The following is a 102,974-nucleotide window of genomic DNA, read 5'->3' as shown; positions in this document are numbered from 1 at the left end:
TAGCATAGATGACTGGAGGCTCACCACGTGCCAGGCGCTGTGTAAGCCCTTTGCATGGATTATCTCAATCCTCACAACCCTGTGAGGACAGCAGGAACCTGCTAGTTGGTGAGATGCTCTGCTGCCCTCTACACCAACCCTGTCCTCCCCTACTTCCAGCTCAGATAAGATGGCAGCCTCCCAGTTACCCCTAACCCCAGCTCCAGCAGCCAGCTCAGGCCCTGGGAAGTCATGGGTGGCTCTTGAATCAGCCCTTGCTCTGAGACACAGGTATGCCAATCTTCCTGCTGTCAACTGAAGAACAAAATGCATGTGTTAAACATTTCTGATTTCTCCAAACTTTATTTCAAAAGGCTTCGTGTTCTAAGGAGAACTTGCTTTGTGCTGCATGGAACACTCTGGTCTTGGCAATTCTAATGTGGCATGGTGGTGGCAGCATTTTTGTCCCTGTTCTGCTGAAGGAGAGGCTCAGGGCACAGAAAGGGAAGAGGTGGCTTAAAGGTCATTGTCTGCATCAGGAGCCAAGCCAGGAATAGAAAGTGACTGTCCAGGCCCCAGACTTAATGGTGTTGTTGGTAACGTCCACTGAGCAGGGTCATATCCCTCACATTCACAGGGCTACCTCTGAACTCTCTGGACCTCAGGAACTAGAAGGGCTGCAAGAAAAATTGGTTTGAAGCATTATGAATCCTCCCGGGCTCCCTAGAGCTTTCAGAACCAAGGCCCTTTGGATCAGCTCACAGGACACAGGAGCTTCAGGATCTGGTCAACTTCTCCAGGCTCATCTTGTGCTAGACCCCCACCCACTGCCTTAGCTCCAGACATTCTGGATGACCAGCAGTTCCTTGAATACACTGTGCTCTTCTTACCACTGTTCTGGTCTTTTTAGATACTTTTGCCTGCCTCAACTGCCCATTTCCCCTTCATCAAGTTAATTCGTCTATGTCTTTCAAAACTCCACTTAAGCCTCCAGAGCCTTCCCTGACATCTGCCCCACTCCCTGCTGCCCATCATGTGCTCCTCTGTGACTCCCCGGCATTTTGTGCTCCACATTTACAAGGCTGTCTCTCCCATAGACTGGATGCTTTTCGGAGACAGGGATCACATCTTATTGGACATTATCTTCCCATGAAGCCTAGCACAGAGAGAGAAAATACCCAGCGAATGTTGAATAAATTCCTCTTGGATGACTGCTCAGCTCAGACCACCTGTGTCTATAAACATCCCTTGCACAATGAGATCTAGCCCTGGCAAACGCACTGTGATTATGTCCCAGCCCCAGGCAGCGGGCATTTTGCTTGCTCTTATTATGGAGGCTGCACATAGAAAACAAAACCATGGGGCCATCAGAAGAGGCAACCAGCTTCAGGGTATGTAAGCAGGAAGAACTGAGAGACAATGTCCAAACTTTTGGAGCAAGACAATTATTTTAAGGTACCAGCACAGCATGTTCAAGCTCCTGTCTTGGCTTACCAAATTTTATTTATTTATTTTTAATGCTTTTATTTATTTTTGAGACAGAAACAGAGCATGAGCAGGGGAGGGGCAGAGAGAGGGGGAGACACAGAATCTGAAGCGGGCTCCAGGCTCTGAGTTGTCAGCACAGAGCCCGATGCGGGGCTTGAACTCACAGAGTGTGAGATCATGACCTGAGCTGAAGTCAGATGCTTAACCGACTGAGCCACCCAGGCGCCCCAAGGCTTACCAAATTTTAACATTAAAAACAATCTTAGGGGCGCCTGGGTGGCTTGGTCGGTTAAACGTCTGACTTCGGCTCAGGTCATGATCTCGCGGTCCGTGAGTTCGAGCCCCGTGTCGGGCTCTGTGCTGACAGCTCAGAGCCTGGAGCCCGTTTCAGATTCTGTGTCTCCCTCTCTCTCTGCCCCTCCCCTGTTCATGCTCTGTCTCTCTCTGTCTCAAAAATAAATAAACGTTAAAAAAAAAAATAAATTAAAAAAAAAATAAAAACAATCTTAGCCGGGGTACCTTGGTGGCTCAGTCAGTTAAGCTCCCAATATTTGGTTTCCACTCAGGTCATGATCTTAGGTTTGTGGGATTGAGTCCCACGTCGGGCTCTATGCTGACAGCACAGAGCCTGCTTGGGATTCCCTCTCCCCTCTCTCTCTGCCCCTCCCCTGCTCACTCTCTCTCTCTCAAAATAAACATAAAAATAAATAAATAAAAGGATCTTAGGGGTGCCAGGATGGCTCATTCAGTTGAGCAGGTGACTTTTGATATTGGCTCAGGTCATGATTTCAAGGTTTGTGGGATCAAGCCCCACATCAGGCTCTGGACTGAGAGCATGGAGTCTGCTTGGGATTCTGCCTCTCCCTCTCTCTCTCAAAATAAAAAAAGAAAAGAAATTAATTAAAAGGATCTTAGAGGGGCACCTTGGTGACTCAGTTGGTTAAGCATCTGCCTCATGCTCTCAGCTCAGGTCTTGATCTCAGGGTTGTGAGTTCAAGCCCTGCATTGGCCTTCAGGCTGGGCATGGAGCCTAAGATAGATAGATAATTGGTAGACAGATGAGAGAGAGTGAGAGAGAGAGAGAGAGGATCTTAGAGACTGTCCAGTTGCTAGTTTCCAACTGTGCTTCAGGAAATGCCAACAGTTCCTTAGAGGTGGGAATCCTGGGAGCCTGGTCCTTACCCCAAACTCAACCTGAGAAGCAGTGTTGTATTTACTGGACTTCGCCTAAGCTGTCATTTGAAGAAACAGTTCCCAAGAAAGGCTGAAAAACCGTGGTCTAGTTTAACCTCCCGCCATGACGGCAACTCTCTACAGCATCTCCTAGCCACTGGGCAACTGTTTGAAAACTTCCAGGGTCTGGGAGCTGTCCACCCTGCTAGCTGACGTGAGCCCTGCTGAAACAGCTCTGAGTGATGGTAAGTTCTTCCCCGACCAGCACTGAGACCTAGCCACCCCTCACTCCTGTCATCTTGCTGGGCTTCTTTCTGCCCACCATAGCGGAGCCTCCCAGCAAACTCTGTTCACTTTTCTACCTCACAGCCTCTCCTGCTGGGGTATGACAACAGCTCTCAAGTTGCCTGGCAGCCTCTGCTGCAGATTAAGCTGCCTTCTGTCTTTCCTGAGATGACTGAAAACCCTAACCCCTGCTTATGGAAAGACTGCCTCACCACTGGGGCCTGGAGCTGAGCCTAAGGTCACCTACTGGGATGACCAGAGTGGATTTAGGGTGACGGTCCTTCAGGAGTTGTCATGGCCCACCTGGCAGTCATCTCCTCACACTGCCACTCACTGAGGTCACCTTAGTAACCCCTCCACCTTGCCCTTTTCTCACTCACGTCCCCACTCCCACCCTCGACTATCTCCCCACAATCAGCTGTCAAACATGGCTCTTCCTACCTGGAACTCTTAACTTCGAGGCTTCTACACATATCCTGATTTCATGTCACCTGGCTGGTTTCCATCACAGTGTTCCCATCACATCTTGACTTGAACCTTGACTCTTGCCCAGAAGCTGTCTCCCTCTCAACAGATGTGATACTCACTTTTCCTCAGTCTTCTACATCTGCCATGGCAGTTATCAGAGATAAGTGGTACCCCCTCAAGCATTTCATTTAACCACTGCCCCCCCCCAAAAAAAAACCCTTGCCTTGGTTTGAAACATCACTGCTGCATCATTTGGACTCTTGGGATCCACTGTGATCCCCAGATTACTTTTGCTAGTATTGTTATTATGCCTACATTTATGATTTGGCATGAATCCCCGCCTTACATTCTTATTTCTTCAACCCATATTTATTCTCCCAATTTGGCCTTCCTCTGTTCTGGTAGAAGTAGCTGACAGATCTAATATTTTTCAGGGAAAGGAAGGGAGCAGAGAGGTGTTTTGCTGAACCTCTCTTGGTACATGTCTCCCAGGAGACTCTGAGATGTTTGCTTCCATTACTTAAGTTTCTTCCATCTGATCTCTTTCAACAATACCATGAAGACAATGTTACTCCCATTTTACAAATGAGGATACTGGGGAGACAGCATCATAGATGTTAAGAATTAGGTGTAAATTAGAATCCCAGGTCTGCCTTTGGACAAGTTACCCAACTTCTCTGAGTCTTTGTATTCTCATCTGTAAATTAAAAAAAAAAAAAAAAAAAGTCTTATCTCAAAATAAAAGGATTAAATGAGATAGCATATGTAGAGTGTTTAGCTCTATGCTTCACACATAATAAAAGTGCAGCAGAATCATAGCTGCTAGATTAAATACTTCATTTTTTCAAGGCAGACATCTCCACATGGAGGAGGTGGGATCTTCCACTTTGAGAACACAGATCTACTTCTAGAATATGGACCTACTTCTAAACACAAGTTTCTATTGTGCTATTTTTCCTGCACTATGTTTTCATTTCAAGAAATTCTTTTCTATGAATATAAAGAGACTTGAGCAATAGTTATCAGGTCAGAGAGCATGGCAGTAGGAATTTGGGGCTCTCAAGGCTGGATTCACAAACTGGCTGATAGGAGCCAGGAGGGGAAGGCTGGGTTAAACCCAGACCAGAGTATACAGGTTGGAATGAGCACTATTTATCTGTCCTGATGATCAGTGCCCATACCTAGGACAGGGGAGAGAGTGGTAGGGGCAGGCAAATAAATCCAGCACCTAGGAGCTGACATCTGGGTCAGGAGTCAGTTGACACTTGGAGTTTCAGGCCAAGGTGTGGGGCCTGCCTGATTATTTGTAGATGGCTTATCGGAGACCAAATTCTTCCAGATTATAGAACTCTGCTTACTTAGCTCATTAGATTGAACAGTTTGACAGCTTTAAGAGGCCTAAAGCGTATAATTTTCCCACCTGGTTGGGCATCAAAAACACCTAAAGAACTTGTCAAAGATGTTGATTCTTGGGCCCCACCACTAAAATATGGATTCTTTTGGTCTGAGGTGAGGCCTGGGAAACTATTTATTTAAAAAATAAATCTTCAGGTAAGTTTACAGTTCAGCCTGGTTTGGGAACCCCTGCAATAAAGTAGTGATTATACACCTGAAGGAAAGGGCCCCAGACCAGGCAACATGACTTTCCCAATGTCACACAGGGTGTTGGTAGCAACATTCCTTCTATCTCTTTGTAGCAAATTTTCTCTGCACCTTGGTGCCAGAGAAACTATCTGAAAAACAATGGTTGGGCTTATTGTCTGCTTCTAGGAAAGATTTCTGTTCCTTATGTTACTCTCTCCTTGGAAGAGAGTTTCTGTTCCTTATGTTACTCTCTCCTTGGAAGAGTCTCACCTGGGGTGAGACTGGCTATTCCTAGCAAGTCCCAGGTAAGGACTTTGAAGGACAACAGAGGAAACAGAGGCCTTCCCAGACTCTTGGAGTCCAGATGCCTTCCTTGTATGATTTGAGAGCTGAGATTTCCCCAGCTTGTGACCCCTGGAGCCAAATACTGGATTATCTGTTGCACTGGATTATCTGTGCCTGGACCCTGCAGCTGCACAGAGAATTGTGTGTTGCCCGTGTAGGCTGAAGCTCTCTATCCATCCTGTGGATATTTGCTCTTGCCTGTGGTGAGGGAGCAGAGGGGGATGATGTATGGTAGCTGGGCAGGCATGGGGGATGGATGAGAACTCAGCTACAGAGCTTGCTGGGAGACTCACACCCCATTGGAGCTGGGATTGATTGGCTGGAACTTTCTCGCCCTTCTCAGTTTGTCTCAGAGCCAGCAGCCTGCACTGTGTCCTCTGGGCACCCCTGTGGAGAGGGAATTGCTTTCAAGGTCACGGAAGCTCTGGGTATCTCAGTGGTGGTCTACCATATACCTGCTTCCCAGAGGCAGAGACCCTCTGCTCAAGTGACCCTCAGATAGCCTTCTTTTCCTGAACCCCTTCTCTCTGTATCTTGTCTCCTTTTTGTGTCTTTTTCTTTTTTCCCCTTCTACCTGCAGCTCACCTTAATGACTTTCTCTCCTGGGTGCTATATCTGTAGAATGTGTGGAATATGACCTGTGCCGGCAGATTTTGCAAGGGTCTCAAAAGAGTGAGTGAGAAATCTAAGGTTTCAGTCAAGGTTACTGAGGATGGTGGGCGAACTTAACGCTGTTAATACTCTAACATGGCTCCAGGCACAAATGTCTGTGCTATCATCTACTTTCCCAGGAGACCGTTTTTAGAAAAGTGTCTAGCTCCCTTCCAAGCCAATTTGTTCTCTCCCTGATTTACCAGTGGGTCATATGAGGTAGCTCTCAAACAGTACATGTGCTAAACACTCATGTGTGGGACAGGGGGTAGACCCATGACTGGAGTTAGGAGGCTGGGTCCCAGCTCCACCATTTTCAGGCTGTGGCTCTTGGCCAAGTCATTTCGAAAACCTTTTGGAGCCATTGCTTGCCTCCCAGGTTTGTCACAGGACTCAAAAATGACCAGAGAGGTGAAAGCACTTTGTAAACCAAAAAGTTCCTTACAACTGTCAGTTGTTGCTACAGGGTTCCAAGGAGAGAGTAACATAAGAAACAGCCCACTTTTCAGGGTTTACTGTCCAAAGGGGAAGACAATCTCCTGGGCTTCACCAGGAAGTCCTGAGAACTTTCTGCAAAGCACTAAGAACTTTCTGTGCCGAGGGCTCCCCCGTGAGGAGGATTGGTTCCAGGCAGCTGGTGTGATGAAAGAAGACTCCCTGGAAGAGGAGAGCGAACTCTTATCTCCCTTAGCCTGGGGCAAAGCTGCACTCCTTAAGCTGTTTCTTGAAAAAAAAAAAACCCTAAATGCAGCCCCGTGGGGAGCTGGGTAACAACTGTGGAAGTCACGGGCTATACTTGCTGTGGAATTCAGACTCCACAGGGTGCAGTGTGAGTCCTAGAAGCAGGGCCCCACCCACTGCCTGAACAGCTGCTTTCTGGCTGGGAGGAGCAGTTTTCCCACCTCCAGGAAATGAAGCTAAGACGGGACCTAGTGGTCCTCCCAGAGAGAGCTGTAGGGCAGAGCGTGGGGTGTCATCCTAACGTGCCCACTGCCTTCTTCCCCCTGAGCATAACCTCTTTCTCTCTTGCCCACTCCTTCTTCTCTCCCTCTGGAGGGAAGGACAATTCACAGCCCTAGAAAGACAAACCTCTCTCCCTCCCAGGGTTGATGAGAGGAAGAAATGAGAAAAGGCATCTCAAGCACAGGTTTATAAAAAGCTCACTGAATGGCTTTTTTGTCATTATTTATCTTGGGGCCCATCCCCTTCACTCCCTGTGCCTCATGTTTCCCATTTACTCTGAGGAAGTTAGACCAAGTGATGATAGTCAAGGACTTTCCCCTTTAAGAGCAGATCTCTTTCGGTTGCATGTAATGATCTGTAGCCTCAGGTTTTTGTTTTCCTTTTTGTTTTAAGTAAGCTCCGTGCCCAGAGTAAGGCTTGAACTCACACACCGGAAATCAAGAGTCCCATGCACTACTGACTGAACCAGCCAGGCACCTTAGTGTAGCCTCAGTTTTATGAGCTGTGAAATGGGACACCTGGACCGGGTAGAAAATCCTCACAAGACTGAGGCTTTTGTCAGCACCCACAAAGCAAGGGCAAATACAGCGTGTCTGCCAAATGCAGTGCCTGACATCCGATGAGTTCACAGTAAATACTATGGAATGAATGAATAAATGAACAAATGAATGCAGTGGGTATACTGTTTTCACTCCACCATGCTGTCTCTGTAAGATGTTTACACTAATTTACTACTATCATTACTAGAAGACAGCACCCCGGCCCTCTGGGAGGGCCTCCAGCCTGACTCTGCCCCACAAGTAAAACAGGGAACAGGAAGCGGTTGTCTTAGTCTGTCCAGGCTGCTGTAACAGAATGCCATAGACTGGTTGGCTTAAAAACAACAGAAAGTTATTTTTCACAGTTCTGGAGGCTGGGAAGCCCAAAGTCAAGGCATTCACAGCTTCAGAGTCTTGTGAGGACCTGCTTCCTGGATCACAGATGGCCATCTTTTTGCTGTGTCCTCACGTGGGAGAAGAGGCAAGGGTATTCTCTGGGGTCTCTTTTGCAAGGACACTAATCTCATTCTGAGGGACTCTACCCTCATATCGTCCTCACCTCCCAAAGGCCCCACCTCCAAATACCATCACAATGGTGATTAGGTTTCAACATATGAATTTGATGGGGTGATATAAGCATTCAATCTGTAGCACAGGTTCTCAAACCTTAGTCTTCTGAATAAATATCCCTGGGTAGCTTGCTAAATAGCAGATTCCTGGACCCACCCCAGAGATACTGAAACAGAATCTCTATGAGAGAGGCCTAGAAATCTGCCCTTGTGTGGTTCCTTTTTAAAACTTATTGTTAATAAGTTTACTCAATTATTGTTAATAAGTAAATACTTATTATTTAAATAAGTAATAATTATTGTGTAATTTAATTGTTAATAAGTTTACCTATTACTGTTTATAAGTTTCGGGGTGCCTGGCTGGCTCATTCAGTTGAGTAGTTGAGCGTCTGACTATGTTGGCTCGGGTCATGATCCCAAGGTTGTGGGATGGAGCCCAGCATCAGGCTGCATGCTGGGCATAGAGCCTGCTTAAGAGTCTCTCTCTCTCCCTCTGCTCCTATCCCCTGACTCATGCACTCTCTTTCTCTCTCTAAAATTAAAAAAAAAAAAAATTTAAATATATTGCCATTAATAATTTTCAACTTACTGTTGAAATATTAAAATGTATACAAAAGTAGAGCCAATAGTATAACAAACCCCAAGTCCCTATGACTCAGCATAAAAAATTTTTAACACATGACAATCTGGTTTCATATCTACCCTCACCTACTTTCCCTCCAAATCCTAGACATCAGATTGTTTCATCCTTACATTCTTTTGTTTATATTTCTAAAAGACAAGTACTTACCAAAAAAATCCTAAAATAACAATAATTCCTTAATATTATCAAAAGTACAGTCATTCAAATTTCCTAATTATTTCATAAATATTTTTACAGTTGATTTGTTCAAATCAGGATCCAAAGATCCACAACTCGCAACTGATATGTCTTTTAGTCAGTGTTTAAAAAAATATTTTTTTAATAATCTTGGACTCACATGGAAGTTGCGAAAATGACACAGAGCTCCTGTGTACCCTTTCCCCAGCTTCCCTCAGTGCATATAGTAATGATCACAACCAGGAAACTGACATTTAAAACTACAAACTTTATTTGGATTTCACCAAATATACTCATTTTTCTTTTCTTTCTTTTTTCTTTTTTTGAGAGAGAGGAGGGGCAGAGGGAAAGACAGAATCTTAAGCAGAGGCATAAGAGCATAGAGCCCATGCAGAGCCGGATGCAGGGCTCGAACTCATGAACTGTGAGGTCATAACCTGAAGCCAATATCAAGAGTCAGACACTTAACTGACTGAGACACCCAGACATCCCCAAATGCACTCATTTTTCATTTTTTTCTTTTGTATATAGTTCTGTGAAATTTTATAACATGTATAGGTTTGTGGAACCACAATCAAGACACAGACCTGTGACCCAGAGAAAGTCCCATATGCTATGTCTTTATAGTTACACTCTCCTCCCCACCTCTAACTCCTGGCAACCACTGATCTATCATGAGTAGAGTGGGACAGAACTTCCTATGCAGGCTTTGTAGTAAGCTCTATGGAAGGCTGAGCCTGGGACACTGGTGAACCTGCCCCTGCCCCGGCCCAACACACACACACACACACACACACACACACACACACACACACACACATATAGTATATAGTATATAGTATATAGTATATAGTATATAGTATATAGTATATATATATATAGTATATATACTATATATATATATAGTATATATGTATATATACTATCACCTCCCCTGGGAACTAACTGGGAACTAACCCAAGTGGTTGGAGGGTATGCACCTAGGGGAGGGGGCAATGCCCACCAGGGCCAAGTTGGGGGTCAGGTCAGAGGGCTGTGAAATTGTCCTAAGGCCCATATGCACACAACTATACCTCTCACTCCAAGGGTGGGTGGGGAGCCTGGAGAGAGGAGCACCTTGGAGCACAACCAGGCTGTGTGACTGGACAGTTCTGGGTGTTTCATACTGCCTGGGTCTCTGCCCCTGCATTCCAGGACCACAAGGACAAGCGCAAACCCTCTTCTACACAAAAGCCTGCCGGATGCTTGAAGGCAGCACCCCCCCGCCCCAAAAGACTGGCTTTCTGCAGTTTACAAAGATTATTGCATCTGACCCTCGCAGCTCTTGTTTTGTTGTTTCTATTTTACAGAAGGGGAAATCGACTCAGAAAGAATAAATGCATTGTCCAAAGTCACACAGAATTTTAATGTAAATCCTTTTCTACCTTGTCTTCCCCTGTCACATTCCCTTGAACCTTGTCTTCCTCAAGCTAAAGGAAATCTAAGCTCAATTCCTCTTAACTGCCATGACAGTATCCTTCACTTTTTTCTCCAAGTGCCAGGATGGACGACTCAGGATGACAGAGCCTGCCTTCTGGGCAGGGAGGGGCAGAAGCTGAAATAGAAATTTTTCCTTTGGAGAATGAGGGGAAGGTGGGCCCCATCTGGCTATAGGCCAGATACCTGGTGGGGAGAGCTGGAGAGTACCATCACCCATTCTGGGGGGAGTGTGGAAATGAGGGGGTGCCTTCTATAGGAGGGGCTGTGGAGTCCCCAGGGAAAGGTCACTCTGTATCATCAGAGTCACTGGGTACAGGCCTACAGGCCTATGGGGAGGGGGGGGCAGGCAGGAGCAGGAAGTTGGTCCTGATAAGGGATTTGAAATGGTGTGGGTGGCACAAATGGGGGCACAAATGGGGAAGTAGACTTTTCCAGACACACACACAGAGGAGCAGAGACTTCCACAGATACACAGCAGGTACCCAGGTCTGGACACAACATGGCTGCCACTTGGAGCTCTCATAGAGGAGTCGTGTGCCCAGGCTGTGCAGTAGAAGAGGGTACATCCTCAACTAGGTCCTTGATGGCTCCCACCAAGCTTCAGAGACAGGGCCTTATTTGAGCCACAAACACTCAGGACACAGTGGGATGGACCAGTGTCTGTCCCATAGGGTTACAACATGCCATCAGAGAGGGTAGGAGCAACCCAAGGTCACAAAGCTAATGTGTGTAAAGCCTCGACCTTGTTCTCCAAGGTCTGGGTCTGGAAGAACACAGTCTCTCTAGCCCAGACTGAGAGCCATAAGAAGGAGATACAGGTGTTTGAGGAACCTAGGTTATCTCTGGCTTCTCCCAACCCTTCCACCTGCCAGCCTGTCAGCTTGTATTGAGGTAGATGCCAGGGAGCCCTGTGGATGAGCTGGGAACTTTTGAAGTTCCTTCAGAATGGATCATTTATATTTCCCACAACAAAAGATTCTGTGCTTTTCACTCTTTACCAGGCAAACTCCTGCCCATCCTATAAAACTCAGCTCAGAGGTACAACAAATAACCATGTAGAAAACCACAGAGGGAGTCACATCACATTCCAAAGAATCTTACAGACCATGATCTCCAACCACAATGCAATATAATTAGAAGTCAACAAGAAAAATATAAACCTCCCATAGGCTGAGAAACTAAAATCGTACTTCTAAATCATCCATGAGTTAAAGAGGAAATGACAATGAAATTTCAAAATATTTAGAACTGAATGATAAGGAAAGCACAAGTGGTTTCTATTTCCTTTGTGGAGTCACAGTCCCTGGGCCCACGTGCCAAGCATTTAACTTCCATTGCCTCTCCAGCCACACTCTGCATCCTCCTCCCTCCAGCTTTAGGCCCTGGAAGGCCCACCTCAATGGGCTGTATAGAGGTTCCCTTGTCCAGGCTTTGGGTAGGATTTTCCCCCAGACCTTTGCACTATGATTGCTCTGAGCTGGGTATGTCCATCGAGCTTAGGCCACAGCTCCAGTCAGTAGCCCCCTCCTCATAGTTCCCACTTTTACCACTCCCTCCTAGCACCCCTGCAGCTTGGGGGTGACAGCTTCAGCCTAGGGTAGATAGCAAAGGGCTGTTCTTGCTAGCCCTTCAGTGATATGCCATCCCTGTGGTTTCCCTACACATTAACTACACCTCTAAATAGTGCCTCCTTTAAACTCTCCTTAAAGTGCCCAATTTGAGTGTTCCATGTGCTTCCTGCAGATAACCTCGCTCTTACAAAGGGCTTGCCATCAGTCCATAACCGTGTTCTCACTTCTGGATGACTGAGCTCTGGCCTTGTATTAGCTCTGAGTGTTGGACCTACTGCTGACTTGTAAGCACCTGAGGTCAGCCACTGGGTCAGCTTCCTCACCTGATCCCAGGCTCTCAGTGCACAGTCGTGCTCAGTAAAGGTATTGATTAGGATATCAAAACTGTGCTCGCTTCGGCAGCACATATACTAAAAATGATTAGGATATCAAACAAATGAAGGACTAGATTAGAATTCCTTCTGCATACGCTAGAGCATGTGATTGTTTGCTTATAGGGGATTTGGGGAAGAGTGAAGACTCAGACATCATATAAAAAAAAAAAAGAACTTTAGACTGGGCAAAAATAAGTGCTTAGCAAAAGAATGAATCCTCAGTTCTAGGAGCTGGGATTCTTAAGGATCCAGTTTGTTCTCATGCCATCAAGCAAGCAGAAGATCCAGACACAAGAGGAACCCAGTGATCTGTGCAATGGTAAATGCCTACCTCCTGCTGCCAGCTCCCCCTACCCCACACCTGCTCATCTTCTGCACCCCTCCAGAGTGACTTCTGTAGCCCGAATCTCTGCCTTGGCCCTCCCACCCTAGAAGGCCTCCAACCTTCCCTTCCATCCCAGGAGAGTCAGCCAACTGGTCTCTGGGCCTGGGGACCATGGCCCAAGTCCGCCCAAGTCGTGGTATGAGATATCTGTCTGCCCTCAGGGGAGGAACCTAAGCTGAAAAGTAGAGAGAGCAGATCAGGTCTTAAAGGTTTGGATTTGGTTGGAAGAAAGGAGGTAAAGAAGATATTTCAAACTGGGAAGAGCTGGAACAAAGGTCTTGTGGGGGAAATGGGGTGACTTTGAGGAGTGAGGAGAATCTGCCCAGCCTGAGCAAAGCTCCCAGGCATGGTCGCGGGCGGGGGGGGGGGGGGGGGGGGGGTGTAAGCCTGTCATCTAAGCATTGTCCTTTCAGTGCTGGGTGAGGGACTCAGCTTGTGTTTACCAAAGCATTTATTCACTCAGCAAATGGGCATTAATTAAGTGCCAGCTATGTGCCAGGCACCATGCCAGGAACCGAGGGTATGAGAGCGGATAGGGCAGACCCGATCCTGATGAGCTCAGGGACAAGTGGAACACAGACAGGAAACCACCATTACCTAGCAGCCCCTTGTTTCTGCTCCACACAGAAGCTGGGCCTGTCCCCATTTTACAGTTGAGGAAGCGGAGGCTGCCTCTGTGGCAGAAGTCCAAGGGGACTCGGCCAGGGCCAGCTGCTCAGTCCGTCCTTTGCCCAGCGGGAAGCTGGGAGCAGGATTCGGACTTCCCGGAAAGGCGGGCGTGCGTCTGTGCACTGGGAGGGGGTCCCCTTTCCCCGCCCCTTCCCCGCCCGGCGGCCGCGGCGCTTCGGGCCGGGAGGGCGGGGGCGGAGCTGGCGTCGCCGCGGGGGCGGAGGGCGACCGCGGCCCGGCGGGGCGGGCGGGCCGGTGGACAGGCGAGAGAACCGGCCCAGCCGGAGAACGGGAGGAGGACGCGACCCAGCGTGTTGGGGATGTGACCCTGCGGCCAGAGAGGAGGACCGAGGCGGTCCCCGTGAGTGAGCGCCCGCGCCCCCGCCGCGCGCACGGCCCAGCCTCGCTGCCACTTTCATTTCTTCGGCTGTCCCGGCGTGGCCTCGACCGGAGGCGACGTCCGCCCCAAGGCAGGCTGGCCGCAGGCGCTCGGTCCAGGGTCCGAGGCTCAGAGCTGTGAAAGTCGGGGTTGGGGGTGGCGGTGTTTGAGGGGGGCGTGTCTTCGGGAGCGGAAACGTCAGGCCTGCGCCTCTGGGTCCTAAGACAGGTCTGTCCCGGCAGCTGGGCGAGGGGGTCAGGGGGGTTCAGGGGGAGGGCAAGGGGTGGGCGAGGGTGACCGGGCGCGGTGGGAAGAGCGTGGAATCCCGCCCCTACCTTTCTCTTGGATCTCTGCCCTCAGGGCGCCCCCGCACACCCATCCTACAGCTGTAGGCTGCATTCTGGGTTCAAACTGGGTCCAGCCCCTGTCCAAGATCCTGGGCCAGATCAGAGTAGTGGCAGGTGTGGCTCTGGAAGGGGGTGGTAAATGTCAGGAACAGACAGGGCCATTCTGTGGTCTTTTGGGAAGCCCACCCAGATGCCCACCCAGGGAGTGAGTCATCACTGGGTACTTTAGGAGTAAAAGGACACTGAGAATTAGCAGCAGGGACTGAGAGGCAAAAATGGCCATGATTCAGGGAAGGGACAGAGGTTCTGTGAGGGATGGAAACTCAGCAAGGGCATGGGAGTGGGAAGTGAAGAGACAAGGGGAGTGTATAGATTCCCTCCCTCCCCTTCCTGAAGCTTACTTACATTTTCTTGGGGAAAGACCCAGGTCTTGACATTCTACAGCCAGAAGATGGGAGTCTAGCTCACTGTCAGGTCACTTAAGGTGTTGTGGGGGCAAGAGGGAGGTTCAGCATGTTGGGGGAACAGGAATTAAGTTCATCTAATTGGTGGGAATATGCTTCTCCTCTCCCCCCACTCCCCTCCTTTCTCTCCCTCCACTCCCCTCATTTCCCCTTACCTCCACCAGGCCAGTGACCAGCCAGTACAAGAAAATGGTCCTTTACTCATTGTCATGGGCTGCGCCCCACCTTATCCTGGTTCCCAATTCAATCATTAGAGATCCCCTACCAGAAACTTGCTTTGTGAATGGTGGCTCCTCAGAAAGAGGACCTCCGTTTCCCCATCTGTGCAAGAAGTGGGTTGGTCGGTTGATTTTTCAGGGCTCTTTCAACTCTATAGTTCTTGATTGTAAGGTTTCCTTAAAGCCTGAGCATCAGCTATGTGCCCTGACTTAGGCTGGGGTAGGGGTGGGGCAACAATGGCCAAAGGGCAGCTTCCACCTGAGGAGAAAGGCTTCTGGGTTTAGTAGAGAGGGCTGTGGGAGGAGGTAGCATTCAACCTGGTCATGTGTAGTCAGAAAGACCAGTGGAAGAAAAACATGGGGGCAGGAGGGTGGGGGATCAGGAAACAGCCCTGGGTGGCTGGTGGAGGGAAGTGGGCAGGAAAGGTGGGGTGAGATGATGAATGCTCAGGTGGTAGTCTATTGGTAACTGTCAGCAAAGGGGGCTGTGCAAAGGAGGAGAACCAGGAACCCCACCTAATTGCAGTAGGAATGATTTTTGGAAGCACCTGCCGCAAACAGAGTTTAGAATGCAGGTGGCATGTGAAGGGTGGAAATCTCCTCTGGGATCAGGAAGTTCAGGAGCCACACTGGGGACTTCTTTGGGTAGAAGTCAAGGATCAGGGAATGGGTGAGATGACTTTCCACATCTCCAAGGGGTTTTTTCAAGAGGACAAGATCCTGCTGGGAGATCTGCCCCTCCTGTCCATACCACCTGTCATTTTCTTGACCATCCCCATCCTGGCCTGCCTGTTATGGGTCCAAGAAAGAATCCTTGTTCCAAACTTCTCCACTAGCCTGACTTGTTGCCTAACCTGATACCTCCCCCAATTGTCACCTTGTTCCTGTCCTCATTCCTCCATTCTTCCCAGCATTATTAGAGACGTGAGAAAGGAAGGTGCTTCGTATCAGCTCTGAGGTTAAGGCGAGGCTTTTTTTGTGGCTATATTCAGCCTCAGTCTAGGGCTAGAGTCAGGACTCAAATTGACAAGGGTCAGGGCCAGGTCAGAGGTCAGCCCAGAGCCACAGCTCAGTGCTTAGCCTACACTCAGGCTTAGCCCTCAGTCTATGGCTAAATTCCATTCTCAGCAGTTACCTGGGTCTGATTTTCCCAAGAGTTCACACATGCACAGCGTAGGTGAGGTGACTACCACACCAGTCCCAGAAACCTAGTCTGTGTCTGAGTGACCCAGGATGTTGCATGGGTGAGACTCATGCCTGCTACGGGGGTCACCCAGCCATGGAAAAGCTGAGACTAGAACCCAGGACCCGTGCCTGCCTCCAAGCCTGCTGTTCCAAACTCTGTTCTGAGTCTGGGATGCCTCCATTTAAGAGGCAAAACAAATTTGTCTGAATTCTAGATAGGCCCAGCTGGGTAGATCTGACTATATTCCCCTACTTTCCAGTGCCAGGCACATAGTAGGTGCTCACCGAGCTTGTACTGTCAGGTGCAGGGGGAGCCGGCAGCTTGTTCAGTTTTGGGTCTGGAGGAGGCTGGCTTGGTAGGGAGGGATCTCTAGCCACTGTTGGAGGAAGTGGTACCCATCTGGACCTGCCACCTCCCCCTCTCCTCTAGTGCCTGCAGCCACACTCAGAGGCCACCAGCTGGCCACATGAGGTCCCTTTCCTCTTTCGGGGGTAATAAAAGGAAAGTACATTTTTGGTAGAAAAGTCCCTCCCGCTCCCTGGGAATCCCCGGTGGCCGGATGGACTCGGGATATCCCAGAGGAAGCTGAAGGCGGGGCCTTGCTCCCTACCCCAACCCCCAACACAATACAGCCAGCCTCTCCCACGCTGCACCACCTGGTCCACAGGGCACCCCCGAGGTCATCTCATCCAGGCCCCTGCCTCCTGGAGGGCCTGCAGGAAGCCTCTGCCACCTCTCTAATAGTCAACAGTAAGTCTGATGAGCACCTGTTTGGAGCCCAGGCCCAGACCTCTGTGAGATGCAGTGAAAGGGGAGAGGTAGCAAAATGAGATGGGGGGGGCTGTGGGCGCTTGGCAGGGGGAGCAAGGGTACCTTGGAAATAGGGCAGGGGCCCTGGACCTAGGGGATGAGGAGGACTTAGACTCCAGGCAAAGGCTGAGGTGGGCCAAAAGCTGAGAGTGAGAGGGAAATGATGTGTTGGGAAGTCAAAGCCCTTTTGGCGAGGACCTCACCACCATGCTCTCCCCGTGCCCTTGGCCCTGGCAGGGCAGCCACAGGTCCTGCCCCCGGACACCTTGCCCTCAGCCCCGCCTGGCCATGGCACTGTGCCTGAAGCAGGTGTTCGCCAAGGACAAGACATTCCGGCCTCGGAAGCGCTTCGAACCAGGCACACAGCGCTTCGAGCTGTACAAGAAGGCACAGGCATCACTCAAGTCAGGCCTGGACCTGCGCACTGTGGTGAGGCTGCCACCAGGAGAGAACATCGACGACTGGATCGCCGTGCACGTGGTGGACTTCTTCAATCGCATCAACCTCATCTATGGCACCATGGCTGAGCGCTGCAGTGAGACTAGCTGCCCGGTCATGGCCGGAGGGCCCCGCTATGAGTACCGTTGGCAGGACGAGCGCCAGTATAGGCGGCCTGCCAAGCTCTCGGCGCCGCGCTACATGGCCTTGCTTATGGACTGGATTGAGGGCCTCATCAATGACGAGGACGTCTTTCCCACTCGTGTTGGTGAGTGCCACCTGGCAGGCAAATCAGGCCTGGCCAGGGAGGGAAGGAGCCACGAGAGGCCATTCTACAGATGAGGCATTTAGTTTGACACAGCAATTCCGTAAGGGGTTGGGGGGGGGGGGGGCATGATTTTCATCCCTATTTTGTAGAAGAGGAAACAGCCTCAGAGAGGTTAAGTGTCTGTTCAAAATTAGGCATCTTAACCTAGGACTACGTGGTTCTGTTTGGGGCCCTTGTCTGAGGCTTAAGTGTCCTTCCAGGAACCACCCTGGCAAGACCACTATGATTCTCAGAACCTTCTAGAACAGATGTCTCTAGGTGCTCCTAACAGGTCACCTTGCCTTGGCTGACTGACTTGCAACCTCCTGGGAGCTCCCTCTGACTCCCTGCTCCAGGAAAGGGAAAGGGGTGGGGATTGGGAAGGCCAGATTGTATCTCCACCTCAGGGGGCTCAGAGGGCAGAATTTTCCCTTGTCAGGCCCAAGCCAAGGGGCCTTTTCTTATCTCAGCTGGGCAGCCTGGGCCCGTGAGGGTGGGGAGAGGAGATGAGTGAAGTCACACTGGCCCTGCTTCCCCACCCAAGGGCAGCAAGAGCGGGTGTCAGCCCAGGAGCTGAGCAGGCATGACACCGTATTCATCACAGCAGCCCCACCCCCACCTGGCCTCCTGTTCCTCCACATCAAGGCTGTAGGAATCAGAGATGGGTTGGGCAGGGTGGTCAAGCCCAGAGGGGAGATGTCTGAATACTGAGAGAGGCTGGGCACTGAGTCATGATTCAGTGCTCACAGCCCCTCCCCAGCTGGGGGCCTGCCATTTCCTGCACCATCATGCCCAACAGTGGGCATCTGCATTTCACATAGGAGGAACTGAGGCCAACAGAGGCAGTACACTGAATCAGGAGGGATTCAGAAGTGCAGCTCAGGTCTCTTAAGACCCAGGGCCCCAAGTCTAGATGGGCAGGACAAGTCTGAGGAATATGGGCTGGGCCTAGTAGGGCTCACAGGGAGGCAGGGCTTAACCCCACCTGAGAGCAGTGAGGACCAGTATGGAGCAGGGTGGACCAGTGTGGGCCTGTGTCTGGGCTCTTATTCTCTTGTAGCCTCTTCTAACTCAGGACTGTGAGCCCCAGGTGTCTGTACCTTAACCCTGGGGATGACTCTGCCACAGCAGAGAAGATGGCATCGCCACCAAGATCTCTACCCTGAGTGTGAGGGGCTGTGCAGAAATTGTGTCTTTTTCACAGGTACCAGGCTTCCCTCAGGCAGGGGCTGTGGCATTTATCTCTGCGGGTCACAGCAGTGCAGTGCCAACAGCATTTTAATCCTACCTTCAGTCTGTCTAATCAAGAAGCATGGCCTTGGGCAAGTGGCTTCACTGTCGTGTGTCACCATCACACACTTCTACTTTATCATATCTATAAGGGCTATGGTACCCATTACCATATGAAGCAAAAGGTGAGGAGGGCCCAGCACAGAACTTGGCTCAAAGATGGAAGGTTCTTCGTAAGTGTTATTGAATAGTTGAAGGAATGAGAGATATCTGAACTAGTTCTTGAGGATTTTGTAGTTCTCAGGATTGCGGATCTGGGACCTGCTGTGTGAATGTTATGAAAAGGAAGGGTTGGGGTGGGGCTGGAGAAGGAGGTCAGGATCAGATCATGAAAGTCCTTGAGCAGGCACCATGCTGTGCAGTCAGAACTTAATCCCAAAGACCAATGTTTTTAAAAATGGACCCTAGATGTTGATAAACTCGCCTTGGAATTGTAACCCAGGTGTCACAGGACAGCACCTGCAGACACACATATTTCTGTGGAGAATTTGAACATAACTTTCATCATAGCCAAAGAAGGGTTGGTCAGTGACCCAAACACAGTTGCAGAGTCCTGCTCAGGGTGATGGGAAAATGTGGGAGATGATTTGTATTTCAGCAAGGGAGGGGCACAGTGAGATTTGTGCTTTGTTCAAAAGGGAAGTGGGGAGAAAATGGACCATGGTCTCTCTCTGTCCCTGGCAGGGAAGTGGCCATCCTAGGCCTGGAATGGGGAGGGCAGGGTTGGGCAGTGTTTCATCACCAGGATGCTGATCCCCACCACTTCTGCCCATCCCCACCCCCTAGGAGTTCCCTTCCCCAAGAACTTCCAGCAGGTCTGCACCAAGATCCTGACCCGCCTCTTCCGTGTCTTTGTCCACGTCTACATTCACCACTTTGACAGCATCCTCAGCATGGGGGCTGAGGCACATGTCAACACCTGCTATAAACACTTCTACTATTTCATCCGCGAGTTCAGCCTGGTGGACCAGCGGGAGCTAGAGCCACTGGTAAGGCCCCTGTTGCCCTCTCCAACCAAGGCTAGCCTCAGAATTTTCAGATCCAAAGGCTATCTACTTCAAGAAAATCCAATACCCAAGTGGATAGATTAGAAGAAGGCAATTCATTTAGCAGTGGATTCTGTTCTTTAATAGAGAATTCATTCAAGTCTCAGTTTACAGACTTAAGTCTATAGTCTGGAGTTGGGAGTGGGGGCAGGAAGGGGCCAGGTTCAGGCAGAAGAACAGCCAGGCTCTATAGTTTGGGAAGGGGCTGCCTGGTAGGTTGAGCTCTGACTCATCCCTTTCCGCCTTATGTCTCTGCAGAGGGAGATGACAGAGCGGATCTGTCACTGAACCCAGGTCTGGAGTTGTTGACTGTCAGATGGACCATGTGAACACAGAGTGGCTGGAGAGAGAACCCTCAGTAGTCTGGTAGCAGAGAAATCTGAAGTGCCTGGGACTCTTCCACACACACAAAGCCCCTGAACTTGTGGTTCTCAGGAGTCTGCCCACATGCCCCTTGACTGCTTATGAATGGAGAAGGGGAGAGCTTAAAAGTGGTCAAACAGAAGGAAAAAAGGAGCTACATCTCCACATGAAGTCTAGGGGTGGGATTGGCTAGGTTTCTGCTCCAATACTTGACCCTTCCATGGTGGTTCCCTTGCCTATTTGGGGAATGTGGATGTGGTTGAGTGATAGCAAGAAAGGTACTAGAGAGTGAGCAATCTGTGTGAGTGAATACAGATGACTCTGAGTGTGTGTGAGTGTATGTGTGTGTGTATGTGGTTTTCACCGTGGGGTGTGTCTATAAGAACTAGCTGCTTTAGATCCTCCCTGGCACATAGTAGGCCCTCCATAAATGTTAGGTAAATGGGTGAATGGAAGGAAGGAGGGAAGGAAGAAGGAAGTTAATAGGGATTGGGACCACCAGACCATGACCACTGTAGGAGTGATGACAGGTGAGCGTCCCCACTCTGACCATGTGTAAAAGTGCACAAAATGTGATTGTAGACGTAGCTCTATATTTTAACCTTTAGGCTACCATCTTCCATAAGCATGAGTTCTGGGGAGCTATAGGGAGGTAAGGAGGGGGTCTTGCCCTGGATACCTACACCCCTGGCCCACCACGGACACACGTTCTGACTTGCTCAGCCAAAGATACCCAGGAACTATCATTTCACTCATCGCTCTGCCTCCGGGAAAGCCTGATTATAGACAGCCTCTTGAGGGCTGGAGTTGATCCCTTATATCCACAAAGGTCCTCTGGTCCCTAAACTGGAAATCATATACTCCAATCTAGCTCCCAGAATCTGTAGACTTGGCTCTCAGGATCTGAAGCCCAGCGCAAAATAATCCTCCAGCCCAAGGAGCCAGTGGAACTTGAATTGGGGAACTCCAGAGTCTTTTCTCCCATCCCAGGACACTGAAGATGTGTTACTAGTGAATGGACCCTTCTAGGCTTGGAAAGCCCCCATTCTGCAAGGACCTGCCTCCTTCCCAACCATCCCTGAGACAGTCCAGCTGGTTGGATAGCTATCCACAGAGAAACTGTTGATTTGACACTCCATTACTCAGCACCGCCATGCCCAGCCCTGTGCCCAGATCCACAGGTGGGGAAACTGAAGCAGAAGCGGGGCCCTCCCCTCCAAGAGCCTCTACACTGGGAGGCCAGGATGGACAGCCACGAAGGGCCTGAGGATTATCCAGTCTCACAGAATCATCTGTGTACCTAGGAGGAAACGGAAGCCCTGAGGAAAGGAGGGAGAAACTGTCCAAGGCCTCATAGCAAGGCTTTTATGGAGTTGGAGTAGAAACCAGGGGTCCTGACTCCCACCTCAGGGCCTGTGGATTGCTACATAGGGAGGTGAGATGCATGTGGAAAGATGGTCTGACAGCCCCTCTCTAGGGCACAACTGTTCCTGCTTTGAGCAAAGACTTCTAGTGAATGCCAGAGTGCCCCACTGCCTCTCAGGTTGGCTGGGGCTGTCTGCTGAGCCAAGCCTCCAAAGTCATGCCCCTCTCAGTGGCCCAGAAGCTGCCTGATCTCTGGGGAAGTGTATGAGGCTCCTGAGGCCAGCCAGCTGGACCTGAGACAGCTGTCTCTGGAGAAGTTCCCAGGGGAAACACTGACCCAGCAGCTTTGCTGGAGGCTCTGGGTTGGGGTGGGGTCCAGGGATCAGAGATTGCCTCAGGGAGGACTGAGGACTGGAAGATGGGTTCTAGGCCGTGGCCAGTGCTGACTGCAGAGGGGTTGGGGAGACGGGAAATCTATTTTTGTGAAACAGAGGGAAGACTTTATTATTGTTATTTTTGGTAAAATAAAGGAGGCAAACTAAAGCGGCACTGGTGGGAAGCTGTGGTCTGGATGCCACATGGCTCCTGGGTAGGCTGTGGAGGGAGCCGGGCCAGAATGGGGAAGGGAAGGCTCTTTGTCCTGAGATCCCAGGCCATGGGGAGGGCTGGCTGGTGTGGTCACGTCTGGCCTAGCTCTACAGGGTGGAGACACTAAGGGTTTCCCAGGGTTCTGGGAATTCTGGACCCAGAACTTCTGGCCTAGTCTAGGACGCTCAGAGTAGGGAGGGTTGGCTCTTGACTTTGGGGAATTCAGTCTCTTGGGAGTCTTTCCTTGTTTCAGCTCCGGTTCCCTGGCATGGCTATTCTCACCCCACCCCTTAATCTGTGTGGCTTATTGGAGCTAGTGGGTTAAGGGACAGGGCAGAAATATAGTGCTACAGTCCCCAATCACAGCAGAGGAAGCCCTTCTCGAGAAAAGGCTGTTTGTTGGGTGCTGGCCAGAGCTCAAAGTTGGGGTGGCAAGACATGGGGCTGACTCCTGAGCTTATTCCCAAGGAGACAATTTGTTTTGGTCTTGCTGCCATTCCACTGTCCCTTACCCACCAGCTGCCCACACAAGAGCAGAAAACAGCTTGTTCTTAAGAGTTAGCAAAGGGCTACCTAGAGCTCTTTCCTCTCCCTAAGAAGGAGACAGCCTGGCTTTGTGCAGTGACTCTCCTGGGAGGCAGAGACCTGGGGTCCAGGCCCAGCCCAGCCCCTGAGGTACAGTGGTGGGCCTCTTTTCCCCTCTAGACCTCAATTTCCCAGTCTGTTTCATGACCAGGTGTGGGAGTGAGTGACTGACTTATCTCTGAGCTCCTTCATTACTCACAGTCTGTGGATCATTCACAATCAACAATAACAGCTAATACTCACTCTGTGTCAGGTACAATTCTAAATGTGTAACATACAATAGCTTACCAAATCAGGTTTGTCTTTGGCTATCTGCCTGGCTTGGCTCCCTTCCTGGTGCCCAGTATCCCTGCTTTCACTGCTCTAGGAGCTGGAGGCCCAGCCCAGCATTCTAAAAGGTAGCTCTGTTTGCACACTTCCTGTGACAGGTACCCACTACCTCCTCAATGACTGGATAGCTCAGACTCTTAGAAAGTTCAGGCTCCGGGCTCGTAGTTATTTTGAAATCCACTATGGCAGGGAAGGTAAATTTATCTCAGAACTGTGTGGCTAAGGCCTGCACTTTACATGAGAATGTCTGAATACATCAGGAAGACATCACAAAACTGCTTTGAGAAATTCAGACAGGGATGCTCAGAGAAGACTGGACAGAGGTAGAGAGAAAGGAGGATACAGAAGAGAGAGCTGGTGCCTCAGCAAGACAGAGGATAGAGCCCCCGCCTCCACCCCATAGGGCAAAACTTGGCAGGAGGGGTTCCTGAGAGAGGCATGTGTTGGGGGTAGAAGGGCAGTTTGGTTGGGCAGCCACTGCAGAAGGCTTTGTTTTCCTGCTTGTTCAAAATCCATAAAAATACTTAGAGCAGGGAATGAGGAAGCCAGCCACTCTGCATCTTGGGGCAGAGCTTCCACCTTTGAGTAAAGGATGCCCCCCACCCCACCCTTGGCCCTGAAGAACACTGTAGCTTCTTTTTTGAGGTTTCTGCTGCGATTCCTACTCTCCCACCCCCAAGAGCTGTATGTAGTGTGGGGTGAAGGGAGCCACAGTATGGCTAGAGCTCCACCTGATTTGGGGGAGCCCTCCTGGAGCCCTTCTCTGAGCCCCCAGAGCCATCATCTAATATTACCTGAACTTGGTCACCATGTGCATAGAGACATAGCAGTTTTAAGAACCTGGATTGGAACATAGGCCTGAGCAACTCAGGACCAGTTGGCTATTTAGATATTCAGGGAACAGGCCAGCATGGCCTCTGAGGACATGTAGCTTGAGTGGGCCTGGAAGGTTATGGGTGGGGAGAGGTCAGGATATACAGGGGCCTCAGGCGGGACTGAGGGATTCTGTAAGTGACTCAACACAGAAGCGTGGGAGAAGGTTCCCCTCTCCAGCCTTCATCCAGACTGGGAAATCTAGCAAAGCCCTGAATGTTCTCTCATGTTCCAGACCTTCTTCCATCATACAGGTGAGAACACTGAGCTCAAAAGGAGAAAGGAATAAACATTGTCAGAATGGTGGGAGATAGAAGTCTAAGAGGCTCTACCTCATCAGACCCACACAACAATCCTGAGACAGATAGGGAAGGGATGTTTACTTCCATTTCACCACGGAGGAAACACATTCAGAGTCAGGACCTGAATTAAACCCAAGTCAGCACTCGTTCCCTCATTACACTTGCAGCCTAGGGAAGGGCTGGGGGTTAACATATTAATTTAAATGCACTTGGTTTTCGCCAAGAAATTAACTTAAAAAACTTCTTTTTTTAATGTTTACTTATTTTTGAGGGGAGGAAGGGGCAGAGAGAGATGGAGACACAGATTTCTAAGCAGGCTCCAGGCTCTGAGCTGTCAGCACAGAGGCAGACGACAGGATCAAACTCACAAGTGGTGAGATCATGACCTGACGCAAGCCGAAGTCAGACGCTTAACCGACTGAGCCACCTAGGCGCCCCTCCAAGAAATTAACTTTTAAGTGTTTCATTTTGAACTACTGGGGGTAATCCTTTACTCAAGGAAACTCTCAAGGTGAAAAGATAGGTACGCAAACGTCTTCAGAAATGTTACAGAATCAGCCCTCGTTTTAGAAAAGACTGGCAGCATTTCCCCACATGCAATAGGCACTTTAAAAATTCCATCCTGGCACACGGAAGCTCCTGGTGAAGGTTAATTACACCAGCCGCTTGCCTGGCCGCGTCCCTCCTGGCGCTTCCTTGACTTCCCGACCTTCACTCCGAAAAAAATTTGTCAAAGGAGCTAAGCCCCACCCCCTGCCCCGGCAATCTCCACACCCCTCTCCCTCACTTGGTCTCAGTTTACTTAGCTCGCTCCCACCCTTTCCCGGGGAGTAGCCATCAGGGCGCACGCGCAGCTCCGCCCCCCTCTGGCCGGGCCCGCCCCCCGACTCTAGCACCGCCTCTTCCGCGTTCTCGGAGCGACCTGCAGGTGGGTGCGCGCGACCGGTCCCGCAGAGAGTCAGCTGAGGTAAAGCCGCCCCAGCGAGGTATCCCTCTGAGCAAAATGGGGCGGGGGTCTGTGAAGGAGTCGGTGTGCCGGGGACAGGGCAGACGGGGCCTTCAGAGCGTCCCGAGGTCACGATCCGATCGTGCTGTGAAGGGAATGTTGAGGGGACGCTTGTTTAGGGCTCTCTTCAGGGACCGCGTCTGTGACCTGGCGGGGTACCGTCTGTGGCGAGCCCAGGACGCAGCGTGTGTCCCCGGTCGGGGCTCCGCCGGTGCCTGGGGTCAAGATTAGATTGACAGGTGTCCGAGGTCGGAGCTCAGTCAGTGGCCAGTTTGAAACTCAGCCCCTACCCTGCTGTATGGCTGGGCTCAAGGCGCAAGCAGTCCAACATCACGAATAGATTTTCACGTGAGGAGTTTATTCTGTGTGTGTCCTACCTTATTTTAAAGTTAACTGTTTTCATCTAAAAGCTCGACATGTGCGGGTCGCTGTACAGTGAGGAGAGATGATGTCAGACGTAATCTGTTCTTCGGGATTTCCAGGCTACCGTCAGGTGGTCAGTAGCAGATCAGAGCCCAGCGCAGGTGACACGAATAAAATGTTGGAAGTGCTTGATTTTGGGTTAGGTAGTCCTGGGTTCACATTTCACACCTGCCACTTCCTAGCTGTGTGTTCTTGGGTCATTTCCCCTCTCAGAGCTGTGGTTTCTCTGGTATAAAAAGGGCATAATACATATGGCCATTGTGAAGGTTGACTAGGATTACATGTGTCACTCAGGATGGCATCTGTCACAGAATGGGTGCTGAATACATGGTAGCTGTGATTTCTAGGAACTAGGTCATTTTGGAGGGGAGAACTTTAGAGAGGCCCCAGGGGAAGAGTTGAGGTCACCTAGGTCTTGAACCCTCACTGGACTTTGTAGATGGAACTGACTTGTAGGATGAGAAGGGAACTGATGCTTATTGACCGTGGCTTACGTGCCAAGCAGCGCCCTGGGCAGTTGATGTATATTGTCGCTCTAGATCCTCAGCCATCCGCCTGCAGCTTTCAGCCCTACTGTCCTTTGCTTCAGCCCCTCTAAAAAGGGCCAGGCTGGAAGTGATGTAAAGAGGAGACTCGGGGTTGGATGTTCACATGGAGCCAGACCAGTTCAAGACTTTGTCCCCTTCCCCAGTTTCTCCCACCTCAGCTCTTCCCTTTGTGTGATCCCAGAGTTAATTGTGTTCTTGACTTCGGGGAGCCTTTACTCTAGTGCTGTAGCAGATTTTGATGGTTAGAAGGCCTGGCAAGAGAGCACCTCTTAAACTTAGGTTGCATGAAGCTGAACCATGGCAGAGAGAAGTTCTGTGAACAGGACCTGTTGGATTCCAGCACATGCTTAGGAAGTGTATATGGCGTCCTGTTATGGGGTCCCATAGTAATCTAGTAATGTGGTTCTTTTTGCATCCCCTTCATGGGTGCCCGTGTGATCTTTCTAAGACAATGTTCTCATCATGTTATGTCTCTGCTCAGAAACCTTGGCCGGCTTCATTGCTTACTATATAAAGTCTGGACTCCTCAGCTGCATAGACAATTCCCCCCTCCCCGCCCTATAATCTGTTCCCAAACTTATCTCCTGCCCTGTTTCCCTATGTTCTCCCAAAACTGCACCCATGCCTCAGTCAAAATAAACTGGTTTTTTTTTTTTAATTTTTTTTTTAACGTTTATTTATTTTTGAGACAGAGAGAGGCAGAGCATGAACAGGGGAGGGGCAGAGAGAGAGGGAGACACAGAATCCGAAACAGGCTCCAGGCTCCGAGCTGTCAGCACAGAGCCCGACACGGGGCTGGAACTCACGGGCCGTGAGATCATGACCTGAGCCGAAGTCGGATGCTTAACCGACCGAGCCACCCAGGCGCCCCAAAATAAACTAGTTTTTGTTGCTTAAATACTCCCTGCATGTTTCTTTGCTTGCACTCTCTTCCTGACATTCCCTCCTCCTTTCTTGTCTTTCAACGCTTGTCTCATGTGACCTTCTCAGCAACTTCCCCTTGCTGGATTAGTTGCCCCCCTTCCCATCTTCTATAGCAGGGGCTGAACCTTGAATATAGCTCTGATTACTGTTACCTTGGGGTGTATCACCTCATGTGTACTCTGAGTACACTGGTAGTAAGGGACCATGTCTGTTTCATCCCTCCTCTTCCTGACACATAGTAGGCCTTTGCAGTGTTTGTGGTTGAGTGAGTCATTGACATTTTTTATGTACTCGCTTTGGTCTTTGTTTTATGAGCTTTCAGGTTCAGAGTGGGCCTTTGTGTTTTTCCTTCTCTTTGTGCTAAGGAGAGCCCTTGTTTAGATTGATGATGCCCTAATTTACAGGCATCAAAGGCAAGAAAGTGCAGGAATTCTGTACAAGGCAGGATTCTTCATTGATATTATTGTTCTCTTGCCTTTGCTGTGAATTTTGTTGGAAGGGAGGTGGTGCTCTGTTCAAGGACCTGAAATGCAGGGGAAGGCTCACAGGTGGTTTATTAATCTGTTGTCTTGCCTTTGGCCTTGGCATTGTCCCTGGCCCTTTCCATCTGGGAACGAGCTGCTACAAATCCACGTTTTTCCTTGCCAACAGCTTGAGCACATGGAACAGAAGACTCCTTGATGATCATAGAAAAATACACATCACTGAAGATAGAGGAGTTTGGGAACCATCTGGTTCTACCTCTGATTTTACAGATGAGGAGAGGCCCCAAGAGGGGAAGGACTTGATCAAGACTGCACAAGGAATCAGTCAGTGGCAGAGATAGTACTAAAAGTGAAAGTACTGACTCTGTTTTTTTCAGTCCACCGACCTTGTTAATATAATATCTAACATTTATTGAACACTTACTATGTGGTGGATACTATTTTAATGCTTTATATGTAACACCTTAAAACTCCGTTTATAGACTTGGAAACTGAGGCAGATGGAAATCATTCAGATCTACTTTCTGGTTCCACAACTCTGGTTTTTAATATGGTGGAAATGGCAGTCCTCTCCTAACCAATGAGATAGAATGGTTCTCCAAAGAGTTTGCTCGCAGATCCCCCTACCTCTGTGAGTAAGAGATGTCCTCCCAACAATGTATCCCTATAACCTGGGGAGATGTCTTGAGAGGAATCCAGAGTGTATTGAAAGAATGGATGAAAAAAGTGAAGCAAGCCAATGAGTATTAGTTTATCATGTTTATCAAGTCAGGTAGTAAATGCAAAGTTTTAGAATAAACTCAGTCCAGGATCTTTCTGTAAAGATTCCCAGTCAAGGATGGCAAGATTCAATTCAATGAACACATATTGAGCTCTTGCTATGTACAAAACCCTGGTATTGAGAAATATACACAGAGGAAAACAACACATTTCCTGCCCTTCTGTAAGTAATTGTCTTCTCAGAGCCTTCTCCCTCCAGTGTAGTTGGGAAGATAGATAAGTACATAAATAACTGAAATCAGACTGACTGTGGTAAATATAGTAAGGAATGTAAACAAAGTGGGAGTTTGGGAAAAGGAGAAATCAATCCCAACATGACCAAAGGGGGTCTAGAGAAGGATTCTTGAAGGTGGAAATTTATGCTGGTCTTTGGAGGAGGTTCATTCCTATGAGAAGCTTCAGTTTGAGCACTGGTCTAGAGATGGAAATGAACAGAGGTGTGTGTGTGTGCGTGTGTGTGTGTGTGTGTGTGTGTGTGTGTGTGTGTGTGTTGGAGGAGAGGAGTGGAATGGGTAAGGAGAGGAAATAAGCTGAAATGATGGATTGTGGCCAAAACGTAGAGGGAAGTTGGTAGAAGAACATTAACATTTATTGAAGGTCTGCTCTGCATTATGGCTTGCAATATGTTAGGTGCTTTACACACTGTAATTTATTTAACCCTCACAATGCTATAATGTGGGGATATTTATCCCCAATTTAAAGATGAAGAAGCCAGACCTCAGAATGATTAAAGTGACTTGCCCAAGGTCAGGTAGCTAGTAAGTGTCAGAGCTTGGTCCAAACTGATGAGTGTTGGATTTCAAACACCTGTGTTCTTTCCAGTATGCTGCAAGGCTCCTAATGCCATGACTAGGGTTCTGTTTCCTCTGGTTGCATAATGGAGGCTAGTCTGGAGCAAAGAATGTCCCAGAAGGAGGACATCAATGAGGAGTCTGTTGGAATAGTCTAGTTCAGGCTTAAACTGTGAACCAGCCTAATATGGAAGCTGCCTGGTCCAGGTCTGCTGCTGTAGCACCATAAACCGAGCATGTTGCCGTCCTTTGCTAGTAGAATCTCAGAATCAGTTTAGAGAGGCTGCTGGCACCCTTACATTTCAGGCCTAAGTTCTAATGTGGGATTCGCAGGTTATTACAGAAGTGTCTGGGGAAGGAACCCATTTGGCAGATACTGTTCCTTCATTTTCTCACCCTTACATTGAACAAGAATCTGTAGTGGAGGAAATAGGACCAGCTCAGAGTCACTAGGCTGGTCTTAGTTTTGCTCATTATCATCTGTGAGGCCTTGATCTCAGCTTCTTCCTCTGTAAGATTGGATCTGTTTGGGTTCACTTTTGAGATCTCTTCTCTTGCTAATGTCATGTGTTGCTTTGCTCTTCCTGGGTTGGGGTAGTATAAAGAAGTGGCCGAGTTGGGGCGCCTGGGTGGCTCAATTGGTTAAGCGTCAGACTCTTGATTTCGGCTCAGGTCATGATCTCACAGTTTGTGGGATTGAACCCCACATCGGGCTCTGTGCTGACAGCAGGGAGCCTGCTTAGGATTCTCTCTCTCCCTCTCTCTCTCTCTCTCTCTCTCTCTCTCTCTCTCTCTCTCTGCACCTGCCTTCCCCCTATCTCAAAATAAATAAATAAACTTTAAAAGAAGTGGCTGAGAATATACACCTGGATTCCAAGAGATTAGGCTTTAAATTCCAGCCTCTCATGCTTCTTGTGGTTGCCAGTAGCTAGGTGTATAGACTCCAGAGTTGGACTGACTAGGTTTGAGTCCTGGCTCTATCACTTGCTAGCTGTGTGACTGGGGCAAGTTATTTAACCTTCCCGGGTCTCAGTGTCTTCATCTGTAAATTGGGGATACAAATATTATCCACCTCATAGGGTTGTTATGAGGATTGAGATAACTCATCTCAAACACTTAGCACAGTGCCCAGCATATACTAGGTGCTCAATGAATGTCATCTTTAATACTAATCATATTAACAATTACTATCAATGTCTAGTTAGCTATTCTTTTTATAGAAAGTATATTTATTAGGGCCATTTTTCCTACGGTCTTACTCTGACATTGTTGCCTTCTCTTTCTTTCCATTGCCTCATCAGGAAACTTTGAAATAATAGATAGTTCTATCACAGAGCTGTAAAGTGTAACATGACAGAAAATGCCTATAGGAAGAGGGTCAGGTAAAAGTCAGTGGCTCATTAGAAAATCTCACCTGACTTGTGGTTTCACCACCTCTGTCACGATAAACAGGAAAAGAGCAGCATACTTATTCCCTTTTGCACAGCCTTCAACAAAAGTGCCAAGTAAGACCCCTCCAATTCACTTGCCAAAAAGTACAATAACAGTATCTCTGGAAAAGTAGTACGTAATTTGGTTCTTCTTTCTCTCCAGTTTAAACCCCTTTGACCTTAACTTAAGCCACTTCATCTTGTTCCATTGTCCATAAATATGGAGAATTTCCTTCTGATTTTAAAGGCAGGATGAGATCAAGATTTTCTCATGAGAACCTTTTGTGTACTTAAAGCCAGAATCAAGTTAGGCCTCCTCTTCTCTTCTCTAGGTTAAGCAGCCTTGGTTTCTTTTACCTCAGTCTTAAAACCTATTTTCCGTTGCTTGGATCACATTGGTCATGCTTCTTTTCCTTCTTTTTGGTTTTTCTATTTCTTGGCAGTGACCCAGACTGCTTAGTCTGCTAATAAGAGTCCAACTAAAACAGTTTAAGGGAAGAATAACTTCAGGTGTTTTCATTCAGTCATGAACATTTATGGAGTGTTTGCCCCGTGCCAGGCCCTGTGCTAGGTGTAGGGTACCCAGAGAGGAATTAGACATAGTCTTCACCCTGTCCCTAGCTTACAGTCTAAGGGGAGGTGTACAATTAAATGTTACAGATGCCGTGATTAGATTATGCACAAGTGTGGAGAGCTGGAAATTGTTGAGGGCCATTAGGTAGAAACAGATCATCCACTTTGCCTGGACTGTAGGTCAAAATTTCTGTAGAGGAGTGGTAGGACACAACGCAGGAGTGGTAGTCTGAAGCAAGGTTGTGGAGGCCCTGAGTGACAGCACAGGAGCTTGGTTATTCCAGCGATGGTGGATACCCATTAGACGTGTTGGAGCAAGGAAGTAACAGGCTCATATTTGGGGTTTTGGACCAAGCACAGAGATGCCACAAGCTTTAGTCTTATTGGTCCTCCATGGATGTTTTCATATTACTTGAAAGTAATATGATGGATCCCTTGTTTGTAGACTGGCTTTTTTGCTCTAAAACTTCTTTAGAAAAATTAGTTCTTAACTCTGGAAAAATTTCATTCCTTATACAGGCAGGAAGTTTGTGAGGAATTGAGAGAGAATTGGGTGACCAGCCTATATAAGACTCAGTGGCAAGCCGATGTGTGTAGGTATGGTCTGACCATATTCACCCTTTCCCAGCCCTATCCCAGGCAGAGGTCCAGGAAGGAGGAGAGGGCTCCAGAGCTCATCAGGGTATTTGGTAAGCCATGCTGAGAAGAGTCAGGCAGTGTGAGAGACAGAAGTTCTTTCTGAGGAGGAAAAGAGGCCCAGAGGAATTTGAAATGGTGCCAGAAGGAATCAGGGCCAACCAGGCACTTAGAATCCTGGGTCATGAATCTGAAAACCTCCAAATTCTATCTCTCTGCCTTTGTACTTTGCTATCAGTTTATTCCTTCTGGCTGCCCAGTTGTGGTTTACAGAGTGCTGTCCAGGGCCACAGCTAATCTGGGGAAGCCTTATCTCAAGCTAGAGTCATATCTGCTATTTATGGAGTGCCTACTTTGTGCCAGCCATTGTGCCATGAACTTGAAATACATTAACTCATTGAATTCTCACAACAAGCCTGCGGCGTAAGTATTCTTGCCCCCACTTTATAGATGATGACAGTGAAGCAGAACGGTTAAGTATTATTTCCAAGACAACCTCATTAGTCAATGCGAAAGCCAGAATCTCAATCTAGGCCCTAATGGCTCGAAAGCACATGTACTTCCTACCTCCCCAGCCCTTGAGTAGTTCCAGACAGCAGAATAACACAAAATCCATAAAGGAATTCTGAAGATTGTTTTTACTATAAACCTACTAGAGGTAGAAATGAACAGAGGTGTGTGTAGGTGTGTGTGTGTGTGTGTGTGTGTGTGTGTGTGTGTATTGAGGGGAGGGGAAAGTAAACTGGGTTGGCAAACTCTGGCCTACAGGTCATATCTGGCTCACCACCTCTTTTGTGTGGACTAAAGAATACTTCTTACATTTTTAAATGGTTGGGGAAAAAAATTCAAGAGAAGATTAATATTTGTGATGGGAAAATTATATAAAATCCAAATTTCAGCATCCATAAGTAAGGCTTCGCAAAAGTAGAGCCACAGTTGTTTATTTACATATTGTCTATGGCTGCTTTCACTCTACAAAGGCAAAATTAAGTAGTCACAACAAAGACCATGTAACACAGAAAGCCTAAAATATTCACTATCTGGTTCTTTGTGGAAAAAAATGGCGGGGCTCCTGGATGGCTCAGTCAGTTAACCATCCGATTTAGGCTCAGGTCATGATCTCACAGTTCATGAGTTCAAGCCCTGCATCGGGCTCTATGCTGACAGCTCAGGGCTTGGCGTCTGCTTCAGATTCTGTGTCTTCCTCTCTGTCTCTCTGTCCCTCCTCCACCTGTGCATGCTCTCTCTCTCTCTCTCAAAAATAAAAAATAAACATTTTTTAAAAATTGGCCAAGTCCTATAGGCAGCAAGAAGCAACCAATGGCAAGACTAAAGACAAAGAGTTGAAGTTCAAAGATGGTCAAGGTTGTCCCTGGAGGTGTGGCTGTAAGGAGAGGGAGTGTAACCTGAGCTTCTTTGGGCCCTGGAAATAGTTTTATTGGGCCAAAGAGATTTGTTGGGGAATAAAAAGTACAGTAGGAAGGATAATTGTATGTGCCAACATTCTCTATGGGACAATAAAGAAATATTTTATGGATGAAGTAATTTGGATATTTACTAGAGCCCTTTTTTGTGCCAGATACTCTGTTAGATACTAGAAATACAAAGATGAAAAAGGGGTGTCACTGCCTTTGAGGAGCTTATGGCCTAGTGGGCAAGCCACACATGCATGTGAATAGCAGCTCTGTGTATTATCATAGCATGCCATGGATTTGATGAAATGCTGGATGAAGTAAAAAAGAGCCAGGGACTGCTGTACTTTGTGGAACCACTTTCAGTAATTCATGAGAGGTCCTGAAGGATGAATAGATGTTCTTTTCAAGAAGCAACGTGCCAGGCTGAGAGAAAGCCTGACCACGTGAGTATTTGGAGCAAGGAGGTTAGAGGAGAAAGAGACATTAGAAATGATTTAGGGGTGCCTGGGTGGCTCAGTCGGTTAAGCGTCCGACTTCATCTCAGGTCACGATCTCGCAGTCTGTGATTTCGAGCCCCGCGTCGGGCTCTGGGCTGATGGCTCAGAGCCTGGAGCCTGCTTCGGATTCTGTGTCTCCCTCTCTCTCTGACCCTCCCCCATTCATGCTCTGTCTCTCTCTGTCTCAAAAATAAATAAACGTTTAAAAAAAAAAAAAAGAAATGATTTAGAAACATTCTGTGGGTGGGCAGCTGGCAGGGTGAGATAATCTGATAGAGAAGAAGGGAAAGGAGGAAGGATGGGGGTTGGGACAAGTCCAGCTCGGGACACGTGATTTGAGGTAATGGTGAAACATATCCGGCTGCGAGTTTAAAAATCATTTTAGAAATGTTAGCACAGAGGCCCAGAATTCAGATTTAAACTGCATGGTCAGAGCTTTTCCACTGGGAAAAAAGGGAAGTAGAGACTCATTTTGTAGAGAAATTGACAAATCAGCTTTGATACAGGATAACTAGAGCCACGAGTTTGAAAATAGCAGTGGACATGTAGAAAATGACATCAGATGGAAAACTAGCAATAATTATGCATTGGGCATAAAACCTTGCTCGTGTTTATACCACCTGCTGCTCTCGGCACCTACTCTTACCTTTTCTGGCTCCACTGCCTGCTGCCTGTGAGACCTCGACCTGGCCACTAAGAAATAGAGCCAGAACTCATTCATCCCTAAAAACATGGATGACAGAGAAGTGTCAGCTTTTACCTTCTGCGAGATGCTCTTCGGCGACCAGAGCTGTCCAGAACCGTCATCCAGGCCTAGGTCTGGACTCCCACAGTAGAAACAGAATCTGAAAACTTTTACTCAGACCCTTGTTAAATCTCCAAATGCTTGGTGTCAACATTTTCAAACACTCAAATGTCTAATTTTTCCACAGATGGGAAATCTGTGATGGCCTTGTGTATATCTACTTACTAGTATGACACATAGGTTTGGGGGAACATGTAGAGTGAGCTTTATCTTCTTTAGTCGTTTTAAAGAAGTCAGACTTTTATATCTTTTCTATTTCTGCTTTTTTAAAGATTTTCATGCCAGGTGAAGCAAAAGCCAGTGTAGAACTGAAGAATGCTACCCTCCAGAGGCCATTGAAATGCTGCAGTAGCTGGTAGACAGCGGCCCTCTGTCAGGAGCATTATTTCATTATTTCATCTCAGTTTACAGAGGATTTACTTCTCAGAAGTTGGGCAAGGTAAGACAGATGCACATTTCACTTAACCTTTTAGATTGCTTCGGGCGGAAATTACCTGATACTTCCAGAGGGAAGGGTGGGTCAGAGATTTCAGTATTCAGGGGGCAGCGAGGATTAACTGGGTTGCCTGGCATGCCTAAAACAGTTACTTAGTAGGGACGAGCACATTTCTACCAGAATACAATGGCCGAGAAGGTCACAAGGAAAACCACACAGTAAGTAAAACATATTTATTTATTTATAAAAGTAAAACAACTGTACCATAAATAACAAAATTCAATAAAACAGAGGTATGAAAAGTAAAGTTCTGTACCCACCCAATTTCATTCTCTTAAAGTAACCATTATTAATAATGGCTTGAGATGTATCTTTTGGGGTTATTTATTTTTATTTTTATTTTTTTACTGCATAATATTTGTGACATATGATGCTACTCTGAAGTGTTCTTTTTTTTTTTTTTTAATGTTTTATTTATTTTTGAGAGCAAGAACTCGAGCAGGAGAGGAGCAGAGAGAGAGGGAGACAGAGGATCCGAAGCAGGCTCTGCACTGAGAGCAGTGAGCCTGATGCGGGGCTCAAACTCACAAACTGTGAGATCATGACCTTAGCCAAAATCAGACGCTCAACCACCTGAGCCACCCACGTGCCTCTGAGGTGTTCTTGAATACCTATGGCTTCATCATGCCTGGCAGATTATAAATAATGCCTGTGTTGTAGATTGGGTCAGATGAGGCTTGGCTGAGAATAATTTTAGTCTGATCTGTGAGCTTTTTACTCCTTTGCTGCTATGTGTCACCCTTCTTTATCTGAAGCTTCCCAGTGGCCTTCCCCCATTCCCAACCAGCTCCCCTTCCTGAATTCTCCCCTTCTTTGGTGGTACCACTGCTCTTAGGGTTACCTGACTTTAGTTAATAAACATAGCTTCATAAACATATTCTGAGGTCCTCCTCTGTGCTGGATCCCTGCTGGGCAGTGGAGACAGAGAGAAAATAGGCCCCATCCCATCCTTCAAAGGGTAGTCATCTTGGACTCCTCCACCATCTCCAGTCGCTTGGCAGGACTAGGACCAGTTCTGCCTGTGCGGCTTCATCCCCTCGCCTCTTTCTCCCATTCTGTCCCTGCCTCAGTCACAGGCTTTCCTTGCCCTCCTGCCTATTGCGGCGGCCTCTCTCTACTCTCCCTGACTCAGTCTAGCCTCCAGTCTGTTCTGCATATCACAGCCAGTTTCATAGCCCAGTCCCTCCCCACTGCCTAGAATGGTGGTTCACAAGTGTGCTCTGCTGACCTTGGGGGTCTTTGAAACCTTTTCAGGGTATCTACAAGGTCAAAACTGTTTTCAGAATAGCACTAAGATGTTATTTGTTGTTGCAAAACAACAGTGTGTAGAACTGCTAGTGCGTGAGCATGAGTCTAGGCAGCGGCACAAAGATGTGCTGGCAGCCTCTGTATTCCTCCCTGCTACACTCCCAGCTTCTTACAAAATGCCATTTTCACTTAAGAATGTCCTGATGAAGCAATAAAAAGTATTAATTTTAGTGAATCTCAGCCCTGGAGTACACATCTTTTTTTATTCTGGGTGACAGAATGGAAACGCTCACAAAGCACTTCTGTACATGCTGACGTACCCGGGTTGTCTCAAGGCAAAGCGCCTGTGGGATTGTTTGCATTACAAGCTGAACTCTTCATTTTTACTTGAAAGAAGGACTGAGGCTTGAGGAGGCTGCAAAGTGGATAGGGACCTTGGAGGGCCTCGCTGGCCACGTTAATAAGCCCGCGTGATCTGACTTCAGCCTGCCCTTTTCAGCTTTTTATACTACCCTGCTCACCCAAATCCAGTCCTTCACTCCTGCTTGCTCTTTCTAAAGCACACACTCCCTTTACCCGCTCTACCCTTCCTCTGATCATTCCTTCCACCAGGAGATGCAGTGACAGCTCTGAAGAGTGCTTGTGATCCCAGAGTCAGAACAGAGGAAGAAGATGGGCCTGACTCCAGACCCTTTGCCTCTGGGAATCTTGCTGTCACAGCCCTGTTGGGGGCCTGTTGTGAATGACCACCCTGCTGGCACCCTGGGGTGGGGCGGGGGGGGGGGCTCACACTGCCCACTTCCACAGCAGTTGAATGAGAATCTGCAGTCTGCCTAATGCTGGCCAGCCTTGCAGCACACAGCACTCTTGGGAAAAACCTATGAACTACCCTAGCCCCTTGGAATCACACTCCCAGACTGTCATCTGAGTGAGATGATTTCACAGGTGGCTCCTTTCATCTGTCATGCGTTAAATTTGACTAGCTTCTGTTGGAGTGTACTTTTCCTTGACCTTGTCCCCTACACAGTAATGATCCATCAGAAACAAAATCAACCAACTAATAGGTCAGGTGGAAGAAGAACGTAGCTGTGTACCTGATACCCGAACTGCCATGAAATAACGTGGTTGGACTGGTTTGTAGCTCATCCTCCATAATATGCCAAAGCATAAAATGCAAAGTTATCTCCAAGTAAGACAGAGAAACTTATGATTAATCAGATTTCTGATTAATATAATAATGTGGCAGCAATGCTTTTGTATTTATGTAAGCTAGTGCAGGGCTGCCTAGCCTTTTTGACATCATAGCACACACAGAAAATGATATTGTTCAGCCCGGTGAGGGGATCAATACCTCATTCACAGCACATCAGTAGGGAAGCTCTGTGATAAGGTTTCTTTTTTTTTTTTTTTTTTTTTTTTTAAGGTTTTTAAATAAAAGCATTCTTATTGATGCCTGGCTAACTTTACCCTCCTGCCTTTCAGCATTAATGTTTAAATATAATATTAATAATATTTAATATATGAAGTAATATTAAATATGCTTATAATAATGTAATAGTTAAAAGCTTGACTTTTAAGCCAGTCTATCTAGATTTAAATCCTAGCTCTGCCACTTACTTAGCTACGTGACGATGGGCAAATTAATTACTTAATCTCTTTGTAGCTCAATTTCTTCATCTGTAAAATGTAGATAATAATTATACTTATCTCCTCCAGTTGTGAAGATGAAATAAGTTAGGATATGTAAAATGTGGTGTTTGTAAAATACTTGGGACGTTGCCTGGCATATGAAGAGCACCACGTAAGTGTGCCTGCTGTCACTAGTCATTGTGTGCACCATGGCTGCGAGTACTACTCCTTCAGGGACGTCAGCGTCCTGGGCTCTAGCTCCCCAGACCCATCCTCGGTGCCTGCTCCTCGGCCACACTTGTGTCAGTCTTAGCTCTTCCTTCAGAGTGCCCACCCCCTTCCTTTCATCTCCTCCGGTCTCCATTGTTTGGGGACCTCCACCAGCTGGTGACTGAGAAGGCATCACTACAAATAATTGTACTCATCACCTTGTTCTCACCACTGTTCCTTCTCTGGAAAGCCCTTGTGACTGAGGCAAATAACTTACAGGGCGGGAAGAGGAGTGAACCATAGGCTTTGAAGAGAACTCTCAAGTACTTGGGAGAGGAGTGTGAGCTAAATTTGCCGAGCTGAGTTAGCCAGCAAAGTCGTGTTCTTAGCGGGGAAATGATCTCCTTTGGTATCACATAGCAGATGCAGGAGCTGGTCGGTTCTCTGAAGTTTCTGTCAAAACATGGAGAACAGATATGGTGATCTGGGGGACAGTTTGGAGAAATGACAGTTCTTTCAGAGGCACGCCTTGGGGTCACCTGTGGGGAGAACTGTGGATGATGGGTACTTGCCTGTCAGGAACATCTGTTGCTGTTGCAGTCCCACCCAGGTGAATCTCCTCAGTGCCTCCTCAGCTGCTCCGGGAGTTCTGATTCGCGCTGACCAGCCATAATGCTTCTCTTCAGGCTTAGCACATGTTCTTTGTCTGTCTCTCTCCCCAAGCCCACCCTGGCCAGTTCCCATTTATCCCCCAGATGTCAGCTTAGCTGTTCCTCTAGTTACCAAGCTGAGTTTGATGACTGTCTTCTGCTCCACAGCACCTGCTACTTGCTGTCACACAGCACCTGTCCCACTCTATTGAAATTGTTTTATACACCAGTGGATTTAAATTCCTAAGGGCAGAGACCGTGTCTTCTCTTGTATTCTCACTGCCTAGCACTGGACAATCTGTAGGTACCCAGTAAATATGGTAGTTGCCGAATGAGTAAGTCAGTAGTGCTCTTATGTTGTGTCTTCTTTGACCCTCACACAGCCTGGTGGTGCAGGCAGCCCGGGCCTTACTCTGACCTTTTTTGTTACATGAAGAAACGGATACTTAGGGAAGCCAAGCAAGCTACCAGAGTGCACACAGTGCTGGAGAGCCAGGATTGAGACTGGTATCTCTCAGGCTCAAATGCTCATTGCATCATATTGTCATATTGGTTTTTACAGAATTTTTCCTTTTAAAAAAATTAGCATTTAAAAAAGATAAAAATTAAAATAGTATTCTATGTTGTTTTCCAGTATTATAAAAATAACATCTTCAGGGCACCGATATTCCTGAAATGTTTTTTCCTCGCTGAATGTTGAATTTCAATACAGAGAAATCTACATACAGTTTTAATATTGTATGATCAGATTCTAAATTGCAATTTGTGTCGGAGAAAATTTATTGTGTATTTTATTGAAAATAAAACTTGGCTAAAACAATAAGAGCATTAAAAAGTAACACGTTTCATTATATACAATTTGGAGAATGCTGAAAAATATAAAGCAGAAAATAAAAATCACCCTATCACACAGAGAAAACTACTATATAGATTAGAAACATCCTGGACTCGAAAGGTAGCACTGAGTTTGAACTCACTAAACCGCTAACTAGATGTTTGATGTTTGGTAGATTGTTTAACCTCTGAGCCTCAGTTTTCCTCACCTAAAATATGGCAAAATATTTACCTCGTGGGATTATTGTAAGAATTAGAATTATTGTAATGTATGTAAACTACCTAGCATGGTGCCTGGCACATACTAAGCACCTTTTCAAATTTTAGTAGTGTTAACATTTTTATGTATTTCTGTCTGGTATTTCCATACACGTGTGCACACACAGATTTACCAAGTGTGTCATTGGGTCATCACAGGGTTGCTGGAAAGGGCACGTGTTATTTTAAAACCTACCCCACTGATGAGGAAACTGGGGCTCTAAGAGGCAGAGTAGCTTGGCATAACCTTGGTGGTGTGTCTGGTAATCTCTGAGTCAGGGCTCTCACCTTGGTCTCCTGATACCAAGCTCACATCCTTCCCTGTCAACAGTGTGCTTCCCCTCCAGCTCCAGCTCCACCAGTACACAAATGGTAGACCACCGAGCTCTGACCAAGAGGAAGGTAAGGGCTGGAGGCAGTGGAAGTACTGGGAACCTACACACCAGCTGGGGTCTGTCTGAAAACTTAAAGGAAGTACTTACTTTCTCCTCTAAAATAACACATTGCCCAATCCTATAGCAGGCACTAGACTTCTGGCTAGGATCTCCTGGGTCATGGGGCTTTTTCTTAGAAGGAGTTTGTCGGAGAACTCATAGAACTGAATAGCCTTACACTGCATTGTCTGTAGGGAGAGGTGTACTCACATTTCTTTCAGCGTGTGTCCTTGTTACTTGTACCTTGTTACAGGTGACACGCATGCACCTGACATTAAGAGCGTGCATTGTTTCATATCATTTCACTTCAGAGCACATTTTCTGATACCTCATGGGTATCTGACGCTGTGCCGCGGCTTACAGGAGATGCAGAGATGAACAGGCAACAGTCCTGGCCTGTAGGAACACTAGGGAGAGCTCAAGGCTGTCAGTGCTCAGCACCAAATTCTGTCAGCGCTCTAGTAGAACTTCTAGCGGGGTGTTTGGGAGCAGAGGAGGAGCACTATTAGTTCTATGCAATAATACCATCTGTTTGCCTGGTGCCTAACTGATTTCCAAAGTGTTTGTACAAACTGAACTCATTCAAAGGGGCACAGCCTTCTGAGCTGGGTTTTGGTGGCTGAGAGGACGTCGTGGGCCAAGGGAAGGAGGTGAGCCAGGGACCAGTGTGATTGTGGAGCCTTACACCTTGAGGAAGCTTTCATCAAATGATTGTGCAATTAATAAATTAAGGACCCACAGCCCCCGCTAGTGGACCGTGATAAAACAGAGTTTATGGACAGGCTCCAGATGGGGACCTATCAACCCCTTGGTAAGATTAGGACACCTCCCCCCTCCCTGTGTAAACAGGGAAGTTAAGCATGTTTTGTTTTGTTGTGTTTTGTTTTTTTACTTCACTGTCTTCCTACATTTTTTTTTCTTCCTAGTTTCAAAAACAACTCTCCTTCAACAAGTTCTGTTTCCAAGGAAAGTGTTAACCATTTGTCCCTTCTGGCGTACCCTCTTCCATTGAAATCCATGCAGAATAGTCCAGGTACTCTATCTTTTTGTGTGTGAAGCCATAAAATCTAATATTGAGTATGTGGCGGTGCTCAGAGGTATGATTCTTCCACAAGAGGCTCCCTCAGCCCTGCTGTGGTAAAAACCAAGTATAAATTGCCGCTAACAGGGTTTTCTAGCTAGAGTCGTAAGTATGTCTGAGCATCCCCTGTGAATTATAATGCTGCCAGCTCTCTTGCTGCTCCTCTGCATTGCCTGCCTTTTGGCTGTTTTGCTTGTCCTCAGGCCCTCCATCAGAGTGCAGGCAGGGGAAGGAGAAAGAAGTGAATCCAAAGTCAGTCTGCTCTGCGTTTGCCTCGCAGCACCGATGAGAACATAGATGGGGACAAGGACTGACACAGGACTGCACACAAGGGCAGGGTGAGAGGGACAGTGGTCCCTCCTCCTCTGTCTGCTGTCCCCATGGCCAGTGCCCCTCCCTGGGCTCCTGAAGAGCCCCCTGTGTTTCATTTCTGTAGAATTTCTCACTGCGTTGGGCAGCTTTTTCCCTTTCATTTACCTTGGGGGGAGGGTGGATATTGGATGCTGATTCAAGTTGGATTCTTTGAATTCATAACTAGCTACAGTCCCCAGATTTATCTTGTGCTTGAAGCTGTTAGCCAGAGTACTATTTTGAGATCCCCTGTGGACTCCTTTAATCCATGTGTTTATCTGTTCCCTAAAATATCATTGGGGGCACCTGGTGGCTTAGTCGTTTGAGCGTCTGACTTCAGCTCAGGTCATGATCTCACAGTTCGTGAGTTCGAGCCCCATATTAGGCTTTCTGTTGTCAGCACGGAGCTTGCTTTGGATCCTCTGTCCCCCTCTCTCAGCCCCACCCTGCTTGTGCTCTCTCTCTATCTCTCAAAAATAAATAAACTTTAAAAAATATTTCAAAAAATGAAGTATAATTGAAGATCTGCTGTCATCAGATCCAAGAATGGAGGAGGAATCACCCAAACCGGGCTGTCAGACGCTCAGCTGTCTAACCGTGCTTTCCAGGCTGTGGTGTCGACAAGTGCCATCGCTCTGCTTTCTCTTAATGGCTGTTGTGTACTTGCTTCTGAGAACAATGTATAGATGTACATTGGCTCTAATCAATCTTCCTGAGCCGAGTTGCCATTTCTCCGACCGTGTTCAGCCGGAGTCCTCCAAGAAGAAAGTGGGCCCTTCCCCTCAATGGGCAAAGAGCCAGCTTCCATTTCAAATCCTCTTAGGAAAAAAAAAAAAAAATCCAACAAGCCAGAGCCTGTGTTTATTGAAGGTTGGTCTAAAAGTCTGTCATACTGAATGCCCCACCAGTACCCGAGTGCCTCTATTTTAGAAGGATGTAAAGGTTTAATCACCCTGGTGGGGATTTAGACCCAGAGACTTCAGAGAAATCTTATTATTTCTAACTGCAGGCAAAGAGTATTAAGGCTTCACTCTGCATCAGGGGCATGACATGTTCTATAAGTAATTTATCTTTAATAGGGGAAGGCCCTTACTAGAGTGTCTTAGAAACAGTGCTGTGATTGGGCCCTGGTTCCCCGTGCCCCCTTTCTCTTTCCCCTCGTGCCTCCTGCTTATTCTTTCTGTCCCTACCCTTTCCTGCCCAGTGTATCCAGTGTTGAAATGCTTGCCTCACAAATCCTCCCTTAAACATGGGGAGCCTCCCTTTAACCTGCTGGTCAATGAGAGATAATAATGTTTTTGCAATGAATGACCTCATCCAGCAGCCTGATGTAGACCTGTCAACTGCAGACTTCTGAATGGACCCTAAATGTATCCTCTCAAATAAGGAGCTGAGGGGAAGGGGAGAGTGTGCTCGGGGCTCCACAGGTACTCAGGTCTTTGCTGTTAGACATGAAGTAATTTAGGGCCATCCTCAACCCCGTCCCCTGCCCCGTTGTACCTCGAGAGGCTGCTCCACCAAAGGCCTGTGAATCTATGTGCACATCCATTCAGATGTTACTGCATATATGATTTCATTTGCATGGACCCCTCCCAAGCCCACGCCCTTGCTTAGCTCCCTGGGTCCTGCCTTTCTGGTGCTGAGGCAGGAGGACGTCACAGGTGGGACTCTGCTTATGGATTCATTGTTTTTGTTGGGAACTATAGTTTGACTGGTGGCGATCTAGATCCATGTGCTAATGAGCCTGGATAAAGCAAGCTCTGCTATCCTCTTTTAATCTAGCCTGTCTGTCTGAGTTCCTTTCCACAGTTAATGATCTCCTATAATGGCTTTGCCTTTAGTTTTGCCTCCTGGGTCAAACAAATCAATAGTCCTCACAGATATTTAAAAACCATCAGTGTAAAGCTCCTGGTTCCCCCCACACACACACACTTTTTTTTTCCCTTCTGGGTGAACTTATGGCTTGATCAGTATAGTGATGTTTCCCTTACATCTCTTTTCTCCCAGAGATGGGCAGCAGTGAGCCCCTTCCTATTGCAGAAGGTGACAAGAGGAAAAAGAAGAAGCGGAAGGCCCGGGCCACTGACTCCTTACCAGGAAAGTTTGAAGGTTGGTCACACGACTTCTCAGATCTGGGCCTACGGCTCTACCATATGGCATTCTGGTAGCCCATGGATCTAGGTTAGAGCATGCATCATCTGAGAGCCACCTCGTGCTTATCTGTGTGATAGGGATGAAAGATGGGATGGCAGAGCTCTCGGATGGTGTGCTCTGAATGCTTTCAGCACTTCATCAGGGGAACAGGAAGACCAGCTTGTCAGACTTGTATATGGAGTGAGATCACTTGGTGTGTTTCAGCCCTTTTCTGATGTGATCTTTGCCCCCAGCTTGTTCCTGCAGGGGCTGCTGAGATGTAGAACAACCAGGTAAGAGAGAACACCTAGGGCCACAGCTCCAGATGAAAGTTAAATCTTCTATAAGCAGAGGATTTGACTCCTAGAGATTGCAGCTACTTGTACTGTATGAGTTTGACTCCATTTTAAGAGTTCATGCCGTGTTCAGGTTGTGAGGCACAGATTCAGTGCTGGTCCTGTTATCGCTGGACATGTGATGAAATGAAGTGAATCACTGAACACTTTTGCAAATGGATCAGTAGCTACTCCAGGAGTGACACCTCCCCCCTTCATTTATTGTGTTTCTTTCATCATGAGAACTGAAACAGCTTCCCCTCATGGGCCTTCTTTCCAATGTTGCAGATACACTAGTGAATTGATTGTTTTGTACAGTGATTCTAATAATGAGCCCTTTTATGAATCAGGAATATTTGGGCTTCCAACCACCAGCCTATCCTGACATGCATGAAAGGCTAATGCCAAAGTATCCATTATGAGAGAAACATGTCACTTAAAATACTTACAAACAACAGTGTACATGCTTATAAACAGTCACAAGACCAAACTGTGATGGACCCAGGAAGGTACTTAGTGTAGGGTTTGTCTTTAACTTAAACGGTAGACATATGTGTATAGGAGGGTCATGGGGATTGATTAAAGCCTCAAGGTTTTTAGAATAGTTTCCAAATCAACAGGTCTTGCCCTTTCAGTGAACATGAGAGTGTTTCCTGTTATTCAAGGATGGCTTGTGCAATTATAGGCTTCTCATGCTAAAAGTGATAAAATCTAATTTCATGGTTTGCAAGTGTTCTGCTCACTCTGTGGGTTTAAATGCTAGGCTGCCTTGAGAGGAAACAAACTGAAGAATGGAGGTCAAGGGAGGAGGAGGTCAGCTCGGCAAGGCCACGATGGAGCTGTGGCTTTCTTAGGAAGGGGCTCAAAAATTTGTGCTATTTGTGAGCTTAGGCAGGTTACCTGTATGTTCTTTCAACCCAGGCCTATTCCTCTGTTAGAACTGCCCTGACTCAGCACCCTAAAAACCTCAAGGCATCCGTTTGCATCCTACTTCTGTCTCCTATTTCCTGTGGGTGACTTCTGGAAACTTCTCGAAACCTCCAGTGACTTCTGTGTGTGGTGTAAAATAAAACTGCTTTATTTCCCTTTTATCACCAGTGCCTAGCACAGACATAGGCACAGAGCAGGTGCTCAAAAAATGAGTAAATGAGTAAATGAATGAATGATGTCCATTTGAATCACACTCCTTCTATGAGGATCCCCCAGCTTCCCTAAACAGATTTAACCTTTCCCTCCCCTTGTTCTTTTTTGCTGTGTCTTGTCCCTTTATAATAGTACTTACCACTGCCTGGTTTATTCTGGAGTCATTTGTTGATATGACTGTCTTTCCCACTGGACTGTGACCCTCAAAGGGCAGGGACTATACTTTATTCCTCACTCTGTCGCTATTATGAGTTTAATATGTTGTCCGGCACATAGTGGATGCTCAGGAGGTGTGGGCTGAATTGAAACTCTTTCACTGACCTCATCTCTAAAATGAGGAACAGGATGCCTTCGATGTGGTGTGGCTGTTGAGAAACTGAGTCCTAAGATGGCTGGGACAGTTAATGATCTTCCTCATCACTGAGTGCTGCGGAGCCATTGTGTGTGCCTAGGCTGTCACACAGGGACGGGCAGTGGCAGAAGCTCCTCTTTCCATGTTGGCTTGAAAAGGCGTGACTCACCTCGTAATTCCTCTCACCCATTTCACTTCTAGATATGTACAAGCTGACCTCTGAATTGCTTGGAGAGGGAGCCTATGCCAAAGTCCAAGGTGCCGTGAGCCTGCAGAATGGCAAAGAGTATGCTGTCAAAGTGAGTGTCTCATCTGGATGCCAGGCTTTACTTTGCAAATAGGTGTCGCTTGTCCTAAGCCAAATAAATTTTATATTCTGCCGTATGGCAACTCAATAAAAATGGAGGCTCCAAAGTTGTATTCACTGGATTCAGCTCTTGGTTTTTCAACTTACTTGCTGGGTAACATTGGGCAAGTTACTTAACACCCCTGCCCTTCAGTTGCCTTATCTGTAAAATGGGTATAATAATAGAAACTATACAGTATTGATGTAGGGATTGAATAAATATGTGTAAAGTGCTTAGAACAATGCCTGGCCAGTAGTAAGCTGCTTTTGATTATTCTGAAAAATAAAGTAAGCTTCAGGGAGTAGACAACCAGATTTGGAATTAGAAGGCCTACCTGAATCTCTGTTTCAATTTTTTTTTTCATGTTGATTTATTTTTGACAGAGAGAGAGACAGAGCATGAGTGGGGGAGGGGCATAGAGAGAGGGAGACACAGAATCCAAAGCAGGCTCCAGGCTCTGAGCTGTCATTACAGAGCCCGACACAGAGCTCGAACCCACAGACCGAGAGACCATGACCTGAGTTGAAGTCAGACGCTCAACCGACTGAGCCACCCAGGCGCCCCATGAATCTCTGTTTTAACAAACTACTACTTGACTTTGGGCAAGTCACTGAACCTACTTAAGCCTCAGTTCCCACATCTCTAAAATGAACACAATAATACCTGCACTTCCTATCTCATGGAATGGTTATGAAGATGAAAATAAAAATGAACTGGTAGATTTAGAGACCCTACAAATTATAAAATGCTGTAAAGTGATGTATAGTATAATAACGAGGCCTGAGCACTCACTCAGCTTTGGGGCAGGAGAGGTGGCTCCTTGCTGCATGACCTTGGGGTGGCTCACTCTACCCCTCTGTGCCTCCATTTGCCAGCTCCACGTGGAAGAAGGGATGGATCTCAAAGTGTGGTTCCTGCACCAATAGTGTCAGCATTGCCTGGGAACTTGTCAGAAATTATAGATTATCTGGCTCCATCCCAGACCTACCAAGTCAGAAACTAGGGGTGGACCCAGCAGTTTGATTGTAGCCAGCTCTCCAAGTGGTTCTGACACTTGCTGATGTTGAGGAAGCCCTTATTTAGGGCCATTTTCCATTTAGTGTGGATCAGAATCATCTAGAGAGCTAACAGCACAGAGACCCAGTTTCTTGATAAAGGATAGGGTCTAGGTCTTTGGGTTTTTTGTTTGTTTTTTGTTGTTGTTGTTGTTGTTTTACCAAGTTCCCCAGGTGATTCTTACTCCCACCAAAGTTTGGGAACCACTGATCTGGAAACAAGGTCACATTAAATCCAAGGGGGTAATTCAGGTGTATTTCCCATCATCCACCTGAACGCCCAGGTCAAAGTGCTGCCTCATACAGGCAAACCCAAACAAAGTGGCTTCTGAAAGAAGTGTTTCTTCTTTTAACCAACTGTCCATAGTCCCAGCTGTGGATTAATGAAGGCAAAACTTCTGCTAAGCTATAGTCCTTGTTGCTGGAGTGTTGCTTCATATGGTAACGAAAGTATTACCTCAATTCCTTTTTGGAAACATCAGTATAAATTACAGGTAACTTTTTAAAAATATGCTTAAGTGTGGCAATAAATCACAAATACAAATTGATTTTCAAATGCATCCATCCAGACCTATTTCTTCGGGGTTGGATCGTAAGAGGAAAACCTGGCCCTCCACGCCTCCCCCCAGCATCTTTGGTGCAAACACAGGACCCTAGCTTGGTAATTCTTTGCATTGAGCAGTTTGGCCCACATCTCTCCTGTCCTTTGGAGGCTCCCTAGAGATGTACTACTTCTGCCAGCATGGCCCCACAACATTGGTTTTATTAGGGCTTCCCTACAGGCATCCAACTGACAAATCCTAGAGTCTCAGGATTGGAATGGAGTTTCAGGATAATCTGGTCCTGAATTTCTTCCATAACTCCTCAAATAGTTGCCTGTGTTCTGCTCCCCCACCTCTGATAGCAGGGGTCCATTACCTCTGCAGAGAAAATAATGCCATTGCTGAATAACTTGCCTGCTACAAGGTTCTTCCTGACTTTGATGCGAAATGATAGGTGAGTGAACAACTCGAATGGCTTCTGTGCCCCGGCACTGCACCTCTCTGACTGCTTAGAAATGGGCCCGCAGTGGTTTACTAACAGACGTGGGCTTGTATAGAATATTACACCTGGACATGGGTGTTTGTGCTGCAGCATATAGGAGTGGTTTGAATATAGCAACCTGGGAATGAAGGAGCAGGATGTCGTCGTCTGTGCTGTGCCCACTCCGCACGTGGGACTGTAAAGCAGAGCCGTCTCTGCAGAGGACTTGCCCCCATGTGCGACTTGCGGTGGTCTGGGGCTCGGGAGGGGTCCATGGAGGTGTTTGGAGCTAACCAGTCCCTCCCTACTTATTTTTTTTTATTTTTTTTTTAATTTTTTTTTTCTCAATGTTTATTTATTTTTGGGACAGAGAGAGACAGAGCATGAATGGGGGAGGGGCAGAGAGAGAGGGAGACACAGAATCGGAAACAGGCTCCAGGCTCTGAGCCATCAGCCCAGAGCCCGACGCGGGGCTCGAACTCCCGGACCGCGAGATCGTGACCTGGCTGAAGTCGGACGCTTAGCCGACTGCGCCACCCAGGCGCCCCTGTCCCTCCCTACTTAAACCACCTGCTCACCTGTTGGCTCACCCCTTCAGTTTGTACTTGCCAGGCACCCCCAGGTACGGGAGGGAGAGACAACGCCCCTCAGCTCCCTGAGAGAAGCTGGACAGGGTACAGACAGGGATAGGATAGCAAGGGCTTTGGAGGCAGCTCTGGACTGGAATGGCAACCCTTTCACCACTTACCAGAGCTGTGGGCAGAATGTTTGACCTCTTCCTGTCTTTTGGATTGTGTTGTAAGAGTTAACTGAGACCACGGACCTGAATGACTTAATGCAGCGCCTGCCGAAGGGCAGGTTCTCTGCAGAACTGCAGAGGTGGGGTCTGAGCTGGGCCTTGGAGCTTTAGTCCCTCTCCACTGTGTCCTCCATCCCCCTTGCTGTTCCTTCAACCCTGGGAGGTCCTTCAGTGGAGGTTGTAAATCTTACCCTTAAGGCAGGAAGAGATGCCCTTGGGGTAGGAGCTGGGTAGAGGTAGCTCTTTATCTTCTTGCCGGCAGCTTCAGTCTCCCCTGGGCAGCTGGGGGCAACCACCCCATGGCTTCCACCGTGTTTGCCTGGCCAGAGTCAAACAGGCCCAGCCAGGCTGGAAATCCCTCAGGCAGGCCAGTCTGTCGTGTTGCCGGCAGAGTCACAGTGCCAGGATCTACTCCAGGCTTGTGCTTGAAACCGGCTGTGGGCTGAATTGGGCCTTGCAGTCTCCCAGAGGGATCCTGCTGAGACGTGTTTTGAGGTCAGGTGGGTATGACAGATTTTATTCTTCCCACAGATCATCGAAAAACAAGCAGGGCACAGTCGGAGTAGGGTATTCCGAGAGGTGGAGACGCTCTATCAGTGTCAAGGAAACAAGTGAGTACAGTCTTGGGTTACTTGCTACTTCTCTTGGGGGGATACTTAGCCGCAGAAAAAGTTCTTTCTCACCACCTCCCAACCCCAGCATTTAGCTCTCACTCCTTGGCTACAACTGCACAGGATTCCTTCTGTCTTTCCGTGTTTAAAAAGAGAGAGTGGGGACAGAAGCAGGGTGGCCTTTGCTTCTGTTCAGGCTGCCATACTATAAATAACAATACAGGCAAATTGGAAGAGTGAGCAATCTGAGTGAGGGGCTGGGAGAAAATTGGGATTCTGTTTCTTTCAAGTGCCTGTGGGAACCAGGCCGATGCAGTGTCTGTCCCCCGACATGCAACTTTAGGGCCCAGCTGTAATGACTAGGTGAGGATGTGTTCCGTTCCTAGCAAACCTGTGTCTGTGTGGCCACTGCTCAGGCGGAAGAAGCTGCCGGGCACTGTGCTGGACAGCTGGGCCAAGGTGGTCTCCAGCCCCGCCTCAGCCTGCTCACCACCAGCTCCAAATGAGCGGCTGTCCCACGGTGGCTTTAAATCAGGGTCACCTCTAAGACTCTGCTTCCCACTCTCTCTCCCTGCACAGCAGGGTCAGCGGGGAGCCAGCGGCCAGGTATTGATGGCTTTGTCATTAAGCTTGGAGGGCGGGGGCTGCTGTTGATTTAACTCCAGGCGCTACCTCCACAATCTTCTTTCAAATCAGGCCATTTCAGTCATCTTATTTGGATGCCTTCACACCAGTAAAAGCCTGGTGTCTCCCAAAGTGGTCAGCATTTTTTTATGAGGGACAGATTTTTATTTTCAGCCCTGCAGCTTCTGAGTTCAGCATTAGAGACTCTACTTGGTTTATTTCGTTCTTTAAAAGAAAAAAAGCCCCCAACACCTCCGATATCCAGGCTGGTGGCTTCCCTCCTGAGTTACAAGACGACCTTGTTGGCAGAGCCCGGTAATGCGCAGGCAGACAGAGAGTGCTCACCGGGGAAGGCCACAAGTGCTGCGGTGGCGGGAACGCGGCCGTTTCATTAAGCAGCGCTTAGCAGTTAGGGTCTAGCGGTGCCCACGTTAGGCCCCAAGTCTATTTGACAGATGTTTCCATTTTCTCCAGGCAATGTAAATACTGCCCCGTGATTTATGGGCAAGAGGGAGGGCAAGTAATTATTTGCTGCCTGCCTCCAGGACACACACCTACTATTCAGTGTTATTAGCCGCAATTGCTTCCAGTCGGCTGCAGATTTTATTCAGTTTAATGTGACCAGGACTTTTTTATAACTCTACCTAGTGGGTTTTAGGGTTGGGGTTTGACAGCACAGGCTTGGTGAAAACACCAGAGACCGAACATTATGGAAAGATAAGGTGACCTGAGTCTTGCTAACACCACTGGCTACTTCTCAAACATGGGTCTTTAATAAGCATTCTGATTTGAAGCTGATTTCTGCCCTGCTACAGGGCGTTGTGAATTTTTTTTCATTGTATATTTGTAAGCGGGCTTTAATATATGATACCATTTTCCTTTTTTTCCCCTTTCCTCCTATTTTTTTGTTTTCCTATTTAAGGAACATTTTGGAGCTGATTGAGTTCTTTGAAGATGACACAAGGTTTTACTTGGTCTTTGAGAAATTGCAAGGAGGTACTTACTGTTGAGTATGTGTTTGGACTTCTGATTAAGACCCAGAACGGTGATCATCCATCACGAATCCCAGAGACTTCTAAAATGAGTCAAGCTAATAAAAAGGATGAAGGACTTAAAACTGCCCTTGATTTGGGAGAAGGGAGGCCGGAGGGAAGGATGATAATTAGCATTTTGCAGAGCCTAGAATGTCACCTGTGTGGGCATTCTAAAAATGCCTTCTCATTATAATAGGACTCATATATAGATACATTTACTTATCAATTTATCAATCCAGTGTTTTGACATGTTCTCTATTTAAATTAATTGTGGGGTGGAAGCTCTTGCATACATTGTGAAGGCCAGAAAGGCTCACCAGAGGAACGGAGGGTCCCATGGCTTAGGACATAGACCCAGGATAGAAAGGAGGCCCGAGAATCTGGATCCTTCAGATGGAAAGATGCCACTCTTAACCATCACCGCTACTGCCATCGCCCATGCACATAGTCACTGGAATGTCTGTTGAAGTTGCTTTCCTGACGTAGAGAAGGGGATAGAGGAGCCCTTGCCCTTACCATCATTCATCCAGCCCGAGGACAGATCTGCAGGGTACAGGTTAGGGAGGCTATCTGGAGCTGAGTGGAGGGCCATGTGGAGGGGTTTGGTGGCTAAGGGAGCATGCTTTAGAAACCAGTAAAGCTGAGTTTAAGTATAGCTCCATCACTTACTAGCTGTGTGACCTTGGGCAAGTCACATAACCTTTCTAAACCTTTCTAAACAATGTTCTCGTCTGTAAAATAGGGATAATGACAGTACCTACCCTCTCTGATAGCTCTGAAGATTAAATGAGATCATTCATGTGAAATGCTTCGCACAGTGCCCCATAGGCACTAAGGGGTCAATAAATGTCAGCTGTTAATATTATGAAAATAATAGGGTGTCCTGGAGGCTATCTTAGAAGCAAGTAGCATGTCACTCTCTATCTTCCGCTTTAACAAATTTGGAAGCAAGAGACTCACTAGAGTAGAGCAAGCCTGAGACCTAGCCAGGAGCCAGTTTTCTGGCAATGTTCCTTAGCATGCTGGGATCCTTTCATTGTTTAATCTGGCAAGTGAGAGATCTTTCATCCCCTCCCCATGCCAAAAACCAGCGGTAAGTAAACACGTGCCATTTTTAAGATACAGAGATGATACCTCCAGCTTCCAGGAGTGAGCATAGACCACATGGAGCCAGGGCATGTGCTCCTGCCCTGCCCAACAACACCGAGACATTACATTTGAAATGCTAGGGGTCATCTATAACCGTATTGCTTAGAGTGCAACCCTACTGAGGCTAGACCCAGTGGGAAAAGAGATTGTGGTTGGCTCAGGGCAGCCCATGCCCCCAGCAGTCAGACCACACATCTGGTTCAAGGGATGTGCACAGGTTCTCCGGTCAGACTTAGTGGGCTTACGTCCTCATGCCTCCACTTAGTGGGGTGTCATCTTAGCAAGTGGCTTACCCATTCTTGGCTTCAGGTTCCCCACCTGTAAAATGGGCATAGCTGTATTTTGTACATTTCATACAGTTATGGTGAGGCTAAGATAATCTGTTCAAGAGTATTACTTAGTGCCTGGCACACAGTAACCACTCAATAAATGTTAGCCATTGCCAACAAAGTAGTAACAATGATATTAATAATAAATAGGAAAATTCAGAGGGAAAGTACTTTCCCCCCTTTTTCTAGACCTTTACATATCTGGTGAGGGTGTGGAATTTCTGTTTAAAGGCTCATGCGCTTGTTTGGATCTGAGATCAAATGCAGAGGAGGTAAAGTTCCTGTGGAGAGGCCCCCAACCCTATGTGGATTCACTTTTAGTTCTTTCTTATTTCATAAGTCAGACCTGCCCTGATGGTGCTAGTATTCTTGGTCATTTAAATAGTTGTTTGCTGTCCCTTCTGTGCTCATCATGGGCAGGTACATAAGACAGCAGTGCAGTTCTGTTCCATCCAGTTCTGTGCTCGTGTCTCCTTGGTGCCAGGTACCAAATGGGTGCTGGACATTTAGTGATGAATAAGCCTGTGTCCCCACCCCAAACTTGTGAAAACTGGCCTCTGAGAATTTATACTTCCTAAGGCCTGAAAAGGCATAGCTGTGTGTCTCCTCTGCTCCCCAGGCTCCATCCTGGCCCACATCCAGAAGCAGAAGCACTTCAATGAGCGAGAAGCCAGCCGAGTGGTGCGGGATGTGGCCGCTGCCCTTGACTTCCTGCACACCAAAGGTGAACCAAGCCTTCGCCTCAGTGATTGGGTTGGGCCAGCCAGCCTCTGAGGACGGAGGGAGAGGAGCTGGGCCAGGAGCTGGGCCAGCCGGCAGGCCCGCCCATGAGGGTGAGGGAGCAAACCAGGATGGCACTAGGCTTCTGATGTGGATGGTGGGCAGATGTGGCGCTTTTAAGAAGGGGAGGAGCACAGGGGAAGGAGCAGGGAGGAAAAAGTAAATTTCATGTTGAACAAGATGTGTGAGCGTGTGGGTATGGATGATCTCCTTCTCCTGTCCTAGTGAAGAGTGCAAGCCTCATCATAACACTACTATTCCAGTGTAGATATGTGGGTGTTACTCTTTCTAGTGTTTAACATACATCACCTGCATCTCTCCAGAATCAGCATGATAGTATGTATCTAGTTTTGTATCTTGTTTGTCATAAATGGAAAATGCGTTTTTCTACTAACATGGTTGAGGTATCTGTTGAACATCGCGATGGTAAATCACGGGTTGCTATTGTCCAAATTACACTTCAGTTAACAGTCCCTTATCTAAAACTGATTATTTCAGAACTTTTATAGTGAATTAAATCTTTTTGCAAATTAAATGTTTTTGTATTTCCATAAATATGTTTGACTATTACATTTTTTTAAATGTTTATTTACTTATTTTGAGAGAGAGAGGGAGAGGAGGGGCAGAGAGAAAGGGAGAGAGAATCCCAAGCAGGCTGTGCTGTGTCAGTGCAGAGCCCAGTGCAGGGCTCGAACTCATGAACCATGAGATCGTGACCTGAACTGAAATCAAGTTTTGGACACTTAACCGACTGAGCCACCCAGGCACCCTTGATTATTATATTTTTTAAATTTGCCTAACAGCAGTGCCACGGAAAAATGAATTCTGGCTTCACTTTTTACCCACTATGTGCTCTCTCGGTAATAATGCCAACCCACAGAGTGATGGTGTGAAGAGAGAGAGTTACATCATCAACAGTAGTTAACACTCACATAGTCAGTGTTAGGCACTATTCTAACTCACTTATGGAATTGCGTGCAGCCTGTGTCTGTGTTTTGTACGTATAGCACAGTTGGAGCGAAGTGCCCGGCACTTAGTAGCTCAGTAATGTTATCTCCTCCACCCTTAACCCCTGCCGGACAGAAGTATTTTTATTCCTAATATTAATTCCCTTAAAATAAAGCATTGTGTCTGGTGGGGGATGTGGGTGGAACGAATAATCTGGGACTTAGCTCTGCTCCCTTCCGCTATTGTGGGTATGGGCCAGCCACACTGGTTGCAAGAGACCACTTGTAGGCCTGCTGGGTGCACAGAGCAGCGCAGACCCGGGCGGCATGTGTGCAAGGAAGTTCAGCCTCACTGGTCCCGCCTTGTTTCCCTCCATGGCTAAAGGGAGATCTCCGTGTCGACAGTGCCCATGTTGGGCACCTGACTTGCACGTGGGACGAAAGTTCCTAGGAGGGGCATCTGTACTTTCCCCCGCATGATGAATAGCACTAGTTCTGTTTCTGAAAGCTGGGATGCATGTAGGTAACACCTGCTTGACAAAGATTTACAACTGTTCCCCAAGCTGCCTCTGTAGATTGCAAAACTGGGTCACGCTTTTTGCAAGATCCATACCTTAGAGGGGGGTAAAGGCGGTTTTATTTTTTATTTATTTATTTTTTAATTTTTTTAGAAGAATGCACTAAAGGGAACTGAGCTGGTGTGTCTTAGGAGTTCTGAAGTGCTTGTTAACATCTAGCTGGCCAGCTGCCCATGTGACTTGAAGTTGGAGGGGATGAAAAACGATTTCCAGCTGAACTTGGCTGTTTTCTAAATAACTTCACGCTGGGAAGATGAATTGGGCAAGAATGGGTCAGCCCTGAAACAAGTTCCACACTTTTAAATACTGGACACACTGCAGCTTAACCTCTGGGAAATGAACCAGAGCAGGTCGATGGCTGGTGTGCTCACAAAGGCAGGCCCATTATTACGGCATGGCGCTCAGTTCTCAGGCTGGGGGACAACTGGGCCATCGGCACCTATTTGGAGAGCAGGACTCCATGTGTGGCTCGTGATCCTTCTGTGGGAGCACTTGCTGTAATGGAAAATATCTTTCACTTTTAGTGCAGCAAGCTGTAGCCCGACTCAATTTGTACAGCCTGGACAGAGCTGCTCTGGGTTCTCATTCAATTAGGTGACTGATGAAGTTACTCAGCCTGCTGGAGCTCAGGTTTTCCTTCCCTCACGAAGTGCCTTGGGTGGGCTGGGCCTCTGCCTCCTACCAGGGAATTGGAGGGCTGCCCAAGAACTTGGTCATCGAGGGAGTTTTAGGAAAGCAGATTCTGCTTTTCCATCTTACTCCATGAATCCTCTGCTACTTTCCAGTACTTCTGGGCACTGGCTGTTTGGCTCTCGCTCAACCTTCCAGCCTTTCTGTCTCTGAACTGTGCATTCTGCAGGAGGAAAGAGGGATCAAGGTTTCTGTGTCCGCCATGGCCCTATGAGTTGGTTCTTTGTCCCTGTCTTTGGTCAGAAGGTGGTTTTCCCCCAGGTGCCCTCTTGGCCAGGTCAGCAGCCTTGAGCGCCTCATGGAGTAAGCTGCTATCTGCAGGAGGTCTGGTCAAAATGCAGGGCAGGTGTCTCTTAAGAACAGCACCCTCGGCCAAAGCAGTCCTTGCTGTGCTTCTAGCATGACTATTTTGGACATGCAGCGCGGGTGAGAAAGAGATTGGACAAGCTTTGGAAGATTTGTTAACTAACACTTGGCGCTCTGACCATTCAGGGAGTCCCGCTTAGGGAATCATCTTTAATACACATTGGCCACCCAAGAAGAAATGAGGTAGAGCAGCCTCAGTCTCCCCAGATGCTCTTAAACAAGGCACTAATTATTTCTGCATTGCTGTCCCAGCATGGCCATTTGCAGGGCTCTTTGCTTCATATTAGCTTCTTATTCTTGGCCGTCCCTGCGGTGCTGAGGAGTAGGCTGGCTGGGACTCGTTCGGCCCAACTTACCCCTGCCAGACTTCTAAAGCTTTGGCTTCGAAAGAGCTTGCAGAATCAACTGTGCTTTTTGGTTCGTCTCCGGTTACTCCTGCCTCCTGCAGCTCGTTGATTTTTTAATGTACCATAATTGGGAATTAATCTGCGAACAACAGCATTTGGAAAAAATTAATTGTGTGTGGAATGTTTGATAATTATGTGCGTATGTTAACCCTTTCTTTGCTCTTTGTCATTTCAGGCATTGCTCACCGCGATCTGAAGCCAGAAAATATATTGTGTGAGTCTCCAGAAAAGGTACGTAGGGCTGACTTGGGAGATTACAGTTTACACTGATGTGGGGAAGCCACTTCCACTTTCCTGTGGGTTGTTAGCAGCACCATAGGCCTTGGATACCAACCTGAGCTGATTGTTATGAACCTGTGAGAATGTTATGCCTACTGTGTGGCGTTTCTGCCTTCCCAGTTGGCTTCCTCCCTGTGTCTTCCTTGCTCTTTATCAATAGTGTGATCGGCTTAAGCCTGAGAGTTTATAAAATACATGGGACCTGCATAGAACGAATGTTTTCTAGTCCAGGCTTTAGAGCGATTGATGTGAGTCATAAACAACAACTCAATCTTCTGGGAAGCAAATCTCTGCCTAAAAATGTTTGTGTTGCAGTACACACACCAGCTAGTGTCCACCACTTGAAGTGATAATTAGGAAGCAAGTTCTTAAGAAGGGTTTCTGTTTCCGTTTTTGTTTCCAGAGGTGCCCATTAATAAGAAAACACTTACATTTGGTGTTGAACAGATGCCACATACTTTAAACTTTACCTCAACCTACTAGTAAATGGAAATGTTTGCCCTTCTGTAAGCATGTATAAATTTGACAAATTCTGTGTTTGTTGGAGGGACTGAGGCCCTGTCGGCACACATTCATGGCTCTGTGTACGTATAAGAGTGTATACATATGAACACACATATTGGTCTGACTGAAGGGATAGCTCACAAGCAGGAATGGCTTCGAGTGAATGTGGGAGCCAGCCTGCTACTTACAGCTCTTTTGTGGGGATAGTAATACGTTAGCTCAGATAAGATCTTGTGACTTCCCGTCAGTGGCTCTGGCAGAAGACTTTATGATTTGTCACTATTACCATTATGATTATTAGTAATAACCCTAGCTAACATTTCTTGAGTACTTAGTTGTGCCTGGCACTTATACTCAGCTGATAAATAGTATAGATTAAAACTAAGGTGGTCTCACCCCAGAACTCCACAGGCGTTCTAAACCACTCTGTTACCTCTGATTTACAATATGCTTTCATGTCATTTATCCTTTCATTTGATCTTAATGGTGCAGGATTGTTGCCCCTTTTCTGTGGTTGAAAACTAAAACTAAGAATGCCTGAGCATCAAAAGACATTATCAAGAAAATGAAATGATAAGCCACAGAATGGGAGAGAATGTTTGCAAATAATGTATCTGATAAGAGTTTAATATCCGAAATGTATAAAGAACTTCTAAACCTCGACATCAGAAATACAGCCCAAGTTTAAAAATGGGCAAAGGACTTGAATAGAAATTTCTCCCCCAAAAAAGTATACAAATGGCCATTATACATATGAAAAGATGCTCAACATCCTTAGTCATTAGGGAAATGCTAACTGAAACCACAATTAGATACCACTTTGCAGCTACTAGGATAGTTAGAATTTTAAAAAGAAGGAAAAAAATAGGTAGGAGTGTAAAACAGTGCTGCTACCATGGAAAGCATTCTGGCGGTTCCTCAAAGAGCTAAACACAGAATTACCACACCGCTCATCAATTCCACACCTGGGTATAATACCCAAAAGAATTGAAAACAGAGGTTTGAACTTGAACATCAGTGTTCATTGGAGCGTTATTCACAGTAGCCAAAAGCTGGAAACAACCCAAGTGTCCATCAACAACAGGTAAATGGATAAACAAAACATGGCTTGTCCATGAAATGGTATGTTGTTCAGCCGTACAACAGAATGAAGTTCCGATCCATGCCACATCATGGATGAACGTTGAAAACAGTATGCTAAGTGAAATAAGCCAGACACAAAAAGACAGATACTGTGTGATTCTACTTACATGAAATATCTGAAATAGCCAAATTCATACAGACGGAAAGTAGGTTAGACATTACTAAGGAGAGGGGGGAACGGGGAATTACTATCAAATGGTTTCTGTTTGGGATGATGGAAAAGTTTTGGAAACAGGTACTGGTGATGGTTGCACAACAGTATGAATGTAATTATTGCCACTGGGTTATTTTCTGTTCTACAGATTTTACCACCACCACAACAAAAACAGAGAGGCTAAGTGAAAAAGAAAAGAAAATAGAAGAAGGAGAAGAAGGGAAGAAGGAGGAAGGGAAGGGAAAGGAAAGAAAGGAAGGGAGGAAGAAAAGTTGAGAGACTGTCCTGGCTTCCCTAGCAGGTTAAACGGCTAAAGCTGGGACTCCCAAAACCAGCATTTTGGAGTGGCTCACTGGGCTGCCTCCACCACGCAGGCCACTCTCCTGCTTGCGCACAAAGTGCCCTCCCGGTTGGCTCCAGAGATGACTAATGCTGTCTGTGGTTTCAGGGGCAACATCCAGTATGGGTGACCAGCCATGCCAGCCTGCTTGGGCCTGTAGGCTTTCCCAGGATACATAACTTTCGGTGCTCAAACAACAAAGTCTCAAGCAAGCAAAAACAAGTTGGTCACCCTGAGACACCGGAGGTCATGCCCTGCATTGAACAGGCCACAAGGAGTCTTTCAGGAATACATACTTCTCAGATTCTGCAACCTATACCATCATTTGTCATTTGTCATTTGCCATTTGTGGGCAAGAGTTCCATAGGCTTCCTGCTTGTTTTACTAAGTGCACAGCAGTCTGACACCACGTAGCGTGCACATTTTTCCTTAGGAAGTGAGGAAGGGTGTGGGGCAGAGGGCACCTTAGGATAAATCCTCAGGTGATTTCTAGTTAACCCAAGGACAGCAAACATGACCTAACAGATAAAGCTGGGCTTCAGCATGGTGGCCATATAAACAGAGACAGAGAGACAGAGAGAGAAAGAGAGAGGGAGAGAGAATGCATCCCCGAGAGCAAGAGCAAGAGTGAGCCAGTGAGAGGTCCCCCCTCCTACATGAGGGGAGGGAGTGAGAGGGGGTAAGTGTGTCACAGTCACACTGGTCTCCTCCTGCCCTTGGGTTTCTTATATTTGTAACCTTGTTTTCGGCTTTCCTTTTCAGGTGTCTCCGGTGAAAATCTGTGACTTTGACTTGGGCAGCGGGGTGAAACTGAACAACTCCTGCACCCCCATAACCACACCAGAGCTGACCACTCCAGTATGTATGGCTGGGCACCCTGTACCACCTCCTTCGGGGCTCCTGTCATTTGGAGTACCCACAACCCAAAGATGGAGTGCAGAACAGGGGCTAAGGAAGGAAAACTGAGTGTATCTACATCATTGCCATCTGCCTGAGTTGTCATCTGGCCACTGCATAGTGGGCCACCCCCCCCCCCCCCCGCCAGTGCTTAACTGCTGATGAAAGAACTTACAGTGTGGGGTGGGTCCTCTGCCAATGACGGGACAGATTGTATCTATGAGAACAGGCTGAGCCCTGAATCCTGACCCAGGTAAAGACAGACACTGTCCCAGGCCAGCCCTTTGCACATGGGCACATGGTAGCTCTGAGAGTTCCACTGTGCCCGGCAGCATCTGGGCGCGTCCCCCTGTGATGGAGGACAGGAGTGTGGTCTCTCTGTGGCACGAACCGAGAGGTCCCGGCTCCCTGCACGTAGGATCACTTGGCTGAGTTATCCTGCGGCTTCCTTCACTTCACATTTCATGCCCAGATGTGCAGCTGGGAGCTGTCCTTCCTAAGACGTCTCTTTTTAAATTTTTTTTTTTCAACGTTTATTTATTTTTGGGACAGAGAGAGACAGAGCATGAATGGGGGAGGGGCAGAGAGAGAGGGAGACACAGAATCGGAAGCAGGCTCCAGGCTCCGAGCCATCAGCCCAGAGCCTGACGCGGGGCTCGAACTCACGGACCGCGAGATCGTGACCTGAGCTGAAGTCGGACGCTCAACCGACTGAGCCACCCAGGCGCCCCCTAAGACGTCTCTTGTACACACCTGATGTACTGCAATTATTGTGAGGCTTTTGAGATTTGCATGCTTCATAAGTGAATTTTCCTAATACCCTTTTTTAAGACATGCATTTCAGTATGCTCGTGTCTTATTCTAATCAACATTATTAGAAATGTTTCCATATTAGCTTCTACTACACTGAACTACCTTGTTCTCAAAGTCATTAACTAATTACCAATAACAGAAAGTCCTTTCTCCATTTCCCATCTTCCCATGTAATTAGTTGTGTGTGTGTTGGAGGCCAGGGAGGTATCTCTTGGCGAGCTTGAAATAATGAAGAAGGGAGCAAAAAGTATTTGTTTTGTTTTTATCAGCATTTTCCATGCAAGGATGGGAGGAAGGAATCCTGAATTCTTATACTTGGTTACCACTGATGTGCTTGAACCAAATCCCTGCCCCATCCTAGTCCTTGGTGTTCCCATCTGTAAATGGGAGAAGCAGGGAGGTTGGATTTGTTCTAAGAGCTGTTCCAGCTTTGATGGACTCTTAATTCTAAATTCTTACTCCTCCTTGGTCTAAAATGACAGAGAAGCTTGGCAGGGCTTCACCTGAAGAACTCCTTGCCTTATGGGATTACATGTCCACAGACCCCCTCCCAGAGCCATGCCCCTGGTACAGCCAGGTGCCTGTATATTAGGTGACTGTCTGCAGAGAGCTGAGGCAGAGAGACTCCTGCAGTTTCTTGACCACTGGAGAAGGACCTGAAAAGATAAGTGACCTGGAACTGGTCATGTGATCGTGAGGAATGCTAGGATTCCATTTACAAATGTTCAGTTGGCCCAGCTTTTCTAAGTGCCTTGGTGGCATCAGGCGAGCCCTCTGGTGGCTTTCCTGACAGCTTCTTGCTCTGCAACCCCATCCTCTTGCTCAAGTGCCATTTCATTCTGCTCTTCGCCATCTCCTCTCCCTGTGACTAAGCCTCTCCCTTCTCTGCCATTTCCCCTCCCCAACCTTGGCCCCCACAGTGTGGTTCCGCAGAATACATGGCCCCGGAGGTGGTGGAGGTCTTCAGGGACGAGGCCACTTTTTACGACAAGCGCTGTGACCTGTGGAGCCTGGGCGTGGTCCTCTACATCATGCTGAGTGGCTACCCCCCCTTTGTAGGTCACTGCGGGGCCGACTGTGGCTGGGACCGGGGAGAGGTCTGCAGGGTGTGCCAGGTGAGCACAGCACCGGTACCCCCTGCACAGGGCCTGCTGGGCGGGGGTCAGCGTGCTTGTGGGATGCCTAGCAGGACTGGGCTGAGGGTTGTTCCTGCTCTGGAAGGGGGTCTATAGTGCCCCTTCCCTCTTTTGTCCAAGGGCCAGTGACAGGGTGAGAGAGAGACAGTGGGGCACTCAGCCCAGCTGGGAGCTCAGAGGAGGATTGTTAGAGAAGACCATACCTGAGCTGAGTCTTAAAACATGAGTCTAGCCCAGGGACAGAGGGGCAAGGAATAGAAGCAGAAGCAGCAGCGCCAGCAAAGACACAGAGGTGTGAAACAGCGGCGTGTGTATGGGGAAGGAGGGTAGAATTGTAAGGTTGAGGGTGGGGGAGGTGAGACCTGACAGGTTGCGAGGAACCCATTTGTGGGGGCCCCTTACGAAGGGCTAAGGAATTGGGGCTGTGTTCCCTAGTTGGTCTTCCCCAGGTGTCACCCACCTAGCCCCCCAGGTGACCTAGCCATCTGTGCCCACCAGGGGCATTCTGCGTGGCCTGATGATTTAGTGGGGACAGGGGAGCCGGGGAGGGCCCTGGCCTGTGGCATCCTCAAGCCCTGAGCTGCAGCTTCAGCTGAGGTCAATGGGACCTGGGGTGACCAAATCAATGGCAGCCACATCCTGCTTATTCCCTGGTAGTGTGGCCTCAGGAGGAATCTTCTTTACCTAGAACAAGCTGTTTGAGAGCATCCAGGAAGGCAAGTATGAGTTTCCTGACAAGGACTGGGCACACATCTCCAGCGAGGCCAAAGACCTCATCTCCAAGCTCCTGGTTCGAGATGCAAAGCAGAGACTGAGTGCCGCCCAAGTTCTGCAGCACCCCTGGGTGCAGGGGGTGAGTAACCCAGGGCAGGGTGGCCATCTACCTCCTCGGGCCTGGAGTGTGGCCATGAGGAAGCTTTTATAGGAGCAAGTACTGGACAGCAGCCCAGGTGTCTGACTTCAGCTGGAGGGAGACTATACGGCAGCTTCAGTCCCTGCACATATGGAGCGAACTGGCCACTGAAGGAGCCACGTACTGGTCATAGACTTGGCTCTAATCTTGGCCTCAGACGAAGCTCCTAACTGACCCATGCCTCTCAGGAATGGACAGAGGCCTCTGGGGGATTTGGCTCATGCATCCTACCATTGGCAGAGGCACACGGTCTGGTATTGGCATTTGGGGTCTGTGGTACCCTCCCCTTATACAGACATATCATTAGCTGGGAATGCCCAGAAGCAGGGCCTTGGTGCCCTGCTTGCAGTGAGGATGCACTGGGGGCACATAGGTTCTCCATGTGGTCCTGGAGTGCAGCTTGCCTAAAAGGCAACGGTGGTGGTTTCCCCAAACTAAAGATCCAAGTCCTTACTAGAAAATATTTTTTTTTAATGTTTGTTTATATTTTAGAGAGCGAGAGCAGGGAAGGGGCAGAGAGAGAGGGAGACAGAGGATCTGCAGCGGGCTCTGTGCCATCAGCAGACAGCCCGATGCAGGGCTGGAACTCGCAAAACTATGAGATCATGACCTGAGCTGAAGTCAGCCGCTTAACCGACTGAGCCACCCAGGCACCCCTACCAGGAGACATTTTTAACCGTCCTCCTCAGTTAGTCACGGTACCTGACATCTGCCCCTCTAAGGGGTCTGCTACACCTCCTGTGATTCACTGTGTCATTGGTCTGCCAGGCCCTACCCAACCTCAGTGGCCCTGCCAGTGGAAGGGAGCAAACATTGCCAGCCCCATGTTACAGGGGTACCCAATCCAGGAATCTCTGAATGGCTAATTCCCAGCCACCCAAGAGTTGCTGTCTTTACTGAGCACCTGCCCCATGCCGGACTCTGCAATCCTGGGATGAGCAAGACCCAATCCCTGTCTTCATGTTCTAGTGGGAAGAAGGAGACAGGAATAAATGATGTGATAGTGTAACGAATGCTTCTCAAAAGGACAAGGGTCCAGCCTCTGCTTGGGACAGGGGGAGGGAGGTGGCATGGGTGGGAGTATAAATGCTTCCTTCACAGGGGAAGCGACCCTCAGGCTGGGTCTTGGAGGAAGGTTAGGACTCTGCCAGGCACAGGGAGTGGCTCTCCATGCAGAGGCAGCTGGGTTCAAGCTGGGCCTTTCTTGCTCTCTCCTTGGAAGGTCTGACCCCACAGGCAAGCTCGACCAAGTCTCTGTGCTGGGCCAGGAGCCTCTAGTAATGTACTCACCCTGTGCTGGGGTGGGCAGGGGCAGCTCTTGAGGGAGGGAACAGTGCTTACCCCCGCGTCTGTCCTTCCCATTCTAGCAAGCTCCAGAAAGGGGACTCCCCACGCCGCGAATCCTCCAGAGGTAAATGCCCGATGCCCCTTCTTTGGCTTTGACTGTCCCTCAAACTTTCAGCCACACTGGGATGGAGGTGGGGACAGGGAGCCCATCTCTAGGCTCAGGTGTCCTCCTCCTGGAGGGGCTCCCCAGTCTGCCTACTCTGCACGTCTCTTCCTCTTTCCCCTCTTCTCTTCTGCCACCTCATGGCCTCCTCTGCCCTGCAGCTCCTTCAAGGCCTCTTGAAAGGAGGCCTTGCAAGTCCTTGCAAGGAGGCCTCTTGCAGGAGAAAAACCTGTTTCCATATCCACTCACATCCTAACTAGAAATCACCATTTACAGTCCAAAGACCTTCTCTGTGGGTTATTCACCCCAGGGTTTCCTACTGCTGCTCTGGTTGTAGTAGCAGGCTGGAGGTGCTGTAAAGTGCTGGGACGGGTTGTCCTGTCACCACTAGGCACAATAGGAATGGCCACTGGAAAGTAAATACATACTACGTGCCAGATATGCTGCTAAGAGCTGTGCAGAGATGCTATTCATAATCTGTAGGATAAATTTAAAAGAGAGGTTTACCTATTACCCCCATATTGTGGATGAGAAAACTGAGAGCAGAGAGATTATGGTAACTTACTCAGGGCCACACAGTAGCCTTGGGAGTTGGACTTTGAACCCGGATCTGTTGGACTCTAGTCCTTTTAACACTAGGTCATGTTCCTAGTGAGCACTGCCCTATTCCCAAAGGACCAGGGCTACCACGTTGTGGGGACCCCTCCAGGAACCAACCTCATGACCAGTTTCTGGGAGTCACACAGGGAGGTCTTACACCACTGTAGTCTCCATTCATGTGAGCCAGAATGCTACTGCCCAGCTTGGTTCCTAGCTGATTCTCTAGAGCTGTGTCCAGGGGCCTTGAGGCTCCAAACCTCTGGTCCACCTTAGAGGATGTATTTGGTAGACCCACGGTGCCTGCTGTAGGCTAGCCCTGAGCTGAGCCCTGGGGACACAGACATAAAGGCACAGCCCCTGCTCTTGGCGCTCTATGCCCTGACAGGGGAGAGGGGATATATGGGTGCGCACTTCGTGTGCCGCGCCTTTCCTCTGGGAGAGCTGGGTGTGGAGCATGAGAGCTCAGAGGAGGGTGTTCTGAATAGAAGGGGGCATTTGTCCCAACTCTGAAGTCTTAGGACTGTAGTTGGGGCTCAAAGCCATTCCAGCCTCAGTGAAATCAGATTCTGAACCCGGGCAAGAATGACTTCTGGGGGAAGCCACCCAGAAAAGGCTGCCGGGGGTCTGGGGGGCAGCCAGCCAGGGCGCTGAGCCCCTCTTCCCTCTGCTCTGTGCTGCCCGCCCCTCTAGAAATAGCAGCACGATGGACCTGACACTCTTCGCGGCTGAGGCCATCGCCCTTAACCGCCAGCTTTCTCAGCGCGAGGAAGACGAGCTGGCAGAGGAGTCCCTGGCTGAGGGCTTGTGCTCGGTGAGGCTTTCTCCTCCATGCAAGTCACGCCTGGCCCGGCGGAGGGCCCTGGCCCAGGCAGGCCGCAGTGATGACCTGGAACTGTGTCCAACTCCCACCACACTCTGACCCACTCCAGCCACAACCTCCAGGACCTCAGCCTGCCCGGGCTTGGCCAAAGTCTGCAGAGCAAGTAGAGCGAGCTGCTCTGTGGCTCCGTCCAGGCCACCCAACCCCCCATTTCCCCAGAGTCCTCAAGGAAAAAGCTCTTTCCAAAGGGGTTGTCTTTGAAAAGGAAAGCAATCACTTGTCACTTTGCATAATCGCCTGCGGCAGGGACATCTCTGCTGGGCTCCTGCCCACCTGCTCACCCGCCTGCGGATCCGGGATGCAGCCTGCTCTCCTGGGCAGCAGGCGGCAGTGGCGGCTGGGGCTGCAGCCTTCAGGGAGCCAGCCTTGAGAAGCAGCAGTTGACAGAGGCTCTCTCTTCTCTTTGCACTGTCACCCCCCCCTCCATCCCCCGCTGGTCCTTCCACCTTCCTCTGTCCTCCGGATGTCCTCCCCTGGCTGAACAAAGCCATCCCCTCACTTCAGGAGAGGGCAGGGAGCCTTCTGCGTTCAGGAGGCCAGATCAGTCTTCCAGTCTGTAGCGCTGGAGAAGCACATAATCTTTCTTTGCCGGGACCAAAACGTGTCCCTCATTTATCATCCCCTTCCTTGTTTGGGATTGCTGCTGAAGTCCGTATTATTTCATTTAAAAAAATGTGTTTTTTTTAACCATGCATTTCCAGCAAAGATGGGACTTTCAACTCCCACTGCGAGCCCGTGGATTTTCCAGAGCACGTAATGGCTCGCTCTTCCTCAAATGTCCATGCATGTGAAAGGTTTTAATCAGCTGTTTCCTATTATTCTAACTGGTTTTAAGCTGTTGAGATGATGCGTGACTTGGAGGCTGTGTCTGCTGGAGGGCAGCATCAGTCCAGGGCAGTTAGAAGGAGCCGTGCGCCTGACGTGGCACCAGATCGGAGGCGGCGCGGGTGCCTGCTGCCGGAGAGTGAAGGCACATCCGGCGTCAGATAAGCTGGGCTGCGCAGCTACCTAGAGAAAATCGATTTGTACAAGTCAGACAAGACATTTACACCAAACGACAATGCTATTATACAATGTGCTTGTTTTAATAAAACTGTTTTAAATTTTAGCTGTGGCCTTCTTGATGGTCCTTTCTGCCCCTGTAAACCTGAGGAGACAGGCCTCCTGGAGAGGGGCCGAGTCCAGCCCTGTGCCGAGAAGGTGCGCCTGGTGGGACCTCTCAATCTGGGACCTCTCAATCTAGCCCCTCATTGGACCCGCGACACAGGTGAAGGAGATATCATTGCTCTTCCTTTTTACGCGAAGAAATGAAGTTCATCAGCATTTGTGAATCTCCTGTTCTGTGCCTGGACCCAGAGATGAGTGAGAAGCAGCCTTTGCCCCCTAGGGTCTCCTCATCAGACGGAAGAGGTGCCTATCAGTAACCATTACACAAGCCGTCTTCAAAAAGTATTTTATTAGATGTGCTCTGTGCCCAGGCAGGAACAAAGCTCCCATCTGTCTGGAGCAGCACTAAGCCTTTCTCAAGGATCTGTTGTGGGGGTGTTGTGTGCTCCGGACTGTGCCAGACTTGGAACAAAGAAAACTGGCACCTCGCAGCCATGGCTCTTGTGTCCATTGTGCAAAAGGGCTTTCCTGTGCTTCGTCCCGTGTCATCCTCAGAGCCACACTGGAGAGGGCAGGGGTGGGAAGGGGGCGGCAAGGGGAGGTCCGAGGGGTCAGGGCAGTGCACAAGGTGCTGCTGGCAGATTTTCTCCCCATGGAGAGCAGAGAGGGGTGATGGGATCGGGAGCTCCTCATTCCAGGGGCTCTCCTGCAGTGTGGGTGCTTCCGTGTTGATGCTGACGTACTTTCTGTTGACTGTCTTCCCTTCCCAGTAACTGTTACCACCCTCACATCCTGTCTTCTACCTGAAGTGAGATGGGCTAGAGAAACAGGCCTGCAGAATCGGAGACTTTGGGCCCAAAGTCTCCCAGTCCCTGGGGGCTTAGAGCCATGATACGAGTTTTGTCCAACTCCAGCACCAGCCCAGTCAGTCCTTCAGGTTGGCCAGCTGGGATGGGACTTCCAGGGGCTTCCTGGACCAAGCGCCCCCGACTCCAAGCTGCATGTAGCTCCAGCCGGCTCTCGTGCCTCCAAGCCTTTGCTCAGGCTGTGCTGTGCCCTCTACAAGCCTGCCTCCCCACCCCAGTCCAACCGGCAAGGCCCCTCTCCTCCTTCACGGCTCTGCTTTTAAATGCTACAGTGCCTACTTTGGTTTTGCTGGCATTAGTGTGTGCTTACTAAGGAACAGCTGCTTGCAGAGAAAGTTCTAGGCATTATCTCATTTAATTTTCATATGAGGTAAAGTACCATTATGTTACCCGACTTAGAACTGAGCAGAGAAAGGAAAAAATTACCTTGCTGTATAGGTAGGAAGACAGAGATGGAATTCTCCCAAGAGAGACTTGAGATCCAGAGCTGCACTGCAGGGGTTCAACTCCCAGCCCTGCTACTTAACTAGCTTTGTGCCCTGGGCAAGTTCCTGCCCTGGGCGGCAGTTTCTTCAACCAACAATTGGGGCTGCTTACCTCTTGGTGCTGTTGTGAAATTGTGGACTGATTAACAAAGTGTTAGAGCAGTTCCAGACACACACAGCAAGTACGCAGTATAGGTTGGCTGTGATAGTTGTAGTTGTTTTTATTGCCATCTCCTAGGGCAGAATTATTCCACTCGGTGCCAGTGATGGAGATGAGCTTTCCCCCTTTCCTTGGCTTGTGTGGGTGGAGACGGATCTGGGCTTTCCAGGTGGGTCTGGCTTCTAGCCCTTTGTGGGGTCCTCCTACTGACAGGCTGCTCTGCCCCTCGGGGCTGGGGTCCCTGTCCCCAAGGGGCTGCTGTGGTGCCCAGAGCAGAGTCTGAGTTTGGGGATTTCAGGGGTCCTCTGTTCTAGTCCTTCTGCTACTGTTCACTGGGTGGCCTTGGGAAGTCCCTGCCCTTTCTGAGGCCCAGGCCACGTACCTGGCTCTGCTGGGCAGAGACGCATGGCAGACACACTGAGGGGGGCTCTGAGGCCTTTAACTGGGTGGCCAGTCCCCTAGCTCTAGGGCTCAGGCTTGGACTGGGCCTTAGGAGAAAGATGGTCCCAGCCAGCCGGCATGTCCTAGACCTCAGGTCTCCTGCCTCAAATCTAGTTAGCAAGACTCCTATCTGACCCCTAGTTTGGGCCCTGGGCATAGGGGCCAAGTGTTTCTCCCTGTGGGTGTCCACCTGCCTGAGCTCTGGGGCACCCTCCTCCCTCCTGGCCCAAAACCCCTGTTCCACGAACAGCAGTGCCCTGGTCCCGTGCCAACTGCTCCAGCTGCTTAGGTCTGGAGGGGAGCGAGGAGCAAGGTCCCCCCACGGCTGGCACTCTTGTTGCCATGGTAGCAGTTGCCTTGGAAGCCACTTCCCCGGAGTTTAGCTTCTGAACAGTCTGGGAAAGCTGCCCGTCCCCCAGGGGATCAGTGCATTAATCACGCTCTTTTCCAGGGTCCTCACCTCTCAAGGAAAATAAACAGAACTAAACCACACTGAGGCCTTCCACCCACTCTTCCTCCCCACCCCAGGCCAGCCTTGGACTTGGCACCTCTGGGAAAGAAGGAGCAGAGGCAGGCACTCCAACCCCGGCCTTGCCCAGAGACAGAGATGACCCATGGCCTATACAGCCCCCGAGTCCAGAGGCCTGGGGGACCCAGACTTCAGCGAGGAGGGCTCTGATGCTCGCAGGGTGGGGAACAGGTGGGGTGATCAGTCTCTAGTGACTTGGACCTCCATCTCCTTACCTATTGTAGGAAACACATCACCCAAGGACAGGCTTGTATTTTCTTTTTCACAGATGAAACAGCCTATATTGAGGAAAGAATTGGCAAGCCTTCCTCTCTATATTTCTAATCAATGGAAGAGTGGGCGTCACAAAGGTTTTAAGATAACCAATGGATGAATGGGCATCCAAAGGTTTTAAGAAGCCTTTAATGACACTCCCCTGTCGTGATGGAAAAAATGGAGGCCTTGACTGAACACAGTGCCTCCCTCTGATGGTGGGGTTGCCAATTCCTCCCACCTCAAATAAGACAATTTAGAAATTCAGAGACAAAGAAATGCTAGAGTACTTCTGAGCTGAGCCGGGAATCTGGACACAGGTTCTCTCAAGGTCTCTGGGGCAACCCTTCCTTTCCCCATGCCTCAGTCTCCCCATCTGTTCTATAAAGGAGCTTGCATGGATTTGTAGTTCTGTGATCTTGTAACTGATAATGGCTTCATGTGTCTCTCCTCCGTATTTCCTCCTCTGACTTTGTGCCCTGAGGAATTTACAATGTCAAAAAAACAAAAACAAAAACAAAAACCCCAAACCCTCTAATTTAGCCTTGGTCTCCAGTTTTTAGAGGTCAGAGTATTCTTCTGGAAGCTGAAACTCACAATGTGCAGGCCCTCCTGACTCCAGCCTCTGCCATCCCCATCCCCCTTCACCAGATGGGCAAAGTGAGGTTCAGGCGGTGGAGTGGCTGGCCCAAAACCCACAGTGTGAGGTGCCTGTCTCACTGACGGTGTGGGAGCCACCCTTGGCTTTACACCCTGCCCAGCCTGAGTTATGCAAACACTTAACGGGGGTGAGGGCTTTGAGATTCCCAAAGCTCAAAATCTCAGAACACATTTTCATAAACAATTATTTTGACAGCTCTTTCTAAAACTAGTAAGTGGGGGGGTCAATTATGTGTGACAGAGACATGGGCTGTCATTTGATGCCTAATTAGAGGAATAATCAGACCTCATCCTGGAGAGAAGCACAGAGAACGTTGGCAGCAGCCGCTGTAACTGGGGAATGCCCACCTCCAGGGGCTTCCTCTTCTGGGGCCCAGGGACACAGCCTGGGGCCCCCTGGTGCTCTGCAGTCACCCCTCCTCTCTATGTACCTTTGAGTTCATACCTGTCTTTGCCTCAGGCTTCTCTCCAGCCTCCTGGCAGTGCCTTCCCTCAGCTGAAGCTCAGTCAGGTGACCCTGGCCTTCTCAGGCCCCCACCCCCACCCACGAAAAGCCCCTTGTTAGAGGCAGAGGTCCCAGGGTGCCTGTAGCCTTCCTCTTTGAGGACCTGAGGTGGTCATGCAGGTCTAAGCCCTCCCTGAACTCTACCTTTTGTTCAGAAGCCTCACCCGAGTCCCTTCTAGCCATGGCATTCTGTGGAGCTCACTCTGAGTCTGCCCTTGAGGGGCTCACAGTCCACAGAGGAGACAGAGGATGAGGTCAGATGGTGGGCACTTCAGCATGGTGGACACAGGAGCAGCGGTAGGCAGCAACCCCCCCCCCCCCCCCCGCCTCAGGCATGGTCAGGAACAGCTCCACAGAGCATGGGCTGACCAAGCAGGGTCCTGCAGGAAGGAGGCGTTCTCCAGACAGCTAAGCAGACATTCAGCAGAAGGCAGCAGAGAAGGGGAAGAGCAAGGGGCAGGGGGTAGCTATGGAGGTGGAGGACCTTGGCCTGGCTATGCTGGGTGGCAGACATCATCAGGGAGACAGAGGCACACAAAGAGAGGCCAGTGGGGCCAGTGATGGGACGCTGGGAACAGTGCCCAGGTGCCTAGGTGCAGGCATAGGAGCAGGCCCAGATTCTGGGATCGGGGAGGTCCTTATCCACAAAGGCCCAGAGACTGCAGTCAGTGGCGAGGGCTGTGTCTGGGGTGGGATAGGGCTACAAATGCCCAGCCTCTAACTGGTAGGTACTGCAAGTAGGTCAGATAGGCCGGGCAGAGGAGGTCGAGAGGTGCCAGCCATGTCCCTATCTCCTGACCCCGGCTGCTGACACTCCACCCCTGCCAATCCTCTCCCCATATTTATCTTCCTCCTATCTCATGCCTCCCCACCCCTGCTCTTCCCTCTCAGCCCCCTACCAGGGATCCCTCCCAGCCCACTGGCAACTAAAAGGGGGGTGGGTACCAAACCTACTTGAGGAGAAGGAGGTCCCCTGAGATCAGCCTCAAATCAGGACCCCTCAGCCCTGCTCCCCTTAGGAGACCAGAGGTTGACAGGCTGGGGGAGGAGCAAGGGGGCAAGCGTGAACCTCTTTTTCTCCTCCTGTCCCAGTCACTGTTCTGGCCTCTGAGCCTCCTGTAGGCCCCCTGTGTCTCATGCTTGTGCCTGTCTCCGAGTCCCCGAGCAGAGGTCTCGCGTGCCAAATGGCCGAAGACAGCAGGGTGGGCCCTGAGCATGTAGCCGGAGAGTCTCCTCGCGTCCCTGGCCGCTAAACCCCGCATGAAGCCACCAGTCCACCCTGCCCCCTCCAGCAGTGGAACCCGGGCTGCGTGCCCTCGTGGGCATCTGGGACAGGTGGCAGCTCGTGTTGCAGTCTCATGAATAACTCAGGACCTCCCTGCTGTCCGCTTCTCCGAGAAACCCGTGTCCCCTGGACCAACCTCCCCCACTGCTTTAAACTTTAATAGGCCAAACTTTAATAGGCCAAGGCCCAGGGGCAGCCAAGCAGGTTCCAGGGAGCTAGGGCAGGATATCCTGAGCAGGAGAGCTCAGGCTAAGCTCTCCCGAGAGGAAGCTAACAGGGGAGAACCCTGTACAGCAGGCCCGGCTCTCCAGAACTCTGGCAGCCAAGGCAGGATGTGGCCAGGCAGGAGTCCCAAGAGTGGCCTCCACATTCAGGGGCCTTCCGGGGAGGAAGAGTAGGCTGGGGTGACCTGGCAGGGATCCTAGGTCAAGGTGTGGCTGGGGGCCCCTGGGAGAGCTGTGGGATAAGGTTACTAGCCTCGACTCTTCCTGACCAGAAACTCCCACTCTGAAGGCGGAGCTCCAGCAAAGATACATCCAAGAGGGGACAGACGGTACCCTGGGTAGGCCTGCATGGACATCCCCATCAGCAGCAGAGACTTCCGCTGCCTGCAGCTAGCCTGTGTGGCCCTCGGCCTGGTGGCTGGCAGCATCATCATCGGTGTGTCCGTGTCCAAAGCTGCAGCCGCCGTGGGTGGCATCTTTATTGGCGCTGCCAGTCTGGGTGAGCAGGTGCTGGGCTTGGAGGGGGAGCGGGGGGGCATAGTCAAGTGAATGAGAAATGGAGGCAAGGGTTGGTTTACTAGGAATTGGTTGGGGACCATAGAAGCTAAAGAGATGTGAGCAAAGCAGCCGTCGGGGGCGCAGGGAGGCAGGGGAGGGTTGGAGTAAGCTTCCTTCTGCCTGGGGTAGGGAGACTGGGAGAAGGGAGCTGGTCGTCATGCTCCTCTCTGGCTGCTCCCCTCTGGCCCTCTAGTCCCAAGCCCTGGGCTCTTGGGTTTTTGGTGGAATTCATAAGCCTGTTGAGGGTGGGTTGACAGGGGGCAGGTAAAAGAGGACAGAGGTCTCAGTGGGACACTCTGTGAGCCAAGAGAGGATCCAACTCAAAGCGTTTCTTTTTCTCTCCTGGTATTTCTTGGCAGGGCATCTGTCTATCTGTCCAGGCATCCATCCATCTCTCTATCTGGGCCAGTCCCACTGATATCCCTGCACTGATGCTGAGTACTGTCCCTCCCCACTCCACCACCCTGGGCCAAAAGCAGGGCCAGAAGCACCAGAAGGGTGGGTTCTTGGCATCTGTACCTGCAAACTCCTGCCAAGAGCCACAGACACTTGGTCTGGGGATGAAATGCAGGTGGGCAGGGCAGGGTCCACTCTTCTGCTAACCCATCCACAGGTCTGGGTGGGAAGGAGCATGCTAAGAAGCTCCCAGGCTTGGGGCAGACTGGGGCAGAGGAGTGGTGGTGGTGGTGATGTAGCTGGGCCCACTTCCAGCCAGCTGAGAACATGCTTAGCACCTGGGAAGGCTGGAGCCGGGAGCCCGGGCTTTCACAGCCTGTAGCCCCTTCTCCAAAGAGGCACTACTCCCTGCCCCCTCTTAGGGCTGGGTGATGGGGAGCCGCCCCCCTAAACTCCCACAGGCTCACATTTACGCACTCACAGTCCCAACCTGCACACTCATGCTCCTCCCATGCCCATCCATATCACCCTCATAAACCACCCCCAGGCTCACAGCCTACCCACAGCCCCATGCAGCCTGCACTAACCAGGCCCCTTCCCCATCACAGAACCCCTCTGTGTCTCTCTTCTCAGGGTTCCTCATCTTGGCCTACCCCTTTCTAAAGGCTCGGTTCAACCTGGACCACATCCTGCCCACCATAGGTGAGTCCTCTCCCCAGCACCCAGCAGAGCCCTCTTCCAAGGACTGTTGTGTGAGACCCATTGTGTGTAAGTCTGTGGCCCACTGTGGGACAGAACTGAGACCCTGTGTGTGACTGATCCTGGCTGTGTGTGTTAGTTGCTGTGTGTGTGTGTGTGTGTGTGTGTGTGTGTATGTGTGTGTGTGTGTTGGTATTGCCATGACTACGGTGTAACAGACTCCAGCCTATTGCCTGCTCCAGAGGTGCCTGAACCAGCTCAGAGCACCTAGAACTCCCATCTCCCCGGAGGGAGCCTCCAACTCCCGCAAAGCCTCCGAGATCTCCAGACAAGCGCATTTCATTCCTGAGCCCCCATAAAAACCCTCTACCTCCCCTAAGACCTCAGGACCCCTGTATAGCTCCTCAATTCATCTCAGCTCCCCACATACATGCTACCATCTCCATCAATCCTGGGGGGCTTTCCATATCCCTAGTTCTCCTCACGACCCTCACCTCCTCAAAAAGTTTGCCATCTTCCCCTTCAAGGGCCCATTTCTCCCATCTCCACTCCCAAACCAGCCCAGATCATGTGAGAGGCCTAAAGGAATGTGGTGGAGTGAAGACAGCAGCAGGGATGGAGATGAGACAACAGGCAGGTCTTCCCTTCCCAAAGCAGGACTTGATCTGAGAATGGCTTAGTAACCAGGGGGCTTGGGGTGATCTTATCATGCAGGGAGCCTGAGAATTCACCCCCACCCGGGGCCAGACCATGGGGAGGGAAGATCCAGCACCAATGGCAATAAAGAGGGTAAGTTTTAAAAACTCCAGAATCCATCTTCCACCTCTTCTCTCTGGCTGAGCAGCTCTGGGGGGCCCAGGGAGAAGCCTTGAGGGACATGCAGAAGAGGTGTCCCCAGTGACCGGGAGCCAGCAGAGTTAGCCAGTTCTTCCATGTGTTTGGTCAAAACCCTTCTCGCTCCAAGCTGAGCGGGGCTCCTGTTTGACCTCAGGGCTTCTCTGTTGTGCCCGGCATGGACACTGGGACCGACCCTTGGTCCCATGTCTCAGTTTATGTTTTCTCACTCTCTTCTCCCATGATGGAATCCAACTCTCAGAGCTGGTAACTGAAATGGAACATCTTCCTCCTCCCCTACCTCCACACACTGGAAAATTCTAGGGCAGGAGTTTCTCAAAGATGGGCCTCGCCCACAGCATCTACTGCCAGTGGTGGGATGCCTAATCCCAGCAAAAGGCCCCATTCCAGACCCTGCTCCAAACACTTTACATATATTAATTTGTTCCATTCTCAAAACAGCCACATGAGGGAGGTACTGTAATTAGGCCCACTTTATATATGGGGCAACTGAGGCACAGAGAGATTAAGTAAGGCAGCTAGGAAGTGGTGGGGCCAGAACTGAAACCAGGCAGTCAGCCCCGAGTCCTGCCTGTAACTGCCCCCACCATGCTGCTGTCCTCTTGAAGAGCCATTCTGACCATCCGTGCCTCTTTAAATTCAGCTGAAACTGTCCCTGGGACTCCCCTCTCTCCCCACTGGTCCCTCTGGGTTGCTCTGATCTGGAATCTGTCTACTCAGGCAGCCCTGTGCTGGTCTCTTCCCCAGGAGCCCGAAGCAGCCTGTCCACTGTGAGCAGAACACTGGAGAAGCTGAAGTCAGGGGGCCGGGGAACTGCGGAGGGCTGAGGCAGGGCTGAGGGGTTACCCCCTACCCTCCCTCCCTCTCTGCCTGCTACCCTGATCTCAGAGCCCTCCTGGGTCCGAACCAGAGGTGAACCAGGCCCTGGAGACACCAGACATGCATTCGCCTGAGCAAAGCTCTTGAAAATGGATCCCACGTGGCCGAGAGCAGGGCCTGAAGCAAAGGTGTCACTGGAGGTTCCACAGGGGACCCTTGTATCAGGCTTTTGATGCGGATTTTCTCTCTGGACTGCAGCTCAGCAGGCTTCCCTTTTTGATCTACTGACTGGTTTCTCTGGAATTGGGGGCCAGAGGTACCTCAGGCCCTTGCTCCAGCCTGGCCACAGAAATGAACCACAGGCTGACAGGAGCCACAGACAGGATCCCCTCAGCCCCTGAGGCTTGGCCCTGGGCTTCTAGAGTTCACTGGCTAGATAGAAGGGCTGGAACAGATTCTTTCTGGGTATCAAAAACTTTGGGCCACTCCTTAGGTACAGGCTTTCAGCAATAGCAAACCAGACAGGAGCATGTCCTAGACAAACAAAATAATCATGCTGGGACAGGGGCCCAGGTAAGGCAGTGACCTAGAGGCTTCCAGGAGGAGGTGGCTCCTGAACTGAGTCCTGTCCTGAGACTCTTGTGTGTGACTCCACCATCCAAGGCTTTTTGTGATCTCACCCCAGACAAGACCTCCAGCCTTCCCTCTTGTTCCCTACCCTCTCACCGCTGCTGAACAATCTCAAATATTCCAGCCTCCACACTTTGTCTTGTGTTCTCCTGGAGGCCCCCTACTCCTCTCTGCCTATCCAAAGCCCTCATCTTGAAAGGCACAGTTCCAAGGATCCCCTTAACACAACACCCTCCCCATCATCTTCCTGCAGCCCATGCCTCTCTCCCTCCACGGGGTCCAGGCAGGCTGAAGTCTCCTTTTTCATAAAACAATTATTAATCCTACTGAAACCTACTGTGCGTTGCCCTTTTCCAGTTACTGTCAGGGTACACAGTAGGTGCTCAATAAATGTTAGTGGCATCAATTTAACACAAAAACAATTCCCCAATCTTTCCCTGGAGAGTCACGTCAAGGCCCCATGTATCTTTGTGGTTTGGGGCAAGGAGGACCTGGCCCACGTGTGTGTGGCTATGCAGAAAACATTGTGCCTCCCTCCACACCACTCCTCACTCACCTACACCCTCAAGGTGGAGCAGGTGTTTGACCTCTACAGAGACATCTGCTCCATGTGGCCTCTGTTCATGTTTGTGAGCAAAGGACAAGCTAGGAAGAGTCTCATTCTTCAAGGACCAGTGCAGATGACACCTCCTCTCAGAAGCCTCCCCTGACTGTGCTGTGCTCCCACAGCCCATATCATTCTGAGTGGTCTTTGTCACCTTCCTCCTCTCAAGAGCAGGGGCCAGAGGACGTACCCAGCAGACGTTGCAAAACCAAACCAAAAGTGGGAGAGGCCACTTCATTGTACAGATGGGAAAGCTGAGGCCCTCCAGAAAAAAGGACTCATCGAGTCCCGTGGTGAGAGGTTGTGCAGCCAGGCCTTATAGTCAGGGCTCCTCTCTCCCCACCCAAGGCTCTACCCTCTGCTGTCCTTGGCACAGAGACCAGCTCCCTGACCAGAGTGGGACAGACCTCCACTCATAAATGCTGGCCAGTTGTGGAGCCTGTGGTTCCTCCAGCCTGAGGGAAGTCCCCCTCCTTCTATTTCCCTCCCCTCCACCTCCCTCCTGCCTGATCACTTACCCTTCTCCACTCCCTCAACGTCATTATCATCAACATAACTTGGGCCCAGCGGCCCCTCCTTGCTCAATAAGGAAACCCTTCCTCCTGCCCATCTTTAATCCTTACCTGAAGCACCCTGAAAGATGCCCATGGGTGGAAGGGGTGGGAAGGGGGGAAGTGGAACCTGGGCTGTGGGGAGGGTGGTAGCCCTTGGCCCACCACCAACGCTTCCCCAACACGATCTCCCCAAGGCAGGGCTATCGCATCTTCAATGCCTGGCAGAGCCCGGCACAGAGTGGTGTGGGGATCAGAGCAGAATAAAGTAAGGAATGAACACATAAAAAGGCAAGGGCTATGTCCACTGGGGAAGAACTAGGCAGAGGTCCAAAGGACCCTTGAAACTGTGGGAGTCTTCAGGGCCTGAAACCCCGAGACCGCCTGTCCCCCAGTCTAAGTGAATGTCCAGATACATCCTCCCAAGTGCATACTGCACCCCAATGCCCCCACTCTCTCAGCCTGGTCACAGGAGTGGTCCGTGTGGAGCTCATGCCTTCACCCCCTTTGGAAGGTGAGTTTGGGCCAAGTAGGCAGGGTGATGTGGTGGGTAGTGTTAGGGAGGAAGTGCCCTCTCACCTCTGAGCAGCTCCAGAACCCTCCAGTATTTCAGTGGGAGTGGATGTGGGCATGGACAGGTCATTGGACCGAGCTCTTCCAGTGGTCTGTTCAATAAATGAAATCAGTTCTGTCTGACAACCCTCAACTGTGGCTGTGCCTGGCTGGTCCCACAGGGGGTAATGATGCTGGTGCTCCAGGAAGAAAGTTGGAGGATACAGATCTGGACACCTGATCTCACCTGCTGGTTTGGGGGGTTGAGGAAGCCGACCTGAGGGAAGTGATGTCCCATCTGCACTCTGAAGGTTGAGCTGGAGTTAACCTGGTGGAGGGAAAGTCCACCATGGGTCAGAGAACTCACTGAAGTGGGGAGTGCTTGGTCCAGGCAGCCCCTTGGAAGTTACAGCCCTGCTGGCCAACCTGGAGGACTGACCAGGCTGGGGCTGGAGTCTGGGGGTGACTCACATCCCACCTCTGCGTCCACAAGTCCGGGGGCCGGAGTTCTGGGCAAGAGGCTGCGGGGCTTTGCGCCTCAGTTTCCTCATCAGCTAGAGAATGAGTGTAGCGCCGCCTTCCCAGGGCCACTGTCAGGAGGAAGGTTGCCTGGCACGTGGTTCACATCGCGGAGGGTTTATGAATGGATGAGCAAATGAATGAAGACAGAGGTTGGAGGAGATGCTCTTCCAGCTGAACTCCAGGTTCTGGAAATCAGCATCTCAGTCTCCCACCCAGTCCTCCCTCTCCATCCTTCGCCCCTCACTGGACCTCTTACAGATCCCAGTGGGACACGTGTGTCCTCCTACAAGGGGCTCGTGGCCACACCCCGTTCTCGAGCGCGGGATTGGTGGGCGGTGTTCTGGAAGGGTGGCTGAAAGCAAGCCCCTTCCCGAGAGAAGGCTCCCTGCCCCCACAGCCCCACCCCCGTTCCCTCCAGGGAAGGTGGGGAATCCATCAGGGGCTGCAGACGGAACCCGCGCCACCTACGTCCCTCGCTCCAGAGTGAGTGGCAACGTCTGCGTCCGGCCCCGAAAGTCCGGGCTGGAAACCGTGGGGGTGCTGGGAGCCCAGGGCAAGGTGCTAGAAGCCGCGGAACGTAGAGGAGGAAAGGGGAGAGGGGCGGTGCGGAGAGGAAGACAGGAGGACGCTCCGTGAGAACGCCGCTCCACCCGGGAGCCCAGGGGCCCAGCGGCGGCTGCGACGCTGCGCGAGGGGCGCCCCGAACCCGCCGCCGCACCTCCCGGCTCGCCGCCGCGAGGGGCGGGGCCTGCCTGGGGGCTGCGCTCCCCACCCCCACCCTCCGTGCCCCCCGGCCCCTCCTGCTAACCCGGGGTGCTCAGAGAAGCTTCCGACCACCGACCGGCCCAGGCAAGTGAAAGCCCCACGAGTTGGGGGCGGCTGAGGAGGGGGCGGGGGTCAAGGGGATGAGACCGGCGGGAGAGGGCGGCCAGGAGGGGAGGCTTTAGGGAATGGAGGCGATGCTCCATCCAGCCCGAAACCCCAGCAGAATGGAGTAGTGCCCAGACAAGGGGTCAGGGACCTGTAGCCTGGGACAGACTTCCCAGAAAAGATGAGAAAGAGAGGAAAACAGGAGAAGGGCACATGCAGCATGGGGTGACTGCATTGGGCCCCCTCTGCCTGACCCTGATCTCTCCCTGCTCTATAACTCCGTGGGAATTTGCCCTAGGACCCACCTCCAGCCCTCGCCCAGCTGACCGCCACTGTTCCCAAGGCCCAAAGTGAACAGGAAGTCAGCATAGAGAAGTGGGCATAGAGTCACTTCAAAACCAGGACACAGGTGAAGTCAGGAGACCTCTGTGACCAACCTCTGTCTTCACCGTTTAACCAATATTCCCTGGGCACCTGGGGACAGTCAGGCGCTTCACTGGGGACTAGCAGCAAACAAGATGAGTATAATGCTGGTCCTCCAGGAAGAAAGTTGGAGGATGCAGACCTGGACACCTGATCTGGCCCTGCTGATTTGGGGAGTTAAGGAAGGTTTTCTGAGGGAAGTGATGTCCCGGCTGCACTCTGAGGGTTGAGCTGGACTTAGCCAGTTGAAGGGAAAGTAGACCAAGTTTCAGGCACAGGAAGCAGCGTGTTCACCTGGCCACACGTGGTGAGTTCAGCTCCACTTGAGCAAAATCAAGGGGGCGGCCTGGAGCAAGCCAGCCAGGATGGCAGCAGTGGGGAGCCCAGGAGAGATGTAGCCACTAGGGAGACATGGAGGAGGGGGATGGTGGGGCAGCGGTGAGACTGAAAAGGAAGGGATGGGTTCTAGAGACACTCAGAGGGAAGAATCTGCAGGCCTGGTGATGGATTGGGTTGGGAAAGTGAGGTGGAAAGCCTGAGGGAGAAGGAAGAGCGAGGATGAAGCCCGGGTTTCTGGCTGCGAGTCCGGGCTCTGTGGGAGAAAATGAAGTTTAAGGAGACTGTTTCCAAGAGGAAACACTTTGAAGAAAGGAATAGAGTGTTATATGGAGGCAGAGGTGGGGTGGAAGGAGGGTCTGATTTTGTTTTAGGACAGGAGAGGCGTGAATGCATCCAGGAGGAGGTGCAGTCACAGTGAGGGAGGCTGATGAACACCGGTTGGGAAGGGGCAGGTTTCCAACAGCCTTGAGGGCCTGAGCGATGCCAGAGCCGTGCCAGCTGGTGATTTTCTTTTCACCTGTGTGGCTTAACTGTTTGGGCACAGACTTGGAGGAAGCAGAAAGCCTGACCGATGCAGGGTGGAGACTTTGCTAGGCAGCTCTGGCAGAAGGACAAAGGAACAGGTGAGGCTGCAGGACAAGGTAAATTGCAGGGGAGTAACTGAAGTGACGTAGTGTGCAGAAAAGGAAGTGGAGATTAAAGGCTCATGGAGAGAATGCTGATAGTTCCAGGCCTGCACTAGATCAGAGAACAGTCACAGCAAGAGACAGTACAGAGTCACAGTGAAGAGCACAGGTTTAGAAGACACACTGCCTAGGTGTGAATCCCAGATCGGCCACATATTGTCACCATGTCTATGACAAGCAGTGCAACCTCTCTGAGCCTCTGTGTCCCCATCTGAAAACAGAGATGGCAAAAGCATCTGCCTATAGGGTTGTCACGGGGCTTAAATGAGATGATATATAACATATATAAAGGGCTCGAAAGAGTGTTTGGCATATAGTAGGTGCTGTACCAGTGTTTCTATAGTGGTAGCAGTGAGGTTATGGTGGAAAGTAGGAGGCTCGTGGTGATGACAGGGGTGATGAGGGCCAGAGTTGGTGAGGGAAAGGGTCACTGGGGTGGAATGGGGGAACTGGGCACTGGAGATGAGGAGCCAACCAAGTAGGAGGGCACAGGGTAGGGCGGTTGTGCCGAGGATGCTGAAGTCTCTCAGCGCTGGGACTCAGACTGGAGGGCAGGAAGGGCACGTCCACACCAGGGAGTCTTTAGTACCCCCTTCCGCCACCCCTCCCGCTAGTTCCAGGCAGCTGAGTTGCATGGAGTGGAGGCATAGGCCCAGACTGAGGCTGGAGATCCAAGTCTGGCCTGCCTGGATGCAGACTTGGTTTGATAACCACAGAGCTGTGATTGCTGCAGAGTCCTGTGTGCCTGGGGACCCTCAGCTGTGCAGGAAGCCAGAGCCTGCTGGGCCGGCAAAGATCATCTAGACCAAACTCCCACTTTCCCAATGGCAAATCTGAGCCTCAGTGAGGGGAGCTTCAAGTACTCGCCTGTTTCAGGCATGGGAACCCCCTGTAAAGGGGAGGGTGCCATCAGAGCAGCTAGAATGGAACTCCCATCACCCCTCCCATAGGCCCCAGCTCTCCTTATCACCAAATTACCCACCCCCCATGCTCCCAGACAAAGAGAATTCTCCAGAGCCCATCTACTGGGAAGCAGCTCATTTCCACTGTATAGGCAGGCACCTTAGAGAGTGTCTGTCTATGTGTTGGCCGCTGTTTGCAGCTTTCAGAGTGTATTACATCTGTATTTGTATTTCTGGGTATGTCTGATCATTGAGTGTGCATGTGGGGTTTGTGTGTGTGTGTGTGTGTGTGTGTGTGTGTGTGCACACGCGCACATGTGCACATCCACTCAGAGACTAGGATAATGGGGCCCAGGAGTCAGACACAGGAACTGGGAGTCACACTTTCAGACTTCATCCTCAAGCCTTGTTTCCAGCTTGGGGAATCTATGAGGGGCCAAGGGTGGCCTGTGGGATGGACTGGGGTGGGGGTGGTAGCAGCTCTTTCGGCTCTGTCTGGGGAGGCAGATTTCAGCTGGCAGAAGCTGAGAGTTTCCAGGGTAGTGAATAAGCCAGCACTGAGTAATGGTGGTGTGGGAGGTTCCCTGAGGATAGGGAGAGGGTTAGGGATAGAGAGCATGCTAGAAGTGTTGGGGGCCTGAGAGTTGGCCCAGACCTTCACGGACTGAGGGAGAATAGAAGGGCTAAGATTAAGGGGAACAGAGGGGTTCACAGTGAAGGGTAAAGAGCCAAGCTGAGCAAATAAGGGACTCAATCCCACCTGGAGGACAGGGGCTGGGACTAGTGACTAACGCCTGGACTAAAGCCTCAACCCCTTCACCCAGAGGCTCTTGAGCCCTTGGAGCAGAAACCCGGGACCAGGAGGCCTGGCAGCTGCCCCTGGTCAAGCCACTGCTCTTATATAACAGACATCCCAGATTTGTGGATTGACCCAGGGGTGGGGGTGGCCAGCTGACCTGAAGGGGCTTCAGGCAGAGACCCTCTTTCCAGGAGCTCTTGCCTCCTCCTACTGAGGACCACCCTCCTTTGGCCCCAGGATTGCTGATGATTAGCTGGATAGTAACAAGTAATATATATATATATATATATATATATATATATATATATATATATATAACTTACCTATATTATATATATGTTTCATATTATATGTTTTATATTATAAATAATATAGAATATGTTATATATATATATATATATATATATAGAGAGAGAGAGAGAGAGAGAGAGAAAGCATGCACACAAACAGGAGAGAGGCAGAGGGGCTCAATCCCATGACCCCAGGATCATGACCTGAGCCAAAATTGAGAGTTTGACGCTCAACCAGCTGAGCCACTCAGGCACCCCATTATGTCATTATATATAATATATATGTGTATATATATGTATATATATGTATATTATATATTATATATGTATATTATATATTATACATGTATATTATATATAATATATATTATATATGTACATTATATATAATACATATTATATATGTATAGCATATATATGTATAGTATATATATTATATATGTATAGCATATATATTATATATGTATAGTATGTATATTATAAATATATGTATATAAAATATATATTTTTTGGTTTGGGCTTGGTTCTGGTCTGGCTTGGCCACAGACACCCTCCATGACGTTTTCCATTCCAAGCTTCAGTTTCTCCCATCCATAGATGAAGGGGTTGAACTAGGTGATTTCTATCAGGTCAGCAGATTGGAGTGCTCACTAAAGAGAAGGTCTGTTCCAATCCTAACAACTCAAGATTCAGAGCAATGGCCTTCCCTCCTGTTCAGGCAATGATATCGAAGTGGAGAGGGCTTAAAGGATTTGGGAATGTGATAGCATCATCCCAAAGGTTCCTGCTTCTGAAATTAAATAATCCAGAAGCAATGGAGCCTAGAAGTGATGCATGGTGCCGTTCATTGGCCAGAACTACTCACATGGCCCCACCTAGTCACAAATTGGCCACTAAGTCCAATTTTAACATGTGTTCAGAAGGGGGAGAACAAAAAAGATTTAGTGAATGGCACCAGTGACACCACACAATAGAGTTAGTCAGAGCACCCACCACAAAATAGCATCCGACATTGCAGCAGCCCCAGCTGGAGGGCCACAGTCAGTCAGATGGAAACGGTGGCACAAACTGAATTGCAATAGCTGAGGAACCTCAACATCCCACCCCTTTGCACCCTGGATCCCAGTTAACCAGGCTGGAGACACCTATCAACCCTTAGCCCTTTCTCTGCCTGGGGTGGAGACTCTGGGGTAGTTTTGTCTTTCAGAGTCAGCTCTGCATCCCAGAAGCAAATAATCATTCATTGACAATTGGCACTTGGAAGCTCAGTCCCCCGCTAGTGCTTTTGTTGCGCTGAGTGTGCTAAGCAACAGAAGGAGAAAAGTGAGTTTACTTTTCTCGAGAGATGCACAAAACACACCAGCCCCCTCCTCTATTGTTGACTTTGGAGCAGTGTAAGTGCTGATTACAGGAGCTTAGCTACAGGGCCGGAGGAGAGTCCATGCCCTGTGTTCCAGTCATTCAACAAGCATTTAGCAAACCTAGCACTAGACTAGCTTGATTGAGAACTCAGGCTGCAGGGTCCGGACACCAGGTTTCAAGTCCTGGCACCACCACAGCCCCTCAGAGATCTTGGGGTGAACTTAGTTAATCTTTTTGTGCTTCAGTGTCCTCATCTATAAAATGGGGATATAACAGCAATACTTAATCTCATGTTGTAAAAACTAAATTAGATATTTTGCAAAATGTTCAACATAGCACAACCTACTTAGCTAAATTAGTGCTAATTTCAGATTCCCATCTAGACCTGTTTCTGGATAGACTAGCTTGTATCAGACCAACTTACGCACTGAGGATAACTAAAAGGCGGGATTAAATTTAAGAAATCTGTTCGAAGGCATGGGAGAGGTATGAAGACAGTAAGGACTTGAGGGGCCAAGATCTTGGAGAGAAGTAATATTTGGTTCATTTTTCCCTTAAGGAATTTTTTCCAGTGTGTAGGAGACAGTGGCCATAAATTAGGAAGTCGACATTGGAATTCAGGGCTTAAAGAGGGGAGAACCTTGTTAAAACCTTTAGCTTTTGGTTAGGGGGCCCAACAGCCTATTCTCTGAGAGTCATGGTTAAACGAATACAGGCCAGACTCAGGAAGACTGAAACACGGCTCCCAGTCAGTGCAATCCCAGACTGGGTTAAGGTGGCCTATCCCTTAAGCTGCCTGTCAGAAACAAAAGTAAATCTCTGGACGAAGGTAACATCATCTGGAACCTCATGCTATCTCTACGATTTTTCATGCACAATGTTGGGCATTCAATAACTTATCTAGCCTTCCAGGAGATTAGACTAAATGACCAAAAGCCAAGGGCAATTAGACAATAGAAATAGGCAACCCAGATGTTGGAGTCTTCAGACAAGAACTTTAAAGGGCTTAATCTGTTCAAGAAAATAGATAAGAGGGATTCTGTCAGTAGAATACTGGAAGCTATGAAAAAGAATCAAGTGGAAATTCTAGAACTGAAACAGTGTAACAATTGAAATTAAGAACTGAATGGTTGGATTTTAGAGCAAAGAAGACACAGGTAAAGAGAGGATTAGTGAGTTGGATGACAAATCAATTTTAAGAAAGCATCCAGATAGAAACACAGAAAGAGGAAAAAAAGGCTAGAAAATAACAGAACAGAGGGGCGCCTGGGTGGCTCAGTTGGTTAAGTGTCCAACTTCGGCTCAGGTCATGATCTCACGGGTCCTGAGGCCGAAACCCGAATCAGGCTCTGTGCTGACAGCTCAGAGCCTGGAGCCTGCTTCGGATTCAGTGTTTCCCTCTCTCTCTGCCCCTCCCCCGCTTGTGCTCTCTCTCTGTCTCTCAAAGATGAATAAATGTTAAAAAAAGAAAGAAAGAAAATAGAGAACAGAGTGTAAGAGACGTGTGGGACGACGTCATATGGTTGAACATATGCGCAATTCAGGTTCCAGGAGAGAAGAAAGAGAATGAGGAAAAAGATAATGCCTGAAAAATTTCCAAAACTGTGGGGAAAATCAAGCCACAGGTTGTAGAAGCACCAGGAAGTACAAGAAAGATAAATACAGAGGAAATCACACCTAGGCACATCATAGTAAAACCGAAACCCAAAGAATCTTCCCTAGAAGGGAAAAGAAAAAAGAGCTGGACCCTCCAGGGCCTCCCCAACCCTTGTCCAATGTTGCCTTTCGAGAATCTGTGTGAGGTGAGGTGAAGGACCAGACTCCACCTCAGCCTCAGACGGAGACTTCCCCACAGGAGAGGGGGAGGGGGGGCACCTATCTCATTCAGATAATACTGGATATTGAGAATGTGGGGGAGGGACTTGAGAAGGGGGAAAATTGGAGAATCTCACAGCCCCTCCTGAGGGCAACAGGAAGAGGCTGTTAGAATTCACGTCCACATCAACCCTGAGGAGATCAAATCCTTCTCTTTAAAATGAAGCAAGATCACATATGGTGTGCACCAGATTATGTATGTATTCTCTGACTCTGGTCCCAGAATATCTGGTCTTCCTTCTAGTCCAGCCACAAGAGCCCAGATCCACTTCCCTCCCTGAGCCTCGGTTGCGTCAGTTGTAAAATGTGTTGATACTGTTGATAAGTATCAAGCGCTTGTAGGGATTCCGTGATGTCATGGCTGTGAACATGCTTTGCCAACTGTTGAAGTGTTGTATCCTCCAGTGGTTGCTATTTCTGCCTGGCAGAGCCAAAGGCTGCAGGTTAAAGGGAGCAGATGGTTCGTGCAAATGTGGAGCTTCCTGAGGAATCTGTGGTTTGTAAGTCCTCTGAAAGGTCAGCAAGTGCTTGCTTGGCCAGGATTTGGGGATTTCTGGCTCTGGGTCAGCTGGCTGAGTCAGCAAGGTGCTTCTGGCCAGAGTCCCAATAGAACTTCTACCTCTCGCCGTGGTGCCAGGGGAGGGAGCCCTGAAGTGATCAGATCTGGGCAAGAAGCAGAGGTGGCCTTCCTGGCCCTCTGACATGCTTGGGCCAGGCTGATTCCAGCCTGTGTTGAGCGAGGACTGTGCTGCCCCTCTCCCACACTAGCCCTCGCTTTCACTCACCCAGTCATCACATTCTCTCCAACCCCACAGTGTGCAGGCTTTGCAGACTCAGGAAGGACAACTCTGGGCTCAGTCCCAAGGCAGTCCCACCTGAGGGATAGATCAACTGTTCTGTTTCCAAACTGACACACCCCACCTCCCAGATCTGAGACCTTATAGATACCCTTCTCTAGCAGCCACCACCGTGACAACATGGCTGACAGTTATTGAATTCCCACTGTCCTCCAAGCACTGTTCAAAGCACCCGATTTAGCTTAAAGCATTTAATGATCACTACACCCTATGAGGTAGGTTCTATCACTGACTCCACACTACAGGTGTTAACACTGAAGCACAGAGAGGCCACTCAGTCACGCTCAGTTACTCAACCTGCATGCTCTGCTCCCACCTGCGGTACCACTACCCCCATGACTCCCTCTCATCCCCACTCAGAGCCTTTTCTGACATTTTTTCACAATCCTAACACAGTTCCATAGCCATGATCTCATCCTTTGAGGACCTTTATACCTGTGATTTCATGTTATAGAACAGAATTCTCAAATAGAAGTCCTAAAGCTCCAGATTCTAATTTCATTACCTTTGCTTCTGCATGTATTCCCAGAATTCTAGAAGCCAGTGATAGATCCCAGAACCAGAGACGATTAGAGAATACTAGAACGGCATTCCAGCAACCAGTGATTAGGCTTTCAAGTCCAGGTTTAATAGTAGAGTCCTGGGGGTGGGGTTGGAATCTGCTCGGTCTACAAAAGATCTTGGCTCTGCTCCAGCCCATGTAGAGACTGTCCCTTCTCACTGGCCATCTGAAACATCAGGAGCTCCTTACTCTCACGTGGTCACTCACTCCAGGGCCTCATCTGATGTTCAGGAAAGTTAATGTCACTGCTGTGCCTACCAGAGCCTAGGGTGGGGACACCCAGGCCAGGTGGCAGGTCATTAGATCCTGGTCCTGGATCTTGGGTAAATTGCTAGAGCTCTCTGGGCTTCAGTTTCCTTATCTAGACAAGGAAGGGCTTGAGCAGATGGTTTCTAAGGCTGCTTCCACTTGCAAGGTGTTAGAAGTTGTCTAAATCCCAAGAACCGCCACTGCCCTCTAATTAGGACTACTGATGATGATTGTCATTTTATCAGCACCTAGGCACACGCTGGGCACTTTACAACCTTTCACTCGCTTAATTTAATTAATGCAGGAAGGCTTCCTGGAGTAGAGGAGGTGGAGGGATTGCATCTGTCTGAAGGACTGGAGGGAGGATGGTAAGATTAGCCACCAGAGAGCCCAGGGCCAATTCCCATACAGGATGGGTTCTGCTCCCGGGAGGCAGAAGCAGGGGGCTGGCCAAGATAACCGCGGCACTCCCAGGCACTGAGTGTCGCCCCAGAGCTGAGAGTTCTGGAAACTGAGGTGCCCCGCTGACCCTCCCTCCCGCTCTGTGCCCACAGGACTCCCGTGAGCTCGCCAGGCGGGCCTGGCCGGGCCGGCGGCAGGACGGAGCCTGATGCGTGCCCGGCGTCCCCAGGCCCATGCCGCCCCCAGAGAAGAGCCGAGGCGCCCCGGCCCAGGCGCTCGCGGGCCGCGCTCGGGGTCGGCTGCCCGGGCTGCCGTCGCCGGCGCTGTTCTGCGCCTGCGGCCTGTGCGTGCTGCTGGCGGGCGTGAACGTGACGCTGGTGGGCGCCTTCGCCTCCTTCCCACCCCGGAGCAACGCGCCGCTCGTCGTGGGGCCGGCGTTGCTGGCGCTGGCGCTCGTCTGCTTCGCGGCCTGCTGCGCGTGTAGCCGCCGGGGCCCCGCGCCCCGCGCGCGCTCGGCGGCGGCCTCGGGCCCGGGCCGGGGCGGCGGCGGCGGGCCGGTGGCGCTGGAGATGGAGAGCAGCGAGCGCACGGCGCAGGACACCACGGCCGTGCAGCTCAGCCCTGCCGCCTCGGCCGCGTCTTCGAGCCGCTCCAGCCCCGGCCCCTTCGCCCTGGACGCCTCCGCGCCCGCGGCGGCCTATGCGCCGCGCACCGAAGGGGTCCAGCTCAACCTGCCCCGGGAGCGCGTCGCCCCCTAGCGGACCCGGTGCCGGGCCCTGACTCCCCGTCGGGCTCCCTTCGTTCGGTGCCACTTAAGAAAAAAGAGGAGTGGGAGAGAGGAAGGAGAAGAAGGAAAAGGAAAAAGAAAAAAAAATCCATATGGGTCGGGTGCTGGGCACAGGTGGCCTCATCTGTCCCATCTCTGGAACGTCTGGAGGGGAGAATGTGACGGTGAAGAGGCACACTCGCCAAAGGAGGGAGCTGTGCCTTGGCCCATTAAGAGGGGTCTGCTGGGCCCTACTTTACCTCACCCCCTAGACTTGAAGCAACGGGGCCCCTGGACCTTCGATCCCTACCACCCCCACCCATGGCACGCGGGCACTGTGAACAGAGCTGCTCTGAGAGGGACTAACTACCAGCAAGGCCCCTGAGCCCAAGGGGTGGGAGGAAGCAGGGGCAGGGAGGAATGCCCTGCGCACGTGTAAGGCCACCAGCTCCCACTTCTCCTTCTGCTCTCCTTGTCTCTACCCCAACATGATCTTTTGGGATTAAGGGGGTGTGAGGAGGTCCTGATTTGAGCCAGGATAGTCTCCTAAGGTAGAGCTGGGCTGAGCACTCCACTGACTGGTAGATCAGATCCGGGGGAGTTGAGGCTGAAGCAGACAGGGATGAATGGTGAGGGGGCTCCTCCAACCAGGAAGGCCTCAGTGTGATCCCCACTGCATTCCCGATGAGCCTCTCTCCTCAGTAAAGCACCTCTAGAGTCCAGTCCTCTGTGATGGTGCAGCCTGGGGTGAGAGGCTGCCTGTGGACCTTCTGGCTGAGCACCCTTGATTCTGGGGTCCTCCTAGCCAAGTGCCTCATCTTCCTAGCACTGGCCCCTCTTGGAGACCTGGAAGGGGACCCCAGGGGAGAGGAGTGTGTGACCGATCATCGTGGGAACAAGTGTGTGAGACTGGGAGCGGGGTGAATCTATGTGTGCATGGGGTTGCCTGGCTACGCGTAAGAGATGGGGAGTGTGGGAGTATTTGGGTGACAGTATCTAACGTCATACACGAATGTGAGAGTGTGTGTGGGTGTGTGTGGTGGTGGTTAAGGAGTGAGTCACCCAGTGAGAAGGATGAGAGAAGCACTCCCCGGGGCTGGTCAAAGCCTACACCTTTCCCCTGACATGCCTGCGTTCTGCCCAGTGAGTGAGGGCATCTGGTAGAGGGATGGAGGCCACCTCACAAGAGAAGCAAGGGAGCTGGGGACGGGGGGGGGGGGGGGGGGGGGGAGAGATCCCGCAACCCTGGTCCAGCCCCTCCTCGCTGCAGAGACACAGGAAAGCTGTGCCCAGAGATGGTGGCACACCCCTTGCTGGCTGTAACTTCCTGCCCATCGACCTTGGGCTTCAGCAGCCTCCCTTTTTCTTCCCAGGGTGGACTCTACTGCTCTTCTTCCCTGGTCTGGGATTTCCCCCCAGCCCTGGGAAGGGCTGACCCCCTCTCTGCCTCTTCCCCCTCTGACTCTTCCCTTCCCCTGACTCCCTTTCTGCCTCTGCCTCTCCTGCTGTCTCCCCCACCATTGACCTGGAGGAAAGTGAATCTGTCTGCGTAGGTGCAAGCAGGTCATTTCTATTAATTCACATGGATCGATGGTCCCTAACCTTTGAAGCATCCAGCCCCTGGAGCTGATGACCTCTTCTCAGAACACTTCCCCACCCCCCACTGTGTGTGTGTGTGTGTGTGTGTGGACATGCTTGAGCATGCACATGCAAGAAAGTCCGCCTTCCCAGGTTTCACTTCTGGATCACTGGTCTGCAGCCTCAGACGCCACCTGCTGCTGCCTTGGTAGAGCAGGAGGTGAGAGGGGCCACCACTGATGCTGCCTTGGGGTGTGGTCTGGACCACCCTCTTTAGGACGAGGCCCCCCAGATTCTAGCCTGGAATGGTAGGCCCAGCCCCAATCTCTCTCCCACCTGCTGGCAGAGGCCTAGAATTACACCACCAGACCTTCCTCTTCTCCCTGCCAAAGACTTCCAGGTCCTGTCTGGGAGGGTGGGAGGAAGAGTGAGCATGTGATAAGGGCTCAGTGCCACAAATGCATGATGTGAGTGAATTGAATTGGGGGGGGGGGCACCAGGGGGAAACATTGGCTCGCTGAAGTCTCCCTTCCATTGCCTCCCCTAGCCAAAGGGCATCCTTTGTCCCTTCTGTGTCCCCTCCCCCTCCACAGGTACATTAGGTATCTCCTAATTCCCCGTACCCCAGGGCCCACTTCCCAAACAACCAGCCCTAGAAACCACTCCCCCACCCCCTGTATCTTTCCTGGGCCTCCTACTGTGGGTGGGGGGTCCTCCCCTCACACTCCTTCAGGCCCTTCTAGGGCAGTAGACCACTGAGGAGCCAGCAAGGCCCAGGAACACCTCACTCTCTGACACAGAGGCTGGATGATGGCTCTGTCCCCACCCGTCTGCAGGCTCCTCTCAGGCAGGCTCAGGGGGCCAGTCTGTGGGCAGTGAAGACACAACTCTGACAGCACAGGAGCAGCGGGCTCCCTGACCTCGAGGAATTCAGGCCAGGACTGGCTTGCAGGGACACCGCACAGGGACGCTGAGATGAGGGCCAGACCCTCCCACTCCTCCCCTGAGACTCTGAGAATGGAGGCACGAGGGCCTGTCCTCAGAAGTCCAGGGGCTGCAAGTGTAGGAGGCACCGCTGGTCCTTCTGAAAGGAGGGGGTGCTTCCTGGGGCCTGTGGAGCTCAGGGGTTGGCAGGGTGAGCCCCACTTCCCGGAGGGAACTCCCAATAGCCTGGGACAAGGGAGCCTACTAAGGTGCTGGGAACTCGGATCTCCTCCCTCTGTTCCCACCAGAAGAAATGAGGGCAGCCACTTAGGACCATTTTTTACTAATGATTTAAACAATTCCTGAGGGGCGTCTGGGTGGCTCAGTCAGTTAAGTGGTGGTTAACTCTTGGTTTCGGCTCAGGTCATGATCTCACAGTTCGTGGGCTCGAGCCCCACGTCAGGCTCTTCGCTGACAGTGTGGAAGCCTGCTTGAGATTCCCCCCCACTCTCCCTCTCTCTCTGCCCTCCCCCACTCGTGCTTTCTCTGTCTCTCTCAAAATAAATAAATAAACTTAAAAAAATAAACAATTCCCGAACCCTACTATGTGTCCAGCACTGGGAATATAGCGGTGAACAAGCTCTGGAGGGGGGCTTACATCTACTTGGGGGAGACAGACAATAAAGAATTAAGTAAACAAGACAAAAAATGTTAGCTAGCGGAAGTGCCGTGCAGAAAATCACCATAAGAAGATGTGACAGAGGGACTTGTCGGGTGGCTGGGGAGGTCTTCTCTGAGAGGTGACATTTAAGCTGAGCTCTGACTGACAAGAGTCAGTCATGCAAAGGTCTAGGGCAAGAACATTTCAAGCTCAGGAAATGGCCAGTGCAAAAGCCCTAAGGTGAGAATGAACTTCGCCTCTGTGTTCAACCAAGAAAGAAGGGCTGTAGATGAAGTTGGGGAGGGTGGGTAGGGGGGGCATCTTGCTCAGCTCATGTACAGCTTAGTAAACCAGGATGCAGAGTTGGGATTTTACTCTCAGTGAGGTGGAGGGTTTTAAGCAGGGAAGTGACGTGGTCTGATTTATGATGGTAAAGATCGCTCTGCCTTCTGTGTGGAAAATAGAGTGTCGAGGGGCAAGAGGGAAAACGGGGTGGAGTGGGAGGTTATTGCAGTGAGATATGCTGGGGGTGCTGGGACTGGAGTGGTGGCTGGGAAGTGGACAGATTCTATACCCATTTTGGAGGTCTCTCTGTTGGGGAAGTTCAAGAGGAGTGAAAGAGAGGACTCCAGGAAGAACTTCTAGAATTTTGATTTGAGAGCTCAGCATAGGGTGGAGGAAGAGTCAGGGCTGTGGTAAGAGGAAAATTCTGTTAACCCAGGGGAGCTGTCCTGTGATTGCTGGAGGCACAGCCCTGAGTTCTGGAAAGAGAGGATGCAGATTTAGAAGCCATTGTCATATGGATGGTCGGGAAGCCACGAGTCCAGATGAGGCATCTGAGACATGAAGACAGAGAACTCAGAATCTAGAATAGTCTAACCTCTGAATCTAGGAGAGAGAAGGAACATTGAATTGCCCAGTTCTGAATCCCACCCAGCCTTCTGATGCAAGTGCCTTGCTGAGGCGGTCTGTGGACTTGGGGAGTTGGGGATTGGGGAGAAGTGAGTGGAATGTGAGCTCCAAGAAGTTAGCACTTCCGGCTTGTTCACTGCTCTGCACTCAGGTGTTCACCTGGCACGAGGTAAGTACACAATACATATTTGTTGGATGACTAAAAGGTGTGGATCTTATCACGCGGCAAAGACCCCAGGTCCCCAGTAATAGGGAATTATTAAGATGCCTGCTCTGGGCAGGAAGGGAGAAAAGCCCCTTACGTGTGTGGGACTTGCCATGGCCAGTTCCTGTTTTCCACCTCTTTGTGGAAGGTGGGGTGACGCAGGAACGTAGAGCTGGCTAGATGGGTGTGGATGGAAGTGCCTGAGGGGTAGGCTCCCCAAAGTAGGAGATGGCCAGATGGACTGGGGAAGCCTGAGGAAATAGGCACTGCTAGGGAGTGCCACCAGAGGGCACTCTAGGCACATGACAGGGGATAGAGACTTCTCAGCCCAGCCAGACTGTATTAACTTGGCCTTTTCCCCTTCTGAGGGCAAACTCCTGAGGAGGAGGGGAGCAAGGAGCCGGGCATACAAGGACTGGGGGTGGGGTCACCCAAGTTTACTGACACCTCCAACGCCGAAACCTGACCTTATTACAGAGGGAGGCCTGATCCTGGACAGCCTCTATCAAGGTCACAGGTAAGACCTGAGTCTGGTTATCTTGATCTTAGACTGAGACCTCACCCCAGTCCATACTGAGTCCTGGCCTAAACATGATCCTGGTCATAATCTGAGGCTTCACACTGCCTGGTCCCTACACTGAATCCTGATCCTGATCTTACACTGAGTTCTAACTCAGTCCATAAACTAAACCCTGATCTTTATCAAAAATTAAACCCTGACCTGGGCACAGACTGAGTCTTGACCATGGGTCTACATTAAGCCCCTATTGTGGTCCCAACCTGAACTCTGACCCTGATCCATACATTGAACACTAACCCTGGACAAAGACTGAATTTTCATCATGGTCACAGACCGAGTCAGGCTTCAGTCCCAGAAAGAAATAACTCCTGGAAATACTTTTGAGGGAAAGAAAAGGAATTCTGGATCTCTGAATGGTCCAGAAACTCCTGGACATTAGACCCCTGAGAGGCCGGACAGAAAGGCTGTCTAGGACATGAGGGAGGAAGGACGGCCAGGCCTTCTCCAAATACCCTTGGAGCTCCAGGTGGGGGGCCTTCCTCCCTGCCTGGATGTCTGAGGGGCCTGAAGGCTGAATTTCTTCCATCTGCACTTCTGACTCCCTAGGAACCTTGAGCAAGTCCCTCTCATTGTCTACCCCTTGTTACCTTTCAGGGAAAATGTGAGGAGAAGGTGACCTTCCATGTGAAAGTGTCCTTCCACGGACCAGGCCATGACTGAGGACTTGTGTCCCCTGTGCTCTGGATGCCCCTTCCCTCCTCACTCTGGCTGGTCACTCGAAATAGGCAAGAAAGAGTGAATCATGCTCAAGGTGGCACCAGCCAGGCCTCAGCCTCAGGTTGGCAGGGGCCCGTGAGCGTGAGGGCAGTGTGGGCTGGGTAGTAGAAGTCCCAGAGGTCCCCGTACACTCCTGGGATCTGGTGTGTATGAGGGCTGGGAAGACCACACACCTGTCCCCAAGGCACACGGGCCGATTCAGTTTCTGCCCTACTCAGGGTACAGCCTGGGTGTCTTGCCCTGCAGGGCCAAGCTGGCCTCTACCAGGCTCACTGGCCAGCTCACCTTGGGAGGGACCGAGGGCAGGAATGGGGACCAAGCCAGGCAGGAGCCCGGGCGGGGGAGGGGACAGCTCTAGTCAAAAAACGCTGACGCCAAAGACAATGAGCTCTCGGAGGCTGAGGCAACTCATTTGGTCCCGGCCACGCTTTATTAAATTCTCATAAACCTGTCAGGGGGGACAGGGCTCGCTTCAGTTTACCTCATTAGCCCGACACAATGACAGTGGGGGGGGGGGGGGGGGGGAGAGGGAGGAGGCGGCAAGGGGAGGCCCTTGCTCAGCGCTGAGAACTGAGCCAGCCGGGAAGATAATTGAATTAAGTGGCTTTTGTTAATGGTTTTTAAGACTCCGAAGTGTAAATAACATTTAGGGGCTTTCTTTTAATGGTGCTGGGGTTTTAGAGACCCAGGGAGCTTAGAAGAGGCCCAGCAGGTCCCTGCCCCTCCCCCACCCCAGGGAGCTGCACGGTGACGCCTTGAAGTTAGACTGGGAGGAGCGAAGGGAAGGGCCAGAGAAGGTACGACAACTTCCTGGTGGGTCTTTGAACCAAGGCAGGGAGGGGACGTGGCCAAGGGAGGACAGAGAGGCTGGGGCTGACGTGATGGCCTGCCCAGGCTGGAATGCCGCCATTGGACAAAATGAGCAGGGACGTCCCTGGGGTGTTACCAGAGGCATGGCTTGTAAGTGTTCAGGGGACACTGGGGCATCCAGTGTTCGTTCCTCATTGATGGGTCTCGGGACTTTATGGGTTTGTTGCTTATTGCCAGTGGGAGGGGCTCCCCTGGAAGGTGGTGAGGGCCTCACCATGGCACACGTGGGAAGGCTTCCTGGTGGATTAGACTAGACCTCAAGCTTCTGGTTTTGGAACCCAACCCCTGGCTTTCCTCAGTGACAACTTCTCCCTCTCTGCAAGTAAGAGCAGGTCCAGGAGCTCCTGGGGCTGGAGGCAAAGGGCTCTGACTAGATCCCAAGGAGCTGGAAGTGAGATGGGGCAGGACTGGCCCCAGGCCAGCCCATAAAGGGTTAAGGCATTAATCGCCCTGCATGCGACAAAGGGAAGTGGGTTTTCTGATCCAGAAAGGATCAGTCCGTGGGACGCCCCATCAGACCCTTCAGCGTGAAATTACACCCCAGCAGGGGTGCTCCCCCCCCCCCAACTACCCGCCTAGGCCTGGCACAGGATTAGGGCCTGGAGTCATCAGTTTAATAGATCCCACCTCCCCCCCACCACCACCACCACCCCCTCTCTCCCAGGAGCCTTCAGTCTTCCTCCAGGCCTGGGCCAACCTCTTTACTCACCTGCTGTCCACCTGGCTATGGATCTGTCTGGTCATCTCTGGCCTCACTCTTAGTCTGGTCATTCCACCGGTCTCCTTGGCTGAACCCTGACCCCAGCCATGCACTGAGCCTTGACCCCACTCTCTATTTTAGTTTCTTCATAACCTTTAATCAGCATCCCAGATGTATTTGTTTCATTGCTTATCCATGTCTCTCCCTACTAGCACTAAGTGCATTTGGAGCTGAGACAGTCTGTTCATCACTGTATCCCCAGCACCCCAGGTCTGTCTGGCCTGTGGACGGTACTCAATAAAATTAACTGACTGAAGTGCCTCCCATCCACTTGACAAAGCTTGGGCTGTGGTCCCTAAACTCTGGACATTGGTGCTCAGGACTGAGAGGTAGGAGCTAAAGCCTGTGCCGGGACAGAGCCATGGCCTCCAGAAGAGACAGGGGGCTGTGCTGTTGCTCTGTCTCAGGGCCAGCTTCATCTCATAAGGATGTCATGAGACAAGAGAAGGGAGAGGGTGCTCACCCATCCTTGGGTGCCATCCCTGAAGACCCTTTCACCTACTTCCTTAGGCTGCTGCTAGGCCTTTGCTACACAAGTCCCTCTAAGCCCGGTCTGCACCTACAACTGGCCATACCCAGCATAGAAAGAGGTCCTGGAGGGGCACCTGGGTGGCTCAGTCGGTTAAGTGGCCGACTTTGGCTCAGGTCATGATCTTGCGGTCCGTGAGTTTGAGCCCCGCGTCGGGCTCTGTGCTGACAGCTCAGAGCCTGGAGCCTGTTTCGGATTCTGTGTCTCCCTCTCTCTGACCCTCCCCCGTCCATGCTCTGTCTCTCTCTGTCTCAAAAATAAATAAACGTTAAAAAAAAATTTTTTTAAAAAAAGAAAGAGGTCCTGGAAGGAACACTTGAGGAAACTGGGGAAGGTGGGGGTGGGGTGTGAATATCACACAGTAAAGAAAACCAAGCAGGACATTCAGAAACCAAGGCTCTCTAAGGCAGGCAGGCAGCCTGTATAGACTACCCTCCAACATCTACACAGGAAACAGAGGCCTAGAAAAAGCCAGGGCTTGCTCAAGGCTGCACGGCAAGGCCAGACAGGAATCAGGTGCCCGAGATTGTAGGCAGAGCTTGTCCTTCATACTGTTCCTCCAGTTCAACTTGACAAGAATGGTATTCAGGTTGAATACTAACTCGGAGCCAGGCTTTGGGCCATGCCATGTCCTGCCCGGGGTGTTCCATCTGCATGTGGGTAAGAACTGTATGCAGTAGCCAAGGGGGTTCAAGAGAGGGAAGGGGCTTCCTCTCCCCTGGTGTTATCAGGCCAGACTCCCTGGAGAGAGGGTGGTTTGTGAGTGGGCTCTGTGTAATGACTAGACTTTCCCCAGGAGGAATCAGCAGGAGCAAAGGCAGGTGGGAAAGGGCACAGTGAGTGTGTGAGGCCCCACATGATTTGGTTGGACATCCCAGAACAAGATGAATAGACACGCTCTGTGTGCACAGTCCCCCACCCCCACCCCAGACCGGGGCCTGATGAGGAGGTGGCAGGTTTCAGCACAGCAGGAGGAAGAACTTCACAAGAGTCAGACCTGGCAAGGAGCTCCCCATCCCTGCAGACTTGTGAGCAGGGGCTGGGTGTTAGTGACCCCTGCCCGAATGGAGACTGAACTAGAGATCCCTGCAGATGTCTGTTCTGAGAACCTGTAGCAAGAACCTCCAGCCCATCCCCAAGCCTGCTCCTCCAGCGGACCAGCTGCCACCCCTACCCTTGTCCATTCCCTTGGGCTTGGCAGCGTTCTGGTGGCTGGAATGGGGGGAAAGGAGATGAGAAGGCAGGCAGATAGACTCCTCCTGCAGCTCCAGCTACTCAGGGCCCTGTCTGTGTATCGTAGCGTCCACCCAGTCCAGTCTAAGGTACTTGAGTCCAAGCCTGACTTAAAAACAGGACTAAGACCCTGAGAGGGACTTTCCCCATATCCCACAGTCCGAGAGGCAGATTGAAGGTGGCTTGCAAAGAGCAGACGGAAGGTGAGCCCGAATGAGGGAAGCATTTCGGGCCATTTGTCGGTGCTGCCTCCAGAGGGAGAGGCCCCAGGGTCTGAGGATATCCTGTACCTTCTAAAAGAACCGAAACTCTCTTCCTTCTCTCCCGTGTTGTCAAGCATCCACTTCAGCCTAACCTGGATTCTTCCTGAGGTAATGGAGCTCCTGTTTCTTGGAATTCTCCCTCCGAGAGAATCTTAAGGGAGAAACCAAAGCGTCCTTCCCCCACCCCCGACCGCCCAGCACATCTGCATGGAGGCGGTGGGGGGGGATGGAGGGGGTGACCCTGTGAAGGACCCAGGCTTCCAGGGCTGCCAGGCTGCTCAGGTGGAGATGGCGACAAAGAGCGGCTTTGTGCACACACGCTCACACTCACATGCACCCGCACACGCCCCACACAAGCTCTTTCCAAGAACGGCTCTCCAAGCCTGGTTGCCAAGATAAAGGAGCCACTGGGCGGTCAGCCCCCAGGAGGAAATATCGCTCCTGTGGCCTTTGTTGTTCAAAGGGCTTTGCGAAATCTCCAGACTCGTCTTGGAACAGATCCCGGGCTGAGGTGGCGGTTTCCCGCAGCTGGAGACATAGGCGAGGATGGCATGGCCTCCTGGGCCTGGCAGGGGGGAGGAGAGCCCCAGGGGGCCAGGCTTGGAGTCATGAGCAGCCCAACAGAAGTATAATCCTTCACTTCCATACTTCCATCATTAGCTCACTCAATTCCCACAGGCCTGGGGGTAGGTAGAGATCTCCCCATTTTACAGTGATAAAACAGAGGTCCAGAGAAACCTAGAGTTTATTAAACGGCCCCGCCGTGAGTTCATGCTAGCAATGAGAACGACTCAGCACCCGTCTCAGACTTAGCTCAGCCCTACCCCAAATTGAGCCCTGCCCTGGCCACATTCTGAGCCCCAACTCTGACCTCTGAGCTGTGATTTGCCCTAGACTGAGCCCCGCCCCTGGCCTCAATTGATCCCCGATTCCAGCTGCACACCGAGCTTTGACCCTGGCCCCTAACAGAACTATGCCCTACCCCAGACTGGTCCCTGATCCTAGCCTCAGACTGCCTCTCCTATTACCTGTAAGCCTCATATGAGGTCAGGGATCTGTGCTTCTCATTCACCTGTGCTGCTTTACATTTCTAAGTGTGTGATTACTCAAGTAATCTCTAGCTTACCTACTAGATTATATATAGGGCTAGGGGGCTGAGTCTATTTTGTTTGTCAGCACTTAACAATAGTATAGTGATAACAATAACAAACATTTGTTGAGCATTTACTAAATGCCAGGCTCTGGGCTAAGCGTTTTACAGATGCTGTCTCATTGAATCCTCACAAAGATCCCTGAAGTAGGTGTTATCCTGAGTCCACTTTACAGATGAGGACACTGAGCCCCAAGGCCACACTAGGAGGAGGGGTGTGGAAGTACAGGATGCTCTCAGGAGTTCCCTTATCCATCACACTCAGCTGCCTGGTGAGGGGAGGGGGCCGAGAGGGAAGCCTCAGATGTAAGAGGCAGTGGAGGCATTTGGGCAGGTGGGAACAGCTGAGGGCTTTCTAGAGACCGAGTTGCTGAAGCCACAGAAGGGCTGGACTGAGGGAGATTGTGATGAGGGAGCCACACCGGCTATGTAATGTGTGGAGTCCAAGGCAAAATGAAAGTGCGGGGCGCTTGTGTACGAATTAAGGATTTCAAGATGGCAACATCAGAACATTATAGGGCTTGAGCCCAGAGCCCTGTGTGGCCACAAGCCACACGTCCACGAAGGCAGCCCTGAGGAGGAGGACAGTGTGTGAGGATGGACGTGTGTGGATCAGGGAACGTGGGTGCTGCAGCCAAGGACGGACTCACGTGGGCATTCGGGCAGTATCTTCAGCAGGCACGGGGCAGCAGTCACGGAGTATCTTTGGACAGCAAGCTGGCAGCGTAGCTAAGGAGGCCCGCGTGTGGATGGGGGTTGGTGCCACGCTCAGGGTGTTCAGGGGTGCCCATCTAGAGTGTAAACTAAGAATGCATGTCTGGGAGCTGGGGCGAGTGTGTATGGAACATCCAGGCAACAGACCACGGGCTTGGGTCTGAGGGCTTGTATGGGGGCGGGGGGTGTGTGTCCGTGAGTAGGAGAGAGACAGACACTCTGGGACTGTGCAGCCCACGCGGAAGCCAGCATGTCCCATTGGTGCATGAGAGAGGGTATGTGTGTATGTGGTTGTGAGCGCGAGAAAAGGTGCGTGTGTAATTGTGAGTGTATGGGAGTGTGTGTGTGTGACTGTGTGAGGACGTGTGCGTATCTCCACCCACCCCCCTGGGCACCGGCCTGTGCTGCCTTCCCTGTTGTGAGGGACTCCCAGGTGAACGTGTCCCCCGGCCCGGCCCCAGGCCTCTGTGGGGCCAGAACCCTCCCAGAGACATTCCAGCCCCGCCATAGGGTGGGCAGACCACAGAGCTGCCTCCAAGGCTGCTGGAGTGATCCTGGGCCTGTGGTGTCAGGTTCCCGGTGGTGCCGGGCCCTCCCTCTGCAGCCCTCTGAGGGCCTTTGTTGGAAGTTCAGACAAACTTGTCAGGGGGGCGGGCAGGAGGCCACCTCCTAATCGGCTTTCCCAGAAGGGAGAGGAGAATGAGAGATTGGGGGGGGGGGGCGCTCCAGTCCCCACAGCTCTGTGGGAAAAGGGGGGGAGGGGCAGGCCTGGCCCTACTGGCCCTAAAGCGGCCCTAAAGCCGTCCATCCCCCATGACCTCTCAGAAGGTGCCCTATCCCCTAGGCCGCTGAGGAGCCAGACTCCTGGACTCAAAGAACACTGGGGCCAAGGCCTAAGAAAAGGGGGCTTTGGGGAGAAGTTTCAGGGAGCCCCCCCGCTCCTGACTTTCTCATCTCACCTACCACATACTATCTGAACACCTTCTGCATGCCAGGCAACCAACACCCCAGCCTCCTCTGGGGCTTTCTCCTCTTTAGCTCATCTGAGCCTCCCAGCCAGCAGACTGGTCATAATTAACGATTCCCATTCAACAGAAGAGGATACTGAGGACCAGAGAGGGCAGTTATTTGCCATAGTAAATAACACGCTGAGAGTAGCTTGTCCCAACCCCATAATAGAATCTTCTCTGCTTCGTTGGATTTCCCTGAGGTCCCATCCTCACCGTCACTCTGTGTGCTCTCTTATGATAACGAGGCTTCATCCACCATGTCTCTGTTGACAACCACCAAGGTGAAGAGCATGGATTCCGAGGTCAGCCAGGGTCATACCTTGGTTCACTTATTACTAGCTGCATGGTCATGGACAAGTTGTTTAACTGCTCTGTGCCTCATTTTCCTCATCTGTACAATGGAGATAATAGTGCCTACTGCATAGGGTTGTGTGAGAATTAAAGTACCAGGCACAGAGAAAGGGCTATGTCGTATTTGTTAAAGAAATTGAAGTCTAGGTCAGCAGTGCAGACAGACCCATCCCTTGAGCCCTGGTCCTGTACACTCCAACATCTTCCCTTGAATAAACTGAAGGTTCCTCAGATGCAGCAAACAAGGCCAGCCTGAGCTCAGGCTCATTTCCCCAACACTCACCCCAGCCCAAGGGTCTCCATCTAGCATGTTGCCAAACCAGAGACTCAGCGGCAACCTTGACCTTTCCTATTCCTACGGTCGCCTCAGTAATTCTAGTTCCTAGATTTCTCACCCATCTGACCCCTTCTCCCAGACCACATGGAGCCACCCTCCTCTCACCAGGACATGACAATGGCCTCCCCTCCGGTCCCCCAGCCTCCTCATGAACCACCATACTACAAAGAGATGGGGGGATGGGTTTACTAAAATGCAGTCTGATCAGCCCCCTCCCCCACTGGAAATAACTCCCAATGCCCGCCCCCCCCCCCCCCCCACAGCTCTCAGGCTTGAATCCAAGCTCACAGCTTCTCTTTCCATTCTCAACCTCTGACTAGCCACCCCACCCCCCATGTTCAGTGCCTTGCTCAGGGCTCAGGGCTCAGGGCTCAGGGGCTCACCCAGCCAGCTAAGTCTTGCAGCTTTGTATGTGCTGTGTCTCTCCCGGGACACCCTTCCCTCTTGCCCTGCTGGTGAACACTGGACCCGTGAAGCACAGCTCCGAAGTCCTTCTCCCAAGGGGCCTTCCTGACCTCCCCAGGCTGAGCGAGTGACGCCTCTTCTGTACTCCCTTAGTTCTCTATTTTTCAACCCCAAATCACCTTGCGCTGTAACTGTCTTGAGAGCACTTTGTCCTCGCTTGTTTCTATACCCAGCACCCTACGCAGGGACAAGCATACAGCGGATGCTCAGTAAGTGTTGAGTAGACGAGTGACTCGGGTTGCAGGACTACCAGGGCACCTCCTACACCAGGGAATGCATGTGCTGCAGGGCTGAAGTATGTAGGAGGCACACAGTGGTTCAGGTCTGGGAGGGAGCAGTGAGAGACTTGGGGCAGACATTTGATCTGCCAGCCCCTCCTAGGGAGGTGGGAAGGCAAGGTGAAGGGGGGTGTCCCGCCTAATCCTCAGCCCTACTGGGGAGAGAGGAATGTGTCTCCTGGGTCAGCACAGGGAAATGGGGAGGTCACGGCCCTCCCAGGGTCCCTGCAGCTTGAGGCACCTGCCCCCTAGAAACCCAGGAGACAGCTCCCTGCACACTATTCAGGCCTGCTGGGCTTCTACCAGCAAATCTTCAGAGGGGACTCTAACCACCCCCAAACCCCGGCCTTGAGCTTGTACTACCCCTGCTGGCTCAAGGGCCCTGTACAGACACTCTGGAACCCCAGGGAAGGGCAGTGAAAGCTGAATAGAGAAGATGCCTGTACTCTTTTTCTTGAAATGCAGCAGAAATGCATGCGCACCCGCACGCGCGCGCGCGCACGCGCGCGCACACACACACACACACACACACACACACACACACTTATGAATTCATGGCACAGGTTCTCATACATACTTATAGACTTATAGGCTATAATCACACACACACACACACACACACACACACACACACACTGCTCACCCTAAGCTGGAAGGACCTTCATAAATCTCTAATCCATCCTGCCACCCATAGCAGAAATCTCTTCTTCATTCTCTACTTGTTCATCTCTGAGGACAAAGAGCTCATTCCCTCCAGAGGTCGTCCATCCCGCTGGAGAACAGCTCTGGCTTTAGGTGCAAATGTAC

At 50.3% G+C, this 102,974-nt stretch overlaps 4 protein-coding genes across 17 annotated transcripts; all 4 read left to right on the top strand.

The window, feature by feature from the left end:
* The first annotated feature begins 13,520 nt into the window (after positions 1-13,520).
* Positions 13,521-22,104, top strand: MOB3C (MOB kinase activator 3C). 5 transcript variants are annotated; one of them, XM_045035757.1, is made up of 5 exons: positions 13,560-13,949; positions 16,569-16,686; positions 16,984-17,452; positions 19,568-19,770; positions 20,086-22,104. In XM_045035757.1, exons 3-5 carry the CDS (start codon positions 17,035-17,037, stop codon positions 20,113-20,115), a joined length of 651 nt encoding a protein of 216 aa, XP_044891692.1. In that variant the 5' UTR covers positions 13,560-13,949; positions 16,569-16,686; positions 16,984-17,034; the 3' UTR covers positions 20,116-22,104. The 5 variants fall into 5 exon arrangements, with proteins under 5 accessions (XP_006934779.1, XP_044891692.1, XP_006934778.1 ...); XM_006934717.4 differs by lacking the exon at positions 16,569-16,686 and having other exon boundaries at positions 13,521-13,703; XM_006934716.4 differs by lacking the exon at positions 16,569-16,686 and having other exon boundaries at positions 13,560-13,812.
* Positions 22,105-24,648: 2,544 nt separating this feature from the next.
* On the top strand, positions 24,649-66,656 carry MKNK1 (MAPK interacting serine/threonine kinase 1). Of its 10 annotated transcripts, none has more exons than XM_011284805.4 (15): positions 24,658-25,161; positions 34,819-34,985; positions 40,203-40,273; positions 41,232-41,338; positions 43,745-43,846; positions 45,902-45,999; positions 49,456-49,535; positions 51,082-51,155; positions 53,291-53,395; positions 56,615-56,670; positions 59,622-59,717; positions 61,490-61,684; positions 62,394-62,558; positions 63,986-64,029; positions 65,359-66,656. In XM_011284805.4, exons 4-15 carry the CDS (start codon positions 41,323-41,325, stop codon positions 65,585-65,587), a joined length of 1,260 nt encoding a protein of 419 aa, XP_011283107.1. In that variant the 5' UTR covers positions 24,658-25,161; positions 34,819-34,985; positions 40,203-40,273; positions 41,232-41,322; the 3' UTR covers positions 65,588-66,656. The 10 variants fall into 10 exon arrangements, with proteins under 10 accessions (XP_006934774.2, XP_044891690.1, XP_019692489.1 ...); XM_011284803.3 differs by having other exon boundaries at positions 24,658-25,200; XM_045035754.1 differs by lacking the exon at positions 24,658-25,161 and adding an exon at positions 25,198-25,219.
* A 574-nt stretch (positions 66,657-67,230) lies between these two features.
* On the top strand, positions 67,231-77,880 carry KNCN (kinocilin). The gene is made up of 4 exons (XM_019836932.3): positions 67,231-72,561; positions 73,650-73,718; positions 74,430-74,504; positions 75,318-77,880. The coding sequence occupies exons 1-4, from the start codon at positions 72,411-72,413 to the stop codon at positions 75,395-75,397; spliced, it is 375 nt and encodes a 124-aa protein (XP_019692491.1). The 5' UTR covers positions 67,231-72,410; the 3' UTR covers positions 75,398-77,880.
* A 542-nt stretch (positions 77,881-78,422) lies between these two features.
* Positions 78,423-89,825, top strand: TMEM275 (transmembrane protein 275). The gene is made up of 2 exons (XM_045035752.1): positions 78,423-79,097; positions 88,017-89,825. The coding sequence occupies exon 2, from the start codon at positions 88,098-88,100 to the stop codon at positions 88,620-88,622; it is 525 nt and encodes a 174-aa protein (XP_044891687.1). The 5' UTR covers positions 78,423-79,097; positions 88,017-88,097; the 3' UTR covers positions 88,623-89,825.
* Positions 89,826-102,974: the final 13,149 nt, after the last annotated feature.

This window comes from Felis catus, chromosome C1 (genome assembly GCF_018350175.1).
Source record: "Felis catus isolate Fca126 chromosome C1, F.catus_Fca126_mat1.0, whole genome shotgun sequence".
Taxonomy (NCBI): domain Eukaryota; kingdom Metazoa; phylum Chordata; class Mammalia; order Carnivora; family Felidae; genus Felis; species Felis catus.
The sequence above is the reverse complement of the archived record's forward strand: the minus strand, read 5'-3'. Positions and strand labels throughout refer to the sequence as shown.

Bases quoted from the DNA above. Each gene is read 5' to 3' on its own strand.
- MOB3C (XM_006934717.4), top strand. From the start codon at position 17,035: ATGGCACTGTGCCTGAAGCAGGTGTTCGCCAAGGACAAGACATTCCGG. The intron at 17,453-19,567 runs GTGAGTGCCACC...CCCACCCCCTAG, and splicing joins CGTCTTTCCCACTCGTGTTG to GAGTTCCCTTCCCCAAGAAC. The intron at 19,771-20,085 runs GTAAGGCCCCTG...ATGTCTCTGCAG, and splicing joins AGCGGGAGCTAGAGCCACTG to AGGGAGATGACAGAGCGGAT.
- MKNK1 (XM_011284805.4), top strand. The intron at 61,685-62,393 runs GTGAGCACAGCA...TTCTTTACCTAG, and splicing joins AGGTCTGCAGGGTGTGCCAG to AACAAGCTGTTTGAGAGCAT. The intron at 64,030-65,358 runs GTAAATGCCCGA...CCGCCCCTCTAG, and splicing joins ACGCCGCGAATCCTCCAGAG to AAATAGCAGCACGATGGACC.
- KNCN (XM_019836932.3), top strand. From the start codon at position 72,411: ATGGACATCCCCATCAGCAGCAGAGACTTCCGCTGCCTGCAGCTAGCC. The intron at 73,719-74,429 runs GTGAGTCCTCTC...CTTATCATGCAG, and splicing joins CCACATCCTGCCCACCATAG to GGAGCCTGAGAATTCACCCC. The intron at 74,505-75,317 runs GTAAGTTTTAAA...TCTCTTCCCCAG, and splicing joins CACCAATGGCAATAAAGAGG to GAGCCCGAAGCAGCCTGTCC.
- TMEM275 (XM_045035752.1), top strand. From the start codon at position 88,098: ATGCCGCCCCCAGAGAAGAGCCGAGGCGCCCCGGCCCAGGCGCTCGCG.